We start from the raw sequence: 144,179 nt of genomic DNA on the forward strand, positions 1-144,179 counted from the left end.
TAAACTTTTATTGCTTAACATACATACATACATACATATATATACATACATATATATATGGCCAAAATCATCGATAGACACTCAAACTTGTTGTCAAAATTCACTTAGATACCTAAACTAAGGCATGTTCCTATCAAGCCCCTAAACCCCTTACATTTTGTTTCAATTGAGCCTTTTTTTGTCTATAATCCAAAATCTGAAGTGTGTGCAACACACACGCAATGACGTGGAAAAAATGACGAATTAAAAGGTATCACGTGGCATTAAATCCAAAAATAATTTAATTTTTTTATAACTAATTAAATTATAATTTAAAAAGAATTATAGTATTTTTTTTATATAAAAAAAAAAACCACCCCCATGCCCTTCATCTTTTTCCTTATACTTTAGAGAATACACAGATTTTCACACACACAGTAGGGGAGCTTCTTCACGATTCTATACGCACACACACTGGGAGATCTCATGATACACACACTACTGATTCAAACCAGAAAAATCACACACACGCACACAGTAAAAAATAAGATCGAGAGTGAGATATCGGGAGAGGGAGAGCAGATCAGAGAAGGCCAAAAATAGAGAGAAGAAGATAAAAAATGGATTGAAAAATGAGAAGTGGATGATCGAAATAGTGAATTGGTGAGAGATTTGGTCCTTTTTCGAGCTTTTTTCGGTGAAATTTTCACTGGAATTGATTTTTGGTTCGTCGTTTGATCGACCCAATCCCAGAAATTTTGAAATTTCTTCGTTCCCCTTTGATTTCTTTGTTTCCCTTTGATTTCGAAATTTGACAATTTTTGCAAAATAAAATTGCAGCCACCATTAATATCATGAGCATTTTCATGATTTCATTTTTGCAGTAATATAATGGTTCGCGTTTTATTGTGGTTATGTTATATTTGACGCGGGGAGGGTTGAAGACGACAACTAGGTTGGGGATGGAGAAGATGACGCGGAGTGGGGTAGGGGTGTTGTGAAAAAGATGACATAGGGGGTGGGGTGGGTGGGGTTGAAGACGCAGGGGGTGGGGTGGGGTGTTGTGAAGAAGATGACATGGGGGGTGGGGTGCTTTTTTTAAAAAAGAATTAAGAAATTATAATAATTAAAAGTTATATTAATAAATAATTTAAATATAAATTTTCTAATTAATATTTTTTAGGCCCCTAGTGCCACTTGGCACATTTTAATTCGTAATTTAGTAAAAAAAAAATTCCTCACGCGCCTACAACAAGTGCATTGCACGCGCAGTGCCATGTAGGCAAAAAATGTCCAATTGAAACAAAATGTGGGGGGTTTAGGGACCTGATAGGAACAAGCCTTAGTTTAGGTGTCTAAGTGAATTTTGGCAACAAGTTTGAGTGCCTATCGATGACTTTGGCCTATATATATGTATGTATGTATGTGTGTATGTATATGTTATAATAGAGAAGCTTTCGACGTGCCCCAGCATGCTTCACCTGCTTTAACTGTATTTTTTACTATATCACCCCTAATTAATTATTATAATATTTACTTATTTAAAAATATAACATTTGATAGAAAAAGTAAAATAGACATTTATGACATGTCTACTTCAACTGCTTCAACCGTTATTTTATTAAACATCAACCCTAATTAATTATCGTAAGTCATCTAAGTATTTAAAACTTAATAATATTTAATAAAAAAGGTAATACAGATATAAAATAATAAATTAAATCTTGGTGTTTTAAATTAATTTGATGTCTTATATAAGACCCACTTAAATTTTTTTCACAAATATTTTTTATAGTAATTTGGCTATATCACTTCTAGTTAGTTGTAGTGCGGCATTTAAGACATGTCTGTTTTGCTACTTCAATCGTGATTTTATTAGATCACCCCTAATTAATTTGACCTTCTAAGTATTGTGTCACTTAATTGGAATAGAAAAAAAAGTATTATAAATCACAATAATTTAAAACTTAAATTATTTAAAAAAATATAACTGACTACAATGCCACAAAAGTTTGGACAAGAGAGTAACATATGTTATTTGAAAGTTACATACAAAAATATTATAAATAACAATAGTTTACAGCTTACAATATCTTTTTAAAAAATAATTTTTATATATTTCAAAAAAAAGTACGTAAAAAATACTATAAATCACAATCTTAAATATTTAAAAAAAAATTAAAAGGTATAAAATATTTGACTGAGTCTCAAAATTATATTGATGCCATTTAAATAGAAAAAGATGAAAAGTATCTTAAATTACAATAATTAAAAACTTAAATTATTTTAAATATAATTGACTATCAATGCCATAAAAGTTTGGACCAGGAAAGGAGCGTATATTATTTAAAAATTACATACAAAAATATTATAAATTATAATAGTTAACAACTTAAAATATCTAAAAACATATTAAAAGTATGGTTGATTATCTAAAGTTTATTTGTATCACATAAATTGACACCAAGAAATAAAATATATTGGATTCATGCTAACACATATTCAATAAAAAAATGAAATAGACATTTATGACATGTCTACTTCATCTGCTTTAACCGTGACTTTACTAAATATCACCGCTAATTAATTATTATAAGTCATTTATGTATTTAAAAATTATAATATTTAATCAAAAATAGACATTTATGACATGTCTACTTAATTGCTTCAACAATAATTTTACTAAATATCTCCCTAATTAATTATTCTAAGTCATCTAAGTAGTAAAAATTAATAATATTTAATAAAAAGGTAAAATAGACATAAAATGATAAATTAACTCTTGATGTTTTAACTTAACTTGACGTCTTATATGAGACTCACTTAAATTTTTTTCACATATATTTTTTATAGTAATTTTGCTATATTACTTCTAATTAGTTGTTGTAAGTCATTTAAGACATTTCTGTTTTGCTGCTTTAATCGTGATTTTACTATATCACCCTAATTAATTATTAGTTTCATCTAACCATTGTGCAACGTAAATTGACATTTGTGATTTATTACCTCACTTATAAATGATGATAAGCAGACAGAAAATCGACAAGTTTGTTTGTGTTACCTACTTAGATATTTTCTTTTATATTTATTTATTTTACTTTTCTTTTTAATTTGTTATATATTTGAGAATTTCATAAAAGTATTATATATCATAATAATTAACAACTTAAAATAATTAAAAGGCCAAACCCATCGATAGCTCCTGAAACTTGTCCCTAAAATTCACTTAGGCCCCTAAACTAAGGTTTGTACCTATTAAACCCCTAAACCCCCTCAATTTGGTTTCAATTGGAGATTTTTTGCCCAATCAGCTAAAAACTCAAAGTGTGTGTTGCACACACGCGCTGATATGGCAAAAGGGGCTAATTGGAAGTTGCCACGTGGCATTGTGGGTCCGATAATTATGAAAAATTAATTATATAATTATTTAAAAAATAAAAATAAAAAACTGATTATTAAAAATAAATTAAAAAACAAATTATTAAAAAATAATTATAAAAAAATTTAAAAATATAAAAATAAAAAAAAACTGAATGTTAAAAAAAATTATTGAAGAATCAAATTATTAAAGAATAATTATAAAATTATTTTAAAAATAAAAATAAAAAAATAATTATTAAAAAAATTATAAAATTTAAAAAAAAAATAAAAACAATAGCATTGAGGATCCAAATTATTCAAAAATTATTTTTAAAAAAATAAAAAATTTCATTGAGGATTCCAATTATTAAAAGATAATTATAAAATTATTTTAAAAAATAAAAATAAAAAAACGATTAATAAAAAAAATTGATTATTTAAAAGAAATCATAAAATTTTAAAAAAATGCATTGAGGATTGCAATTATTAAAAAATAATTATAAAATTATTTAAAAAATAAAAATAAAAAACTGATTATTAAAAATAGATTATGAAATTATTTAAAAATAAAAATAAAAAACTGATTATTAAAAATATATTATAATTTTTTTAAAAAAATAAAAATAAAAAATGGCATTGAGGATCCAAATTATTAATTAAAATTATTTATAAAATAAAAATTAAAAATTAATTATTAAAAAGAAATTATAAAATCTTTTAGAAACCCCCACCTTCCCCAGCCCAGCCCCACTCTCCAGCCCCCACGTTCCCCAGCGTTAATCATCCCCCTCCCCCTCTTCCTCTTCTTCTCCATTATAGCGAATCTTGCTTCTCCATGATCCTAAAAAATACACACAAAATTTTTGTTTAAATCTACTTCAAGAATTCAAAAAGGGTCTATAAAAAAGTCATTTTTATTGAAAATTTTTCATAAAATGGTGATATTAATGAAAAAAAAGTGATCTTTCTTGTGAAGGAAATCAAAATGGTGATAAAAGTGATCTTTTTTGGAGAAAAAAATGATCTTTATTGAAATTTGTTGTAATTTTTCAAGAAATGGTGATACTAATGGAGGATAAAAAGTGACTCTTGTTGAAATTTTTCAAGAAATGAAAATAATTATGGTGGATTAAAAAGAATTTGTTCATGTGAAGATGTGGAGTGGGGGGGGGGGGGGGGGGAGTGGCTAAGACGCGGGGTGGGGTGAGGTTGAAACGATGAAGATGTGGGGTGGGGTAGAGACGCAGGGGGTGGGGGTGGGGGTGGGGTGCTGTGAAGAAGATGACATAGAGGGGGTGGGGTGCTTTTTATAAAAAAAGAATTAAGAAATTATAATAATTAAAAATTTTATTAATAAAATAATTTAAATATAAATTTTTTAATTAATATTTTTGGGGCCCTCAGTGCCACTTGGCACATTTTTATTCGTAATTTAATTAAAAAAAAGCACCTCACGTACTTCCCGAAGTGCACTGCACGCGCAGTGCCATGTGGGCAAAAAATGCTCAATTGGAACCAAATTGGGGGGTTTAGGGGTTTAATAGGTACAAGCCTTAGTTTAGGGGCCTAAGTGAATTTTAGGGACAAGTTTGAGGGGCTATCGATGGGTTTGGCCTAATTAAAAAGACGTAAAAAAAATTAGTTGACCCTCTATATTTTATTACTGCCACATAAATTGGGACAGAAGAAAAAGATATTATAAATCACAATAATTAATCATTTAAAATATTTTTAAAAATATAAAAAAATTTAATAAACTCTCAAAATTTTATCAATACCATGTATTTTTATTTAATTTTGAAAGACTGACAAATTAATTTAATTTGTCTGTCTTAGTCCATCTCAAAAAGATAAGAGAAAATACATCAAATCACTTCTGAACTTGCGGCCAAAACTTACTTTAGACCCTAAGCTAATCGGACAATTATATACCTTCTTAATAACATTAAAGTGAATTTTTTACCCCCTAAAAAAATTATACCATTCTCACTGCGAAGAGTGAAGTACACACGACCCAATTTGAGCCACGTCAGTGCCATGTCATTGCCACGTAAGAAATTATAATTTAAAAAGAACAAAAAAAGCAATCCCACACATACACTATTTTTATATACATATACTATTTTTATATATTTATTTAAAAAGTAAAAAATATATATGTATTATATATATATATATATATATAAAATATATATTGAATAAAATTCCCTCCTCCCTCCCCCCGATTTTCCTCCTCCTTCGACCCTTCCCCCTCTTCTAGCCCCCTCCCCCCAAACCATTTTCCTTCTTCTTCGAACCCCTTACCCCCACCCAACCATTTTCCTTTTTCTTCGAACCCCCACCCCACCCCCACTTCCCCGCACCCATTTTTCTTCTCCTCGGACCATTTCCTCCCTCACCTTCCCCCCCTCTCTTTCTCTCCTTCCAACCCCAATGCCTACTCCTTCAATTTTTTTATTTTTTTCATTAATACCATTAGATAACAACTCCGAACACATCAATTTAAAGTTTTTCCTCTATTAAAACATTATTTCAACCTTCAATTCTACATGATGAATAAAGCGAACCAATTTCATTCAAGTATGGGAATTCAAACAAATTCATTTAAAACAATAAAGTTGTCAACTTTAACGCAATTTTGACATAAATTGTCTATCAAGTATCATAAATTTCATAAATTTTTAACTCAAAAACATAAAAGCTCCAATTCACAATCTTCTCAAAGCATTTAATTTCACCTTTTACGAAATATTTCATAGTTTTGCCTCAATGAAGAAATGGGGTGGGTGAGGGGTTATCAAAAAGATAAAGAAATAATATGTTGGAGGGTGAGGGTGTGGTGAGGGGAATAGGAAAAAAGGGGGGGTGGGGCAACGAAGAAGATGACGAAAATGGTTCTCTTTCTTATTTTTACACACACACACACACACACACACACACACACACATATATATAAAGAGAATTTATAAAATGTAGAAGGTGGACCCCATTTTTTTTTTTCATTTTTTAGGTCATTTACGCGCAAAATTTTAAAGAATTTGCCACGTCAGCAATTCAAAGGTAAAAAATTCACTTTAAAGTTAATGAAGAAGATGACGAAAATGGTTCTCTTTCTTCTTCTTACATATATATTTTTTATTATATATATATAAAGAGAATTTATAAAATGTAGAAGGTGGACCCCACTTTTTTTTTCTTCATTTTTTAGGTCATTTACGCGCAAAATTTTAAAGAATTTGCCACGTCAGCAATTCGAAGGTAAAAAATTCACTTTAAAGTTATTAAGGGATATATAATTATCCGATTTGTTTAGGGCCTAAAGTAAATTTTGGCCATAAATTAAGGGTGATTTGATGTATTTTCTCAAAAGATAATATCGCTTTTCTCCTTTTATAATTGTTTAATCATTTCATCGTTACACATGACACATTAATTAAAGATCATAAATTAAAAAATATTTAGTACTATATTCTTATTGAGGCAACTTGCTTGTCAAATTTTTCACTAGCCATATTTCCTCTTTTGCAGGTAGTCAAAGATTAACATATACAAGAAGTCAAGAATTACCAAGAGAAGCTAAATCTATTTTAGAGTTGGACAAAGCACAAGCGCACAATATCAAAATCAGAAAATATCCAAATAATGAGTTCAATATTATAACAGGATCATAAAATCAAGAAACAACTGACGCACACAACACAGGTAGTTCAGCAAAGCAAAAATTTCACAAAAAAATTATTGGATAGTCGATATACCTTGTTCTTTGATCTTTACGCTGTGGTATCAGCCTTGACTCAATTTGCGAAATATTTAGAAATATGGCCATTTGACTATTAATATTTCCACTAAATTTATGTCATTGCCAGAGTACGACCTCCAACCAAAAATTTAAAACTCGATACAAGGCCAAAAGGGCAGATTTATGCAATTTTTGGTGTAATCTAAGTATAGGGGAGATAAAATAACTAGTTGTATTTACAGATATCAAATCTGCGGCTGATGAATAGAAGAAATCTCCGATGAATTTGAATTGACCTGGCATTTATGAGAATTTTGGATGTCTACTAAGCAATCTTTCCAAGCTCACTAACTAAGATCTGATTAAAGTATGAGGAGTGAATAGTCGAAGTTATCTCTCATTGTCGTCGGCTTCTTCAAGTGCTAATCGATCTCTTGATAGAGCTGATGGCAGAGAAGATGAAAAAGTCTTTCCTTTTCATTTCTAGATCTTTCTTTTTTCATAGATTTTTTTATTTTGATTTTTTTAGATTTTTATGCCTTTTTTGGTCAGACGTGATATGGAGCCCGTTTGGATAGGTTGAAAAAAAAAATGACTATAAAAATTTTTTTAAAAGTGCTGAACTTATTTTAAAAATAAACAGTTATGTGTCTGGATAAAAGTGTTGAAACTGAAAAAAAGTTATTGATGTGTTTGATAAATAATGCTTTTAAGCACTATTTTTTAGTCAAAATGTCTTAAATACCCTTATAGCTGTTAATAATATATAGGGTTGTTTATTATTAATTTTTATTGTTAAAATGATTCAAATTAAAATTAATATATATTTTAATATATATATATATATATATATATATATATATATAATATTTTCATGAATGACTATTAATTTGTGCGCTAAAAAACTATTTTTTTAAGAGTTTAAGTGTTGAATGTTTGTGTTTGAAAAAAGATAGTTATATATTAAAAAATTATTTATTTCTTCATGATTATGTTAAGATTTTGTATCATTAAGGTGCAATTTGTGACGACACTTCATTTTCTTATTAAACTGGACTTGTTGCTTTTAGCCTTCGAGAATAGTATAAATATATATGCCGAGCTTATCATTAAGCAAAATATATATTTTTAAAATTTGTTAACCAAACACAAACAACTTCTCATCGACAAAAATACTTTTTTTAAAAAACATTTTGAAGAAAAACACTTCTTAAAATAAGCTAATTTTAGAATGTTGACCAAACAGGCTATTAGTTGGCTGGATTTTATTATATTTTCTAAATATTTTTTATTATTAAATGACTTAATAAAATAAATTTATATTTTTAAAATATAATTAGTAAAATAATTGTTTAGTAAATATTTTTAAGAAAGTTGTCAAGTCAGATTATCAGTTATTTTAAAAAGAGAAGGAGTATGTTAAATCTCTACCAACTAAATCATTTTTTCTCCTCTCAAGTTTTCCTTTTGATTGGTCAGACTTTCATAAAAAGTGATATTAGGAGAGAGAATTTTACCATTGATAAATGGAAGCTTAAAACGCAAACTGAACTTTTGAATTTTGACAGATTTTTATTTAATGTGGTACAAAATATTTTTATAATTATTGTTATAGTAGGTAAAATTTAATTATTTTAATGTAATAAGAAAATAATTGTTTGATTTTACTATTATAATGTGTAAATTTAATAATTATACGTGAAATTAACTCTAATTATATGTAAAATTAACTCGATAATTTTGAGGTCGTTATATGTATTCTCTTCGTTTCTTTTAAATATAATTCTTTATTTAATTTAATAAATTAAAAGAAATTTATTGTTATATGATTATTAAATAATTATATAAAATAATTTGATAAAATAAGCGCCTATTAAAATATGCTATCAAATCAACAAGGGTAAAAATGGAATAGGTAATAATTATTAGGGACACAAATGTAATTTCATTGGTCAAACTTTAATAGATTATAAGTTGCAAAAAAAATTTGGGATTTTCAGCTTTAAAAAAAGTCAAAAATAACTTTTTGTAAGCAATTATAAAAATTGTCAAACACCTTTTTAAGCAATAAAAATAACTTATAATCTAGTTTAATCTCTTCCAAACACCGATATGATGGGTTTTCACTTGTTCGGCCTTGCCACTTATGTACATATCTCTCTTCTTTTTGTAATAAATGAGTCACTAACTCGATCTTTATATATAAAAAGAAGAATCGCATATGTATGCAGAAAGATATGAAATAATACCCTTTAAAATTCACAATCAGTATTCAAAATGCAAAGTAAGAATAAAAAGAACACAGAAAAGCGAAACCATTTCTTATTAATGCCTACCTAATAGTAAAATTGTATCTAAGTTGTTTTTCCTCTATTTAATAGAGATATATGTGCCCGTTTGATCATGGGAATTTTTTTCTTTTTTCAAATTATTTTCTTATTTTATTTTAAATATAACTCCAAATTTGTGTTTGACTATGAGAATTTCAAATATAATTTGGAGTTATATTTTTAAAAAGTGAAAAATAAATAAAATGTGTTTTCACTTTTTTTCACTCAACTTCTTACAAAAAACATATCTACAACTTTAACTTTAACTCCAACACCTACTTTTAAAAAAACTTAATTTTCATGATTAAACGCATACTTAATTTTACATTCTTCACAAGTTTGGCCTCCTTGACAAATTTACTTTGCAGTACATAGAAAAGCTACTAGTACAACTTGAAGATCATGAGATTTTATTTTTAGCTTGAGACAATAGACAGAATAATTAACTGTTCAACGATAAGAGTCAAAAATATTGTGAGCTGCTTTTGCTTAAAGGTGAAGAGTCATATTATAAAGTAGAGGATGAAGCACCACAATTAGCCAAGTGGTAAGTTATTGTTAAGCCACGTGGCAATTTTTAGGAAAAAGTTAAATTATTGTAATAAAAATTTTGAATTGAAAGATTAAGTATTTGAATTTTAAATGCATTTGTTATGATATATATATCAATTATAGTGAATGTCTATCAAGATCTATTTGATGTCTATCAGGATTTGATGTATTTGTCTTTTAGTGTGAAACTAAGGGCAAATTCTCCCTATAAATAGAAGGGTTTCCTTCATTGTATATTATCCCTCAAGAGAAGAAATAACAATTATTCTCTCTATTCTCTCTACTCTTCTACTTGTTCTTTCTTGTTTTTATAACACGTTATCAGCACGACCAGTAAGATTGGGACTGCAATCTTTAGAATAAAATAAACTCATGTATCTTATCCCATTTCGATGTCTCCTAGTAGGAGTAGAAATATATCTTGCTAACAAATTGAGCGAAAGGCTATATTGGTTCTTGTAGTTTTTTACAAGATACATGAGTGCACCAATTGTAGTAAGATATGATACTTCATAACCAATCCAAATTGGTATATTTCTCATTTCAACAAATAATCTTATTGCTTTTGAAAACTCTCCAAGAGTTTCAATAATTTTCAAGCTATAAGCTTATACAATATAAGGAGTATCAACAAGTTTCCCAGAAACTTTTGTATTTTGAATCCTTAAAGAAATTTTCATACAAATTTTGTCAAAGTGACAATATCAAACATTTTATTTGTGACATCTTCAAGTGTCTGGACTACAAATCAAATAAATTTTCACTTACCAAGATGCATCCTTTCATGTCACTTGATAAATGTTTCTACGTCAGCATGCTTAAATTAACATAGAATTCAGATTCTCGTAATCTTTCACAATATTACATCAATATTGTGTCAAAGAAATTGATGATATATTATTTTGTATCGGTTCACAATGCGACATAACATTTGAGATCTCATCACTTCATTATTTTCAGGTACATGAACCCCTCATAAGGTTTTATGATGTGGTATGTCATAGGCTCTTCAAGAGCTTATTGCCTTCTTATTATGATTATTTGCTCCTTATTTTTCAAGGACTATTTTATTTGGAATCGATCAGTCTACCACGCTTCACGCATGCATAGACTTTGTCCTTTAGGAACACAAAATAAGAGCACTTGCACTTAATATGAGATGCTTTCGGCATATGAAATGTTGAATTATCTTTTGGATGAGGATATAGTAATAATTCCTAACATATTTCATAGCACTTATAATCTCCCCCTTATGTTAGAAAAACTAACATACATCCTCTACTTCTTTGAGGAATCCATCGTTGTGAATTATGGGATATTCATTAATCATATACCGCACATCAAAGTTATTAGATGGAATAATTGGTTCCTGACCTTGAACCAATTGAGAGGGAAGAAATAATCATAATTTATTGGTCTAATGCATACAAATGCTATTGCAATATATCATATTTCAGACCAATACATTAAGTTTTGTTCTCATTAACAATGGTTCAAATATTTATCAAAGACATTCAATGCTAAACCATCATCATCAAGATGAATTATCTTGATTACACAATCTGAAAATTATGCTCAATTTATATTTAACAAGTAACTTTATGAATGTCAAACGTAAGTTGACCATGAATGTACATGTGATCATCTTATTGATGCATCTTTTCAACATATCACATGACATGTGAACGGGTCCTTATTCACATTTTATAATTTTGAGATTTGAAGGGATCCAATCCCAATATTAGTTGGTCCAACCAACTTTTCATGAGAACAAACGACATAAACAATTCTTGAAGAATCTTCTAGTTCTTCAATACATGCACATCTTCGAGATGTCACAATCGTTCATATCAATTTATGAACTTTTATTCTAGTAAACTCCAAGTTTACCATGACATGTACTTTTTCTTTAGTAAATTTCAAATTTACTATTACATGAATAAATTTCAAATTTACTACTTTAGAAGTAAATTTCAAAATTACTCAACCTCTTTTGGAGTTGAGTTGTGATACAATCACAATCAAGTGCACGTTTGCATTAATAAGTTTCTCATTCCCCAGGAATGGAATATAATCGTGCCTTAAGCTTATCAAATTATGATAACTTATAACCTCTTTCAAGATTTTGCTACTTCAGAAGCAAATTGAGGCATACATATAATGTAGAGAATTTTTCTCTAGCATATCTTATAATCATATAAACGTGTGAAAATATCATCACTTTTGATGATCATTATCATATTATCCATCCACGCGTATAGTCGTGCATTCAATCACTTGCCTTCTTTCAAACATATTATGCATTGCTACCACATAGTGCATCTAATCAAAATCGTGCTAAGACTATGATTTTCTTGTGTCATCATCTTTACGAAGTACTAAAAATTGAATACCTTACTACTAAGGATCCCCTCGTATTGTGAAATAGCCTAAAAGAAAGGTTTGACCACTTGAAGATGGTCATCCTCCCAAAAGCACGATATGAATGGATGCATCTAAGGTTTCAAGACTATAAGTCTGTTCATGAGTACAATAATACCATGTTCAGAATTTGTTCTCAATTGAAACTATGTGGAGAGACGGTCAATGATAATGATATGATGGAAAAGACGCTCTCCACTTTTCATGCCTCGAATATGCTATTACAGCAACAATATCTAGAAAAAGGTTTCAAGAAATATACTGAACTGAGTTCTCATCTTCTCGTGGCTGAACAAAATAATGATTTGTTGATGAAAAATCACGAGAACGAACCAATTGGATCTGCACCATTTCCCGAAGTGAATGATGTGCATGCTCACTACGCTAGGCGTGGAAAAGGTCGCGGCCTTGGTCGTGGACGAGGTCGTGGTCGTGGTCGTGGTCGTGATGACCAAGAAAGAAACCCTGTTCCAGGTGTTAATCATTCATCTAACAAAAAGAGAAATATGAGAAATGTGAAACAATTAATTATTTCCAATGTGGTGGAAAAGGACACTATTTACGTAACTGTCGTGCTCTCACACACTTAGTGGACCTTTATCACGCATCCCTAAAGAAGAAAGAGAGAAATCCTGAGGTTAACTTTCTCTCTGAAAATAATGTTGACATCACATGCTTGGATGTAGCAGACTTTTACGAGCACCCTGAAGGAAAGATTGATCACTTGATTGGTGATGGTTTCGTAAACATGGAAGAATGAATGATTTTTTTTTTATTTTTTTTGGTTGTTAGTGAATAAAGATCATATAAAAATTGTTGTTTTCATGAGTATTAGTTTTTATATAGTATTGATTAGTATTGAAGGAAAGATTGATCACTTGATTGGTGATGGTTCCGTAAACATGGAAGAATGAATGATTTTTTTTTTATTTTTTTTGGTTGTTAGTGAATAAAGATCATATAAAAATTGTTGTTTTCATGAGTATTAGTTTTTAATTAGTATTGATTAAGTTCAATTAAATTATTGTAGTTCATTATTGAATTAAATATTTTTTATTGCAAAGAAAAAAAAAAGTGTGAAAAAAAAAAAGAACATCATAAAAGGTAGGCGGGTACGTGGGGATGTATTATAGTGCTTTTTGGTTATTAAAACAAACATACATGTTGCTGTGATAATGGAAAATGAAAGTTTGTTAAAACAAAAAATAAAATAAATAATAATCACTGGCAGTAATCACCTTTAAGATTTTGTCCTTAGCTGATTGACAAATTTTGAACAAAGTACTGCAATCAGTTTTTTCTTTTGCAACTATGCATATGCTATTTGTTGCTGAATAATAATAATATACTCTTTTGCATGTTCGACCAACGCATGTTCTTTTTTTTTTTTTTTTTTTTTTTTTTTATTATATGTTTCAATTATTTTACATGTCACCGAAAGAAGACATATTATAAATACACGTATTTTTTATTTTATTTATTTATTTAAAAATAAAATGATAAGCTAAGCTAATCACGTACTAATTGGATATTTTTTTCTTAGTAAAGTATGATTAACAATTTTTTATGGTATAACCTTTCAATTTGTATAAAAATTTAATATATATCTTATTTGGTGTATGCCATTTTATTTGAAGATATGGATAATTTTCAAAGTAAGTTGTCAAATTGTGAAGGTGTATGTTTGATTGATTCTGGCACTACACATACGATATTCAAAGACGAGAAATATTTCTCTCATCTAAACATGAGTAAGATTAATGTTACTACAATTTCTGGTAGTGCTAATTTGATTGAAGGCTTTGGAAAAGCCATTATAATCTTGCCCAAGGGAACTAAACTCATCATAAATAATGTCATGTTTTCTCTTAAGTCTCGGAGAAACTTGATGAGTTTTAAAGATATCCGTGAAAATGGTTATCATATAAAGACATTTGATGAGATGAATCTTGAATATCTTGGTATCACCAAAAATGTCTCTGGGCAGACATGTGTTATAAAAAAGTTTCCTGCTTCATCTTCTGTCCTGTATTGGACAAAGATTTGTGCAATTGAGACACATTCCATAGTAAATAAAAAGTTTACTGATTCCAATACTTTCGTACTTAGGCATGATCGTCTGGGACATCCAGGATCAATAATGATGAGACGAATAATAGAAAATTCAAATGGGCATCCATTAAAGAACTTGAAGGTTCTTTCGAATGGTGAATTTTCATGTTATGCTTGTTATCAAGGCAAGTTGATTGTGAGACCATCGTCAACAAACGTTGGGATTGAGTCCCCCGCGTTCTTGGAACGCATACATGGGGACATTTATGGACCAATTCACCCACCAAGTGGGTCGTTTAGATACTTCATGGTCCTAATAGATGCTTCTTCTAGATGGTCTCAAGTGTATCTTTTGTCATCTCGCAACTTGGCATTTGCAAAATTATTGGCACAAATAATACGATTACGGGCACAATTTCCTAATAATCAAATCAAATCTATTCGCCTTGATAATGCTGCAGAATTTTTATCCTAAGCATTTAATGACTATTGCTTATCGATCGGGATAAGAGTGGAACATCCTGTACCCCATGTTCAACTCAAAATGGCCTTTCTGAGTCATTAATTAAACGTCTGCAGTTGATAGCAAGACCATTACTAATGAAAACTAAGTTGTCCACTTCTGTTTGGGGTCATGCAATTTTGCATGCTGAAACTCTTATTCGTCTTAGACCGATAAATTATCATAAATTTTCTCCATTGTAATTGGTTCTGGGTCAAGAGCATAATATATCTCATCTGAGAATTTTTGGGTGCGGTGTTTATGTGCCGATAGCACCACCAAACCGTACCAAGATGGGCCCCCAAAGAAGGTTAGAAATTTATGTTAGGTTTGAAGCACCCTTCATTATTCTCTATCTTGAACCATTAACAGGAGATATGTTCACTACTCGATTTGCATACTGTCGATTTGATGAGATACGTTTTTCAAAATTAGGGGAAGAAGATAGAGACATCAAAAGAGAAATTTTGTGGAAAAATTTATCACTATCTCGTCTTGATCCACGTGCTTCTATTTGTGAGCAAGAAGTACAAAGATTATTCATCTGCAGAAAATTACAAATCAAATGTCGGACACATTTACAGATTTGAAAAGAATCACTAAATCACATATTCCTGCAGAGAATGTCCCAATTTGAATTGATGTCCCTAAAGGACCATCCATTAGTGTCATAGCTAATGAATCTAAAGCACGCTTGGAGCGTGGCAGACCATTAGGTTCTAAGGATCGAAATCCTAAAAAAAGAAAAATAAATGGTCAAGATGACACTACAAAAGATCCACATACGGAAGTTCAAGATTTGAGCAATGTTGATATCCCTGAAGGAATCAATGAGCCTGAGACTCAAGAAAATGAGGAACTATCCATAAATTCAAGAAATGTTAAAACTAATTTGAATCGATCTGAAATAATAGTGGATCATGTCTTTGCATATAATGTTGCAACAAAAATCATGCAAGATAGCGAGGATCTTGAACCTCGATCTATCACAGAATGTCGACAAAGAAATGACTGGCTAAAATGGCAAGAAACAATTCAATCTGAATTGAATTCGCTCGCCAAACGTGAAGTTTTTGGACCCATAGCTCAAACACCGAATGGTGTTAAGACTGTTGGCTATAAATGGGTCTTTGTACGAAAAAGAAATGAGAAACATGAAATATAAAGGTATAAGGCACACCTTGTTGCATAAGGATTTTCACAAAGGCCTGGTGTCAATTATGACGAGACATATTCACCAGTTATGGACGTAATAACATTGCGTTATCTTATTAGTTTCACTGTCAATGAGAGACTTGAAATGCATTTGATGGATGTGGTAACAGCCTATCTATATGGATCACTTGATAATGAGATATACATGAAAATTTTTTAAGAATTCAAAATATCGAAAACATATAGTTCAAAGCCTCGGAAAATGTATTCCATTAGATTGCAAAGATCATTGTATGGTTTGAAGAAATCTGGACGCATGTGGCATAACCGTCTTAGTGAATATTTATCTAAAGATGGTTATACGAATGATGAAATTTGCTCATGTGTTTTCATAAAGAAAACAACGTCGGAGTTTATTATACTTACTGTCTATATCGATGACATAAACCTTATTGGAACGTCAATAGAGCTTCAAAAGGCAATTGATTACCTAAAGAAAGAATTTTAGATAAAAGATTTCGGAAAGACAAAGTTATGCCTTGGTTTACAAATAGAGCATTTGACAAACGGTATCTTTGTCCATCAATCTGCCTACACAAAAAAGGTTTTGAAACGATTCTATATGGATGGAGCACATCCATTCAGTACTCCGATGATTGCTCAATCACTTGATGTGAATAAGGATCCATTCCGACCTCAAGAAAAGAATGAGGAACTCCTTGGTCCCGAAATACCATATCTTAGTGCAATTGGTGCACTAATGTATCTTGCAAATACCACAAGGCCTGATATTGCCTTTTCAGTTAATTTGCTAGTAAGTTATAGTTTTTCTCCTACTAGAAGACATTGTAATGGGATCAAACACATATTTTGATATCTAAAAGAGACTACCGATATGAGCTTATTTTATTCTAAAGATTGCAGTTCCGATCTTGTTGGTTATGCTGATGCTGGGTACTTATTTGACCCGCATAAAGCTCGGTCTCAAACAAGCTATGTGTTCATATGTGGGGGGTACTATCATATCTTGGAGATCAACAAAGCAGTCTATTGTAGCCACTTCATCGAATCACGCTGAGATTATAGCTATTCATGAAACAAGTCGAGAGTGTGTGTGGTTGAGGTCCATAATACATCTCATTCGAGAAAAATATGGTTTGAAATGTGACAAAGTACCCCACAACTTTATATGAAGATAATGCAGCATGCATAACACAATTGAAAGGTGGATTCATAAAAGGAGATAGAACGAAGCACATTTCATCAAAGCTCTTCTATACACATGAGCTCCAAAAGAATGGTGATGTTGACGTACAACAGATTCGTTCAAGTGACAATGTGGCTGATTTATTCACCAAGTCTCTTCCAACTGCAACTTTCAAGAAGATGGTGCACAAGATCGGAATGCAAAGGTCGAAGGATGTTCTTATTAGAGGGAGTTAATACGCGTTGTACTCTTTTTTCCTTACGAGGTTTTGTCCCACTGAGTTTTCCTTGTAAGGTTTTTAATGAGGCAGCTTATATGCGTATTGTTAGACATTCAAGGGGGAGTGTTATGATATATATCAATTATAGTGAATGCCTATCAAGATCTATTTGATGTCTATCAGGATTTGATATAATACAAATTCTCCCTATAAATAGAAGGGCTTCCTTCATTGTATATTATCCCTTAAGAAAAGAAATAACAATTACTCTCTCTATTCTCTCCTCTTCTTCTTGTTCTTTCTTGTTTTTACAACAACATTATCCTTTTTCTTAAAATAGAAATCATTATCTTAAAAATAGAAACTAAGAGTTCTAATAGATGTTTACTATTTCAAATTTATTTTTTAAAAAATTTAAATGTTATAAAATATATTTTAATATAATTATAATAATAATAATAATAATGCTTAGTTGCTCCAATATTTACCAATTTAAATTTAAAATAAATATCCTTTCGAATTAAGAGTGATTGAGTTAAAATTATTCATCAGAATTTATTAATAAATTTTTCAAACACTACTCCGTGTGCAATTAGCACTTGAGTTATTTCTCTCTCTCACTCTCTTTCTCTCTCTCTCTCCTATGAACTTTTTCTTCTCCCTTTCTTTTTATTTTGCTGTCCAATTATTTGACTTCTTTAATATATGTGGTTTTATTTTTATTTATTTTCATGATTTAAATATACCTTATCGACCGAATTAAATTTGTCTTTTGGACTGACATATTTTTTATTAATTTACTTGCAGATGATGTAGGTGGCTTGATATGAAATATTGCAAAAACAGTATTAATATGCGGTGGCAACAGATAAATAACTTTTCTTATTCCCTTCAATTTATTGTTTTCAGTGACATTAATTTTGTTAACTATAACTAATTATCATATTTTTCTTCTTTATGTGTAGATTTTAAGAGAAATGAAGATATGCATTTCCATCAAAATCACAAAAGAGCGTATAAGGATTATTTGAATTTTCTCTATAGTCTATTTATATCTATTTATATTAATTATTTAATTTGTTGATTTTTTTTAAAATTTTTGAACTTATCAATTAACAAAAAATTAATTGAGTTAAAAAAAGAAAATTATAATTAAAATTATGAATCTAAAATTTAAATTCAAATTCCTTTTTTTTTAGAGATAAGGTGGTTAAATTATTCTTATAAACTCCTATAAACATTTTACAAAACAAAAATTAGGTACTATATTATCTATTTATATTAATTATTTAATTTGTTGATTTTTTTAACTTTTTGAACTTATCAATTAACAAAAAATTAATTGAGTTAACAAAAGAAAATTATAATTAAAGTTTGAATATGAAATTTGAATTCAAATTCCTCTTTTTTCAGATAAGGTGGTTAAAATATTCTTATAAACTCCTATAAACATGTTACAAAAAAAAAGTTAGCTACTACTATATAAATTCTAGGGAATATATGATTTTTATGCAGAAATTTTGCTTTAAATTCTTATTTAATTTTTAATACTTTTTGGGGTGCTTTTCAGGTTTTAGAAGATTTTTTTTTTTTTTCTAATCTTTGATTTTTTTGTAAGACTATGAAATAATGATAAAGAAAATGAACGGAGAGAATCAGAAAGTTCTTATAGGATATTGACGGTTAATTATCATAATTCTTAATACATTATCATTAGTGTCAAGCTTGAATTTTTTTGTTCTCCTCTACGATATCATTACCATAAAAATGAGGTTATTTCTATTCATTATATGATAGGAGATTTTGCAAACAGAGATTCATAGTTTTTTTTCTTTGCACTGGCTACATTGTCGTATCAAAATTTTCTACGCATCTACATTGTCATATCAAGATGACTTCATTTTAATATCATGGCTTCATCATATTAATATCAAAGGTAGTGCTTTAATAGTGTAAAACAAGATAGTTAAAATAGAATTTCATTTTAAAAACTAGAACTACATAAAATATGACAATCTTAAATTTATTCCTTGACCCACCATTTCATAAGCTTAAAATGTTAAAAAAAATCTCATAGTTAGTCAGACAAAATCAACTTCAACTATTGTAGTTATTCAGGTGTCTTTATTAATTCATTTGTTTGATGAATTTATGAATAGAAAAAGTAAAAAACATTACACTATATCAAGTATGTTTAATTTTATTATATTTTCACTTTAAATTTAAAATTTTGTTGAAGTTTGTTCTCCTAATTAGAGGGTACGATATTTTAAATATGAAATTTAGATTAATTTAATCTCATCTATACGTTGCTAATCTAATCTATGTACGATAGTCGTCCTTTTCATGTTTCGCTAATTTTCTTCTCATTTCTTCCATATCGGAATTTGGCATTATTGTGTAAATAATGTTAAAGGGGACAAGGTTACAATTTAATTGAGTGAACAACTAGAAAGTTTTGGCCCTTAAAGTGTCTCAATATTTATTAGATAAGCATTGTATTATTATCAACTTATTTGCTTAGTTTGAAAATTTAAGGCATTAATATTTTAATTTGAAACATTGTGGTCTTTATTATAGTATTTAATAAATCGTCAATGTTTAAGTTCTTTATATCCGGATTATGATTTAATTTTAATTTAGTATAATTGTATTTTTAAAAATTATTTTTTTGAGTTGTGGTTGATATTTTTGGTTCTATTGATTCTTATCTTTATTTGTTAATTAATATGATTATTGCATTGTTCGTGTTCTTTATGTTTTAGAAATTTTTTTATTTAATATTTTTATTTTTATATACAGATGATGATCATCTAATAGATTATCTTTTCATACTATATCCAAACCTGAATTCAAGTAAAAAATATTTTTTATTCTGATTTTGATTTTTGATTTTGCTAAAGTAAATATACTCGATTATGTAAATCAAAACTTTCTACTAAAAATTATAGTTAGACTGATGTTTTTAAATGCTAAATTTTGTCAATATAATATTTCATTAAAATCATTTAATTTGTAAAAGAAATAATAAAGAAAATATGAAACATAATTTTTTTTTTGGTAATTACATAATTATTTTTAAGATAGATTTTGTTAGAGATGGGAAGCATGGAGGGAGGGGAGTGGGGAAGTCTAATATATTTAAATTGTGAACACTATAATAAGAAAAAAATATGAAACATAAATTTTTCTTACAATTACATAATTATTTTTTCTTATAGATTTGGTTAGAGGTGGAGGATTGAAGGGGGGAAGAGGTGGTGGGGGTGGGATTAAATATTGATGCAGTGGGTGGAGGAGGAGGGGTATATTAACAATCTAATATATTTATATTGTGAACAGTATAATAAAAACATATGAAACATAAATTTTTATTATAATTACATAATTTTTCCATATAGATTTGATTAGAGGTGGAGGATTGCTTAGAGATGGAGGTGTAGCGTTGGGGGTGTATGTGGAGATGGAGGTGGGCGGGGTAGGGGTGGGAGGTGGAAGAAGGGAGATATTAACAATAATTTTTTTAAAAATTATGAATAATATAATAAAAAATACGAAACATAAATTTATTTTTATAATTACATAATATGTTTTTTAATAGATTTGGTTAGAGGTATGGAATTGGGTAGGGAGGGGTGGGTGGGGTTGGATGGGGGTAAGGGGTGGGTTATTTTTATTTTTTTAAAATTGAGGGAGGAGGGGGAGGGGGGGGGGGGCATGGAGATTGAGGCAGCGTAGGGGTAATTTTTTTAAAATAATTTACTGAGAAATAATATGATAGTTAATTTTTTTTTTAAAAAAATATAATTTAATATACTCAAACAAGACATTCCAATATAAAACGATTAGAACTAATTTTAATATTATTCGTATATCGCACAAATATGTATACTAATTATATATGAACTATGCCTAAAGATATGAAATAATACTCTTTAAAATTCACAATAAGATATGAAATAATACTCTTTAAAATTCACAGTCTATATTCACAATGCAAGGTAAGAATAAAAAAGAACACAACAAAGCCAAACTGTTTCTTATTAATGCTCACCTAATAGTAAAAAGTGTATATAAGTTGTTTTCCTCTATTTAATAGAGGGATATGTACCATTTGATCATGATAATTTTTTTATTTTTTAAAAGAGAAAATACATAAAGACCCTCCTGATCTTATCTGAATTTTTCAAAAAGACACTTAAACTTTACTTTCGACCTATTACCCCACGATTCTTCTTTAATCCATTGTAACTATACTATTTTGACCATATTCTTCAGCAACCCTTAGGCACGTGGTTGACACTCTCTTTTCTTCTTCTTCCCCAATTCTTCAATAACATCCATTAAAGCTTGGAATTTTTTTTTTAAATCCTGCTCAACAAATCAGACTAGCGGGATAAAAAATTCATGTATTAACTTTAACTTCTTCTTAATTTGTTTAAAGTTGTGAAATCAAGTTATCTTTTGTGATTAGATTTTGAAAATAATTATGTTAAACTTTGAACTTACTAATCGATTCACCTTCTGAGGTCTATCTAATCCTCTGTCCAATCAATGACTTAACGATGAAAAAATAAAGAAAAAATGAAGAATATGCTTGAGAGGATCACCCAAAGAGAAGTCAAACTCTTATCTTCATTCTCAGAAAAAACTAAAGAAAAAACTAAGAAAATCCATATCAACATATCATTAAAAAGAGAAGCAAACATCACAATCCTCCCAGCTTCGATTTTGATAAGTTTGAGCTCCACAGAGATTTAATCAAGAACAAATAATTGGCAGAGCAGGTTTGGGTTTTAAAGTGGAGAAGAAGAAGGGAATTTAATTTTTTTTTTTGACAATTAATTAACACTTGGCAGATTTTAATTGGTGAACTAAATCACATTTTAATCGTTCACGCGTCTGGCATGCGTGACTACACGCGGAGCCAAAATTTAAGTTAAAATAGTGTATTTACAATGGATTAAAGAAGAATCGTGAGGTAATAAGTCAAAACTAAAGTTTAAGTGTTTTTTTGAAAAACTCGGACAAGATTGGGGGGGGGGGTCTTTATGTATTTTCTCTTTTTAAAATTATTTTTTATTTTATTTTAAATATAACTCCAAATTTGTGTTTGATCATGAGAATTTCAAATATAATTTGAAGTTATATTTGAAAAAGTGAAAATAAGTAAAACGTGTTTTCACCATTTTCACTCAACTTCTTACAAAATATTAAAAACAACTCCAATTTAAAAATTTAAGTCCAACTTCAATTTTAAATTTTTTAAATTTTCATGATCAAACACATATTTAATTTTACATCCTTCACAAGTTTGGATTCCTTGACAAATTTACTTTGCAGTACATAGCAAAGCTACTAGTATAACTTGAAGATCATGAGATTTTATTTTCAGCTTGATACAATGTAATGACCCAAAAAAATTGATGAAATATGTGAAATTTATGATTTTATATGATTTGACTGTTTTATCCCTTTCCGTAGTTGCATTATAGTATTTTTAGGGTGTGGGAGTGATTGACATGATTTTCGATGCATTTTGGTATCATTTATGCAATATTGTGGTTTTTGATGGCTTCGAGAGCCTTATTTTGAACTTATGTGGATATATTTTGATCCGTACTATGGATGGCCGAACGGACAGCGCCAACATCTCCGGAATATCAATTTTAGCCTAGGTAGACCTTTGGTTTGGGTCCCGATGAACCCGAACTCATTTTGACCTATTAATCGAAAAGTTGGAAAATTGAAAATATGGGTGCAGGACCCACATTTGATCGAAACGACCTGGGATAGAAAATTTGAATTCGCTAGCAGATTCAAAGTATCGATTTTAGGGTGTTATCATGTTTGGTATGACTTTACGGCTTTTAAATCTCATTTCGACTCTCGGTTTGAAAAATTGTGATTTCGAATTTTGGGAGTCAACTTTGTGAAAATGATGTTTCTTTTTAAAATATAATATATCCATCATGTCCAAAACGTCGAATTTAGTATGATTGCATAGTTCGTTTGCATGTATCGGACTCCTAATGAACCTCGGACACCCCGTCGAAGTCCGATTGACCAAACAAAATTGTTAGCAGATTTTTCACCTTTTTTGACCCATTTTGCTCATTTTCATCTTGACTTTTGGAAGTTAAATCCTAAAATAGTGCGGGACCTTGAAATTAAAGTTTGTGAGAGCTTGAAAAGCTAGATTAACACCCTTTTCTTGATTTTATTATGGATTAAAGGTAAGAATTCATCATTTTCTTAGTAATTTCTCAAAATCCCAAAAATCTTAGGACTTGATTTTAAACTCCAATTTCACTTCTTTTCACTTGAATAATATTTTTATCTTATAATTACTAGTTTTTCATCAATTTAACCCTTAAAACAACCCCAATCTTGATTTTAACCTGGAATTTCAAGATTTTACCCGGTAAAGCTTTAAAATAGTTTTTCTTCAATTTGAACCTTATTTTTTACTCGATTTGACTTAGTTTTTTAGCTGTAGATTTATAAATATATGGGGAACGTGTTTTTGAAGTAAAGTTTTGATTTTACCCTTCTTTTTTTAAAACCCATTCTGAGGGTCCGTTTTGATCCCGAACCAAAGGTAGTCAATATGGGGGTCGTTGGTTTTGTTTTGATGCTTAGATTCTATATTTTATGTTTTAGTGGAGTTCAATATTATTCGTGAAAAGTAAGGTCATGGGTTCGAAGTGTAGCGGATCGGTTTCAACTTTTGAGATAGGTTATGGCTTAACTCTTTCAGACTGGGTTAGGTAGTAAATGATGATACAAAATGCATGTTAAGGGTGAAAACTAATCATGAAAAATATATATTTATGTATTGTGCCCGTGTGGGGGCCTACATGCGATGTAATTATCAAAATTAAGTTATTATGTGATATGTGTGACCGTGTGAGGTCCTATGTGATATTGATAGCCTTGAATACATGTGCATAATTGTATTGTATTGTTAAAATATTTAATGTGGTACCATTGGAGTATTGTGGTTGTATTCTTACTTTATTGGCATATGAGACATGTGAAAATTTATGGATAAACACAAAAATAAAGAGTGGATATTGACTCATGTGGTTTTAAAAATATATCATTGTGGTTGATTGTGGAAATATATCATGTGGTTGGTTGTGGAAATACTCATTGTGATTGGTTGTGAGCATTAAATCTTCAAATCATGCTCATTCATGAAACATTGGTACCACCGTGACAACATCTGAGAAACACTAGCAACACTTGATAATACCTTTTTGAGGGATGTGCCAAAAAGAAGATATGATATATGTGGATTGTATACAGGTTGAAAAACCCCTCATGGGTCCTACGTCGAGAAGCTTTAGCTTTGTAGGTGTATACGAGAATTGTGCGACGATCTCAGAGGTTGTGCGACGATCTCGTGCATCATTATCATCATCATCATCATATAAATTACACTTACTTTATTGTGTTATGTTGTGTTGTATTGGCATATTGACTTATCATTTATATATTTTTCGTATCTTGTTTTACTTGTATTTGATGATCTTGTATATGCATGTTTCCCCTTGTTCTTTTTACATGTGATGTACTACGTACTTTTATTCTATCTTGGTGTGATATTGCAATATATGTGAGATATATTAGAACTATTAGTGCAAGCGGTGTGGGCTACCGTTGTGGGATATTTTTTTATTGCAGGTGGCGTGCACTTAGTGTATATTTTGTATGCTTTATTTACTACTTTGCTTGGTTGGCCTATGATACTTACTGAGTACAAGTGAACTGTACTCATGCCTAATGTGCCCTTTTGGTGCAGGTCTTAACTCGAGTGCGCCTCAGCTTGATTGATTCGGGCGATTGTTGGACCTTACAAGGTTGCGGTTGGACATTCATGCGTTCGAAGTTCAACTCTATGTTTCTATAGTAGTTATGTCTTTATTAGTATTCAGAGATAGTTATAATTTCTTTGTGGTTATTTTTCCTATGTATTTGACTCTTGGATTGTATTAGTAGTTCTTACACTATTGACACCTGATTTTGGGCATGATTGATATTTTGGATAAGTTCTTTTCGCATTGTTATAATTACTTATATGGTTCGACTTCATTCTAGAATCCTTATCTTGGGATATTTTTTTTCTTTTTCTCTTATTGTATCAGTTTGGGTGATAGGCTTACTTATCAAGGTACATTGTGACAAGTGCCATTATGACCCTCATTTTTGGGTCGTGAAAAATTAGTATCAGAGCAGCCAGGTTTCATTGGTCTCAACGGTGTAAGAACGATATGTCTAATAGAGTCTCGTGGATATCTATCTTCAAGAGGTTATTGGATATCTTTAGGAAACCTCCCTTATTTTATTTCTTATCGTGCAAATTCTTTTATATCTTGTGTTCTGAGTTGTGTTTCACTCTTTATGTACAGATGGTATGGATTATACTACATATCAGTTGAGGGATGATGTGAGAAATTAGTGGATATCATTTATCTATTGTAGGCTTATTGATGCTCCTAAGTTGTCATGGGATCAGTTTGTTGATACCTTTCTCGAGAGATTTGTGCATTTCAGTTTGAGAGATCGTATGTGGGATGAGTTTGATTATTTAGAGCAGGGCTTCATGACAGTTGCTGAGTATGAGGCACGCTTCCATACCCTGGCCAGATATTTCTAAGATTTCATTTCCACCGAGTTTGAGAAGGTTTAAAAGTTTGTCAAGAGTTTGGTTGGCTCCCTTCAGTTGGCTACGTTTCAGATGTTGTGATTAGAGCTCTTTTTTAGAGTATTGTGGATCACGCTAATATGATCGAGGGTATTATTAGTGAATCTCAGGGAGTCACCAAGAGGGTGTGCCATTTTGTAAGTTCAGGAGTCAGATCTCTCGAGGCAGAGATTTTAGAGGTTTTCATAGATACCATGGTAGGCCAATGTAGGTGACTTTATAGAGTTCAGGTCATGGATCTTCTAGTTCAGCAGTTCAGGGTGGCCGTTCGAGCTTAGTTGTACTTTCTCTTGTTGAGACTGTTCGTAGAGGTTGCTATGTGTGTGATGAGTTTGGCCATCTGGCCTAAAACTGTCCCCACCGTGTATTTAGAGCTACTCCTATTTCAGTCATGAAAGGTAGAGGTTTCACCAGAGGTGGGAGAGGTAGAGGTAGTGAAGGCCGTAATGATGGCCGTGGGGCTATTCAGCCGGTTGGTGGTTATGGGAAATACTTTCCCATACCAGCCAGACCAGAGATAGAGGCTTCTGATGCTATGATCACAGGTATCGTCCCCGTTTATTTTAGACATTCATATGTATTATTTAATCCTGGATCATCTTTCTCCTATGTGCCTGTGTATTTTTCCTTGGGTTTTGACTCTATTAGTGAGCCTTTTGCCATGTCTATTCATGTATCTGCCCCGGTAGGTGATTCTTTAATGGTGGATCGGGCATACCGATCTTGTGTTGTGACTTTTATCGAGCGTGAGATTTTGTTAGATTTTTTTGTATTAGATATGATAGATTTTGATGTTATTTTGGGGGTGAATTAGTTGGCTCCTTATCATGCTGTCTTAGATTGTTTTATCAAGACTATGACTTTAGCTTCGTCGGGTGTGCTAAGATAGTTTGGAAGGGTGCACTTCATTCTGGTCCTAAGAGGATTATATCTTATATCCATGCTCATAAATTGGTTGAGAGGGGATATTTATCTTACTTGGCCCATATTCATGACACCAGTGTTATTTTGCCTCCTTCCTTAGATTCTTTCCGTGTTGCCTGTGAGTATATGGATGTATTCTCTACAGACTTGCCTGGTGTACCTCTAGATCGAGATATTGATTTCAGTATTAATGTTGACTCGGGCACCAATCCCATTTCCATTCCTCCTTATAGGATGGCCCCAGTAGAGTTGAAGAAACTAAAGGATCTGTTGTAGGAGTTGTTGGATAAAGGATTTATCCGAACTAGTATTTCACCTTAGGGTACGTCTGTCTTGTTTGTGAAGAAAAATGATGGGTCTATGCGGATGTGTATTGATTATCGACAGTTAAATAAGGTGATGGTTAAGAATAAGTATCCTCTTTCTCATATCAATAATTTATTTGATCAATTTCAGGGTGCTGAGGTATTTTCAAAGATTGATTTGAGGTTCGGTTATCACCAGTAGAGGATTAAAGCTTCGAATATTTTAAAAATAGCTTTTCAAACTTGATATGGTCATTATGAGTTCTTAGTCATGTCCTTTGGGTTGAACAATGCCCCTTTCGCGGTCATGGAGTTGATGAACCAGGTGTTTCGATCGTATCTCGACTTCTTTGTTATCATATTTATAGATGATATTTTGGTGAATTCTAATATTGAGGTTGAGCATGATAAGCATTTGTGGATTGTGCTTCAGAGATTAAGGGATGAGAAGTTGTATGCTAAGTTCTCTAAGTACGAGTTTTGGTTGGAGTCTGTTTCTTTCTTGGGTCATCTAGTGACTAAAAAAGGTATTATGGTTAATACAGCCAAGGTTGCAACGGTTAGTGATTGGGATAGATCTACTTCGCCCACTTAGATTCAGAGTTTTGCTGGCTGAGCAAGTTATTATCGGTGTTTTGTCGAGGGTTTTTCTTCCATTATAGCTCTGTTGACCAAGTTGACTCAAAAGAAGATTTCTTTTCAGTGGTCTGATGCTTGTGGGACGAGCTTTCAAAAGCTCAAGAATTTATTAACGTCAGCTCCTATCTTAACTTTGCCCAAGGACAACATGGGTTTTACCATCTTTTGTGATGCTTCAGGTGTTAGGTTAGTTGTTGTGTTGATGTGGAAGGGTAAGGTAATGGCTTATGCATCTTGTCAGTTGAAGCCTCATGAGAGGAATTATCCTACCCATGATTTACAGTTATGCGAAGTTGTGTTTGCTTTAAAGTTGTGTAGGCATTACTTGTATGGAGTCCGTTGTGAGATCTTCTTAGATCATTGTAGCCTTTAGTACTTCTTTACCCAGCGAGATCTTAATATGAGGCAACACCGTTGGCTTGAGTTGCTTAAGGATTATGACTTGACTATTCTCTATCATTCGGGCAAGCCTAATATGGTTGTGGATGCCTTAAGCCAGAAGTCGACTAGCATGGATAGCTTGGCACATCTTTTGACCCAGGAGAGGCCTTTGGACTTAGAGGTTTGGTCTTTGGCTAACCAGATGGTTAGGTTTGATATTTCAACACCGGGGCATGATTTGACATTTGTGGATGCTAGATCTTCTTTGATAAAAGAGATTCGAGCTCATCAGTTTGATGATGTTGAATTGAGGTCGATTCGAGATAAGGTATTAAATGGGGAGGATAAGGAAGCCTTACTTGATTAAGATGGAGTTTTACAGGTTGGAGGCCAAGTTTGTGTACCGAGCATGGGTGACTGGATTAGATTGATCTTGGAGGAGGCCTATTATTCCAGATATTCTATCCATCCAGGTATGACTAAGATGTATCGTGATTTGAGGCAGCATTACTAGTGGGATGGTATGAGGCGAGATGTAGCGGATTTTGTGGCTCGTTGCCTATGTTGTCAGCAGGTGAAGGCGAGCATATGAGGCTTGTGTTTGCTTCTGAGGTTACCTATTCCCGAGTGAAAGTTGGAACGGATCACCATAGACTTTGTGATGGGTTTGTCTCGTATATCTCATGGTTCTAGCAGTGTTTGGATCATCGTGGATCGATTGACCAAGTTAGTTTATTTTATTTCGATTCAGGTCTCATTCAGTGCTGAGAGGTTGGCTTGTATCTACATTCGTGAGATTGTACGTCTGCATGGTTTGCCGATGTCCATTATTTCTGATCGAGGTTCTATATTCACATCTAACTTTTGAAAGACTTTTTAGAATGAGTTGGGTACTTGGGTTAATATTAGAGCAACATTTTACCCTAGATTAATGTCCAGTCAGAGCGGACTATTCAGGTTTTAAAGGATATGATCCGCGCGTGTGTGTAGTGGATTTTGGTGACCAGTTGGAGCAACTTTTGGCTTTAGCAGAGTTTGCATATATAATAACTACCATTCCAGTATTGATATGACTCCTTTTGAGGCATTGTATGGTATGCATTGTCGCTTCCCAATAGGTTGGTTTAGTATTTCAGAGGTGATACTTCGAGGTACGGACTTTCTTCGTGAGTCGTTGGATAGAGTTCGGGTCATTCAAGATAGACTTAGATCGGTTCAGAGTAGGCAGAAGTGTTATTCTGATCATAGACTTCGTAGCTTGAGATTTGGTGTTGGTGATCCTATTTTTCTTTGATTTTCACCTATGAAGGGTGTAATGAGGTTTGGGAAGAGGGGCAAGCTTAGCCCCAGGTATATTGGTCCATTTGAGATTCTTCGTACTGTTGATGATGTGGCTTATGAGTTGGCTTTGTCCCTTGATTTATCAGCTGTTCATTCAGTTTTTCACGTTTTTATGCTTCGTCGTTATATTCCAGATGAGTCTCATGTCATTCATTGGGATTCAGTTCAGTTAGATGAGCGGTTGTCTTTTGTTGAGGAGACAGTCTTCATTTTTTTTTTTGGCTAAAGATATTAGGCGGTTACACTCTAGAGTTATCCTTGTGGTTAAGGTCAGTGGCGACATCGACTTGTAGATGAAGCCACTTGGGAGGTCGAGTCTGATATGCATAGTTTTTATCCCCGGCTCTTTGTCGATTCAAGTATTTCTTTTGCCTTAGTTCGAGCATGAACTAGAATTTTAGTGGTGGATGATGTAACGACCCCAAAAAATTGATGAAATATGTGAAATTTGTGATTTTATATAATTTAACTGTTTTACCTCTCTCTATAGTTGCATTATGGTATTTTTGGGGTATGGGAGTGATTGGCGAGATTTTCGATGAATTTTGGTATCATTTATGCAATATTGTGTTTTTAATGACTTCGAGAGCCTTATTTTGGACTTATGTAGATATCTTTTGTTTCATTCGATGGATGGCTGAATGAATTATGCTAATAGCTCTGGAATATCGATTTTAGGCTAGGTAGACCTTCGGTTTGGGTCCTGATGCACCCGAGCTCATTTCAACCTATTGATCGAAAAGTTGAAAAATTAAAAATATGGGTGTAGGACCCACATTTGATCAAAACGACCTCGATGAAAAATCTAATTTTGCCAGTACATCCAAAATGTTGATTTTTATGGTGTTACCATGTTTGGTATGATTTTACGATTTTTAAATCTCATTTCGATCCTCGATTTAGAAAATTGTGATTTCGGGTTTTGGGGGTCAACTTTGTGAAAACAATATTATTTTGAAAATATGATATCGCTATTGCATCCAAAACATCGAATTTAGTATGGTTGCAAAGTTTGTTTGAATGTATCGGACTCCGAACGAATCCCTAACACCCTGCCAAAATTTGATTGACCAAAAAAATATTGTTATTGCAGAAAAATCTGCAATTTATAGCAGATTTTTCGCCCTTTTTGGCCTATTTTACTCATTTTCATCTTGACTCTTGGGAGTTAAACCCTAAAATAGTGTAGGAGTTTAAAAGTAGAGTTTGTGAAAGCTTGAAAAGCCAAATTAACACCTTTTTCTTGGTTTTATTGCTGATTAAATGTAAGAATTCACCATTTTTTTTTAGTAATTTCTTGATTAACTTCTCAAAATCTCAAAAATCTTAGGACTTGATTTTAAACCCCAATATCACTTCTTTTCACTTGAATGATATTTTTATCTTATAATTACTAGTCTTTCATCAATTTAACCCTTAAAACTACTCTGATTCTTGATTTTAACCCGGATTTTCAGGATTTTACCTGGTAAAGCATAAAAATGTTTTTTCTTCAATTTGAACCTCGTTTTTGACTCGATTTGACTTCAGTTTTCATCTATAGATTTAAAAAAATATGGAGAACATGCTTTTGAATTAAAGTTTTGATTTTGCCCTTTTTTTTGAAAACCCGTTTCGGGGGTTCGTTTTGACCCCAAATCAAAAGTAGTCAATATTGGCTTCGTTGGTTTTATTTTGACGCGTAGATTCCATCTTTTATGTTTTTAGTGAAGTTCGAGATTGTTCGTGAAAAGTAAGGTCGTGGGTTTGAAGTGTAGCTGACCAGTTTTGGCTTTTGAGATAGGTTATGACTTAACTCTTTCAAACTGGGTTGAGTAGTAAATGATGATACAAAATACATGTTAAGGGTGAGAACCAATCATGAAAAATGGTTATTTATGTGTTGTGCCTATGTGGGGGCCTATATGTGATGTAATTATCGAAATTGAGTTATTATGTGATATGTGTGACCATGTGGGGTGATATGTGTGACCGTGTGGGGTCCTATGTGATATTGATAACCTTGAATACATGTGAATAATTGTATTGTGTTGTTAAAATACTTAATGTGGCACCATTGATGTATTATGATTATATTCATACTTTATTGGCATATGAGACATGTGGAAATTCATGGATGAAACGAACATAATAAGTCGATATTGGCTCATGTTGTTGTGAAAATGTATCATTGTGGTTGGTTGTGGAAATATATCATGGGATTGATTGTGAAAATAATAATTGTGATTGGTTGTGAGCATTAAATCTTCATATCATACTCATTCATGAAACATTGGTACCACCGTGGCAACATCTTAGAAACACTGGCAACACCTGATAACATCTTTACGAGGGATGTATCGAAAAGAAGATATGATATATGTGGATTGTATACGGATTGACGAATCTCCTATGGGTCCTACGCCGGAAAACTTTAGCTCCGTAGATGTATTCGGGGATTGTGCGATGATCTCGGAGGTTGTGCGACGATATCATACATCAACATCATCATCATCATTGCACTTACTTTATTGTGTTATGATGTGTTGTATTGGCATATTGACTTGTCATCTATGTATTTGTCATATCTTTTTTTACTTGTATTTAATGATTTTGTATATGCATGTTCCCCCTTGTTCTTCTTAGATGTGATATAATACGTACTTTTGTTCTATCTTGGTATGATGTTATAATATATGTGAGATATATTAGAACTGTTAGTGCAAGTGGTGTGGGCTATCGTTGTGAGACATTTTCTGATTGCAGGTGACGTGCCCTTAGTATATATTTTGTATGCTTTATTTACTACTTTGCTTGGTTGGCCTATGATACCTACTGAGTACAAGCGGATCGTACTCATGCGTACCGCGCCCTTTCGGTGCAGGTCTTAACTCGAGTGCGCCTCAACTTGATTGACTTGGGCGATTGTTGGAGCTTCTAAGGTAGCGGTTGGACATTCATGCGTCCGAAGTTTATCTTTATCTTTCTATAGTAGTTAATTCTTTATTAGTATTCGGAGACAGTTATTATTCCTTTGTGGTTATTTTTTTGATGTATTTGATTCTTGAATTGTATTAGTAGTTCTTACAGTATTGACACCTGGTTTTGGGCATGATTGGTATTTTGGATAAGTTCTTTCCGCATTGTTATGATTACTTATAGGGTTCGGCTTCGTTCTAGAAGCCTTATCATGGGATATTTTTTTTTCTTTTTCTCTTGTTGTATCAGTTTGAGTAATAGACTTACTAGTCAAGGTACACCGCGATAAGTGCCATCATGAACCTCATTTTTAGGTCGTGACAGACAATAGGCAGAATAATTAACCATTCAATGATGAGATTCAAAAATATTGTGAGTTTTTGCTTAACAGTGAACAGTCATATTAGTCTTAAGTCATTAATAAATTCTTAAATTTGTTTTGAGATTTTACTTGAACCCCTCAACTTAGCCATGTACCTATTAGACACTCAAATATTAACAAATAAATACCTATTAAGCATTTGTCTCACAATCAATCAAAAACTCAAGCGTGTGAGATGCAAACGCGAATAACGTGAAAAAGTTATAAATTAAATAACGACATGTGACATTTAGGTCCAAAATAATTATAAAAAATATTTTTGAGTAAAAAAAAGAAAAATACTATTAAATCCTTTTAATAATTCCCAAAAAATTATTTCTGAAATTAACATGCCCCTTCTTCTTCTTCCCCAACACGATTTCTCCTCCTCCAGAACCAACGGCAGTCGCCAATAAACATTACTCGAGTTGGCGCTGAGCGACGGTCGCCAATTTCTAATTGCCAATAATCATTACCTTCTCTCACACTGATTCCTCACTTTCTCATTTTGATAGCATCAAAAACTTTCATCATCGTATTCACCTTCTTCCATACTATTAATCATTTATCAAAGTATAAAAATAAATTTTCGTCGGAAGAAAGAGTAATTTGTTTCACTTTTATCGAAATTAATGAAATTTCACCCTTTTTTTTCAACAAAAACTAATGAAGTTTTATCATTTTTTTAAATACACTTTTGCTGAAGAACAAATATAAAAACTTAATCACAAAAAAACAAAGAACAAAAGAAGGGGGATGGGGATAGATATAAGGGGAATGAGGATGGGAAATTAGTAGTTGCGGGAACAAGGAGGAAGACGATCTTTTTCCTTTTTTTTTTTAATTTAATTTTTTTTCTTTTAAAATTAATTTAGGTATATAAATAACAAAAAGAAAAGTAAAAATATTGTTTACATTATTATACAAGCTTTAAGAGAGTGCAATACACGAAATTTGTCATGTCAATATTTTGTATCTAATAGGAACAATATCGAACAACTAAGTGCCTAATAAGTACAAGTCTGAGTTGAGGGGTCTAAGTGAAATTTCAAAACAAATTTAAGGGTTTATCGGTGATTTAAGCCTATTATATTACACCTTCCGTTTTAAAAAGAATGATAAACTTTCCTTTTTAGTTCGTTTAAAAAAATGATCTCTTTTCTTTTTTGACAATACTTTAATTTCAACTTTTCACATGACATGTTTAGGACCGCAAGATTAAAGGACGTTTTGGTACATTTGATACAACTTTAATTCAAGTCAAAAAGATTTTAAAGTCTTCTTTGTTTTCTTAATCTTTGTGCCAAGTCAAAGTAGGTCATTTTTTTTAAAACAGAGAGAGTACTAGATATCAAGGGGCCTATGCTAGTACAGGTTCAATATATGTTATTTCGTAATCTCAATTTATGTGACACAAATAGAATTTAGTTAATCAATCATATTTTTAATATGTTTTTAGACATTTTAAACTGTTAATAATTGTAATTTATAATACTTTTATGTAATTTGTAAATAATATATGTTACTTTTTTTCTTCAAATTTTTGTGTCATTGATAGTCAATTATACTTCTAAAATAGTTTAAATTTTTAATTATTGTGATTTATAATTTTCTTTCTTCTATTCTACTAATTAGAAGTGACATAATAAAATTATTGTAAAAATACTTGTGAAAAAAATTTAAGTAAAACCATATAAGACGCCAAATTAATTTAAAATATTAAGAGCTAATTTATTTTTTATATCTATTTTATTTATTTTTATTAAATATTATTAGTTTTTTAATATTTTCATGACTTATAATAATTAATTATGAGCATTGTAGTAAAATGAAGTAGTTGAAGCAGATATGTCATAAATTTTTATTTTATTTTTAATTAAATATTATTAATTTTTTAATAATTAAATAACTTATAATAATTAATTAGAAGTGATATAGTAAAATGACGATTAAAGTAGTTAAAACAGGCATGTCCATCATGAATAACCTCCTTCAACTGCTTCATTGTCACTTACTCCCTCCGTTTAAAATAGAATGATCTACTTTTCTTTAGTCCGTTTTAAAAGGAATGACCCTTTTCTTTTTTTAGCAATACTTTAATTTCATGATTCCATATGATTTATTTAAAACTAAAAGATTAAAGGACATTTTGATATATTTGACATAATTTTAATTTAAGATCATAAAATTTAAAAAATATTTATTATTTTTTAAATTTTGTGTTAAGTCAAAGAAGGTTATTTTTTTTTTTTTTTTTAAGCGAAAGGAGCATTACATAGAAGAAAAAGAATATAATCTAATGGCCACTTTATACATTGTCATATGTATTTACTTAATTACCACCACATACAAGAATCAGCCACCTGTCCACTAGCTTTTTTCCTTTAATTTTATTCTAAAAAGCCACGTATAATGAAGTTCCCAATCCAATATATATCATAAAGGAATCACACTACAAGTTGCGGAGAAAGGGGCCTATAGCGTGCTTGGTATCAAAAAGTACTTTTTAAAAATATATTTTTCCATTTAATTTAGGCATAACATTATGAATTGGGAATTTGGCAGTGGGGGGAACCGCGAGAGGGTGGGGGTAGTGTTATATGGGAAGGAGGTACTTTTTTTTTTTTTGGTAACCGGGAAGGAGATCCTAATCACCGGAGAATATCGCTTGTGAAAATTAAAACTTATTTTTTTTATTTTTGTCAGAAAATCATTTTTAATTTTTTTTTAAAATTGCTTATTTTTCTAAGAAAATATATCGAAACTTTGGGTGTGTTTGGTAGGAAGAAAAATATTTTTCAGAAAATATTTATCAATTTTCTCATGTTTGGTTGGCTTAAAGGTTTTGAAAAATATTTTTAAATCAATTTATTTTCCTCAATTCTAAAGAAAATGACTTTCATTCAAAAAGTAAGGAAAATATTTTTCAAAATTCTCTTTCAATCCCATTCTTAAATTTAAATATTCATACAACTCTCAAAATCACTCATTCCTACTCTGACCTTCAATCCCACTCCCACCTTGCCCCCTACTACCTTATTAAAAAAAAAATATTTAAAATTTTTTTCTTTTCTCATTCCCCCACCCCAAACCCATACTTCCTTCAAAAAAATAAATAAATAATTTTTTTTTAAAAAAAATTCAAATTTTTTTCTTATCCCCCACCAACTTTCCCCCGCAAAATAAATTAATTTTTTAAAATTAGTTTTTTAAATTTTTTCCTTACCCAGTCCTCACTCCCCTATCCCAGCCCCCACCCCCTAATACTCCCCATTCAAAAAAAATATTTTAAATTTCTTTCTTACCCCACTCTTTCTCCCTTACCCCCACCCCCTACTAGCTCCTCAATCCCCCAAAAAATTAATTTATTTTTTAAAAAATCAAAATTATTTTCTTACCCATCCTTATTATCTATTTTGACAACTCCAACCCTCACCTACGAACCCCTTCTCCAAAAAGAATTAATGTTTTTAATTTTTTTTTTTTTAAATATTCAAATTTTTTTTCTTATCCCACTCCTTTTATTCTATTCATTTTTATTATTTTTGTTAAATATATACAAATAATTTTAAAAAATATATACTTATCCAATTTGCATAATAAACACTCTTTCTAAAATGTATTTTTATGCTTTAGCTAAACACTAGTATGTATTTTTTGAAAAATATTTTTTTGTTCACAAACCAAATACTATAAAATATTTTTTGAAAAATATTTATCATCGTTAATCAAACATAGGAAAACAAATAAGAAATCAACTTGTTTTTCATGGAAAACACATTTTCGTTCACACCAAACACACCCTTTGATAAACCATACTGAAAATTGAGATACCAAACACACGCTTAGACACTACTTTTTCTGCCACCTTTTCCTCCTTATCATGATTGTGGAACTAGTGCCTATATAAAGGGGGGTTAGCTATTTATTATCCTTGTGAAACTCAAACCTACTTCTCTCTCTCTTTACTAAGCTAGCTATTACCACCACCTTCTACACTTGCACAACAAAAACAAAAAATGGCACATAAGAAAGACCAGCTAGCCAAGATAGGGCAAGAAGGCTTTGATCTTATTGATGAATTCTGGGGCAATAGAAAGGAAAGGCCTTCAACTCCACAAAGGCCTTATTATGCCTCAGAATTAAGGCCAAATCCACCTCCTTCTCTTTACAGATACCATCCCCAAATACCTCATGTTGTTCAGTTGCAACCAGCTGAAGAAAGAGTTTGTAATATTAACAGTTATGATGCTTTCCAGATGTATCAAGGGGAGCAATATTTCTCATCCAAGAGAAAATCACCATCAACTGCTGCTGTGGCTTTTTAATTACCCACTAGCTTGCTTGCTTGCTTTTATCTTGCAGTTAACTAGTGTGTACATATATATATAACTTAGCATGTTTGGTATGTGCTAATATTGTACGATATAATAGACGTACTAAGTGATCTTGTACATGTACTATATGAATAGCCTCCCAGATGGTTGGAGCTGAGCATGTAAGTGATGATGTTTATATCACCTTCGCTTTTAGTAAAAAATGCTATGCCATGCTCTCTTTTGGATTTAGTTGTCAAAGTTATTTTCTTATTTTCCCTCTCTTTATCTTATTCTTTCCACTGCTTGGATTGTTATCCTTTGAAAAGAACATTATCGACCCAATAAATGAAACATGTACTACTTGTTGTTTTCGGGTACACAAAATCTGTATTTCGGCACAATAACTTCTACACAAGTTCAAGTATAAAACAAGAATACTTATAAAGTTATGTAACACACTCAACACAAGATCAAAAAGACCTTTCAAAGAAGTGGGTTTTTTCAGAAAATTAGATGAAACAGAAAAAGGCCAAACCCTCCGAATTCACGAAGTGTCCTTCAGGAAATAATTCTCCTCAAGTACCCTAGGTTATGGAATTTTCCTCCCAAGATAAAATGGCCCAACAATCCGACTGTAGTGGTACCTCAAACGTTCGGATTCTCTTCGAACTCACTCAACGATTAGATGATCACACGGAGTATTTTAAAGACAAGAAGTGTTTGTAAATGCAGATAGTTTCGTGTCTAAATCTGTTAAAAAATGCAAGTATATATAGCCATTAGGGGTCTCTTCCGAAAGGAGGCAATGGTTCATTCGGAAAGATGTATCCTTTGGAACAGTCATGTCTGTTCATCGAATCATTGTGTGTTTTCCTGGGCAGTCACAACCATCCGAATAGACATCTCTTTTCTCGAATCAGTGTGTCATTTCGTCGAAGGGTTGCATCCATTTCGAAGTAGCATTTCGCATTTTGCAGTAGTTTCTGCACTGCATGCATGGACGTTAATGGAGGAACAATTTACTATGCATTTTTCGTCATTGGATTTTTGGACTGTTTCAAATAAATTTTATCTAAAAAGATAGATCACATCGATCGATCATTTGCCAAATCCAAATTCAAATCCAAAGCTGAGCCGAGCAAGCGACGATGATGACGGCACGAGACACCTTGTGGTTCTTGCCTTACTTACCATGTGAAGTAAGTGTTTCTTAATATAAACACTTGAAAGTTTCATTCTCGCACCAATGTGGGAGAATTAGTAAACTTTCCACTTTTGAGTACACTTTCCATTTTGAGTATTATCTCAATTCTTTCCCTCCACTTGGTTCCCTCTATTTTTCATTCACACTTTAATCTTGAACCCAAAAATCCCCCACATGGATGGGGAATGGCTATTTTTTTGTAAAACTTCATGGACAAGTATGTGATCATCAAGCAAAGACTGATTGCATCTAGATAAGTGGGTTTTCCTTTGAACTTTTCATAGTGAACATATATCGGATGCCCTCGGTCAGTCGGTAGATTTGATATCTTTGAACCGTTGAGCTTTAATGTACACCTAGACAACATATGTCACACAATCAGCCTTTCACCATTTATGGTTCTCATAGTTTTATTCGTTTCAGCCTTGAACACGTCCCGGTCTCATGAGAGCTTAGAGAATAGGCCTTTACTAACATTCTCCTTTAAGCGGCTTCCACTTCGCCCCCACATAGGTGATTTCTAAACGTTTAATCCTATAGATCAAACTATTTGGTCAAATCTTCCAAATTTAGATAATCGTTTAAAAACTTCAAACCATAAGTCTTATCTTTATTTGCTAAACATTGTCTACATCATGAGAATGGGTTGGGTATATTGACAATGTTGAACCTGTCAGACACAACTTTGTTTAATCTCCTTGAACCTAGCTCTTGAGATATCCATTCTGCTAGGTAGAGTTACCACCATGCTGACTTGTCCTAGGCCGTAAACCTATTCCCTTAGATGTCCTCTCAACTTCTTCACTAGACAGGCCTTTTGTAAGTGGATCCGACACATTATCCTTTGACTTTACATAGTCAAAAGTGATAATTCCACTAGAGAGAAGTTCTCTAACGGTATTATATCTCCATTTTATGTGACAAGATTTATCGTTGTACATCATGCTTCCTGCCCTACCTATTGCAGCTTGACTATCACAGTGTATACATACTGGTGCCAATGGTTTGGCCCAATAAGAAATATCTTCCAAGAAATTTTAGAGCCATTCTACTTCTTCACTAGCTTTATCAAATGCGATAAATCTGATTCTATTGTAGAGCGAGCAGTACATGTCTATTTGGACAATTTCCAAGAGACTGCTCCTCCACCTATAGTAAATACATATCCACTTGTGGATTTTACTTCATTCGATTTGGTGATCCAATTTGCATTACTATATCCTTCAAGTACCGCGGTATATTTATTATAATGTAAAGCATATTCTTGAATGTATTTAAGATATCCAAAAACTCTTTTAATTGCCGTCCAATGAGTTTTATTAGGATTACTCGTGTACTGACTCAACATATTAATAGCACATGCTATGTCTGGTCATGTTAAATTAATTATATACATTAAACATCCCAACACACTTTCGTATTCCAACTGTGAGTCACTTTCACCCTCATTCTTTTGAAGTGCGAAGCTTACGTCCAATGGAGTCTAGGCAATACCAAATTCTAAATACTTGAATTTGTCAAGTACCTTTTTGATGTAATGAAATTGTGATAATGCCAACCTTTGTGGAGTTCTATGAATTCTTTTTCCTAATATTACATCCACAACTCAAAGGTCTTTTATATCAAACTTGCTCTCGAGCATTCATTTGGTAGCATTTATGATAGAAATGTCTCTACTGATAATCAACATATCATCCACATACAAACAAACAATGACTTGGTGATTTGAAGTGTCTTTAATGTAAACACATTTATCACATTCATTTATCTTGAACCCATTTGCCAACATGGATTGGTCAAACTTCACATGCCACTGTTTAGGTGATTGTTTTAGTTCATAAAGTGACTTAACCGGTTTACACACCTTATTTTCTTTTCTTGGAACTAGAAAACCCTTAGGCTATTCTATGTAAATTTCTTCCTCCAATTCTCCATTTAGGAATGCTGTTTTCACATCCATTTGATGGATTTTAAGACCATATACCGCCGCTAAGGCAATTAATATCCGAATTGACGTTATCCACGTTACATGAGAGTATGTATCAAAGTAATCAAGGTCTTCTTTCTGTTTGAAACCTTTTATTACAAGTCTTGCCTTGTATTTGTCAATAGTACCATCTGCTTTCATTTACCTTTTGAAGATCTATTTAGAACCTAAAGGTTTATTTTCTGGACGAAGATCAACCAATTCGCACGTATGGTTGCTTAAGATTGAATCAATCTCACTATTGACTTTCTTTTTTCAAAATGATGAATCTGAAGACGCCATCGCTTCTTTAAATATTTGAGGCTCATTTTCTAAGAGAAATGTTACAAAATTCAATCCAAATAAAGTTGACATTCTTTGACGTGTACCACATCTTGGATTCACATCATTATGTACATCCTCACTTGGTTCAACTCGAGGTTGTTTAGACCCCCCACTGGACTGTTCATGTCTAGTTTTATAAGAATAAATGTGTTCAAAGAATTCAACAATATCTGATTCAACTATCGTATTTTCATTAATATCTGGATATTCAAATTTATGAATCAAAAATTGACATTCTTTACTACTTTTAGCATATCCTATGAATACGAAGTCCACCATCTTAGGTCCTATCTTCACCCTTTTAGGCATAGAACTTGGACCTTCGCTAGACACCCCCACACTTTGAAATATTTCAAGTTGGGTTTCCTTTCTTTCTATTTTTCATATGAAATTAATTGTGTCTTATTATGGAGCACTCTATCGAGTATTCGGTTAGCTGTAAGGATAGCTTCCCCTCACAAGTTTTGTGGTAAAGCTGAACTTATAAATAAGACATTCATTATTTCCTTTAAGGTTTGGTTTTTTCTTTCTGCAATTCTATTAAATTGAAATAAATACAGAGCCGTAGTTTGATGGATAATTCCATTCTCTACACATATTTTCGCAAAAGAAGATTCATATTCTCCGCCTCTATCACTTCTTATAGCTTTTTTCTCTAACTGATTTTCAACTTCTGTTTTATATTGCCTAAACTCATCTATTTCTTTATCCTTACCGTTTAGGAAATAGACATAATAATATCTAGTGCAATCGTAAAAAAAGTTATAAAATATTTTTTTCCACTATGAGACAGTGTTGACTTCATATCACAAATGTCTATGTGGATTAAGTCTAAGGGATTGGAATTCCTTTCAACGTGCTTATACAGATGCTTAGCATACTTTGATTTCACACACGTTTGAAATTTTGATTTATTGTACTCAAAGTTTTGCAAAACTTCTAAGTTAATTAGTTTTCGCAATGTTTTGTAATTGACATATCCTAATCGTTCATGCCACAAATTATTAGACTCAAGTAAGTAAGAAGAAACTAAACTTCTATTGATTTCAACATTCATTACATTCATTTTGAATAGGCCCTCAGTGAGGTAGCCTTTTACTGCGTACACTTATAGTTTATTAAGTACAATTTTTTCGGAAATAAATACACATTTGAATTCATTTTGTCAAGAAGTGATACAAAAATCAAGTTCTTCCATAACTCCAGTACATACAAGACATTGTTCAAAGTCAATACTTTGCAGGATGTCATTTTCAGCCAGACTTTTCCTGTCCTTTCAACCTTTACAGTTGCAGAGTTTTCCATATATATCTTCTCTTCACCTTGTGCTGGATCAAAAGCAAAAAACAACTCCTTATTTTAAAAAATATGGTGGGTGGCACCGAAATCCATCCACCATTCTCGAGGATTTCCCACCAAGTTGCCTTCAGAAAACATGGCACACAAATCATCCATTTCTTTCTTGGATTCAACCATTTTGCTTGGTCCTTCTTTTTGCCCTTTTTTGGGGCACAACAATCTATTGAAGTCATCTCTTTTTGCTTATGTTTCAAGTAATTCTTGAAGTTGTTCCACATAGGTGATAACTTCTCTATTATTGCCACGACTTGAAAAGCCTCGTTTATGACCAAACCTACAATAAAGTTTATGTGAACATTAAGAACATTTTTAATTTATTCAACTAAGGTATTCATCAAACTAATACCATCCACGAGGAGATTGTGGATGATTACTTGCAGTTCCTGGACTTGAGATACAACAAACTTGCTGCCAATTATTTTAAACTCAAGGAATCTTGCAACGAAGACCTTTTTGGTTCCAATATCCTCAGTCTTGTATTTTCTTTCTAGAGCAACCCACAACTCTTTTGCCGTATTCATTCCACTTACACGTTGTATGGTTCATCTTGGAGGCCATTTAGAATGTAATTCCTGCATAGGAAATCAGAGTATTTCCACGCCTCCATAACGACAAATTTCTCCTAGTTCGAAGTTCCTTCGAGCACCTCTGAAGCTTCTTCAAATGTAAATCATTGAACATATAAGGTTGTAAGGTAGAAGAACATCTTCTGTTGCCATCTTTTCAAATAAATACATGTCATTTTTTTGGGTTTCTCTGCTGGTGCCATTGCCTGCAGAGCACCCGTACGACTCATTGAGGCAACACTAGTTGGTGTCACAGTCGTTGCAGTATCATTCACTTGAGTGTCAGTAATAATTTTCTGGTCACAACAAGACAATAAATTTAGTATATCAAAATACTACTTATAAAGTTATAGCAACTTTAAACACACGTTGTTTCTAGTTTAATGATGATGTTTTTATGACTTCCAATAGTCAATCGAGTGATCTTTAACTTGTGATGAAGATTTTATTTCTTCAAATATTTAGTTAAGTTCAAATGGAGTAGAAATCTTAAAGCTTTAATCTCCAGAAAACAAGCAATACAGATTTTAAAAATTGCTTATTTCCTTAAGATTGTTGTTTTGGGGCACACAAAATCTGTATTTTGGCACAACAACTTCAACACAAGGTCAAGTATAAAACAAGAACACTTATGAAGTTATGTAACAACCTCAACACAAGATCAAAAATATCTTTGAAAGAAGTGTTTTTTTCAAAAAATTAGATGAAACATAAAAAGGACAAGCTCTCCAAATTCGCGGAGCGTCCTTAATAAAATAATTCCCCTCAGATACCCCAGGTTATAGAATTTTCCTCCCAGGATAAAATGGCCTAACAATCCGACTGTAGTGGTACCTTAAATGATCAAATTCTCTTCGAACTCACTCAACGATTAGATAATCACACGGAGTATTTTAAAGACAAGAAGTGTTTGTAAATGCAGATAATTTCATTTCTAAACCTATGGAAAAATACAGGTTTATATAGCCAATAGGTGCCTCTTTCGAAAGGAGGCAATGGTTCATTAATAAAGATGTATCCTTTTGAACAGTCATGTCTGTTCATCAAATCATTGTGTCTTTTTTGGGATAGTCAAAACTATCGGAACAGATATCTCTTTTCCCGAATTAGTGTGTCATTTCATAGAAGGGTTGTATTTATTTTGAAGCAGCATTTCGCATTCTGCAGTTAATTCTGTACTGCATCATGCACGTTAATGGAGGAACAATTTACTGTGTATTTTTTTCTTTGGATTTTTAGACTATTTCAAATAAATTTTGTCCTAAAAGATAGATCTCATCGACAGATCATTTGCCAAATCCTAATCCAAATTTGAAGCTGAGCCGAGCGAGCGACGACGATGTAAGACAACTTGTGGTTCTTTCATCACTTACCATGTGGAGTAAGTTATAACGCCCCGAGATATTATCCTGAGACGTCACATGTTGCTTATGACCCCGAAGGACCATAAGCTAACTCTTTACTGATATCTGTACCTGTACACTGCATAATATCTGAAATAAACGTGAAAACTAGCCATAAGGTTCAACACATCTATGAATACTCATAATACAGAAAAATTGAATACTAATATATCCATCTGAAGAGCTTCTAAACTACCTGAACTGTGGAGTTGATGGGACAGGTCCCCAACTAACTTCATCAACTGAAAATAAACAAAGACTGAAGCAATAATAGTAAACTGAAATTCATCCTCGAAAGAAGAGGACACTGCTACTGCTGCTGATAGGACTGAACTGCTGAGGATACAATGGATTGTGCCTCTGAACTTATGGTGTCAAATAAAACACCATAATGCAAATGCATCAGTACAAGAATGTACCGAGTATGTAGATGAGGTAGGCTAATGCAAGGGCTCATGCATGCACAATATCTAAACTGACTAATCATGAAGATGCCACATGAGAACACATATGTGAATGCACAGAACATGAACACAATCATCGCAAATCTAGATACTAAAACTCGGATACCACCATACTGCAGACTGAACTCACTACTAAAACTGAGATACGGAATCACTGATTCATCTGATACTGATAACTGAGGATCTGGATGTACTTACATCAAGGACTGAACTCTGAGCTTACTATTTTTGATTGACAGAATTAGAGATCAACTTTTCTAACAGATTATTCTGGAGCGATTCACAGTGATAAGAAGTATGATCATGTCTGAATCTGACAACGTGAATACTTAATAGAATCTTAGATGGAGAACAAGCCTATCTGATGGGAGATCTCTAGATATGATAATAAGAATACTCAACATGGTCTGAGACTGAGATCAAATTTTCTAATATATTACTTTGGAAACTTTATCAATGATAAGAAATATGATTACATCTGAATCTGACGATAAGAATATTCAATAGAAATCTGATACTGTGATCAAGCTTGTCTGGCGGTATATCTCTGAATATGATATTAACAACTGTATATAAGACCAAGCCTATCTGATGGGATGGTCTATAAATCAATGGAACTATCTAAGTTCCTTTCTGAGATAAACGACAGTATCACATAGTCCTAATTTCTGAAGATTGATTCTGAAACTGAGAATGAATCTAAAACTAAAACTGTGGGAAGTAGTCATCTAACTGACATGCCCCAACCTACCATAGGTGGGGTCCAACCTCTACCTCCAGTCAGGAGGGTGCCAATACCATGCCACAGGTAAAGATATTATCTTTTCTCTAAGGTCTGGCTCTCTAGCGGTGACCCTCAATAGGACGTCAAGCTTGCTTAATGGGTAACTCCTTTTTCTGTGCTGGCTACACAGTTCTGGAATGCAAGGATTGCTTCTAAGAATCGAACCCTCTAATAGAAGGTGAGTTCCCATCTTTGGGTTCGCTTGGTGCTGAATCCTACTCCCAACTGAAAGACTCTGGGTTGATTCTTAGACTGTACTAGACAAAGCTGAATCTAATACTAATCATATTTCTCAAAAGATCTGACTGAGTTACGCTGAGATTACTTAGTTCGGTATCTGATGGAAAAGATATCGAATCATGGTATCTGACAGACAATACAGACCTTGAATAGATTACTCAAATCGCTTCTGAGATTAGAACTGAATCACTTGAATACTATTAGAACTGAGCTTATTACAGGACTGAGGCTAGATTACTAGTAATACAGAGATTAAAGAGATAACTAAGATTACTAAGATTTCTTAAGTTTTGCACTTGTCTGAGGATACAAATTTCTATAATTCACTAAGTTCTGAGAATCATGGCTCGACTGGAATTAACGAAAAACTGACACGAGCTCTAGATAACAGCTCTCTTATCGGGTATAAATACCCTCAGGACTCGATGACGTAAAAGTAAAGCATAATCATTCATTCATCATCACGTTCATTCATATATCATCACAATCGTTCATGCATCATCATAATAATTAAAGCATCTCATATTCATTAAAGCATCTTCACAATCGCCGAGGGGTCACTTTAGGCATCTCAAAATCATAATCATATAATAACGTAGGAAAAATATGCTACTAAATCATACTCCATTCAACAAGGTTTTACCTCAGCTATTTCATACCTATATCAATCTTGACACGTGTTTGGATATCATATAGCTTGGGGAAACTTCATACTATCGCGTCATAACCTACTTGCTAACCACTTGGCATGTATTACAAGATTAGCATATATCAGGAACACATAATTGGGGAAATTACTACTATCACCTCTCCACTTGTTTACTAAGGTCCTTCAATAAAATACTAAACATGCATGGGTTCACACTTATTTGGGAATTTCCTACTACCATGGAATAATTTATTCACTTGGGCATTTTATCAAAACACTAAGCACAAACTTACTCACAATTTGGGGTTTCCTATTCAACATACTATAATGGCCCTTATGATTCACCTATGCTCTTTATCAAACCTATGGGGGACATGCTTTACTTATTCAACCATTTCTACACCCAAAAGTTATGAACATATCATGTAGAAAACAAGTTCAAGAAGGTCTATCACAAACATCACATGAATTACACATACTAGGGTCAAAGCTCATAAATTTTGTAGGAAAACATAAATCAAAACTCAACAACACATTAAACATCAATTTAAACTCATACAAATCATTAACAACTCATAAACATAAAAATCTTTTAGTTTTAAAAAGGGTTCTTGAGCTTCTTGGATGAAAGGGACCCAAGAATCAACATCTACATACCTTAATCTTTGAAATTGGATTAATTCTAATGCTTGAAACTCTATCCGCACTCGTAATAAATGATTCTCAAAGCCCACTCTATGAGGAACTTGATTCTTGAAGAAATCTTGCAGAATTTATGGATGATTTTTGAAAGATTAGGGTTCTTGAATGAAACCCTAGATATTCTCTCTTTAGAGAATCGCAAGAGAAAATGAAGAAAATTAGGGTTTTGAATGAGGTTTCCCATATTTATAGTCTTCCAAAAGGTGAAAAATGACTAAAATACCCTTGTAAAAATATTCTAAAATTGCTGAAAAAATATTCTTGACGACATCCGTGACAAGCCGTTAGGCCCGTGATAGGCCGTCACGAATTGTCAACACCAAAAGGGGTCGAATTCTTGATTTTCTGCCCAGGGCTGACGACATTTGGTGATAGTCCATCACGGGCGTGACGGCTTGTCACAATTGTCATCACCAATTTCTCAGTCAGACATGATGGAGTAAAATGGGCATAACTCTTTGGTCCGATATAGGTTTTTGACAAAATTGGTATCGTTGGAAAGATAATTCAAAGAGCTTTAATTTGATTTATAGTAGGTCCTCTAATTAGATATATAGAAGGAGTTATGGTCGATTGAAATTGACCCAAATTTTGACGGTCACTAAAACTTGAACGATAGGAAAGTTTTCAACTCGTCCATGAGTTAGGGGACCTCTATGATCTCAATTAATGCTCAAATAAATTCCCACACGATTCAAAGTATTTTATACTTGGGAGGATATTTTGAAACATTTTGACTCGGATTTTTGCTTTACCAAAATACACTCTAAGGCTCGAACTGGAAGAGGATTTTGCGAGGCATTACATTATCTCCCCCTTGAGTACATTCGTCCTCGAATGTCGCTTGATAGACTGAGAATATGGATCAACAGAACTTACTTAAGAAATGGAAATATCTCAGATCAGGACTACGCAACTGGAATGACTGACATATAGAGTTCTCATACTGGGCATGCATATTAGATGTATGGACTCATAATTGGGAAGATCTCATGAATACACGACTGAACATACGCTGACAAGCTGAACTCTTTCTACTGAATGTGCATATCTAATGCATGAATGTTTGGCTAAGCTGACTTTTGAAAGCACGACTTGACAATGCAATGACAACTACTGCTAACTCCATAAAGAAAATATGAACATGCATCGGGATGAATCTAATGGAATAAAACATTATAATAATATGGGGTATATCCCCCTTGGGACTCTATGTCCCTTTAAACATACTTCATTGAAATACCGGAGCAGTGCGTGGGGCACCTACAAACTGGGTCATAATTGATCGATCAAGATCTGAAACTCATGCATGACTTATGCTAACATATAAGCTCAAAATGGGAGCAAAGGATCTAATAATGCATATCACAAATATGAAGGGCTCATAACATACCCGAGTCTATTTTAGGGAATCCTTCCCAATCAAGAAGAGCCTGAAACGTATGAAGTCTACCCCTTTGAGTTAGCACTTTACATTCTCGCATTCTATCGCCTGGATCACCACACCCAAAGCATAAATCACAATCGGCTCTACACATACCTTATTGGCGGCTGCCACACTCTCTACAAATCAAATGGGTACGAACACCACTAGCACTACTCTGGGCTTTGGAGCATGGCACTCTCTCCAATCTGCCATCTTCAAACACAGGTGTGGGTACACTAGATAAAGATGGAGCTGGGACTAAAAATCTCTTACCATACTGAGAACTACTACTACCATGAGACCCTGACTGCAAAAAACCACGACTACCTGTCTTGGCTCTCTTACTCATACTCTCTCTCTCCTTTATCTTATCTGCCTCAATCTGTTGTACATGCATCATCATTCTAACAAGGTCCAAATCTCTATGAAGTATAGCAGTCCTACACTCTTTCAACACTAACCCGGATACACCAGTCACACTTTCTCATACTCGCCCTAGGGTCAGCTATCAAGTCAGGAGCATACTTAGCTAATTGGTTAAACTTAAGACAATACTCTTTCACGGTCATGGAACCTTGCCTTAGGTTCATGAACTCTTATACCTTAGCCTCTCTCATCTCTAGCGGGAAAAACCTATCTAAAAAGAAACTCTAAAACTCTAGCCAAGTCATACGAGCTGCATTCTCCCCTCTAATTTTCTCCCACATCACTACCCAATCATTAGTAACATCTCTCAACATATAAGATGCTAACTAAACACTCTCCTTCTTAGGATCTACTGGTTGTGGAGGTTTATCATCAACACCACGGATAAAACCACTGCGAGGAGACATACTCTATAATTGGAAGAAACAAGTGGATTAGACTGATAACCAACTTGAGCTCATGCTCACTCGCATGAAATGATCACTGAAAGAAGGGAAACTTCTCCTAAGAACATCTTGAAGCCTCTTGTACAAAAATGTGGTGTACTACACACCCATGCACAAGACTCTACTAGATGCGGCTTTTCAGACTCCCTAGGACACTCTTGAACCTTAGGCTCTGATACCAAGTTTGTAATGCCCTAAGATCCTATCCCGAGATATCAGACGGTGCTTATGACCCCAAAGGACCACAAGCTAACCCTTTACTAATATCTGTACTTGTACTCTGCATAATATCTGAAATAAATATAGAAACTAGTCATAAGGTTCAACACATCTATGAATACTCATAATACAGAAAAATTGAATACTAATACATCCGTCTAAAAAGCCTTTAAACTACTTAAACTGCGGAGTTGATGGGACAGGTCCCCAACTAACTCCATCAACTAAAAATAAACAAAGAATGAAGCAATAATAGTAAATTGAAATTCATTCTTGAAAGAAGAGGATTCACTGCTACTGCTGCTGACTAGGACTGAACTGCTGAGGATACTTTGGATCCTGTGTCTCTGAACCTATGGTGTCAAATAAAATGCCATAGCGCAAATGCGTCAGTACAGGAATGTACCGAGTATGTAGACGAGGTAGGTTAATGGAAGGGCTCATGCATGCATAATATCTAACTGACTAATCATGAAGATGCCGCAAGAGAACAGATACATGAATGCACAGAATATGAACACAATCATCATAACTCTAGATACTGAAACTCGGATACCACCTTACTGCAGACTAAACTCATTACTAAAACTGAGATACGGAATCATTGACTCATCTGATACTGGTAACTGAGGATCTGGATGTACTTATATCAAGGACTGAACTCTAAGCTTACTATTTTCGACTAAGAAAATTAGAGATCAACTTTTCTGATAGATTATTTCGGAGCGATTCTCAATGATAAGAAGTATGATCATGTCCGAATCTAACAATATGAATACTTAATAGAATCAAAGATGGAGATCAAGCCTATTTGATGGGAGATCTCTAGATATGATAATGAGAATACTCAACATGGTCTGAGACTGAGATCAACTTTTCTAACAGATTACTTAGGAAGCTTTATCAATGATAAGAAATATGATTATATCTGAATCTGATGACAAGAATATTTAATAGAAATCTGATACTGTGATTAAGCCTGTCTGGCGGTATATCTTTGAATATGATATCAAAAAATTGTATATAAGACCAACCCTATCTGATAGGATGGTCCATAAATCAATGGAACTATCTAAGTTCTTCTCTGAGATAAATGACTGTACCACACAGTCTTGATTTCTGAAGATTAATTCTGAAACTGAGACTGAATCTAAAATTGAAACTGTGGGAAGTAGTCAACTAACTGACATGCCCCAACCTACCATAGGTGGGGTCCAACCTCTACTCCCATTTGGAAGGGTGCCAATACCGTGCCATAGGTAAAGACATTATCTTTTCTCTAAGGTCAGGCTCTCTGGCAGTGAACCTCAATAGGATGTCAAGCTTGCTTAACGGGTGACTTCTTTTCCTGTGTTGGAAACACAGTTATGAAATGCAAGGATTCCTTCTAAGAATCACATCCTCTACTAGCAGGTGAGTTCCCATCCTTGGGTTCACTCGGTGCTGAATCCTACTCCCAACTAAAATACTCTGGGTTGGTTCTTAGATTGTACTAGACAAAGCTAAATCTGATACTGATCATATTTCTCAAAAGATCTGAATGAGTTATGCTGGGATTACTTAGTTCCATATCTGATGGAAATGATATCAATTCATGGTATCTGACTGACAATACAAAGCTTGAATAGATTACTCGAATCGCTTCTGAGATTAGAATTAAATCACTTGAATACTATTAGAACTGAGCTGATTATAGGACTGAGGCTAGATTACTAGTGATACAGAGATTACAGAGATAACTGAGATTACTGAGCTTTCTTATGTTCTGCACTTGTCTGAGGATACAAAGTTCTATAATTCACTAAGTTCTAAAAATCATGGCTCGACTGGAATTATTGAGAAACTGACATGGGCTCTAGACAATAGCTCTATTGTCAGGTATAAATACCCCCAGTACTCGATGACATAAAATTAAAGCATAATTATTAATTCATCATCACATTCGTTTATATATCATCATAATCTTTTAGCATCATCACAATCATCAAAGCATCTCATAATCATTAAAGCATCTTCACAGTCACCGAGGGGTCACTTTAGGTATCTCAGAATCATAATCATATAATAGTGTAGGGGAAATGTGCTACTAAATCGTACTCTATTCAACAAGGTTTTCCCTCAGCTATTTCGTACCTATATCGATCTTGACACGTGTTTGGATATCACATAGCTTGGGGAAACTTCATACTATCGCATCATAACCTACTTGCTAACCACTTGGCATGTATTAAAAGCTTAGCATATATCAGGAGCACATAATTGGGGAAATTTCTAATATCACCTCTCTACTTGTTTACTAAGATCCTTCAACAAAACACTAGACATGCACGGGTTCACACTTATTTGGAAATTTCCTACTACCATGGAATAATTCATTCACTTGGGCATTTTATCAAAACACTAAGCACAAACTAACTCACAATTTGGGGTTCTTATTCAACATACTATAATGACCCTTATGCTTCACCTATGCTCTTTATCAAACCTATGGAGGAGATGCTTCACTTATTCAACCATTTCTACACCCAAAAGTCATAAACACATCACATAGAAAATAACTTTAAGAAGGTCTATCACAAACATCACATGAATTCCACATACTAGGGTCAAAGCTCATAAATTTTGTAGGCAAACATAAATCAAAACTCAACAACATATTAAACATCAATTTAAACTCGGACACATCATTAACAACTCATAAACATAAAAATCTTTTAGTTTTAAAAAGGGTTCTTGAGCTTCTTGGATGAAAGGGACCCAAGAATCAACATCTACATACCTTAATCTTTGAAATTGGATAAATTCTAATGCTTGAAACTCTATCCTCAATCGTAATAAATGATTCTCGAAGCCCACACTATAAGGAACATGATTCTTGAAGAAATCTTGAAGAATTTATGGATGATTTTTGATAGATTAGGGTTCTTGAATGAAACCCTAGATATTCTTTCTTTAGAGAATCGCAAGAGAAAATGAAGGAAATTAGAGTTTTGGATGAGGTTTTCCATATTTATTGAGGCTTCCAAAAGGTGGGAAATAACCAAAATACCCTTGTAAAAATATTCTAAGATTGCTGAAAAAATATTCTTGACGACATCCGTGACAAGCCGTCAGGCCCGTGATAGGCTGTCTCGAATTATCGTCACAAAAAGGGGTCGAATTCTTGATTTTCTGCCTAGGTCTGACGTCATTTGGTGATAGGCCATCACGGGAGTGACGGCTTGTCACAAGTGTTGTCACCAGTTTCCCGGCTAGACATGCTGGAGTAAAATAGGCATAACTCTTTGGTTCGATATAGGTTTTGGAAAAAATTGGTATCGTTGGAAAGATAATTTAAAGAGATTTCATTTGATATATAGTAGGTACTCTAATTAGATATATACACGGAGTTATGGTCAACTGAAGTTGGCCCAAATTTTGACGGTCACTAAAACTTGAATGATAGGAAAGCTTTCAACTCGTCCATGAGTTAGGGGACCTCTATGATCTCAATTCATGCTCAAATAGATTCACACACAATTCAAATATTTCATACTTGGGAGGATATTTCTGAAATATTTTGACTCGGATTTTTGCTTTACCAAAATACTCTCTAAGGCTCGGACTGGAAGAGGATTTTGCAGGGCATTACATATGTGCTTATTAATATAAACACTTGAAAGGTTCATTCTCCCACCAATGTAGGAGAATTAGTAAGCTTTCCACTTTTAAGTACACTTTCCATTTTTGAGTGTTTTCTTAATTCTTTTCCTCTACTTGGTTCTCTCCATTTTTCATTCACACTTTAATCTTGAACCCAATAATCTCCCATATGAATGAGGAAAGACTACTTTTTTGTAAAACTTTATGGACAAGTGATAACACTCAAATTACACTCTTGAATGGGTGTAAACGATCGCTGTCTATATAATAACCCAACTTAGGTCGGGGTCGAATCCATAAGGGGTGAAAGTATGGAACTCAAAACTCAAGAGTATTGATAGTATACTAAAAGATGACCCATAGTGTGAATAAAACAAACATAAATTTAAAATGGGGGATTTAGTTTTAACGTATTTATAAATGACAACTACTTCAATTTTAGTGCACTATCTTGACGTTGAAAAATGCTAAGAGTGAATCCAATTGAGAATAAGCCTTGGGGTTATTCAATTCCTGGTGTGGGTTCATGCATGGGTACTTGGCCATTTATCCAACTTTTAGTTAAAAGTCATGGGTAGTATAAATGACAATGTATTACTATCAATCTTTTAATTGCAACACTATATTTCACAAATGGGTTCTTTCGAACACCTCAAAGTGTGATAATTTTCCACATCTATTGCCTCAATTGACATCCTTATGTATAAGAGATATTATTAAATAAAATGAATCAAGTTATTGGTATTTATTCCTCACCCATGTCCTCTCTTTCAAGAATGACATGGGTTCTAGGGTGGTTGGAGTTTCAACCCCCAACTCTTAGTTAATTCATGAAATAAATGCAACACCCATCACAACTAACTAATTATAAAAATAATTAGCTAAAACCCATGCACTACCACAACCTAAGCAAGCATAACCCTAAGATTAAGAATTAGCTAAAACCCATGCACTACCACAACCTAAGCAAGCATAACCCTAAGATTAAGAATTAGCTACTCATTGATAAAAGGGATAAGAATATACCAAAGTTATCATTGACTTCATCCATGAGAAATAGAGGCAATGTAGTTCCACACTTGGGGTTTCAATAATTCTTTAATGGAAAATCACTAACATATATTTTTCACTCAAGCTTAGTACAAAATTCTTCTAAGATTAAAAGATAGATTCTAAGTTGACAAGAGAGAAGCTAAAAAGCTAAGAGAGATGCTATGTCCAAAAGATGGAGGCTAGGTCTTGAAAAATAAGCTGAAATCCTCCTTTTAAACTCCCACTTTACATTTGATGAAAATTACAAAACTGCCACCTTGCTCTTGATCTGCTTGAGCGGATCCAAATCGGATCGAGAGTAGATGGATAGCAGCTCCAAAGTAGATGCGAAGCAGATGCAAAACGGATGACTCTTTTCCTTCACATTTGGCCTCTTGATGACTTGAATGACTTTCCCATCTTACCTTTTTACTTTTACCTACATAAATGAGCATGAAGTAAGAGAGTACCATCAAATGAATGGGAAAGCATGATAATTTAGGCTTAAAAGGTGTTAGTAAGTCGTCAAATTGACGACTTATCATCCCCCTAAACTTAAACTATTGCTTGTTCTCAAGCAACCAAGAATAATTCAATGAGATAGGGTATTTAACTCAAATTCACCTAGAAGAAAGCTATACTAAAGGAATAAACTAACAAAGCTCTACTAACACTTTCCACACATGTCATGGAAACAAGTAAACCAAAATTTTTCAATAAGCACATATTTATGAAGCAAGGATGTAAGTTTGTATTAAATGAACTTTCCAAATCATAAAACATCTTAAGATAAGACACCAAATCATCAATATTTGTCTCAATCTTCACAATGCAACTTACTTTACTCATTTACCCAAATTGATAGTAAAACATCACCCTCTACCTAAAAATACCGATGCCGCTCACATGCATGAGTTAGCTCCACACACCAAAGATATTTTAATTCTTAACGAGCTCAAATAAAGAAAGAATTCTCACTCACTCTCACAAAGAAATTCAAGTACATCAAATAGAACCATAGGCTTGCCCTTTGTGTTTTTCACAACTAATGTAGACTTACTTAGTTTGGAATCACCAAGGTCTTGCAGGTCAAGATGAAGATTTAAGGTGTGGGAAAGAATATATAGGGATCAAGTGACTAAAGGACCTCCTTTAATGCAATCGCTCAATCCTTTCTACCCCTAAATTTTTCACACTACCCACCTTATTCTTTTTCTAATCATTTCCTTTATTTTCCTAACTTTTTGTTTAACATTTACCAAACCATTCAAAGCCACCATTTTGTTTCTTTCACTTCTTTGACTTTTTCAAGAGATTTTCTACTTATAAGCCTTTCTTAATCCCTCACTCATTTAATTTTTTTTTTAAAGTTCTATGGGATAGGCTATTCAACTTTCTTATCAAGTACATCTCTTATCTTTTAAATACATGTGTTGACAATCTTACATACACTTTTCTTATCTTTTCTTTGATCATCTTCTCCTAAATACTCAATCCCCCAAACTTAGGCTTTTACCTATAATCCATTATTTAGAATCATGCAATGCATCAAAGGAGGTTAAGTACCAAAGGAGAGATTTTCAAAAGGATTTAGGTGTTTTAGCAAGGTTATCGTTACAATAAGAAAGAAGAAAGGGAAAAAAGGTTCAAATGGGTTAACTAGGGAACAATATTAAGGTGGGAATTTTAAGGTGGGAATTTGGCTATGTGAGCTCAGGTCATCCTCCAAACCAATCTTTCCTAGAATTTTGCTTTGAATACACTCGGGGAAATTTTGAGACTACACGAATGCACAAGAATTATTCAAAAATCGCACAACTCATGGCATCGTACTCAAAGACCAAAAAGTTAGTCTCCCAACCAATTTGAGCTTCATAAGTTACTCTGAGTCAATAACTCATCCTTGTAAAGTGAGAGCCAAAAATTGAGTTTAATGGTCTCACTCAAAAGAAAACTCAAGACATCCTTGATCTTACAACTATATTTTTGGTTTTTCTCAAAAACTTTCATTCCTTGCCAATGACATTTTGGAAGTATTTTTGAATTTTTGCTTCTTCCTAGTTAACCAAAATGACTAGATACTTCACCTAAGTATCTCGTCTTGTCATCCCTCATAGGTGAATTACCACTCGGTTTGACAAAGAAACTAAACTAAAGTAAAAATAAAAGATCGAAAGAAAGAGAAAATAAAAATTTGCTCCTTAGAAAAGAACCAAGTTTCGAAGAAAACCCTTGGAGTTTATTAGACACGTATATATAAAATACGACAAGATTAGTGCACATAATCGGATACCAAATTTAAATTAAGCGCATGACACAAATTAAACAACAAAACAACAATATTTGACATCATTATCAAAATGCCTGATAAGGGCTCAATCCAAGGCAATGTTAATAATAATAATAAAAAAAATAGAAAACATGAAAAAATAGAGTGTGTACACACAAACATCAAAGTAATAATAGAGTATGTCCATACAGTCTTTCCAACCAAATGCCATAAAGGAAAACAGTGGGTACCGATCATCAAAACAATCATAAAACTTTCCCACCCCCGCTAAAGATATTACATTGTCCCCAATGTGAAAGTAAAAAAAAGTAGAGGAGGGTAGTGACTCCTTATGATGCACTAGGCGCTCGGATCCCTGTCGGTGAATGATCTCACTGTCTCAATAGGAGCCTCGTTAGACTGAACTCCTCCCATCGAGTTTTCTATGAAGGGTGACTCATCATCATGTAGAGTGATAGAACTAGCCCCAACCATCCGTGTATGCTCCTTATCCTTGGATAATTGCAAAGCAAACTCAACTTGTCGAGCCTCAGGTAGCCCCTCTATAAGATCAATCTCGGCCTCATCATCAATGTCCTCATGACCCTCTCTAAAAAAATCATCAAATAGAAGCACTGGGCCTAAAGTATCCAGCGGAAAGCAATCTCTGCCTCATCAAGACCGAAGGAGGGTTGTCTAGAGTGAATCTCTGCCCATAAACTATCAAGGTCTGCCCTTACAGATGCCACCCCCTCACAATCCCTCCTTGCCTCAAGTGTGACCACTCTCTGCTCAAACTTTGCTATGCGAGCATAAAAAAGTGATATAGCTGGTTGAATAAACTGGGGAATGTCGCCACCAATCGGGTAAGAGTAGCATTGTTTGCCAAAGTCATAAAAGTAACCTTGGCAAACGTCACCGTAGAGGACCTTGCCGATTGTATGGACCGAGGTGGTAGTATATTTCTTGATGATAGAGGAGTATCGGTGGAGTTATAATGAGTCTCAGCATCAAGTGTAGAATCCGAAGGGATCTCTATTCCCTCAAAGCTCAACAAACCTTCTGCACCCGAGTCTACCAAAACCAAAGCTTTCCTTTTTATGCTCGTAAGGTTATCCTCATCAATGAAATGTGTGATGTCAATGAATCCGATGCATATAACCCATATATCAATCTTAGAGAATAGCGGAACTATAAACTTAAGGTAAAGCATAGATATGAGTGCCAAAAAGGGCAATAAAGTGCCCGGTTGCTTTGCTCTGACCTTCATCGTCTCTGCTATCAACTCTTCTGGATTGATCGCAATTTTATCCATGATGCATCCAAAAATGATAGCCCTATAAACCCTGACGTCTTAGTTATTTATTGAGGGGAGTAGATAATTACCCACAAATCTAAGCCAATATTTGGCTTAAATTGAAAGATCTTTCCTCTTGATTTGACCTTCACCATTAGCCCATGGAGGAAGGCCCTTAGCAATCACCTTAGAAATCCACGCATCCACCAAATATCATCTTCTTGCACTTCACCGCAAAATCTAAGTCACAAGCATAATAGAGCACATTGATCTATGAAGCCGTGCAAGGAATTCCACCTCTCGAACTAAAACACTCTTGAGACACGATTGTTTGGAAATTGGCATTTTATATTTTAGTTCATTATTACTAACAATGTAGGAAGCATATAACTTACGAATAATATTCGTGAAATAGCATAGTGGGTGAGTGGAAGGCGTTATATCCGTGAAAAGTTCCCATACCCGTTCTTTAACCTCAACGATGATTCGGGGAAATAGGTGTCAACTTCCTTCATGCTAAAGACCTTCTCTAGATGTAAGCCCCGAGTAGTTACCCACTCATCATATAACTCCTTCACATTATCCATACTAAACCGGATTTGATCCGCCTCCTTTCCAACCTTTCGTGTATAATCAATGGTAGCTTAGATATCTAGGACTTTCAAACTTTTTTTGGAGACCTGTTCTTTTTCCTTTGTAGAAGTAGCCTTTGCTTTGCCTTTATCTGGGGCATTACCCTTTCTAGCTTCTCATGGAAAGTTCTTCCTTAGAGACATACCTATGAGAAAAAAACAAAACAAAACCAAAACAAAATAGAAAAGGTAAAACATGTTTTTGGAATTTTGTATGTTAAGAAAGAAAATTAAAAATAAGAAAAGAAAATATTTGTTTGATAGATTCAAGGCAATTCCATCATCAGAGACCATGGGATGCATTTATTACATCACTTAATCATTTGGGCTCTAAATTATCTTCACATTCTTCATATTTCACAAAACTAGTTCATAGGACATCCAAAACCTCCAACGGAAACAAGAATGACCAATACCCTTAAGAATGATGTCATCCAATCTATCATTGGGTAAGGCAAGCATTCACGTCTCCAGGTTAGGCATAGTGACCAACAAGAACCTTGGATGCCATATTTCTCAACAAACTCCTTCAACCAATGACTGTCGATTATTTTATTTTTAGGATTAACTGGACTCATAATGATGCATGAAAAATGACCACATTATGACCTAAGGAGAATCACATTGACCATTACAAGCATACACGACATTTCTCTCTTATTGTCATATCAACAAACACATGGTGGGCATGATTAGCTAAGAACTTGGAGAAAGAGAATAGAATCTCAAGAGAATAAGCTCATCTCACCAAATCATCTCCAAACACATTCAATATGCTCATATCATCATACTTGAGCCACCCACCACACAAAATAAGCAAGAAAGGTTTAATGAACATTTTGTCAAACACATGGTGCAGTAGCTTCATTTAAGAGAGTATCATGAATCAAACTAGTGAAATAAGGCACCAATGACAACATAATATTCCAATAAGTAAAAATCATCCCAACAAACTCACACAAACTTAATTCAAGTGAGAAATCATCATGAGTTATGAAGCACTATGTCTATTTTTAAGAGAATTTAAAAGTGAAACTACGAAGGAGCATACCTTTCTTGATTTAAGAGAGAGAAAAAGTGAAGCACAAGTACAAAAGAATTATCTCAATTTTTGTTAAATAAAGGGAGAATGTTAAGTTTGAGAGAAAGGAACGTTGAAAAAGAGTTGTAATGAGAAAAGTTGAAGTGTTCACTAATTTTGGCTTTTGTTTACGCGTTTAAAGAGATTTTGGGCTGACCGGGTCGGGTCAGCCCAACAAAATCTAACCCGTTTTGAAAAATTATGGATTTTAGACTTAACCTACATGCCAAGGGCTTTGCAGCTGTGGCTGGCCTGCTCAAGAAGGTCCAGTGTAGCTTGCAGCAGTTTATAGCACCTGAAGTGCGTCAAAAGTGTGTTGGTCCTGCACCTGGACTGCTTGAGCAGTTCCAAGAAGGTCGAGGCAGTGAGGCACAATTTCTTGCCATCAATTTTGGGCTACCTGTATCCAAGATGAGCCTGGTCTGTGACTGGAATGCTGCAGCAACTCCAACGCAGGTTTAGGCAGTAAACAACTTTGAATATGCCTATCATTTTCTTCTCACCTGCGGCTGACCTACTCAAGCAGGTGCAGCGTAGGTTGTTCTAGCTTGGTACACAATTTTGTTTCACAAAGTACTTGGTTCGGAGCTTAGTTTAGAGCTTCCGATTCAATCTTCTCGCACCCCAATTTTTCTTTATTACCTGCATCAATCAAAACTAAGCTAAAATTAATATAAAAACATTAAAAACATTAAAAAAAAATCTTGGGTTGCCTCCCAAGAAGCACCTTAGTTAAAGTCGCGGCACAACATCATTTACTCATCATTTTGAATCTTTAAAGCAAAATGACTCAACCTTAGTCGCTCTGGGTCCACCCATATGCTAGTGATTCAATCATTGCCCATTCACAATAAATTTCTTCTTCTCGTGATCTTCCAACTCAATAGCCTCACTAGGATAAACATTTGGGATCACGAACGGTCCCGACCACTTCAATATAACCTTCCCCACGAAGAGTTTTAATCTTGAATTGAAGAAAAGTACATCATCACCCATATGAAACTCTCGCTTTAAGATTTTGGCATCATGCCACTCTTCATCTTCTCTTTGTACAACACGGAACTTTCATATGCCTTGAGCCGAAACTCTTCTAACTCATGAAGTTGATTCACCCTCAAGTTTGAAGTATCCTCCCAATCCATATTCATCTTCTTAAAAGCCTATAAGGACTTATGTTCTAACTCAACGGGTAAGTGACACACCTTCCCAAACAACAATTGGTAGGAGGACATACCAATAGGAGTTTTATAGGTCATTCTATATGCCCAAAGAGAATCATCTAGCTATCTCCCCCAATTCATACGACCAATATTCACGATTTTCTCAAGGATGGACTTGATTTCACGATTCGAAACTTCAACTTGGACACTAGTTTGGGGATGATAAGGAGTAACAACCTTATGCTTCACCCCATACTTATCAAGTAAAGCACTGAAAACCCTATTACAAAAATGAGATCCGCCATCACTAATAATTTCCCTTGGAGTCCCAAACCTTGTAAAGATGTACTTCTTCAAGAAAAAAGTGACACTCTTGCCTTCGTTGTTCGGTAAAGTAATGGATTCCACCTACTTTGAGACATAATCAACGGGTACCAAGATATATTTATTACCATATGAGCTAACAAAGGGACCCATGAAGTCGATCCCCCACACATCAAATAGTTCAACCTCGAGATTGGGTTTAAGAGTCATCTTATGCTTCCTTGAAACCCACCTTGCATTTGACATTGAGAACATATTTTGACCAACTCATAAGCATCTCTATGAAGGGTAGGCCAATAGTATCTACTTTAAGAGCCTTACCGACCATCCAGACCCCACCATGATAACCACCGAACGGAGAAGAGTGATATGCCTCAAGAATATCTCTCATTTCCGCCTCCATGACACACCAACAAATCATACCATCCGCGTACTCCCTAGACAAGAATGGTTCACCCCAAAAATAATTTTTCACATCAAATAGAAACCTCTTCTTTTGATAATGATTTGGCTCATCAGAAAGCACACCACTCACAATATAGTTAGCGTAATCTACATACCAAAGTATAATGCTTCCTGAAATTGACATGACTAGCTCATCGAGGAAGGTGTCATCAATATCAATCTCACTCAACTTCTCATGATTGGATTTAAGGCGGGAAAGGTGGTTGGCTACTTAATTCTTACACCCCTTTCAATCTTTTACTTCAAAATTGAACTCTTGTAAGTGAAATATCCACCAAATCAATCGAGGTTTTACCTCTTTCTTTGCCATGAGATATCTAAGAGTGACATGGTCTATGTGCACAACCACTTTTGTTCCCAACAAATAGGCCCAAAATATTTTGAAAGTATATACCACCGCTAACAACTCTTATTTCATAACCGTATAATTACGTTGAGCATCATTCAACGTCTTGCTCGCATAGTAAATTGGGTGGAACAACTTCTCTTTTCTTTGGCCCAAAACTGCACTTAGAGCAATACCACTTGCATCACACATTAATTCCAAGGGCAATGACCAATCTGGAGCTACTATGATAGGAGCCGACACAAGGAGTTCCTTGAGACTATTGAAAGCCTTTACACAATCACCATCAAATTTAAATTTTGCCTCCTTTTCAAGGAGCTTGCACGAAGGATGAGCAATCTTTGAAAAATCCTTAATAAAATGCTAATAGAACCCGGTATGACCAAGAAAACTTCAAATGCCCTTCACAGAAATCGGTAGGGGTAACTTAGCAATTACCTCAACTTTCTCTTGATCCACTTGGATGCTCTTTCCCAAAATTTTATGGCCTATAACAATTCCTTCCTTGACCATGAAGTGACATTTTTCCTAATTTAAAACAAGATTATTCTCCACACATCATTCAAGAACTTTGCTTAAGTGAGTGAGGCAAGAATCAAATGAATCCCCAACCATAGAGAAGTCATCCATAAAAACCTCCATTGTATCCTCTACCATATCGGCAAAAATGGATAACATGCATCATTGGAACATGGTCGGCACGTTGCATAACCCAAAGGGCATGCACTTGAAAGCAAATGTGCCATAAGGAAAAGTGAAAGTGGTTTTTTCTCAGTCTTCTGGGGCAATGGAAATTTGATTGTACCTCGAGTAACCATCAAGGAATAAATAACAACCTCAACCGGCTATTCTATCCAATATTTGATCCATAAACGGTATGGGAAAGTGGTATTTCTCGATCCACGAGTTTAATTTGTAATAATCCATGCACACTCTCCAACCCGTGACCGGGCGCGTAGGTACAAGATCATTATTCTCATTTGGGACCACCGTTATGTCGCCCTTCTTAGGAACACATTAGACCGGAATCACCCACATGTTATTTGAAATAGGGTAGACAACTCCCGTATCAAGCCATTTATTCTTGACCACCTCTTGCATCGGTTGATTTAGTTTCATTTAGTGTTCCACACTAGGAACATGATCAATGTTTAACTTGATTTTATGAGAATAAATTCTGGGAGAAATGCTTATAATATTCGCGATAGTCCATCCAATAGCACGAATAAAGTTTTTAACAATTGATTTCAAGGAATCCACTTGACAAGGTTCAAGATCAGCCACTACAGTGATTGAAAATGTATTATCCTTACTTAAGAAAACATATTGAAGATAGGATGGTAATGGCTTAAGTTCGAGTTGTGGTGGTTCAATAATAGACAGCTTGGCGGGTGGACTCTCATGATTTTTCAAATCAAGATCCAATTTGACTGGGTTCTTGTGTAAGATCCAAGACCCATCAATGAAGCTACCACCTCATCATATTCTTCAACTAGCTCACTCCCAAAGTTTCACAATACACCCACCAAGGGGTCATTCATAAGATCCATTTCAATGGTGTTAGCTACCTCATCATCAACCACATCAATCACTGAAATAACTTGCAAGTCCATAGGTTGCTTCATGGACTTACACACATTTAAGGATACTTCTTCATTGTTCACCCAAAATTTCATCTCCCCACATTCCACATCCACTAAGGCCCTTCCGGTAGCTAAGAATGATTAGGACCTCATGATCAATCTCACAATCAAGAATAACAAAGTTGGCCAAAAAGATAAATCAGTCAACTTTTACCAAAATATCATACAACATATCCACGGGCTTTTTAATTGAACGATTGGCCATTAAAACCCTCATAGTGGTAGGCTTAGGAGCACCCAAGCCTAAATTCTGAAATACGATAAATGATATTAAATTAATACTTGCCCAAGATCACATAACGGTTTTTCAAATTTGTAGACCCCAATAGTGCAAGGGATAGTAAATGCACCTGGGTCTTCTTTCTTCTCTACCATTGTGCTAGACATTGTAGCACTACAATTATGGGGTACCTCAATTATTTCAAAATTCATGATTCACTTCTTTGTAACCAAGTCCTTCATAAATTTAGCATACCCAGGCATTTCTTGAAAGGCTTCTAGCAAAGGAATATTCATCGATAAATTGCTAAACCTTGCAAGAAACTTCTTGAACTTCGTATCATCATCCTTCTTCTCAAGCCTTTGTAGGAATGAGGGAGGAATTTTGATTTGTGGCAATGGAAAAATTGGAGTTTTATCCACATTTGGAATATCAAGCTCCTTCAAATTTTTCTCACTTTCAATATTTTCTTCAACTACCGTTGGCCGTTCAATAGTTGTCTCATTAGGTTTTGGATCATTATCAATTGGCTCTTCTAGCCACTTTTTGTTTGCATTAGATTGTTATTTATTTGATGTTTCATTGGTTTATTCACCAAGATCAACAACATCTTTACCAAGATCCCAACCACTCCTAGTGACGATAGCCATTATGTGAGCATTATTTTTAGGATTGACAACCGTGTCACTAGGTAATCCACCCTTTGGTCTTGCATTAAGTTGTGCCAATATTTGGACCCATTAAGTTTCAAGTTACTTGATATAGGCCGAGTGAGATGTCACTATTTGATTTAGTTATGAGAAGTCACCTTTTACCTCTCACACCATCTTATTGGTCCACTCAACACCTCTTAAAATCCAAGCAAGGACATCTTAATTTTTGAGCTTAACCCAGAAAATGAAACTTGACTCTTTACCCTTTAATCAATCATATAAAGGTACGTACTGATCATAATCTCTCTACTTATCTCTTCAATCTCGATCTCTATCACAATGTCTATCACGCCAATCTCTATCATGATTTCTTTTCTTCCAACCTTGATTCCCACCTTGCCTTTGATAGGTAGGGCGGGAACCCCCCCGATTGGTTCAGGAAGAACTAAATTTCTTATTCAAGGGACTCTATTTCGTCATCTTCATAAGCTTTAGAACTCTTAGAATCAACAACATTAACCGTATTAGGAGGAGCTCCCATTACATGCTTGATGAGAAGATCAAGTTACGTCATCACTTTATCATATTTGTATCTTTTTCTTCATTTTTTCTTTTACTCTTGGATAACAAAAGATGTGGAGGGAGCCACCACGACTACCTCGGTATCTCTTGTGTTCCATCCTCTACTTTACTTGTCCACTTGATCTAATAAAGTTGACGCAATACCATACAATAGTCTAAAAAGAGAACCCCTGACCGCATTATCGGCTACCATCTTGTTCAACTGATCCAATGCCCTATAGAAAATTTGAAGGAGTATTTTATTCGAAACCTCATAATTTGGACATTGCATTAACTTGTTGTGGAATCATTGCCAAGCCTCATATAATAGTTCACTATTAAGTTGGCAAAAATTGATAATTTCATCCCTTAGTTGCAATATCCGAGAAGGAGGAAATTATCTTTCCAAGAATGACTCCATGATCCCGACCCATAAAGTGATAGACCCCATGGGCAAAGACTGAAACCATAAGACTGCTTCTCCCGTTAAAGAGAATGGAAAAAGACGCAATTGGATTGACTCTTGAGATATGTAGGGCATATTAAATGGATTACATACCTTAATAAAATTTGTCAAGTGTAGATTAGCATCCTCATATGGTTGGACTCCAAATAAACCTTTCATTTAAATCAAGTGAATCATCACGCTAGTTACATGAAATATTCCATTTCCTTCCATCAGTGGAATATGAATAACACTAGCTCGGCCTGCATCACTGAGGTGATCCTCATCCTTATGATACCCATCAGTCATTCTGGTATGACTACTGTGTTGACTTATATATTGTGTATACTATTATTCATACTTGAGAAAGAACAAAAACACCAAAAAATGTAAAATAAAATACTACAGCAACCTAAAGTAACTAAAAATACTATAAGATTGAAAACTATGCTTCATTCCCCGACAACGGAGCCATTTTTGATAACGCTCAAATTACACTCTTGAATGGGTGTAAGCGATCATTGTCAATGTAATAACCCAACTTAGGTTGGGATCGAATCCACAAGGAGTGAAAGCATGAAATTCAAAACTCAAGTGTATTAATAGTCTACTAAAGGATGACCCGTAGTGTGAATAAAACAAACATAATTGTAAAATGGGGGATTTAGTTTTAACATGTTTATAAATGACAACTACTTCAATTTTAGGTCACTATATTGATGTTGAAAAATGCTAAGAGTGAATTCAATTGATAATAAACCTTGGGGTTATTCAATTCTAGGTGTGGGTTCATGCATGGGTACTTGCCTCTCATAGAATTTGCCTACAACAATAGTTATTACTCTAGCATTGGTATGGCTCCATTTTAGGCTTTGTATGGTAGGAGGTGTAGGTCTCCTATTGGGTGGTTTGAGGTTGGTGAAAATAGGTTATTTGGACCTGATTTGGTTCACCAAACCATGGAAAAGGTTAGGGTGATTCGAGATAGTCTTAAGACCACTCAAAGTTGCCAAAAATCCTATATGGATGTAAGGAAAAATGAGTTAAAGTATAATGTTGGTGACTAAGTAATCTTAAAGTTGTTTTCCATGAAGGGCGTGAAGCTTTTTGGGAAGAAGAAAAGCTCAGCCCTCGATATGTTAGTCCGTATTTGGTTTTGAAGAGGGTTGATAACATTTTATACGAATTAAGGTTGCCTTCTTGCAGGAGCTCCATTCACCCAATCTTCCATATCTTGATGTTGAGGAAGTGAGTGGGTGATCCTTTATTGGTTGTGCCTTTAGAAGTTATGGGCATTTTGAATTCCTTGTCTTATGAGGAAGTTTTGATGGAGATCTTGGATTGGCAAGTCCATCAGTTTTGGATAAAGGACGTGGCTTCGGTAAAAGTTCTTTGGAGAAACCAAAAGCATGAGAAAGCTTTTTGGCAAGCTGAGGAGGACATGAAGTCCAAATATTCATTCCTATTCCCTATTTAAAAAAATCGTGATTATGGTATGTGTGATCTTAATATCTTTATTTTCTGTCTTTCTTAAAGTTATGTGTGGTTGCGTTTCTATGTTAAATCGTGCTAAGGGATTCCTTGACCTATTATTTGAGGATGAATGATACTAAGGGGGAGAATGAAACACCCAGGTAGAATTTTTAAAATTTTATCCTCACTCTCCTGTCTACGACTTATCCCATGAATTGTAGTGAGTCTTCATGAGTCATTAGACTTATATCGTAGCCAAATAGTGTGTGCGTGGCTAAGTTCTGTCCTGAGTATGAGTTTTTCTCTATGAGTCATAAGGACTCTTTACTAGTTGTTTTGTGCAAATTGTAGGATGTCCAGTGTTTACCCTAAATGGTTTATGTGTTTACTACGATTGGACCCTTTGAGTTGTAGGGTCCGTAACGAGTCATATTAGTGGAGTCGTAGGGTCAACAATGTGTTTGTGCCCTTGAAACTGTCTTGGTTATGACTCATGGTGACGAGTTGCAATGAAACCTTACGAGTTGTATAGTGACCCATAGATACTGACGACTAAATTTCAACTTTTAATTTAAGGACACTTTGGACAAATCCCTTCTTACCTAATTAAAACCCTACATTCATAAAGCACTTAAGGGGGTTATTTCTTATTCATAATATAATTAAATACTCTCAAAACTCTCTAAAATCCTCTCAAGAAAGATACTTAGGGTTTTCAAGAAATAGGTTATCCAAGGGCTCAAGGTCAAATTCTTTTCGTGAAACATGGTATTTCAGGCATGTTACTCTTCCCTATTTGGTATTTGCTTAAAAACATGTATTTTAAAGTATTATTCATATAGTTTTGGTATTGGTTTTGAAACATGGGTTGAGGGTTTAGAATTTTGGTTGGTGAACAATGTTTCCTATGGTTACCTATGACTATTCATGTTTTGATTATGGTTTTGAACTGGTGGGGTTCATGGGTATGGTGAATAAACAAGGGGATTGTGATTTTTTCCCAACTTGTGACTTTTGAAGTGGTAATAATCCAAACCCCATATTGTGAAATTGATTTTGAATAAGAACTGTATGCATATTGAACTACTCTTGAACTATTGCATAATGTGAAAAGTCAATAAAGCATAATGATGTTGAATTGAACCTTATGGGGTTATGTAATTCCCCAAGTTAATGCATAATTGAACCAAGGGGGATATGAATTTCCCCAAATAATGAAATTATTCTGGTATGTTAATGTTACCTTGCTAGTATAGTTGGTGCGTGATGCACCGTGGAAACATGGCACATTCGATGCCTAAAAACAAGAAATTTATGCTTTCACTTAGGTTATTTTGGTGGATATGAGGTATTTGTTACTTTATTGCAGGGAAAATAGGTTTGAAGCACATTGGAATGAAAATTGGAAGAAAAAACTCTAAAAAAGATGAAGTCTTCTCTTCCTATGATTCAGCTTACAAGTCATCAACACATCCTATGACTTGTAGTCTTACTCATGAACAAAGCAGTAACAAAAAAAAGCTGAAGGAACTAAGTGAAAGAAGTTTATGACTCATAAGGAGTCACAACGAGTCGTGATGAGCAATCATAAAGAGAAAAGAAACTCAATTGTTATTCATAGGTAAAGTCTGAGAAAGAGATGAGTCGTAAAGTTTGAAGATGACTCGTAGTGACTATTCCTAAGCTGATCTATGTACAATTGCATAAAAAATAAGGCCCAGGTGGTGACGAGTAAAGACCATGTGTCGTAAGATTTGGTTACGACTCATTGGGATGAGTCGTAAGGATAACAGAAGCCTGAATCTCTAAAAGATCAGTTACTGGAGTACTTACGACTAGCAATGTATGACTCATAAGAACACCTTATGAGTGGACTATGCGAGTCGTACCTTGTGCTGACATATTTTTTCTATTCCTTTTTTATTAGGAATTCTAGATTATATTGAGAAACTATAAATACCTTAGGGTTATTTCTTTATTAGTGTTATTTACTACTAAACATTTTTACATTATTCTACATACTTTGATTGATTATTGAGATTTTGGTTTTTGATTCAATTAAAAACTTTGTATTTTTTCCTCTTATTTTTGTGTAATTAATTACATGTGTTCATTATTGATTATCATGGATTGTTTCATGAACATGAGAGGCTGATTTCCCTAACTAGGGTTGTGGGAACCCTGGAGGATTAACTATATAGAGAAAGTGAGAGATTAATCTATTTTATTGTGGTTGTATGCATCTTAATCTTCTTCAAATTAATTGATTTTAGAGCTACTGCGGAAGCTTAAGGATTACCTGTATTCGAGAACGTCCTCAGAAGGGAGGTTAAAATTAGGAAAAGGGGCTTAAGACATTAGTTTGAGATTCATGTCCATCTTATAATCCTACCATCTTATTTAATCAAATTTAGACGTAAAAGGCAAAAGTTTAAATGAGATTAAAGGCAAAGAGCAATAAGGCAACACCCTGAGACTCACTAGGTAAAGCTTGAGATTTATCAACACGTTCACATGATGGTTGATTATACATAGCTTGTCGACTGTACATGCAAAGAAATAGGACAAGTGATTTGAACATGAGAAGTTTACGGAGTTGAGAAGCTAGGGGGCACATAGTCCTAGTGTTCGTCTTCTACTATTTACAAACCCACACATTCAAGTTCTCTTACTATTCACTGTTGACTACAAAATTTCCCCTATTTACTTTTCTATAGTAGTCATGAATTTATTCAAGTTTAATAAACTGTTGAATATCTTCTTGTGGGTTCAAGCCAACCTAGTTTGGGTTACTATATTTGGCATCCACCGCAATATACTTCTTTGGAGGTTAGTTTTGGGCGACATCAAATTTTGGCTTAGTTGTCGGGGAAGACGGTGAATTGTTAATTGAAGTTGGTGAAGTTAGTGGGCTTTATTTTTTATGTTTGATTTGGTATATGCTGGTGTATGCCAAACACTAGGAGTAAAGGCAATCTTTTACTCCTATTGGATCCAAAACCTGAAATAATTCTTCAAACACTTAGAAGGATGTCAAAACAAGTTTATGATAATGTTCCTGATGGGGTTCGATACCCTCATATTGTAACTCCTCCCCACCTAATGATCCATAGAATTTTGCTGAAAGACGGTGAGCATTTATTAGCAACAGTAGTTGAAAAAGATAAAGTAGCTAAGGAAGCTCGATTAGCTGAAAAGGATAGGCTAGCTCAACAAGTAGCATTAGCCAGGCCAAGACAAGTGGCCGATCATCGAGATAGAGTTCAAAGAGCCAAAGCTCTGATGATTCCTGCATATTTGCATCTTCATCCATATGATGAAGACGAGGACATGGGACATATTGAACTTACTGTGGCAGGAGCCATCATTCCTCCTACTCTACCCCTCAATGTTAAATTTAACATTACTAGTGTAATGATCCAATTTCTAAACTTGAAGGGTGTATTTGTGGGATTTGCAACAGATGATGCGAACATACATCTTGCTAATTTTATTGGGATTTGTATGTCATACACTATTCTAGGGGTGGACCAAAAAGCATTGAGGTTAAGGTTGCTCTCGTTTTCTCTAACTGGAGAAGCATCACTATGGTTAGGGAAACTTTTGAAAGGTTCAATCACTACTTGGAATGAGTTGCGTAGACAATTTTTCAATAGATTCTTCCCTCCTACAAGAATGCTACAGTTAAAGAATGAAATTTATAATTTTAGATAGATGCCTTCAGAATCTATATTTGAGGCCTGGTTTAGGTTAAAAAAAAGTTGAGCATGGTAACTAATCATAGAATTACTGGGTCCAATTTGTTTGAAATCTTCTATAGATCCTGAATGTCAATTCTAGAGCAATAGAAGATACGATTTTGGGAGTAGAATTTATGTATCTTCAATGGGATATGCGCAAGAGATGCTAGATGACATGTCTTTGACTAATCGAAGTTGGCACACTAGATATGCTAAATGAGGTACAGTTACTTATGCTGTTGGAGCAACTAATGATTATTGAGTTGGTCATGATTTGATAGCACAAGAGGTTTCCCAGCTTTAAACAGATAATGGCTTCTTACAAAATAATTTGCGACCATGAATATTGAGAATGTGAATGTAGTAGGGGCATAGAGTTCTATTTATAGAACTTATGAGACTGAATATAAAGAGGAAGCAAAGTATTTTAATCGTTAGTTGGTAGATTTTTGAGCCCAAGGGAAAGGGAATCAAGGTTGAAACTATTACAATGATAGATATCGAGACAGGAGCAGAGTCCGAGATGGTGATTGGAGACATAAATATGACTACAAAGAGAAGAGTGATAGATATATACCATCAGGTGGCCAGGATACTGAGTTTAGAATAGAGGAAATATTGTTGAAAATAGTTAAAGGCAAAGAAAGTCAAGAGAGCTATCTTAAGGAGATTAAGGTGGACCTGTAAGGGTTGAATCAGAAAGTTGAGTCACATTCTACTATAATCAAGCAACTGGAGCAACAATATGGCCAGATGCCGTCCATATTAAATCAAAGGTAACCTGGCGCTCTTCCTTGTAATATGATGCTGAACCCAAAGAATGATAGTCATTGTGATGCTATTACCACTCGAAGTGGTAAAACCACTATGGATCTGCATGCACTTACCTTGATCGATCTAACAAAAGAAGATGATCATGTTGACATTGATAATTATAGCGAGTAAAAAAAAGGAAATGGCAAGGTTGAGGAGCCAATTTTGAAGACTATCCCAAGACCTCATCTTTTTTTTTTCCTCAAAGATTGAAAAATAAGCAAGAAGAGGGTAAATGTCAAAAGTTTCTATCTATGTTAAAGGAGTTGTCTGTTAACATTCCACTTGTAGAGTCACTGGAACAAATGCTTAGCTATGCAAAGTTCATGAAGGATTTAGTCAACAAGAAGCAGACAATCAGTTATGAGTTAACCGACAATGTTCATCACTACAGTGCTAATGCTACTAAATCATTGGTAAAGAAGATGGATGATCTGGGTGCGTTCACCATTCCTTTCACCATTAGATCTTCTAACTTTACTCGGGCACTTTTGATCTAGTATCTTGCATCAATATTATACCATTAGTGGTTTTTAAGTAGTTGGGGTTGGGGGTACCCAAACCCACATCTATAAGACTAGTGATGGTAGACCAGATAGTGAAAAAGCCAGTTGGTGTTGTATCTGATATATTGGGGAAGGTGGCTTCTTTCATCTTTTCTACTAATTTAGTGATATTGGATTGTGAAGCGGACTTTAAAGTTCCAATTATCTTAGCAATACCATTCCTAGATATTGGAAGAACTTTGATTGATATGGAGTAAGGATATCTAATGTTCAGACTTAACGATGAGAAAGTGATATTCAATGTATGCCAGTCCATGCGATAGCTGAATGAGTTAAAGATTGTATCTGTAATCAATGTTTCTGATGAGGAGATGGTCTTATATCATGATCTTAATGCGATAACTAATTGGAATGATACTTCTATGGCTATTTCTATTGAAGAAAGGTTTGGTGCTGATGCCTTAGCAACAGTGATTATGAACTTTGAAAGCGATAGAATTAAAGACTATGATGAGATGGTCTGTGCACTTTATGGGAGCAGTTTTTATAATTTTGCAACAAATAAACTTGATTTGGATCTAAACGTAGAACCACTCCACCTGCTTGCCCGTCTATTGAGGAGCCGCCCATCTTAGAGTTGAAGGCCCTTCCTTCTTATTTATGCTATACATTTTTGGGGGCTAAAAACACTCTATCGATAATCATTATAACTGAATTGATATAGACAAAAGTAGAAGCTTTATTATTAATGCTATAGAGATTCAAGAGGGCCACAGTTGGTCCATTAAAGATACTTTGGGTATTCCTCTCGGTCTTTGTACTCATAACATCTAACTTGAATTGGATTGTATTCCAAGTATAGAACATTAGGATTGGCTTAATTATCCTAAATGGGAGGTGGTAAAGAAAGAGATAATAAAGTGGTTAGATACTGTTGTAGTGTATCTTATTGCCAATAACAAGTTGGTCAGTTCGGTAAAATGTGTTCCAAAGAATGATGGTATTACTATTGTGCCTAATGAGAAGAATAAGCTAGTGCTAATGAGGCTAGTCACAGGATGCAAAATGTGTATGGGTTATAGGAAACTTAATGCATGGACCTAGGAAGATCACTTTCCCATGCCCTTTATGGACTAGATGCTTGACAAAATTGCAAGCAAAGGGTGGTATTATTTTATGGATGGGTATTTAGGCTACAACCAAATCACTATTACACCCGAAGACCAAGAGAAGACAACCTTCACTTTTCCTTATGTCACTTTTCCATTCAAACATATCCCATTCGGGTTATGTAATGCGCCAGCCACATTTCAGAGATGTATGATGTCAATCTTCTCTGACATGGTATGAGACACCATTAAAGTATTTATGGATGATTTTCAATAGTTTGTGATTCTTTTGAAGACTGCTTGGTTCACTTAACAAACTCTCTTCATGGGTGTGAGTAATGGAACTTGGTACTAAATTGGGAAAAATGCCATTTCATGGTTAAATAAGGTATTGTGCTTGGGCACAAGATTTCAATAAGAGGTATAAAGGTAGATAGAGCTATGATTGTAGTGATCAAGAAATTATCTCCACCAATTTCTATGAGGGTTATTTAGAGCTTTTTAGGATATGCAGGTTTCTACAGGTGATTCATTAAAGATTTCTTAAAGATATCCAATCCTATCTATAGGATTTTTGAGAAAGAGGTGAAGTTTGATTTCGATGAAGCATGTTTGATGGCCTTTAAATGTCTAAAAGAGAAGTTGATGACAGCTCCTATCATCGTGTCCCCTAATTGGTCCTTGCCATTTGAGATCATGTATAATGCAAGTCGAGTGACCTTAGTTTCTATTCTTGGCCAATAAAAAGAAAAGATCCTTCATCCTATCTACTATGTCAGCAAGGCACTAAAACCTGCTCAAAAGAACTACACAATTACCGAACAAGATTTGTTAGCAGTGGTTTTTACCTTTGAGAAATTTCAATCTTATTTGAGTAGGACAAAGGTAGTTCTACACACTGATTATACAACATTGAGGTACTTAATGGTGATAAAAGATGCAAATCCTAGACTGATTAGGTGAGTTCTATTGTTGTAAGAGTTTGATTTTGAGATCAAGGACAGAAAAGACACTAAGAGTCAAGTTGCAGATCATTTGTCTAGACTTGAGGAAGAAGCTATGCAGAAAGTTGAAGATGGACTCAAAATAGATAATAGTTTCCCAGACGAGTAGATATTAGCCGCTTCTCAAGATCTAATTACATGGTTTGCTCACTATGCAAATTATCTAGCAAGTGATCTAGTCCCAGAAGATCTTTCCTTCTAGTAGAGAAATAAATTTATGGATGAGGTACGGAAATTTTTCTGGGATAAACCTTATTTATTTCGAATCCGTGTAGATGGGGTTATTCATAGATATATCTTTAAAGTGGTGATGATAAGCATCCTTGAGGTTTGTCATGCTTCACCAGTTGGAGGTCACCATGGAGGAACCCGCATAACCCATAATATCTTGCAATGTGGGTACTACTGGCCTACAATTTACAAGGAGACTCATGATTTTTCTTCAGATTTTAACTATTTTCAATGCCAAGGTAACATATCTAGATGCCATAAATTTCCTATGATTCCTATTTTATTATTGGAATTGTTTGATGTATGGGTGTGGATTTCATGGGACCTTTTGTGAGCTTATTTGGTATGAACTATATTCTTGTGGCGGTGGATTCTGTCTCTAAATGGGTGGAAGTGGTTGCGCTCCCCAAAAATGAAGGAAAAAGGGTTACCGCCTTCTTAAAAATATATCTTTTCTCTATTTGGCATGCCACGTGCAATCATTAGTGACAGTGGGTCACATTCTTCTAATAGTCTATTCAAGAGTTTTCTTGAGAAGTATGGAGTGAAGCACAAGGCGAAAACACCTTATTATCCACAGACTAGAGAACAGGTTGGAGTGTCCAACAGAGAAATCAAGTCAAGTTTGGCAAAGGCAGTTAATGCCAATAAGACTGATTGGTTAAGAAAGCTAGAGATGTATTATGGGTTTACCACATAACTTTTAAGACTCCCATAAGGTATTCTCCTTATTAGTTAGTGTATGCAAAAGTATGTCATTTGCCTGTTTATCTTGAGCACAAAGAACTATTGGCATTGAAGAAGCTGAATTTTGAGTGGAAGGATGTAACAAAGTCAAGGATTAATAAGATGAATAAGTTGGATGAATTTTGACTCTGAGCTTCTGAAATTTCTGCACTTTACAAAGAGAAGATAAAGCTGCATCATGATCGCAAAATTACGAAAAGGATATTTGAGACAGGTGAACAAGTATTGCTCCATAACTCAAGACTTTGCTTGTTTCCAGTTAAGTTTAAGTCTTGGTGGTATGGTCCATTTACTATTCTAAGAGTGTGTCCATATGGTGCATTGGAATTGAAGTGGGATGGTAAATCCTAGTTTAAGGTAAATGGGAAAAGAGTAAAGCATTATATGGGTAACACTAAAAAAATTAGTATAATTTTTGAGATGGATCTTGGTGAAGTCTGAGTAACCAAGGCAATTGCGTTGTGCCGTGATGTTAAATCAAGTACTTCATGGGAGGTATCCCATGAGGCTAGTTCGTGAAATATAGTATCTAAATTAGTCACATTGTGCCACGAAATTAAATCAAGCACTGCGTGGGAGGCAACCCATGTTTTGTACTTAATAATTGTAGGGTAATGTGTGTGTTTAGTGTGTAGGATTAAAGATTGTAGAAAAGAGCAAAAAATTCTAGAATTCAGGCCATACAGATTCTTCATGAGTCGTACCTTAACATGACGACTCGTGAGAATGAGTCGTAAGGACTTGGGACTCGAAACATATCCAGGTAATAAGTTTTTGGAGTCCTTACAACTCTAAGAATGAGTTCTAACCTCTATTTACATTCATCACCTTGATTCATATCGACTTCAGAACCAGGTAGGATTCCAGTCTTCTTGGAGGGGTAAGAGACCCATAAGCATTGGTTATGAGTCATTGGCATGAATTGTAAGCAGACTTACTAGGTAAATGGTCGTGGGTGACCCTGACCTCGAATTACTTTTTAAAAAAAATGGGGCACCCAAATCGGGTACCTGGCATTCCAATCGATGAACCCCCTCCATTATTGTCGATTTTTGAGCTCTAAGAACTTAAAAGAACTCTAAAATATACTCCGATCAGTTGGTTCTTCCCAAACCACAAGAATTTCTCAAGCTTTTGGGTAGAAAAGTGTTGAAATAAAAAACCTAAATTCTCAACAACCCAAGTAAGTTTTTGAACATAAAAACTTCATATTTCAAGTTGAATCCAAATATGGTTTGAGATTTTAGGATTCCTTAAAGTTAAATATAAGTGTGTATAAGAATTGAACCCTATTACTTATAAGTTGACTTTGGAATATAATTTAGGAGTGAATTTGAATGTTGTACCATAAATGTGAGTTTGAAAAAAATAAAAGGGTGGTATTAAAGTAGGTTAAAGATGTAAATTGTAGGGCTGGATGATCGAACCAACTCAAAGATAAACCTTTATGTTGCAGTTGATACGGGGCTCTTGAGACTCGTACCTACAAGTAACGAGTCATTACGAGACTCGTAAACATTGACAACATAAGGGATTATAAGGGTATAGGTTCTGGTATGGTTATGACTTGACTATGTGAGTCGTAACCAACCCTTACGACTTGTGACCAAAAGTTATAAAGACTGTGGAGACATGATTAGAACAAAATGTTCTTGGTTATCTTATTAGCATTGGTAATGACTCATAACCTTATAACTCACTAGGAGGACTCATAACCTAACCAAAAAATATTGATCTACCTTCTGTCTATCTTACGACTCTATCATATGAGTCATAACAAGTGTATATGACTCATATCCCCTACTGTCACATGAAAAGAACATGCACACTAACACTAGATTGCTTTGTTTTTCTTTTCTTTCCTTAGTAATCACTAATAAGTATATGCACACAAGTGCTATGGCTCCAAAAGGTGAACACTAAGAAAAAGCCAGCTCCCAAGTCAAATTACCATCTGATAAATGAGGAAACAAGTGATTCGAGTGGTGAACTCATGGAATAACCAATGAAAAAGAAAACTCAGCCTAGAGGGACACTATCTAGGGGAAATTAAACACCTACAAAGGTGGTCACACCTCCTAAAAAGACAATCAGAATGAAGCAGCCAAGTATTTCCCTATTGTACTCTGCATCATCTTTTGAGGATGACTAGGATGATGAAAATGTACAATCTGAGGATAATGTAGGGACATAAGAGTCGAACTCATATAAAGTAGACTCAGAGAATAAAAGTTAGGAGGATGAGGATGTTGCTCCAATTGATGTTCAGTAACCACTACCACCACCCTAAATTTAGTTAGCCATTATCGTTGAACGGTGGGGGTACCCCAAAATATAGGAAACATACAGGAAACTCGTGAAGAGAGATATACCTGGAACCAAGACTGATTACTATAGGCATGCCTGCAATGCCTAGATTTGAGGCCATATTTCAATAGTCCAGGTTCTAGTGGATGACTACAACACCAGGAAGGTTTAGTCCTACACTAGTGCGAGAATTTCATGCTACATATAATGGTGAGTTAAAGAGACAATACCTTCAGGGAAACATGTAGAGGGGTGATGATCCAATTATAAGTCTGACTATCCATGGAGTTTGGGTAAACATATCTTCAAGAATGATCTCCAGATTTTTGTAAGGTCCTGAATTCTAGCCTCCAATAAACTCAGGAGAAATTGATTACTGCATGGATGAAATGCGAAAGGTTACAAATAAGTAGATGGGATCGGCTGACAAAATAATTTATTTAGATGGATAGCAATCATGATCGCTATACTTGGGGAAGAAACAAGTTGGGTGATAGGTGCCACAGGAGTGGCCTAGAAGAAAATTAAGAAGCTGAGCCTGAATTTTAAAGCCAAGGCTTGGTGGATATTGTCTTGACATAGATTGTGTCTCACTACTAGGGACAATGTACTCAGTCTAGTTCGTACAACATTGGTAGCAGGACTTATGGTCGAATACGAGTTCAACATCGCATAATTTATTGTGAAGGAGTTACATGATAGAGCTGTGGGCAAAGAGAAGGTAACTTTAGCATTTCCTTATTTATTAATGCAGATTTATTTTATAGCAGGAGTGCCAGAAATACCTGACATTGAGAAATTCATTAATCCAAAGAATACTTTGAATTTGGGGTTGATTAGAGATATAGCGAACCCCGTGTCCAGGCAAGTGAAGTAAGGAGTTGCAGTGTTAGCAATAATATTCAAAAGCCTAGGTTTAAATTTTGAGGCTACAGGGCTAAATAAGACAGGTGATCCCATAGTTAAAGGTGTGTAAATTAAGCCATAACTGTCTAATATAGTTGGTACATCCAGTTCCCCTTCTCTTACACAGTCTACACCACCTCACCCAACTTTCTCTAGATCAATACAGGCTGGATCGATAGTTATCTCAAAGTCCATATGGGATGGTGTGATTAAGAGATTAGTTACGCTATAGATGGAATTTTAGTATATAGAGGAGGGTGAGTAACCCTAAGTTAAAGAAAAATTGGAAGAGTAGAATAGGAGAGTCCAGATAAGATTGGACGGCTTTTAAAAGAGACTTACACAGCATCTTATAGGTGGAAAGACCCCCAGTATTATAGAAATGAAAGGTGAAGTGGCTGAGCTAAGAAAGATGATAGAGGAAATATATGACAGGCTGTTCATCCCAGTACCTATTATAATGGAGGTCGAGCCTAAGGTTGAAGTTAAAAACATTTGAAAAGTCCCCGTGATAGAATAAGGTAGGGAGATAAAGAAGAAAAAAAGCTGAAGTATTGAAAAAAATCTAAAAAAGGTAAAAAGAGATAGCGTGCAGAGTAAAAAATACAAATAGGTAAGGATCCGACAGAGCATAGCTTGTATTGGTAGTTCAAAAATGACAGGTAAAGATGCTAGAGGGGCAATGATAGAGACCCAACAACCAACGTACTACTGAGAGCACCGGCCACAACCGGTGCCACTACGGTGGAGATAGTCCCAGCAATTCATGGGACTACTATTAAGAATGGTGGGACCCGATCTGAGGGTCCCCATGATGATATAGCTTGAGCTGTCACCTTGAGAACCCATGTATATCCTTGATCCCTGTATTACATTATTAGATGCACTGGGGCCATAGCATAGGTTTTAGTTGGGGGTAGCGGTGTACCAAGGTTGCCATGGGTTACACTTGCTTTATTTCAAAACCTGTAGGCCATAATTTGAAAAGCTTATGAATCAACATATTTTTTTGTTGTTTACGTTAGTTTATGTGTGGTATGGTGCTAAAAATAAGAAGGAAATTTATACTTGCAGCAGTAGAAAAAGGTGTTTTTATGCTGAACTGGTTTTGATTTTGAATAACTGTGTTGAAAAATAGATACCTCTCCTAAAAATTTTATTGATTGTGTGATGTGTGTATGTGTGAGGGATGATTGTAAATCTGATAATGGCATTATAATTAGGGATATAACAACTATGGCAAACAATTGCATAACTGGAAAAGTAGTAACTAGTAGTATAACCCTGTACGAGGTGTGTGTGAGACGTTACCTAGTTCTCGGTGTGTCAGAATTTAGAACTTGCCCGGTTGCTCTTACATAGGATTTAGGATAGTTGATTAGGAGATGATCATAGGCCATTTTTGTTTTGAGTTAACTCGAGCCTAAATTTTCCTACCAAATGATATATGAATCCCTTGATCCAAAAAATTAAGCCTAATTGACCCATTTTTATTGTTTACATCAATTTCACCATCCTATTTTAACTATAATGAACCTACTTTGGCCCTAGTCCTCCTTAGACACTGTGCATCTCAATTTACAAGTCGTTAATACATCATACGACTTGTAGGCTTACTGATGAACAAATCAATAATAGAAGACAAGTGTAGAATCTATGGATAAAATAAATACGATAAGAAGTAGAAGCCTGAAGCCATGAAAGATTAGTTACTAGAGTACTCATGACTAGAATTGTATGACTTGTAAGAATACCTTACAAGTGGACTACGCGAGTCGTACCTTGTGCCAAAATACTTTTCCTATTCCATTTTAATTAGAATTTCTTGATTATTGATATTTTGGATTTAGATTCAATTTAAGACTTTGGATTTTCTTCCTCTTATTCTTGTATAATTAATTACATGTATTCATTATTGATTATCATGGATTATTTTGCTAATTTCCCTGACTAGGGTTGTGGGAACCCTGGCGGATTAACTACATAGAGGAAGTGGGAGATTCATATATTCTATTGTAGTTGCTTGTATCTTAATCTTGTTCATATTAATTGACTTCAGAGGTATTGCATAAGCTTGAGGATTGCCCATATTTGTGAACGTCCTCATAAGGGAGTTTGAGATTAGAAAAAGAACTGAAGTCAATAATTTTAGATTCATGTCTATCTTATAATTACTCTACCTCATCTAATCAACTTGAGACCAAAAAGATGAAATTTGAACTAATGCTATCGTCAAGGAGCAATAAGGCGATGCCTTGAGACTTACAAGGTAAAAGTTGAGATTTATCAACACGTTCACAAGACGATTGATAATACATAACTTGTCGACTTTATATGTAGATTAGTAGGATAGGTGATTTGAACACGAAAAGTTGATCGATTTGAGAAGCTAGGGGGAACACAGTTCTAGTGTTCATCTTCTACCATTTACATACCCTAGCATTCAAGTTTTATTACAACTCACTGTTGACTGCAAATTTTCCCCATTTTACTTTTTTGCAATGCTTGTAAATTTTGTCAAGTTTAAGAGACTGTTCAACATTTTCCTTGTGGGTTTGACCCTATCCTTGTTTGTGTTACTATATTTGACATTGATCGTAACATACTTCTTTGGAGTTCTAAGTGACATCAATGTGACGATACCAATAATGTATGCCCAAATATGTGTCATAGTTCAGTGATTGGGAATTTGTGATAAATTATTTAATTGGGATTTAATGAGGGTTGTGCAGCTGAGTCATGAAAGTGGAGGTCTTGATGGACCAATATTGGAAATCATAGTTGCCGACTCGGAGTCTACATGACCGGCTGGTTGGAGTCCCCCTTATTATTATCATATAATTTAGAGGTTTAAGTCCCTAACATTATATTACATAATGGGTGCTTATGTCACCTTGGTATACCGGGAGGTTTGAGTCCCCCATGGTGCTTATCCACATCCTACGATTCGTGTTGCCATATACACTAGGGCCCTTCCAATTGGGGGAGATCTGGGACTATATAGCTCGTGGGTGCCTTCTTATGTTATAACAGTTGAGCTACACAATCCAGGCTAAAGTTTTAAAGTGTGTGTTAAGTATTGTTCCCTATCTCGACATATTATTTATATATATATGTACGATGATGTGATTCATATGATATTTGAATTGATTGGACTTGAAATTATTTTGTCCCCTATCCGTGAGTTTCATGCTAGTGTTTACCCCACTAACTATCTTCAAATGCTGCATCGCCACGTAATGTAGGCACTAGAGATACCTCTACTTTTTCTATTCAAAGTTAGATGGGTCGACTTGGTTAGTTAGTTATGGTAAAGTGGTGAGCTTTCATTCTTCGGATGACTTAGACATTTCATCAGTTCTTATCATAGATTAGAGTTGAGATTTTTAATTATCATCAACATTATCATTGTCACTGTCATTTTCATAGTCGGGGACATGCCCCAAACAAGACTTGTTTTTGGTTTTTTTTGCATAGAGATTTTATTGGATTACTGAGGAATTAGGTGATGTTGGTTGGATTTGTTTGGTCGGTTGCCGATTATCGATTATAGATATCTTTTATTCTTTGAACTTATTTTATGCTATCTTGTTATATGTTTTGAATTTTGCCATTGTTGGGCGGTGTGTGGTATTTGGTTAGGTTCAGGGGTGGTCTTCGATCCATGATAGATTGGAGATGCCTATCACGGCCAGGACCTGATTTGGGTCATGACAGTTGGACCTGCTCAAGCAGGTCAAAACAACCCCTCTAGAATTTGACATACGTTGGGGTGTGAAAAAGCTATTTTGGTGGATCCAAAAAACATTTCAAAACTTCTTAACTCCAATTTGGTTGGGTTTGATTCATTTATTTTCATTTCTTCATTCTTGAATTCCTTGTTTGATTCTTAAACTACTCAAAAACTAGTAATTTATCAACTAAGTTGATTGATTAGTTCTTGAGTCTGAATTCTTTCATCATCCTATTTTTTTGAGCTTTTTGAGTTTTTAATCTTCGTATATTTTTTATTCAAGTCCGTACATATTTTCATTGAGTCATTTCAAATAAAAATCCATTCCAACCACATGTAGTAATTGACACCTTATGAACTATCGAAGTATAACCAATTTTCAACATTAGCCTATCTAATTATGAGGCAATCAAAGGTGTGTAAACATGAGTGATTGTGAGATTTTGTTTTTCTATCACTATTATTGTTGTTGTTGTTATTATTTAGTGTTTAATTGCTAAGTATAATGGCTATGGAACAAGGTACTCAAAATCCCATGGAAATAAACATAATGAAAGCTATACGGGAAAGGATTGAAAACTTTCACAAAACATTGGGAAGTGTAGAAGGTCATATAATTTCCATAGAAGGTCATGTAATTTCTATGAAAGGTAGTATATCAAACATGGAAGGTAAAATGAAAAGCATTGAGAAGTCCCTCGACTATATTGAGTAAAGTCTAAATATCCTAACCTATAAGCCAAACTTGGTGATCATAGAAAGGGATGATGAGCAAGTGAGTAGGGATTATGAGATCATGAGAGGATTCCAGGAAGTAATGAAGAATGAGGAGGTTGAGAATATGGAAAAGGAACTATCCCTTGAACAAGAAAAGAAAGACATGGGTCAAAGACAAAAGTTGACTAAGAATGATGAGCCAAATAGTTACTTGAAAGGTGTGGACAAGGAATACTTAAATATGGGACTTGTCAACACAAATCCTCTGTTACCCACTAAATATAATACTACCATTTTATCAAGTATCAACCCTTCTTTTGTGTAGTTTTATGAATGTATACTTCTAAAGGAGGATTGAAGAAGAGTTTCTTATAAACATATGCTTGATTATCTAACAGAGTTCTTGGCTAAGTATTCCAACTTTGGGAAGGTTGATGAAGAGATGACTCAAGGGAGTAGTCTTGACAAAGTCCCTTATGATGAGAGATTCCCAAAGGAGCAAATAATCTCCCATGTTGAACACCTAGGTGAAAACCCTACTTCATGTGAGCTACAAAGTAACAATGCTATCTCTTACACTCCTCTAAACAAAAATATCATGATGTGGTTAGTAGCCAAGTGATTATAGTTGGTGGTTTTCCTAAAGAGGATTTGCATAAGTCTTCCCTTTATGATACTCTTGATATTGCAAAGTTGCATAATGGTTAAGTTCTTGTTATAAGTACAAAAGCACTTGTTGATCCTATACATGATCGAATTGATTCTCCTAGTGAGACCGATTTATATCCACCTAGTGCTAGCACTTGTGACTTAAATCATGTTATATTTCCAAGTAATGAGATTAGTCACACACTATTTGACTCCTGTGAAAACCAAGGTGAGTCTATGGTGTCATGTGAGTTGCCACCAACTAGTGAAGGTGTGAGAAATGATCAACTTTCTAGTGAATGTTGTCCACTACTTGAGCAAGTGTGTGGTATCCTTGATGAGTCTCAAGTTAGTGATGGTGTTGATAGAGTTGATCTTATGAATGAAAATTTTGATAAATTAAATAAGAGGGATCCTTTGAGCATACCCCTTGCTAAACATCCTATTGTTTGCCTTGCTTATAGAAATGACTATCTGTTTGAAACTTCTTTGAAACTTGATAGTTGCTCTTTTGAGAGTGAACTTACATCTTCCAATTCTTCTTTATGGATTGACATTTGTTTTTTTAAGTATAATATATTGTTTAAAGATGATGAAATTACTCCTAGTAAATTACCAAATAGTGTAGATTATATTGATGATGTAGCTCATCTTGAGGGATATATTATATATAACAACCCATTATGGCATGATAAAATTCCTTCCAAATATAGAAATATTTTCTCGAAAGATGAGAGTACTTTTAAGGGAAAAAAATATGAAGGTTTCAAAGGTGATGTTTTTGCACCAATTGCCGTTAGTTTTTGTTCACCAATTGCCTATTCTTCTTTGAGTATTCTAATTCTTGAGCATACCCTTGATAATACTCTTGGGTATTAAATTGAACATGTCCGATAGGACACCTTTGATGAAATCAATTTGCGTGACACCGCTCTTTACTCTTTATTTTCTTTTGATGATGCTTATGCTAGTGTGGAGAGTGTATCCTTTTGTTTTGATGATCTATTTGGGGAAAGGGTAGTTGTCTAGATCGTTGTCTATGGCCACTCTATCCATATGACCCTGGTGGCCTATTAGATGGTGGTGATGTTTATACACGTAACTTGGGGCTTGGTCAAGGCAACAAGAAAAATTCAATTGAGGATATTGGTATCCTTTCCTATAATGTTAAGTCTTTCTTGGGGATTTACGATTCACTTGATAGACCTAACTTGTGTATGAGAGGAATTTCGAACAAAGATGAATGTTCTTTAAAGAAGAGGAGTAAAGAAAAGATTCAAGAGAGTTCAACATTGTGAATTTCCATTCTTAACCAAGGTTTCACTATTTGTAGGTCAAGAAGAAGGTTTCCTCTTGACAATACTTTGCAATAATTCCATTTATGTGATACCATTCTTTGTGACGTGTTTGTATTTGGAGATCCTTTTCTCAAAAGAAGTTGTTGAAAGGGAAAAATTCTTTATGCTTAAATATTTTGATTCCATCCTTGTGTGCATTATGTGCTAAATCTTTTAATCTAAATGGCCTTAATATAGATAGCAGTACCTTGGATGATTTTATGCTTGATTCATTTCTATACTACCTTTTTGCATATGATTATGTCCATGCTAGTCTTGGAATTACTTTATTGGAGGTAGGAATCAAATTTGTTGGTCCATTTGATTAAGTAATAATTCTATGATGGCCATTCATATTCTTAACATGAGAAAATCTTTGTGGATCTTTGAACCATCGGTGGTACCACTTTTGGTATGGCCTCTTAAAAAGATGATGGAACAATTGTGTCTTGTGGTTCTTAAAATAAAAATTGTCTTACCTATAGGATTTGTTGATGCCATTATGACCTTTGTGAATTCTTTTTCTCTTATTGATTGCCAAAGCCAATTCCTTTGTGCACTTTTCAATAAGTTTTTCATGTTTAAAAGAAAGGATCCTTTGTTATATCTTAAGTGTGTGCAAACGTGGCATGATGCTATGATTGATTGTGCTAACCCTAACCCTCATGCCATGAGAATATTGTGTTTGTTTGTCCTTTCTTTGGTTTTACAAGGTTTGAATTCGAGGTTGAATCCTTTTTAAGAAGTGGAGGATGATATAATTCAAATTGGCATTAATACTTTTGAACTTATAATTAAATACCAGCACATGGAGGTCCAAGCCATGATCAACTTAAGGGCACAAGAACATGCTTCAAGGATTCTTTTTGAGCATACGCTAAAGCAATTTCAAGTATGGTTGATAGTATGGAGCTTGGATATAAACTTGGTGGATTGTCACCCAAAATAGTCCACTAAATATGGCTATTTTCACCCAAAATAGTCCACAAAATATAGCTATTTGTGTCATTTGGTTCATGGGCCACTTTTGGGCCCATCGTAATAAGTTAAACCTAGACTATAAATAGATTAGCATAAGTCTTATTTCACTAGTTAGTTTGTTTGTTTTTGATAATGAAGAGATGAAAACTCTTGAGAGAGTAAGTGAAATCTTTGAAGATCACTTTTTGAATCTTTTTAGGGGTTTTAGAGTTCAATATACTCTTTAGTTCTTAATTCTATTACATTCTTTGTGTCTATCTATCTATATCTATCCTTTATCCCTTTACTTTTTGTATTTCAATTTCATCATTTCCTTAGTGTTTGTGGTTACTTTCATCTTGGTAGCTTACTCTTGTATCATAAGTACGTGATAGAGATATTAAGGGGTGGATAGATTGATGGATATAGAGAAATGCCAAGATACATTCATATGCTAAATACTGTGCATCCCAAGTCATTCATAAGTATACACAAGTCTCTAAAATAAATTCATGTATTTTTTTATAGCTTTATATCCAATGATGTGAGGTTTGGAGTTTTACAGACCTATAGTTGTTGTGGAGGCTGCTCATTTGAGTGGAGTATACAAAGGAATGTTTCTTTCAAGTAACACCCTCGATGGTGCAGGTATCCTACTGAACTTATGTTAGAATGTAGTGTATATGAACATCATTGATAAACTAACCTATATTGGTTTGATAATTTAATGTATCATATCTTGTAAGTTTCTTAGGTTGCATTTTGCCAATATCGTATGGTGTTGTAGATACTTAGAATAATTGCTAATGAGCATGATTTATTGAGTAGTTTAAAAGTGCTTTTGGATAACATGAGACTATACCTGGTGTATCTGATCGGAATGAAAACATTATAAAAAGTGTTAGCATTGTTTATTCGAATATTCCTCATTTTGATTGTATTTGGCATCTTTGAAAGAATGTCTGCAATAACTTTAAGTGAAGCAAAAATAAACTTTGAGACTTATACTATTCAAAGGACAAGGCATATAGGAAATATCATTTTGAGTATATTATGGCTAAAGTAAGGAAGATTGGTCACAAGATTAAGGAGTATTTGTATAATGTCGGATATAATAAGTGGTTAAGATGTCATGCTCCAACAAACAGAGGGAGGATGGTGACATTGAATATTATTGAGCCTATCAATGGTTGTCTAGTAGATGCACGTGAACTGTCTATCTTGAGAATTTTGAAAGAAGCAAGAATACTTTTTAGAGCATGAAGTTGCAAGAGTAGAGAAATAACATCATATACAAAGACTACATGGGGCAGAAGTTTTGAAGAAATTTTAGTTCTAAACGTTGAAAAATCTGCTATATTAGAAATATGTTTTTAGTAGTACATCTCCTATATATTGCAAGCACATACACACCCTTAAAAATAGTGTATCTGAATTGATGAAAAAAACTTTAAATACGAATATCTGCTATTTTTTATTTATGTCGATGAAATTTGTGGACTAATTTATTAGAGATACTTTTGGTCCAATTCCTAATACGTCAATTTTGTTTATGTTGTTATGTTTTAGATTTTTTATGTTTATACATTTTTAACTAATAATAGTTTGACTGGTGATTGAATAGAAAGGTTAAGGCTTTGTCATAATATGTATACTCTGTATATGAAGATGGTAAAATATACATCATTGATCTTGAGAGTAAAATATGCAATCGTGGTAGGTTAAAACTTGACTAGGTACCATGTCGATATGTGATTGTAGTTTTGAATATCAAACACGTAATAGATATAGGACCCTACTATTCTAATTATTACAAGAAAACAACAATCATGAAGACATATGAAGTACCAATAAATTCAGTGTCAGGTATGAATGATTGTAATGTGTCTAAAGAAGTTAAAGAGGAGGTGGTCTTATCGCCGAAGTAAAATAGACCACCAGAGTGGCCAAAGAAGGTGAGGCATAAGAAATCTAATGAAAAAAATTCTTCAAGCACAAATTATTGTGTTAGATATGGTCATCAAGGTCACAATAGAAGGACAAATAATTTCTTTCCAAAAAAAATGTGATGTAGTTGTTTTCTATTTATTAGAAATACATTTGAAACTTTTTTTTTGAATAACGTAGTGTTATTGAACAATGTTACAAATAATTTCATTGAATCTTCTTATAAAATTGTTATTTTAATTATTTATTTCACGACCCGAACCAGGGTCTGACCGTGACAGGTATCTCAAGTCCACTGAGGATTGGAGACACCACCTTAGCCTATTCCAAGATAACTAATATATATATATATATATATATATATATATATATATATATATCACAAGAGATGATAGGTGAATCCAAAAGTCTAAATGACATTAATATCTAGAACCAGTATCAAATGACAACTATAATGCCTAAGTACACAGTAGTCCAACAATCTTCTAACAAATTTGAGTACCAATAAATGCTCGGGACATTGTAATACACCAAATTTTCATGTTCTAAAACTCCCAAGAAAATACCGTGAGGTTATCTTTCTAATATATCAAGCCTCGTCTCAGTCCGAAGCTATGGCAAGAAGCAGTGGAAATTCTTACTTGAGAGCCTGGAAAGACTGCCATGGTTATGACTCAGGGTAACTAATCGTTACCACTTGTGATGAGTAATCAAGAGTAAGTCATAACCACTCTAGTGAATCCCTACACCTTGAGACTAGTGACTACGATACCTCAACATGACTCATAATCAATGACTACGAGTTATATTAAGGGACTCCCAGTCATATCAGTGTGTGTGACCCAAGGCCTCAACTTCTAACTATGAATCCATCCTATGAATCATAACCAATCATTATGAGTCATTAGGTGAAAAGTCATAGTCAAACTAAATTATACCCATAATCCCAGAATCCCAGGCTATGACTCAGACCATGAGTCATAGCCAGTCATTACGAGTCACAAGATGAGTCATAAAGAGTGGGGTATATTTTCTTACACATTTTTTCAAGGGCCTTTATGTGTTTTCTCACTCTCTTAAAAGCCAAACCCATGTCGTTTTGGATTTATAAGGGGCGGTATAAAAGATCCCAAAGCCCAAAATCATGACATAATCCTTAATTTCACGAAAGAGAGTCAAGGGGGATAATTTTTTCATCTTTATCAAGCAATTAGGGTTTCTCAAGAACAAGATCAATTACAAAGATTTCCCCAAAGCTTCTTCTTCAGGTATGTGGGGTATTCATCAATGGGTTCCTTCCACCCATTGAGCCCCAAAACCCTTTTTTGGTTTAAGTATGAGTTATACTCCAATTTGTGATTAAGTTCAATGTAAACCAGGAAATTTTTCCAAGTTCATAGATTTATAGCCGAGCCTTGCTAATAGTTTTATCCCATGTGAACAATGCTCCTATTTGCTTGCAATTCCAAAATCCCATGTCTTGTATGGTTAATATTATGTCAAATTCTTAAATTCAGACTTTAAACTGCATAAACATGATATCTTCCTAAGGTTGACTCATCTCGTGTACAAATTTACGTAATTTAATAGGTTATTAAAATTTCTCATGTTTTAGGGTCTTTGAATTATAACTTATGTCACTGTTTCAAGTGTTATAGTACTCTATAATTATTTAGTGTTGGTGAGTTATGAACACCCGATACCTACATGTTTTCTTTCATTTAAGACCTTTCAAGTAATGAGTCAGTCAACTCATGATTTTATTTTCATACCTAGTATTACTTCATGTTAAATTATTAGTTTTACATGTTCATTATTTCTTAAGATTAGGCATGCACTATCAGTTTTAACATACCTTATGTGAGCAAATCAGTTGTCAGTGCATGCATCGGTTAGTATTTTATTGTATTTCAGTTGGGAGTAGGATTTAGAGCTAAGAGGGAATTGTGGGTTCAACACATTCTACTTCCCAGAAACTATGTGCTACCATAGGTTTAGAGGCCTCACCAGAGAGAGTTTCCCTTTGCCCAATATGGGCTCAGTGTAGTGATCACTCTAGTTTAGGTTCTACTCTGAGGGCAAGGATAGAACATCCCTCCTTAAAGTGGGTCAAATTTTTGACTTCATGATATCTCACATGGTTTATATTATTTACATGATAGCTCCCATAGTCTCAGTCTGTACTTAGTCTATCTTAGTTCAGGTTTTCTTGACCAAGTATTCAGATTTTTGTATTCATTCAGTTAGTTTTGTAGATTTTTTAGTTATTCAGATATCAATTATGTAGTTATTCAGATCATGTTAGTACATACTATACTTGGTCTTGCTTTCTCAGTTTTTACATGTTCATGCATTTACATTTAGATTTATTATGTATTTTAGCAGTCTTTACCTAACGTACTAGTACTTATAAAGTATTGATCACATACTTTTCTATTGTGCTATATTATATTATAACATAGATTTGCATGCATAGTTCCCTGAGCTTTCTTAGATAGATCAGCATCTTCCTAACAATAGTAGTGGTGAGTCCTCATCCACCAGGGAGGATATGATTTCTTTTATTTACAATATTTACTTTCATGTCAGTTAGTTTGAGTTAGTTGGAGGATTTTCCCAACAACTCCTCATGTTAGAGTCTTTCAGACATTCAGATTAGATGTTCAGATAGTCAGTTTATCTTTCAAATGTTATCAGTTGTTCTCAAAATTATCAGTTATATTCAGTTCAGTATTTCATTTTTGATCGTATTTCATCAGCTTTATCTTCTGCACATGTTATTTTAGTATTACTTATTCTGTGCTTTACCAATTTATGGGTTATTTGGGGGTCGCGTGTGGCCTTAAGCATCGTGTCGCATCTAAGGGGTATGCTTAGGTCGTGACAATGCTTGGTATTAGAGCCTAAGGTTTTAGAGTGTCCTAGGGGCCTGAAATCTATATTGATCGAGTCTTTTTCATGAGTGTGAAATGCTCCAGACTTATAGGGTAGAGACTATAAGGCATTCTTAGGAATATTTCCCTTCCCTTCTTTCAATATTTATATCATGTGAAAGAGCATGAGCTCTATTGAATTCCTTCTTTTCTAACTTGTCCTTCATTTTGTTCATAGACAATGTCTCCTAGAAGAAACAACGGTAGGAAAATGGGGATTAGCTCGTACCATTACCTGTTTAAGAAGATCCCTTGAATGTCTATGTCACTTACGCAAAGTTCATGTCTATTTTCACATTCTTAGCCCATTATGTAGATAGATAGAACAATCAGAAGGTTGTTACCCCATCCAATCCAGTGTTGAGTACAACTGCAACTAGGATTCAAGATTTCACTTGAATAAATCCCCCTTCGTATTTTGGGTCCAAGTCTGAGGAGGATTCATAAGAGTTTTTGGATGCTGTGTAGAAAGTGATAGATATCATGGGTGTCACTTCTAGTGAGAGTGAAAAATTAGTCATGGGTGTCACTTCTAGTGAGAGTACATACTTAGTTGCATATCAATTACAGGGGGTAGTTCACAACTGGGTCAAACAATGTAAGGAGGACAGTGGTGTTGATACATGGTCTATTGAGTAAGAGGAGTTTTCCATGACTTTCTTGGACCCATTCTTCCCACTAGAGTTAATAAAATCTAAGGTTTAGGAGTTTATAAACTTGAAGCAGGGTAGCATGAGTATCAGGGAGTACTCACTTAAGTTCACTTAGTTGGCGAGGTATGCTCCAACTATGCTGCCCGAATCTAGGTCCAGGATGGGTAAGTTTGTATCGGATGTATCTGATAGTTTGGTCAAGAGTGTAGGACCTTCATGTTTATCAAGAAGATGGAACTTTCTATACTTATGGATCATGCTCAGCATATTGAGTAGGAGAAGCTTAAGGAGAAAGAAAAAGTAAATAAGAAGGGAAGGACAGGTTGCTTTAACTTCTCATAGCCGAAGTCAGAAGGCGGTAACCGTTCTCATTTTAGACAAAAATTCTCAGCTCTAGCCTGAACTTCAGCTAGTTTACTGGTTCCTAAGTTTAGGTAGGGCAGTAGGGATAGAGCGCCAGACTCTAAGACCTAGGGTAGTGTAAACAGTGATCGTACCAATCCTCTCTTTAGAAAGTATGGTAGGAATCATTAGGGTGAATGTACACAGGAAGTGATATATGCTTTGGGTATGGCAATCCAGGTACAGGGTCAAGGAATGTCCAATGGTTGCTCAGAAGGGAAAGGATTTGCACCAACAGGGCCAGTCCAATTGTTCATTAGCTCTAGTAGTTCTCCCTACTTAGCAGGGTGCCACCTCTGATGCCACCAATGGGCAATGCAAAAATAAATTGTATGCTCTCTAGACTCGACACGATCAAGAAAGTTCTACTAATGTGGTTACGGGTATGTTTCAAGTTTTCTATCTTCATGGATATACATTGCTCGACCCCGGAGTTTCACTTTTTTTTGTGACTCTTTATATAACTGTAGACTTTGATGTCAGTTTCAAAATATTAGTAAAGCCTTTCTCAGTACCTAATAGGTAAGACTATTATATCCAGATGGGTATACAAAAATTTCTCAGTCATAGTGTCACAAAAAGTTACTTTATTTAACCTTGTAGAGCTAGAGATGACTAATTTTGATGTCATTCTTAGCATGAATTGGCTCCACTCGTGCTATGCCTAGGTTGAATACAGAAATAGAATTGTTCAGTTCTAGTTTCCTAATAAAACAGTTATCAAATTGAGGGGTAGTACTTCAGTTCTTAAGGGTCATTTTCTTTCCTATCTCAAGGCAACTAAAATGATATCCAAGGGGTTTGTTTACCATATCGTCTGATTCAAGGACTCAAATTTTGAAACTCTAAGTCTTGAGTCAGTTCTAGTAATAAAAGAATTTCTAGATGTATTTGAAATTCAAGAGGGGTTGAATTGAAAATTTCTATGATTCGACTATTGAGCCTTCACAATCGACTTGCCTGCAAATTATTACACTTCATAAAATAGATTAGATTTAAATAATAGACAAATAATTAATCAACTTTAAAGTAAAGACACGAAGATTTATCCTGGTTCAGAACATCAATGTGGTTCCTACTTCCAGTCCCCTTGAGTATTAATGTTTCCTCAGATCCTTAAAAGTTGGTCTCGAGTAAATTGATGAGAAAAAAGTTCCTAAGACTTATTTTGTTCTTCAAATCTTGTGACACAACTTCAGTTTGTATTATAATGTTGACTAGATCCTATTCTTTATATAACTATTGTAAACTAAGAAGTATAGAGCTTTGTGAGAGTAAGATTGAGACACTTCGAGGTTCTTTCTTGAAGTTATGTGAGTTATTCAATCTCCAGTCCTCTCTTTCATTCTTCAACTGCTTCTATTCATAAGTAAACCCAAGATATTTCATCCTAATCAAGGATTTAAATTGATTCCTTGATTGAGGAATATTACCATATAGTATGTCCATATTAGATATGTCCATACATGGTACTTATACACGTCCATATCAGATACGTCCATGATTTTCTTCCTTTTGATCCTATGGTGATTGATTCTCTTTCCAAAGTTTTTCTGTGGCCAGGTTGTAGTTGGATGCTTTCATTCCTTAGTGATCTTGAATTGATTCTGTATGATTGATATTATTTCAAGTTTTACGCCGGCCAAGATGCTTGCTTACTTTTGCAAGATATTCTTTGATATGTTTGAATTAATTCCATAGAGATTCTTCATCTTTGGTGTATCTTCCATAACCTCTTCTTCCATCATTTGAGATCTTCAATATCCTACAAATATTTACTCATTAGTGTATAATTATTAAAACATAGAATGTGAATATAGGAGGCTAATAATCTCCCCCCTTTTGATAATGATAAACAAGCATTAAACATCAGTTCACTTCCCTGTCAGTAGTAGGCTTGCTCCCCTAACTTATAGGCACTTTTGATGTTCTTTCTTTCCTTGAGTATCAGTCGACTCTTTCCTATTGATAGTTGACTTGCTCACCCTGATTTGTAGGTTCCTGTCTTTATCCCCATTTTGGCATAATCGAAAAGTACAACATAACAACAAGAATAATATACACATATAGCAGAGAGATAATCTAATTAACTACTAAGGTCTAGATAAAAAAAAGGCAAGTTGGCAGATAGTTTGTTAAAAGTATCATCTTACAACCCATTAAAAATAAGGTTTAGGACCTCCTTTTGAATTAAAAAAAAGTCATTATTCACAGGTTATCTAGAAAGTATGTTAGGGTATTATCCATGTTATGACAAAATTTATCATAGGATTTCACAATATTTTATAAAAATGAGTTAGGATTTCTTAGTAGAAATAACAAGATCATTATTGGAGGAGTTGACTTGGGACTTGAGAGAGTCCAGGTGGGTGAACACTTGATTAAAAAACTTGATGCACTCCTATTTAAACCCATCAAGAGCCGCCCATACCATGCCTATATTAGTGCTGGTACTCTTCCCAAGGTCCCAAACTTTGGAAGTTGTATCCTAAAGTAGCTGGATACCTTTCTCAACAGCGTTGAAGCGATATTTGATTTCCTCCAGTTCTTTTAACACAGTAATCATGGGGTTAGAAATAGACTTGCTTACCTTAGGGAGTTCAAATTTTTCTCGGGCAGAATCCTTCTTGCACCATCATTATCAACCAAAACATAGCCCATACTGGAAAAAATTTTGGAGTCATAAGTAGCAACGACTTCCACCAGGGGGTAAGTAGAGAGATCAATAGAGTAGTACACAAGAATCCAAGAAATTAACAGGCCATATGTTAAACTGGCGGAGGAATGAACATTCGCTTTACTTTCAATTATATGCTTATGAATTCAGGTTGCCCAATTGACTTTATGTTTTTTAACCAGATAGTATAGGACAAATACATCATGACAAGTGATGTTGCTGAGAGATCCCTTCCTTGGAATCAGTGTGGTAGAAATTATCTGGGCCATATGAAATACTTGAAACACAAGGACAAAGGATCAAAACTGGGTGATGTTATGTCTGGGTCAGTCAAAATCCTTTTTGCTTCGTTAAAACTCACCTTAAAATCTTTGAGCCAGATAACATTCATGAAATAAATCACACTAGAGAACTTTGTGTCAAATACCTTCTCAAATAGAAAATCATTTTGGATGATTCTTGTTCCAAGAACAAGAGTCTCAAGTTCACCACTGTCAGCAGAGAGACACAGATTTTCATAAAATATACGGCCTGGATCCTCAGAAACCTCAAGTCCACAGAGACAAAAAAATTAGGGACAAATCTTGAAACTTAAGAAGTGACTAACATTACAGAAGGCATATTTTAATTGACAGAGATTGATTATGCAATCGCGTACAATGGAGCAGTTTTTAAAGGCAGAAATTTTTTCCTTTTGAGAGCATGTTCAAAACTTGTGTATGTCCTCGTGAGGGAAGAAAGTGAGGGAGTTTATTCAAGGTTTCTTGATAAAGAGGCATAGGATGTAAGTGGTATGATGCCTTTTGATGAGTATACTATTGAGAATCTAATGAGGATTTATCAGAGGACTTAGAGAGTAGAATAGGGCTATCAAAAAGAGATTGAGCAAGGAATTTGGAGACACTATCCATGGAATATGTTTTGGTTATGGGATAAGGGTGGAGATGAATTTTAAAGGAATAGAGATGAGAAGAAAGGACAATTAAGTAAAAAAAGGGAGAGAGGGGAGATGATATAGGCGACTATTAGAAAAGTAAATTGAGGGGAAGATAAAGAAGTATGAAGTGAAAAAGTGATTGATAGAAGTAAAAGGACGACAAAAAATGGTATGTTGGTTTTGTAAAGAGGGGCAGAAGCAGCAGGGGTGGCATGAAAACTAGAAGAAATAATGACGACTCTTTTTTTTTAAAAACCAATTTTTGGTTAAAAGATTTCAAAAGAAAATCAGAACAAGTAAAAAGATTATATGTCAAAAATAAAACTCATAAGTTATTGATATTGAGAATACCAAGTCTTTTTGTAAGGTAACAAAATCTTTCTTCTTACAAGGGTTTTGTAAAAATATCCACCAAGTGATTTTCTGAGTCAACAAATGTTAAGGAAATGTCTCCATTTTCTACACGATTTTGAAAAAATGATGCTTAATATTAATATGTTTAGACCTAGAATGATGAACAATATATTTAGACAAACTGATAGCACTTATGTTATTACACATATAGGAACAAAGTCAAAAGACAAAATAAAATCAAGCAGTTGATGCATAATCCATGCAATTTGAGTACTATAACTTCCAACAACTATGTATTCAACTTCTATTATTGAAAGAGAAACTGAGGTTTGATTCTTGATATGCCATGAAATTAGGGCATCACCAAGAATTTGACATGTTCCACTAGTGATTTTTATATCACTTTTATCCCCTGCAAAGTCAACGCCTGAATATCTAATTAAATTAAAATGAGAGAAGAAAGGGTACTAGAGTCCAATGTATTGAGTTCCTTTAAGATATCAAATGATTTTTTGATGGAAGTTAGATGATGCTCTTATATAGTAGGGTGGAACCTGGCACACTTATATACGCTGAACATAATGTCTGGTCGACTGGTGATCAAATAAAGTAGTAAAACAATCATTTCCCTGTCATCTTTTCATCAACATCTTTTTTAGATGAGTCTGAATCAAGTCTCGTGGATGGGATCATTAAAGTTCTACAAGCCTTGCCTTTTTCCATGTCAAAATTTTTCATAAGTTCCTTTGTGTACTTATCTTGATTGATGAAAGTACCTTTGAGAGTTTTCTTGATTTGTAGGCCCAAGAAATATTTGAGCTCTCCCATGAGACTCATTTCAAATTCTCCTTTCATCTGGTTTGCAAAGTTCTCACATAGAGAGATGTTAGGACTATTAAAAATAATATCATCAGCGTAAATTTGAACAGCAAGAAGGTTTGAGTCAAGCTTTTATATGAACAGAGTTGTATCAATTTTGACTCTTTGAAAATTGTTATTTAGTAATAAGGTACTCAATCTCTCATACCAAGATAACATTTATAAGCAACAAAAGCTAATAAAATATGAATTGATTCTAACCTTGCTGCAGGAGCAAAGGTTTTATCAAGATCAATACCTTCTTGTTGAGAGTATCCTTATGCTATAAGTTTGGCCTTATTTCTAATGACCATACCTTTATTATTTAATTTATTTCTATAGACCTATCTAGTTCTAATTACTGAGCAGTTCTTGGGTCTATCGACTAGAGTTCAAACTTGATTTTATTTGAATTGGTCAAACTCTTCCTTCATGGACTAGACCTAAGATTCATCTCTGAGTGCCTCATCGGTCTTCTTTGGTTCGATTTGAGATACATGAGCAACAAAAACTTATTTTCTTAATGATGCTCTTGTCTGTACCCTATCATCTGGATTTCTGATGATGAGTTTTTTTGTATAACTAGCATTGTGTTTCCATTCTCTTGGAATACTCAGTTTGACTGTTTCCATTGTAAGAGTTTACTCTGGAGGGGATATAGTCGACTTGTCTTGCATTGGCTTGGGAATTGTGCTATCATTGGCTCCAGATTGTAAATCACTATCCTATTTTTCATCAATACTTAATCTTATAAGAGGGTGATTAGTTTCATCAAACACAATATTCTTAGATTCTTCAACATATAATTTTCTTTAGTTGTAAGACCTATAAGCACGGCTAGTGAAAGAGTATACAAGAAAAATACCTTTGTCACTTCATGGATCAAATTTTTCTAAGTTATTATTATTATTATTATGGATGAAGAATTTGCACCCAAAAGGATGAAAGTAGCTGATATTTGGTTTCTTTCCTTTCCACAGCTCATAAAGCGTCTTCTTTACAATAGGTCTAACGAGGCATCTGTTTATGATGTGACATTTTGTGCTTACTGCCTCTGCGTAAAAGTGACCTGGGAGATTATGTTATAACAACATAGTCCTAGCAATTTCCTGGAGAGATTGATTCTTTTACTCTACCACATCATTTTTTTAAGGAGACCGAGGTGATAAAAAGTTCTTAGAGTATCCATTCTGGGAACATTACTCCTCAAAAGCCTTATTTTTAAATTCTCCTCCATGGTCACTATGGACATAGGTGATAAGGTGTCCAACTTCTCTCTGTACTTTCCTACAAAAGATCCCAAAGTTTATTAAAGCATCATGTTTATGAGCAAGAAATATTGCCTAAGTAAAACAAGAATAGTCATCAACAATAACAAAAACATATATTTTATCACTAATAGTCGTGGTCTTGGTGGGCCAAACAGATCCATGTGGATTGTTTGAAGTGGTTTGGTAGTAGAGATAATGTCCTTGACTTTGAATGATGATCAGGTCTATTTACCTTATGGTAGGCATCATAGATGTGATTCTTTTCAAACTTGAGTCTTGGCAGACCTTTCACAAGTTCTAGTGTAGATAGTTTCTCAATGAAAAATATACTAGCATGCTCAAGATTTTTATGCCACAACCAAGTGTCATTGGTTTTCACTGTAAGACAGGTTAAAGTAGCAAAATCAAGAATATTTAAGACATAAATATTATCAACACATTCACTAATGAGAGAGATATCTATCATGTTTATTGGAACAACTTTGAGCTTTAATGGAGACTCTAAATCCAGTGTCACATAGCTGATTGATGCTGAGCATATTATGTTTGAGGCTATCTATGAGGTATACTTCAATAAGTTTACAGGAGAAGTTGAGCTTTGCTAAGCCGACTCCTATGATGTTGCCTCTAGCATTATCACCGAATCTGACTGATCCTACTTCTATTTTCTTTAGCGAATAAAAGTTTTCTTTCTTTCTGGTCATATGACTGGAACATTTGCTATCAATGACCCACATTACCTTTTTATAGCTTTTGCAGGCATGTTCCTACAAAATAAGAAGATCAATTTCGTGTAGGTACCCAAGTGTTCTTGGGTCCTTGCGGGTTAGATGTTCTCCCTTTATGCCTTTAAACCCACACATTTTAAGACTTTTTCCTACATCAGTAAGATGTGTTCCCGTTTTATGCAAAAATATAATATATAGGTCCTCGTGAGGAGAAAGAAGTCTTGGTTGGTTTAAACAATTTTGATAAGGAACTTGAGTTATTTTTAAAAGAGTCTGATATCCTGATACTATGACTAGGTGATTTTTAATGCTCTTCAATTGCATTTTTACATCATCAATATCTTCTTGAATCAAGTCAATTTCCATTTAACATGCTTAGATTTCAATTTGTTAGTTTCTTCATTCCTCTTCGAGTTTTCATCTAAGTTGAGCTTCCAAACTTTTATTCTCTTAGGTGAGTTTATTATATTCATCTATAAATTTTTAAAGCTCATCAATTATCATATCTAAGTTAGATTTAAGAATATCACAATTATAATATGTGTGTGGCCTTACCTCGTTAAATTCACCTTTTGCCATGAAGCACATATTGGCTGCTTCTGTTTTTTCTTCACTATTCTCTTCATCACTCCAGACTCCAAAATTTTGATTCTTTCTAGAATATCTTCTTTTTAATTTTAGAAAATTTTGTTTAAAATGGCCAGGCCTTCCATAGTTATAACAACAATCATCGTTTCTAGCGGAATCATTATTTTTAGTTCCTTGCAATCTTTGTTGTATCTGTCTCATGATTTTCCTTAATCCTTGATTTATGAGATCCATTCCTTCTCTATTGTATTTTTCTAGAAAGTTCTCCTCTTCAGTTGGTGCAACATTGAAGGATACAAGTTTCTTCTTTTCTTATTTGTGGTACCTGTTGTTATAATTTAATTCATATACAATGATATTACCTCGTAGCTTGTCATATGTCATGTTATGAAGATCTCCATCTTTCAAAATGCGACCTTAGTTTCCTAAACTTTTAGGAGACTTCTGACCATCTTCTGGACTTACAGGCTATATGGATAGATCATTACCAATGATTTTAGCTCGTATATGATTTTTCTAAATCTGGAAAACATTATTTTAGCATTCTTATTTTCTTTCATCTTAAATAGCTCATATTTATTGACTAGGGAAACAGTTTTTGACTTCTTGACTTTGGTGGTTTCGTCATAGGTTACCTTCAATTTTTCCCACATTGCTTTTGTAGTATCGAAGGTTAATATCTTGTCATATTCTTCTCTGCTAGCTGCACAAAGAAGTAAGATTATAGCTCATGCATTAGTTTGGATTACCTCTTGTTTTTCTTTGGTGATCTCAAAGCTTTCAAGGTCTTCTATATCAGTATTGCTTGATTCTTTGTCTTTGTCTTTCTGCTTCTCCTTGAGTCTTGGAATTGGCTTTGGTCCCTTCTTAATAACAACCCATGCTTTGAAGTCATTTTATTGGACGAAGATTATAAATCTATTCTTCCAATATGAGTAATGTTATTCGTTAAAGTATGGAGGTCTTGTGAAGGAATAAGTATCTTGAAGAAGAGCACCAGGAATTTGATAGTTTGTTATTCGATCTTTGGTAACGTGTTGTTAAGCAACACAATTGGTGAGACCCGCTCTGATGCCAATTAAAATTCAAAGTGGGGGGTGAATTAAAAATTTTTGTGAGCTAACTATTAAGACTTCACAGTTGACTTGCCTACAAATCAGTACACTTTACAAAATAGATTAGATTTAAAGAAACAGACAAGTAAATAATCATCTTTAAAGTAAAGACACAAAGATTTATCCTAGTTTGGAACTCCATTGTGGTACCTACTTCCAGTTCCCTTGGTTTTAGTGTTTTCTAAGATCTTTCAAAGCTGGGCTCGAGTACAATGATGAGAAACAAGTTATGAAAACTTATTTTGTTCTTCAAATCTTATGACACAACTTCAGTTTGTATTACAAAGTTGACTCAATCTTATTCTTTATGTAACTATTGTAAACTAAGAAGTACAAATCTTTGTGAGACAAAGATTGAGATATGTTGAGATTCTTTCTTAAAGTTGCGTGAGTGCTTTGATCTTCAGTCCTCTCTTTTATATTCTTTAGCTGCTTTTCTTCGTTAGCAAATACAAGAGATTTCATCTCGATCAAGGATTTGAGTTGATTCCTTGATTGAGGAATGTTACCGTATAGTATGTCCATCTCAGATATGTCCATACATGGTACTTATACACGTCCGTATCAAATATGTCCAGGATTTTCTTTCTTTTTGCTTGTATGGTGATTGATGCTCTTTCCTAAGTTTTGCTCTGGTCAAGTTGCTGTTGGATCCTTTCTTTCCTTTGCGATCTAGACTTGATTCCATATGATTGATATTGTTCCAAGTTTAGCATTGTCCAAGATGCTTTCTTCTTTTTGCGAGATATTCTTGGCTATCTTTGAATTGATCCCTTAGAGATTCTGTATCTTTGGTTAATCTTCAAAATACTTTCCTTACATTAGGAGAGATCTTCAATATTTGTCATTATTAAAACATAGAACATGAATATATAAGGCTAAAAATATTCCCATAAGATTTTCCTAGAGTTTCGGTTTCTCTTGAAAGGGGAATAGACTTTGGAATATATCTCCTTCTAGATACACAACCTATCTGTTTTCCACCTTAAGGAATAGCTCCAACTGAGCTTAAGGAATTTAAAGAACAGTTGAAGGATCTCTTAGATAAGGCTTTCATCAGGCCTAGTGTTTCTCCATAGGGTGTTCCAATCCTCTTTGTGAGCAAAAAAGACGGTTCCCTCATAATGTGCATCAACTACCATCAGTTGAACAAAGTCACAATTAAGAATAAGTTTTCTCTCCCAAGTATTGATGAGATATTTGACTATGTTTAGGGTGCAAGCTATTTATATAAGATAAATCTCAGTTTTAGCTATCATCATCTTAGAGTCTGAGACTGTGACATTCCAAAGACAACTTTCACAACATGGTATCGTCATTTCAAGTTTCTAGTTATGTCTTTTGGGACTAACATATGCTCCTACAACTTTTATGGACTTGATGAATAGGGTTTTCAAATAGTACTTAGACATGTTCGTTACATTCCTCATTGATGACATCCTCATCTATTCTTATAGTAAAGATGACCATGTAGACCATTTGAGGTTTGTATTACAGACCCTTAAAGATCATCAGTTATTCATATCATTTGGAGTTTTTGATGATGGTGTTTGAGTTGATCCATCTAGTTAAGGACCATTTTGGTTGATATTAGTAGCTTTCCTTGGTCATATCATTTCTGGTGACGGTGTTAGAGTTGATCCACAAAAGATTGAAGAACTAAGAAACGGGCTTAGACCCTTCTCCCCATCATATATTAGAAGTTTCTTAGGTTTAACGGGTTATTATAGATGTGTTTTTGAAAGGTTTTATTATATTTCTTCTCATATATCTAGACTACCCTAAAAGAAAACCAAGTTTTAGTGGTCAGATTTCTTTTAGAAAAGTTTTCAGGAGTTGATGACTGGACTCACTTCCGCTTTAGTCTTGACTGGCACATATGGGTTCGTAGTGTATTATGATGCTTCTAGAGTTGGACTTAGTTGTATATTAATATAAAGAGGTAAAGTTATAGTCTATAGCTCTAGATAGCTTAAATCCCATGAAAAGAATTATCCAACCCATGATCTTGAGTTAGCAACTGTTGTTTTTGCCTTAAAGATTTGGAGGCATTACCTTTATGGAGTTCATGTTAATGTGTTCATAGATTACAAAAGTCTATAGTACGTGTTCACGTTGAAAGACCTGAGTCTTTATTAGAGAATATGGCTTGAATTATTGAAATACTATCATATGAGTATGTTGTATTGCCTGGGTAAGGACAATGTAGTGCTTGATCTAAGTAGATTATCTATGGAAAGTGTGGCGTATGTAGAGAGTGATAAGAAGGAGTTAGTCCATGAAGTTCATTATCTTTCTAGGTTAGGTGTTCGATTGGTTGAGTAGGACCAAGGTAGTATATGGTTTCAAAATAGTTTGGAATATTCCTTAGTGGCTGAATTGGAAGAAAAGAAAGATAAGGATCCTAGTTTGGTTAAGCTAAAAGAGGCAGTTAGAGATCAAAGGGTGGGGGTTTTCTCCCAAGGGGTAGATGGTGTGCTTCATTGTCAAGGCATACTATGTGTTACATATTTCGATAGTTTGAGACAACAAATATTAGATGAGGAACATGGTTTGTTATATTCTATTCACCCAGGAGCCACTAAGATATACCGTGATTTGTGGGAAATCTATTGGTGGAGTGGTATGAAAAAAGATATTACAGAATTTGTGGTTGAGTGTTTGAATTGTCAATAGGCTTAAGTATAGCACCGAAGGCCTAGTGGTATGCCTCAGGAGTTTAGCATCCCCACTTGGAGATGGGAGGTGGTGAACATGGATTTTATGATAGGGTTTCCTCGTACACGTCATCTGCATGATTCGATATGGGTTGTTATAGATAGAATGAACTGGTCAACTCATTTCTTGCAAGTTTATACTTCATTTTCAGCTGAGGATTATGCTAGACTCTATCTCAGGGAGTTGTTGAAGTTGCATAGGGTTCTATTCTCCATCATTTCATATAGAGGTACTTAGTTTACCTCTTACTTTTAGGAGCCTTTTCAGAAAGACCTTGGTACCCAAGTTCATCCCAGTATAGTTTTTCATCACCAAACAGATGGTAAGGTAGAGAGGACCATTCAGACTTTAGAGGAAATATTGAGGGCTTGTGTTATTGACTTTAAAGATAATTGGGACGACCACTTACCTTTAATTGGATTTGACTATAACAATAGCTATCACTCTAAGTAGGAGATGCAGGGCCTGTCTTAACCATATTCAGAGAGCTTCGTTTGAGGCTCTATATGTAAGGATATATAGATCTACTATTAGTTAGTTTTAAGTAGGAGAGGCTTCTTTGATAGGGCCATATTCAATTTATGAGGCGATCGAGAAAGTTCAATTAAAAGGCTTAAGATAGTCCGAAGTCATCAGAAATTGTATGCTGATGTGAGGAGAAGAGACCTTGAGTTCGAGGTAGTGACTTGGTTTATTTTTAAAAAATTCCTATAAAAGGAGTGAAGAGATTTGGAAAAAAGGTAAAACTCAGTCCTCGCTATGTTGACCTATATAGAATTTTGAGCCATTTTGGGAAGGTAGCTTATGATTTAGAGTTGCCTACAGATTTGGCATCAGCACATCTAGGGTTTCATGTCTCTTTGATAAAGAAATATTTTGGCAACCCAACTTCATTCGTGCCCTTAGAGAGCGTGGATGTGAAAGATAGTCTCTCTCATAAAGAAATTCCAATAGTGATCCTTGATCATTAGATTTGTAGGTTGAGTAATAAGGAAGTCCCCTTGGCTTAAGGTTGTATGGAAAAATCAGTCTATTGAGGGAGATACTTAGGAAACAAAAGCCGATATGCGAGCCAAGTATCCCAATTTTTCTCTATGAATTCAAGTCTAGCTTGATGTAATGGTTTCCATTAATTGTTTCTTCTATTTTCTATCTCAGATTCATAACCATCCTCATGTCATATAATACATTCATAAATTTAGTTCAGTCCACGCATCATGCCTTAGATTTAGTTATTTAAATAATAATTCAGCTATAAGTATTCAGTGTATGATCTCAGTTTTCCTAGTATCTTTGCTCAAATAGTTTTATTCGTGGATGTATGATCCCAAGGGGGAGATATTGTGATACCCTCAGTTTTCATGTTGTAAACCTCCTAAAAAATAACATATTAGGTTAGATTTCCATTGCATCAAGCCCCATCTCAGTCCGAGGCTATGTTAATAAGTTGTGGAAATTCTTACTTGAGAGCCTTGAAAGACTGCCATGGTTACGACTGAGGCTAACAAATCATTACTAGTTGTGAAGAGTCATCACGAGTGAGTTGTAACCACTATAGTGAATCCTTTTGCCTTGAGACAATGACTACGATCAATAGAACTCATAGTCAGTAAATACAAGTCGTATGAAGGGACTCATTGTCTCATTAGTGTGTGTGTGACCCACAACCTCAACTTCTAACTACAACTCCATCCTACAACTCATAACCAATAATGAAGAGGAGTTAGGTGGAAATTCGTAATCAAACCAGAATGTACCCAGAATCCCAAATCTTTGGTTATGACTCAGACCACGAGTCGTAACCAGTCATTAAAAGTCACAAGCCGATTCATAACGACTGAGGGTATATTTTCCTGCACGTTTTTCCAAAGGCCTCTATGCCTTTTCTGACTCCTTTAAAAGATAAACCGATGTCATTTTGTCTTCACTAGGGGCGGTATAAAAGATCCCAAAGCCCCAAATCACGACATAGTCCTCAATTTCACCAAAGAGAGTCAAAAGGGACAATTTTCTCTTCTTCCTCAAGTAATTAGGGTTTCTCAAGAACAAGATCAATTTCAAGGATTTCCCCAAATCTTCTACTTCAGGTATGTGGGGGTATTCATCAATGGTTCCTTCCACCCATTGAGCCCAAAAAACTCTTTTGGTTCCAGTATGAGTTATACTCCAATTTGTGATTAAGTTCAATGTTAATTAAGAAATTTATCCAAGTTCCCTCATTAGCTTTACACTCGAGCCATACAAATAGTTTTATCCCATGTGAACAATGCTCCTATATGCTTGCAGTTCCAAAGCCCTATGTCATATATGGTCAATATCAACTTAAATTCTTAAATTCATGCTTTAAAATGTATAAACATGAAATCTTCCCAAGATTGACTCATCTCATGTACGAATTCATGTAATTTATCAGGTTATTAAAATAACTCATGTTTTGGGGTCTTTAAATTATGACCTTATGTCATTGTTTTAAGTGTTGTTATCATATTCTATTTCTATTCAGTGTTGGTGGGTTATTAACACTCGATACCTACATATTTACTTGAGTTTCAGACTTTTCATGTAATGAGTTAGTGAACTCATGATTTTATTTTCATACCCAATATTACTTCATGTTAAATTTTCAGTTTTACATATTCATGATTTCTTCATATTAGGCATACAATATCAGTTTCAACATTCCTTATGTCAGCATATCAGTTATCAGTGCATGGATCAATTAGTGTTTCTGTGTCTTTCAGTTAGGAGTAGGATTTAGCACCGAAAGGGAAGTGTGGATTCAGCTCATCCTACATCCCAAAAACTACGTACCACCTTAGGTTTATGGGCTTCGCAAGGATCAGTTTATGGGATCAGTTTAGTGATAACTCCAGTTTAGGTTCTACTTCGATGGAAAGGATAGAACAACCCTCCTCAATGTGGGTCACATGTTGGACTCTATGATAGCTCATATGGTTTATGTCGGTTTCATGATAGCTCCCACAGTCTCACTTAGTACCAAGTCTATCTCAGTTCAGGTTTGCTTGACTAAGTATTCAGATTTCAGTATTTGCTTAGTCGTTGTTTTAGATTATTTCAGTTATTCAGATATTAGTTATGCAGTTATTGAGATCATGTCAGTATATACTATACTTGGTCTTGCATTCTAAGTTCTTACATTTCATGCATTCACGTTTGGATTTCACATGTACTTCAGTAGTCCTTACCTCACGTACCAGTACATTCAAAGTACTGATTGCATACTTTTCTCTTGTGCTATGTTGTCTTCTAACATAGGTTTGGACACACAATTCCCTAAGCAACCTTAGACAGATCAACATCTTCCTAGCAGCAGTAGTGGTGAGTCCTCATCCTTCGGGGATGATATGATTTTAGTCATTTACAATATTTACTTTCATAGTTGGGGACTTATCCCATCAACTTCTCATGTTAGAGGCTTTCAGACATAAAGATTAGATGTTTAGACAGTTAGTTTATCTTTCAGATGTTATCAGTTGTTCTTAGATATGTCAATTATATTCAGTTCAATATTTCATTTTGGACCATTTCATTATCTTTATCTTTCGCACATGCTATTTCAGTATTACTTTATTCTGTGCTCTCAACAGGTACCAGTTTATGGGTTAACTTTGGGTCACTTGTGGCCTTAAGGACCATATTGCAACTAGGGGGTAGCCTTGGGTCATGACTAACATGCCCCCGACCATAGCTAAAATGAAACTGAGATAAAGTCTAAGACAAGAGAAAACAAACATGAAATGAAGACTTTTGAAGGATGGAAGCTCACCACTTCAAGTCAACGCCCGAACAATCCACGAACACCTGATCACTATACAGGAAAGGTAGACTTGTCTTCGAACCCTGCATCACCTGGGAATACAATGTCTGAAGACAGTTAGTCGTTGGATCTATAGCATGCAACTCAAGGATAAGAGAGCAAAGCAATGCCAACATCCATCATATGAAAATCAGTAAAACAAACGCACAATATCATATGCACAACATAATAATAAATTATATGATGGGAAAAAGGGAACAAGGATTAGCATGAATTTTTACAACATTAACCTGGACTATGTATCTTGAGTGTCCTAAAACTACCCACGGGCTATATGAGTTCAGCTCCCCCTGCTGAAAGGGCCCAGTGCGTGTTAGCTGCACGACTGAAGAAAAAGAAACCGAAATGACTAGTACATCCCTAAAATATAAAGTGTGACATCATGCTCATGGTCACCAAGACCACCCTCACATCGGCAAACATGAGTTTCCAATGTCTGTCCCCCGGGACCTCTACCTTCCATGACTTTGCTACACAAACCCCTTTAATACCATATTAAAATTATTTACATATTACTGACCATTTACCAAAGAGTCTTGTAATTAGGCTTTAACCGTTGGTATCATCATACAGAAATTAGAGCCTTCAAGTCAATTACTTTAAGCCATATAAACCATTAAACCAAATTAGAATCCACCGTTTCCAATTAAACCAAAACCATTTATAATCAAACCATGGCCACCAAGGCCTTTCCCAAAACCATATGAAACCAACCATAACCAATTCATGTACCTTTAACCATTTATGCAATGCAAAGATTCGAAGAATAGTCCAACTATGTGATAAGATCATATCCAATGGCAATTTCACAAACAGTTTGAGGTCATACAATTTCTAAGACCAAAATCAAGTGATTGGGGAACCCATGGTACCCAGAATTCAATTTGCCGTTCCCATGCACCCCACTTATTCATAAACATTAATAAGGCATGTTTGTTTCATAATAAACCATGGAAAGTCAAGTTAAAGAACAATCATGTTTGATGCCCTCAACTAAACCAAAACACACATCAAAACCCTGAATTTCATATCAATTTATGACACTAATGAAAGTATAAATTCAAGGGAATGAGGTAACGCCTAAACACAAGAGAATTGGAATAAGATTTGATATTTGGAACCCAAAAGTTGAAATAGCGGAATCCTTGTCCTTATACGGGTTTTTAAGTTGAGAATGAATTTGGGGATATATATTTCCTCTTAAAACTGAAGTAAAGGGGTTTTATAATGCTTAATGGTCATGCTTAAATTAAAAGAACCTTTAGACCCTCATCTCTTCTAATAACCAACAAAACAACCACTGAGAATCAAGGGTCTGTGGCATGGATCTTATCGCAGAGGCCCAACCTCCGTGTTGCGGACCCTATCACGGAGCACAGCCTCCATTTTTGTAGTAGCTAGGCTTTCTGATAGACTCCGTGAAATGCCTATATCACGAAGTCTTGCTGCCTTCGAGGTTCGAAATCACCCCAAACCCCAGCTAAAAATTCTGAAGCTTACCGGGCTACCCATTTAACATCCTCGATTATAATTTGGGTCAAAAATAGATATTTCAAGCACGAGAAGGCCAAAAATAAATTTCCTGAAATTTGAGGGTGTTACATTATCACCCCATAGGATCATTCATCCCCGAATGATGAGCTAGAACATGTTTCGTATGAGAATAACCATAATATACCAAAATCACATGATAGACCCGATAATAAGAAAAAATAATGGAATTCATACCTCAAGGTTATCCTCTTCCATTTCCCAAGTGGCTTCTTCTACATTATGATTTCTCCAAAAGACCTTTACCAATGGTACATTTTTAGTCCGCAACCTACAAAATTGTCTATCCAATATCTCTACCTGGACCTCTTTGTAAGATAGGGTATCCGAGATAGCAACATCCTCAATAGGAATCACCAAGGAATGATTACCTACATATTTCCTTAACATGGACACATGAAACACAAGGTAAATGGAACCCAAACTTGAAGGCAATTCTAACTCAAAAGCAACATTTCCCACTCTTTTTAAAATCAAATATTGTCCAATGTACTGAGGATTAAGTTTCCCTTTCTTCCCTAAACACACCACTCCCTTTAAAAGAGATACCTTAAAGAACACCCAATCAACTACATCAATCTCCAACTCTCTTCTCCTTACACCCACATAGGATTTTTGGCGACTTTGGGCTGTCTTAAGCCTATCCCGTATTACCTTTACCTTTTCCATAGCTTAGTGAACTATGTTAGGACCCAAAAACCTCTCTTCACCAACTTTGAACCATCCGAAAGGAGACCTACACCTACTACCATACAATACCTCAAATGAGGCCATACCAATGTTAGAATGATAAATATTATTTTATGCAAATTCTACAAGAGGAAAGTGGTCAACCTAACTACCACCAAAATCAGTCACACACGCCCGAAACATATCCTCTAAAGTCTGGATTGTCTTTTACACGTGTCCATCCATCTGCGGGTGTAAAATGGTACTAAGCATTACCTTAGTCCCTAAACTTGAAACAATCTCCAAAAATGAGATGAGAACTGAGCACCACGATCTATGAAAATAGAAATCGGAGAACCATGCAGATTTACAATCTCCTGAATGAACAATCTTGCATAATCCTCAATAGAATAATTAGTCCTCATTGGCAAGAAGTGAGCAAACTTAATCATCCTATACATGATGACCAAAATGGAATCAAACTTGTCTAAGATTGTGGAAGACTGGTAACAAAATGCATATTTATCACTTCCCATTTCCATACAGGCAACTTAATCTCTTGGGACAACCACCAGGCCCCAAGTTTTCCACTTTCACTTGCTGACATACCATGTACTTAGCCTCAAAATTAGCTACATCCTACTTCATTTAATTCCACCAATAAATCTCCTTAAGATTATGATACATCTTTGTCAAACCAACGTAAACAAAATAATGCGAATCATGGGCTTCAACGAAGATTCTACCTTACAGGCCATCCACATTAGTAACACATAACCTCCTTTGGTACCACAAGACACCATCACCACCAATCTAAAACATCATCGCTTTCTTCTTACCCACATCATCCTTGATTTGCATCAAGATTAGATCTAACACCTGTTTCTCCTTTACCTCAGTACCAAGAGACGACTTCGCCACCTATTGCATGAGCATACCACCATCCTCAGAATCAAGGAGATAAACTCCAAGATTAGCCAATCAGTGAATATCCTTCACCAAGTCCCTCTTTTCCTCATCCACATGAGATAAGCTCCCTATAGATATCCTTCTAAGAGTATCAACAACCACGTTATCTTTACCTGGGTGATGGTGAAGACTCATGTCATAGTCTTTGAGCAACTCAAGCAATCTCTTTTGCCTAAGATTCGACTCTTTCTAGGTGAACATGTACTGCAGGCTCTTATGATCTAAAAAAGTGTCAACCTGGACCCCGTACAGATAATGCTGCCAAAACTTAAATACAAACGCCACAACCAACAACTCCAAATAATGAGTTGGATAGTTCCTTGCATGAACTTTCAACAATCTAGAAGCATACACTACCACCTTACCATGTTGTATCAAAATAAAACTAAGTCGGACATGGGAGACATCATAGTAAACCACAAAGCCATTACTACCCTCTAGCAGGGTCAAGATCAAAGCTGAAGTCAACTTATTTTTCAACTTTTTAAAACTCCCCTTACAAGCATCAAACCACAAAAACTTTACCTTTATTTGAATAAACCTTGTCAAAGGCAAAATAATAGATGAAAAGATCTTCATAAACCTCCTATAGTATCCCACTAAACCAAAATAAATCCAAATATCGGTCAGAGTCATGGGTCTAGGCCACATCTTGACCACCAAACTTTCTGAGAATCCACCATGATCTTTCAATAGAAACAAGATGACCTAGGAAAGTAACACTATTCAACCAAAAATCAAACTTAAAAAAGTTAGCATTTAATTGCTGATCCTTTAGTGTCTACGGTACAACATGGAGGTAATTGGCATGATTTACCTCACTCTTTGAATACACCAAGATATCATTAATAATACAATCATGAACAAGTCTAAAAACTATCGAAATACTTGGTTCATGAGATCCATAAATGCCACCGAGGTGCTGGTCAAACGAAAAAACATAACCAATAACTCAAAATTCCCATACCGAGTACAAAAGACAATCTTAGGGATATCCTCTTCCCTAATATTTAGCTGATGATAGCCCGAACAAAGATCAATCTTAGAGAAATGATTATCCCCTTGAACCTGGTCAAAAAAATCATCAACCCTAGGAAGAGGGTACTTATTATTCACTGTCACCTTATTCAAATGACGGTAATTATTACATATCCAAAGAGAGCCATCTTTCTTATGCACAAAAAACATAGGAGCACCCCATAGAGGCACACTAGGGAAAATAAAACTCTTGTCAAGAAGATCCTTCAACTGATCCTTGAGTTCTTACAACTCATCCGAAGCCATTCTATAAGGAGGGATAGAGAAAGGATGAGTTTCTAGAATAAGATCAATCCCAAAATCAATTTCCCTATTGGGAGGTATACCGGGAAGATTATCAGGGAAACATTGGGAAATTCACTAACTCAGGGAACATATTGTAAGGAAGGACCTTCCTAATTAGAATCTTTAACCCTGACCAAATGATAGAGACACCTATTAGAAATCAATTTTTGGGCTCTAAGATATGATTGAACCTCCCCTTAGGCACTAGGGAACTCCCTTCTCACTCAATATCCGACTCATTAGGAAATTAAAGAATGACATTATAGGTCAGACAATCTAAGGAGGGATAGCACGATTGGGACCAATCCATCCTCAAAATAACATCAAAATATATCATGTCTAATTTAAAAAGATCCACCAAAGTTTCCCTACCACTAATAAATACCACATAACCCCTATAGTCTGACCTTGTAACCACAGAGTCATCCATAAAGATAAAAATAGAAAAAGGGTTAGAAATACACTTGAGACCAAAACCACAATGAATGGCCACAAATGGGGTAACATAATAAAGAGTAGACCCCAAATCAAGAAAATAATACAAATCCTGACAGAATATTTTCAATATACCAGTGACGACATTAGGTGATACCTCAGACTCTTAACGGGTAGTAAGAGCATACAGATAATTCTGGCCAGTGCCGCTACTAGAAGTGGAACTCCTAGGTGCAGATATTGATGATGTGGAAACCTCAATCTTATTAGCCCCAAAGCAACTTTTCCCCAATGTAATATTTCAATATATGTGCTAGCTGACCACAACTGACACATTAATTATTTCCTTCCTGACATAAACCATGATGTAACCTATCATAAAATATGCAAGAGGGATATGATAGAGCTGATTGGGCCCTATTAGCCTAAGATTGGGCCCCTTGTTCCCTATAACCATCACCACTCTAAAAATGATGATCTTTGGTTGGCTTTTGATAAGGAGCACCAACCATCAAATAGGAACCATAGTCACCCCACTTCTTTGTAGACCACTTTCTTCCATCCCTACAACCCTACTGCTGACCTCTACCCTGATCTAAATACTTAAAAATTCTTACTCTGCCTGTATATTTTTCTCCTCCTTAACCTGCTGCATATATAGCATAAGTCTAGAGATGTCTATGTCCTTCTTTAACAAGGCAGCCTTACTCTCCAAAATCAATTCACAAGACAAAACAAAAGCAAGGTTTTTCATTCTAGACCTCATCCTAGGCATTACATCATGAGCATATCATGACAACTAATGGAATTTCAAAACATACTCCTTTACTGTCATTCTCCCTTACTTCAAATTTACAAATTCCTCTGCTTTCGCCTCCCTTAACTCCTGGGGAAAAAAGTGGTCAAGAAAAGTACTAGAGAAATCATTCCATAAGGCAAACTCAATAATATCATACGTAAGCTGTTTCCACTCTTTATACCATCGGTACACAACATCCTTTAACTGATAAGTAGTAAAGTCCACACCATCTATATTAGTAGCATGCATAACTCGAAAGATCTCTATCTCATCACTAAAACTCTGAGAATTCTCCTCAATTGTAGTACCAGTGAAAGTAGACGGGCCCAACCTTATAAATTGGCCAACTTTAGTGGACTCGGAAGAACTCATAATAATACCAGCAGAACTTATTTGACTTGATTATAATATCACCAACTGGGTCAACAGATGAATAGACTGGAGAAACTTGGCATTATTAATATTTCCTTGAGGTGGCTGAGTTTAAGTACCACCACCTGGAGTGGGATCAGCAGGATAGATGGAATTCCACAAGAATAGTCAGAAACTGTGACCCTAAACTGGGTCTGTACCCCAGGGGTAGGATGAGCTCCATCAACATGGTCCCTAGACGGGATAAAAGAGTCCTCATGAACATTATCATCTAGGAGGCATGATCTGAAAGGTGAACAAATGAGAATTAGATAGATTTATGACCTAGACTCTATAGCCCAAAAATATACAACAAGAAAAGGAAATATTCCTAAATGCCTCATAGACTCTCCTTTATGTGTGGTGTCCTATACACCCATAAAAGAGACTCTACTTGAGACAAATTGTGGACACCATATGATACCAAAACCTAGGCTTTGATACCAACTTTGTCATGGCTAGTACCAGGACCTGTCCATGATGGGTATCTCAAGTCCACTGAGGACCAGTAACCACCCCTTTAGCCTTTTCTAATCTAACATATATATATATATATATAATACGAAATGATAGGTGAATCCAAAAGTCTAATATTGATATACAAAACCAGTATCCAGTAACAACTATAATACCCAAGTCCACAATAGTCCAACAAACCTCTAAAAAAACCAAAAACTAATAAAGGGTCTAGATATACCCCCGACCATAGCCAAAACAAAACTAAGATAAAGTCTAAGACAAGAGAAACCAAAAATGAAATGAAGACTTCTAAAGGATGGAAGCTCACCGCTTTAAGTCAATGCCTAAACAATCCATGACTACCTGATCACTATGTAGGAAAGATAATCTTGCCTTCATACCCTATATCATATGGGGATACAACGTCTGAAGATGTTTAGTGGTTGGAGAACTAATATGTAACTTAAAGATAAGGGATAATGTAATACTAAAATCCATCATATGAAAACCAGTAAAACCAATGCGCAATATCATATGCATTACATAATCATATATCATATATCGGGAAAAGGGAACAATTCTTAACATGAATTTTTAAAACATTAACTTGGACTGTGTAGCTTGATCATCCTAAAACCACCCATGGGCTATATGGGTTCAACTTCCCCTACTGAAAGGGCCCTAGTGCGTGGTAGTCACATGACTAGATAAAAAGAACCTGAGATGAATAGTACATCCCTAAAATATAAATTATGACATCATGCACACGGTCACTATGACCACCCTCACATCAACAAAAATGAGTTTCCAATGTCGCCCCCCCTGGACCTCTACCTTCCACGACTTTGTTACAAAACCCTCTTTAAGCCCATACTAAAATCATTCAAATATTTCCAACAATTTACCAAAGAGTCTTTTAATTAGGAATTAACCATTGGTACGTCATACAAAAATTAGAGTTTGCAAGTCTATTACCTTACGTCATATAAACCATTAAACCAAATTAGACTCCACCATTTCTAATTAAAACTAAACCATTTATAATCAATCCACGGACACCAAGGTTTTACCTAAAACCATATGAAATCAACCAAAATTAATTCATGTTTCTTTAACCATTTATACAATGCAAGGATTCCAAGAATAGTCTAACTATATGACAAAATCATATTCAATGGCAATTTCTCAAACAGTTTGAGGGAATATTATTTCCAAGACCAAAATCAAGTAATTAGGGAACCCATGGTATCTTGGAATTCAATTTACATTCCCATGCACCCCACCATATTCACAAACAAAAATAAAGTATGAATGTTTCATAATAAATCATGGAAAGTTAAGTTAAAGACCAATAATGTTTGATGCCCTCACCTAAACCAAAATCCACATCAAAACCATGAATTTAATATCAATTTATTCCATTAATGAAATTATAAATTAAAGGGAAATAGGTAGATGCCTTAAATACAAGAGAATTGATAAGAGAGTCGAAGCTTGGAACCCAAAATTTGAATGTATGGTGGAATCCTTGGCCTTCTAGGTTTTAATAATGAATTTGGGGATATATATTTCCTCTTAAAACTGAATTAAAGGGGTTTTATAATGCTTAAGGATCGTGCTTAAGTTAAAAGATCCTTTTTCCTTTCATCCTCTTTAATAACCAACAAAACAGTCGCTAAGAATCAAGGGTCCGTGGCATGGACCTCATCGCGGAGGCCTAACCTCCGTGTTGCAAACCTTATCATGGAGAACAACTTCTATGTCCTATATATAACATCCCACAAATGACACAAAACAGTCACAAAACATCATAAAAATAGTCCACAAGAACAAGACACAAAAACAGCTACAAGAGGCAAACAAACTAAGAGATAGATAGCTATGTATCTTGACATAGAGTATACAAAAAATATAGGAACTAAGGAGTGTTTCAAACTCACAAACCCCTAAATATCATTTAAATTAACACTAAGTTCTTACTTTAACCCAAGAGGTACTTGGTTCACCTCAAGAACTCAAGTTTTTAGCCAAATGAACAACACAACTGAAACCTTTACTCGTGGAACCCTAGTTTTGATGTCTACTCTCCAAGAGAGAGGAATGTTGTTCAAAATATTATAATAACAATAATAAGATATGGAAATAATACTAAGGAAATACTATTTATAGTCTATAACAAAAGAGATGGGAAATGACCCTTCTACCTTTAATGAAGGGGCGGGTTTGGAGTACAAATAGGGTTGCCTTAGAGTGTTTTAAAAGACTTAAGGTATTTATTCATAATTAAATAAATACACTCCCTTTTATGGACTTAAGAGATGCTCAAACACATCTATCTTCATGAATGTGCCTTGAAAGATTTGTAGTTCCCGAGCTTGGCTCCCAGTGATGGTCTTGGTCCTTTGATTCCCGTATAATCCTCTCCATCTTGAAAGGAGTTTGACCTCAAACTCATGGCTTCATTATCTTCAATTGTATAAATATGTAAAAGGTCACACACATTTAACATGTTATGTACTTGTTATTCTGGAGGGAGGTCTATATTGTATGCGTTGTCATTAATCCTTTTCAGCACTTGGAAAGGGCCATCACCTCTCGGCATCAACTTGGACTTCCTTTGGGTTGGAAATTTATCTTTCTTAAGGTTCGCCCATACCCAATCTCCTGGTTCCAACACAAGTCTTCTTCTCTCTTTATTGGTCATTTTAGCAAATTTTTGGTTCTTTTTCTCAAGCCGTAGCTGCACCCTTTCTTGTTACTTCTTCATGGAGTAAGCCCTTTTGCTTCCATATAAGATCAACACAAGATCACTAGACAAAGGGGTTAAATCCAAAGGGGTAGGGGTTTTAGGTTGTATACATATTCAAAGAGAGTCATACCTGTACTTGAATAGATAACACGATTGTAAGCAAATTCAACTAAGGGTAGGTGATCCTCCTAAGAATTAATTTTACCTTTAACCATGGATAGTAGCATAGAACCGAAGGTTCTATTTACTACTTCTATTTGGCCATTGGTTTAGGGGTGGAAATAGGTGGAGAACAACAACTTTGTACCAAGACTACCCCACATCGACTTCCAAAAGTGACTAAGGAAATTTTAGTCCCTATCAATAACTAGCAATGGTCCTCGGAATACGAAGTAGCTTAACAACATGTTCAACAAACAACGAAGCTACACTAGAAGTATCCTTAATTTTAGAGCATGGAATGAAATGTGCCATTTTGGATAATCAGTCAACCACTAAAAATATACTATCCCTACCTTTTTTTGTCCTTGGAAGCCCCAAAATAAAGTCCATAGATATGTCAAGCCAAGGAAGAAACGGGGTAGCAAGCGGGGTATACAATCCTTGAGGGAGGAGGTAGGGTTTGGCACTCTTACAATCCATACATTGGAGGCAAACCTTAGCAATATCTTTGAGCATCTTTGGCCAATAGAATTGTTCCTCCAAATTTTGAGGGTCTTCTCAACTCTAATGTTACCCATCAAACCACCATTATGTGACTCTCTTACAAACAATTCTCTCTCTGAACTAGAGGGTATACATAACCGTCTTTCCTTAAACAAGTAGCCATCAAACTTGGAATAGAAGGGGAAATTCCTATCCATGAGCCACCTTTCCCTACCTAAATCTTTACATTCCCTAAATATAGGACCAAAGTGAGGGTCCTCGAGATATAATGACTTGAGGCTTTCAAATCCCATCAACTTGGAAGACAAGGTAACAACAAGTATATTTTTCTAGACAATACAACAACAACTACATTCTCCCTACCCTTTTTATATTGAATGACATAAGGGAAGGTTTCTAGGAATTCAATCCACTTAGCAGGCCATTTTTTCAACTTGTCTTGGGTCCAAAGATGTTTTAAAGATTCATGGTCCATTCGGATCACAAAATCTTTGGGCTACAAGTAGCGTTGCCAATTACCCCAAGGTGTACAACTCTAGATCATAAGTGGCATAATTTAGAGTCGCACCCTTGAGCTTTTTACTAAAGTAGGCAATGGGTTTAAAGTCTTACATCAAAACAACCCCTATACGTACTTTACTAGCGTCACATTCAACTTTAAATATTTTATCAAAGTTGAGTAATTGTAACAAAGGGGCGAAGATGAGCATAACTTTCAAGGTCTCAAAAGCCATAGATTGTTCATCACCTTGCTTAAATGGTTGGTCTTTTCGAATGACTTTGGTCAAGGGGGAAGTAATGGTGCTAAAAACTTTGACAAACTGCCTATAAAAACTAGTTAATATGTGGAAACTTTGGACTTCTCTAATTGATTGCAGAGTTGGCCAATTTTTAATAGAGTTTATCTTGGATTCATCTACCGCGAACCCTCTTGAATAAACAACAAATACCAAGAAAACAACTTCATCAACACCAAAATAACTCTTCTCAAGATTAGCATACAATTGCTCCTTTTTAAGGACATCAAAGACACTTTACAAATGTAACACATGTTCTTTGATAAACTTACTATAGACCAAAACATCATCAAAATACACAACAACAAATTTTCTAATGAATGGTTTCATCATATTATTCATTAACCGCATGAAAGTGCTAGAAGCATTAGTTAGGCCGAATGGCATGACCATCCATTCATAAATTCCAAATTTAGTCTTGAAGGCGGTCTTCCATTTATCACCAGGTTTCATTCTAATTCGGTGAGAGCCACTCCTAAGTTCAATCTTGGAAAACACACAAAAACCATTCAACTCATCAAGCATGTCATCTAATCTAGAAATGGGATGGTGATACTTCTTCGTGATTTTGTTGATGGCTCGATGGTCCAAAAACATGCGCCATGTTCCATTTTTATTTGGTGCTAATAACATTCAAACCACACATGGACTCTTGCTCTCTTTAATTATACTTTGTTGAGAATTTCCTCAACTTGCCGTTGTAGCTTTTTGGTATCAGTAGGATTGCTTTTATATGCCAGTTTTTTTTGGCAATTGTTATCTCGACACGAATTCAATTTGATGCTCAATGACTCGAAGTGGGGGTAACCCTTGCAAAAACTCACTAGGAAACATATCCTCAAATTCCTGCAAAACATTAAAAATAGAAGGAAGTATGGAGGAAGTAGCAAGGTTAGTATCAAAAACATGTACTAAGAGAAGCATAGGTATGGTGTCATCATACTCCATGAAGAGATCCTTGTTCCTATCCAACATTACCATAGCTTTGTTACCCTTCAAAGTTGGAAATTCCTTGGCTCTCTCACCCTTACCACTCCCGGCCTCAATCACCCCACCCTTGGTTTTCTTTTTTCTTTCTTTTTCTTTCAATTCTTTCATTTATTGATGAGCCTCACACACTTGTGGTGGTTAAAGTAGATGGAGGGTGAACTTCAGGTCCTTGAACTCCAATGAATAATAGTTGGTTCAGCCATCATGCTTGGTAGACCTATCATCTTTCCATGGTCTACCCAATAACAAGTGACAATCCTGCATGGGAATAATACCACAAAGTACTTTATCTTCAAGTTTTCCACCTTAAAGAGAATCACTATTTGTCGGGTTAACTTCAATTATCCACATTCATTCAACCATTGAAGCTTATATAGACTTTCATGTGGAGTAGTAGGCAACTTCAAGTAGTCCACTATCGCGGCACTATCAATATTGGCACAAATTCTACCAGCAACAATCAAGGAACACACATTCCTCTTAATAAGGCACTTGGTATGAAAAAGGTTCTTTTTGACTTGGATTATCCAATGCCTTACTAATCATAACTCTCCCTACCATAAAATTAGGTATTTCAAATTCACCATTTTGAGGCCAAGTATCTTCCTCATCAGAATTATTAGGCCTTTCGGCCTCTCCTCCCTCTCCATCTTGAGAGCTTTCATTATTCTCAACTTTAATTCCTACTTCTTCCTATAAGAGACACAATTTTCCCTCTCTTAGGATTACATTCATTTAGTTTGGACACTCACTAGCCTTGTTTCCCCACCCTTGGCATTTGAAGCATTGAAACCCCCTGGAAGTGGAAGTAGTATTTGGTTTACCTTCATACCTTGGAGGTTGATGTTTAGTAGCCTTGGTCATGGGTTGAGGAGCATTTTATAGAGGATTTTTGATCTTGTTAAACCTTGAAGAAGATTGATACACCTCCTTACCTTTGTTCCAACTCGAGGACCCTAGATAATTCTTAGTTTTATATGCCGAGCTCTTTTTATTCTCTCTTTCAATCTTTATACCAGCTTGAAAGATCCCTCTAATAGTTTCAATTTTATGAAGAGTCATGTGAGTGGAGATTTCTTTGTTTAGGAAAACCTTAAAACATATGATGTCATGGCTCACTTGCTCCCCTCGATGATCAAGTTTCAAAATAAGTTGTTGAAACTAATCATAGTAAGCCACTACGCTTTTTTTACCTTGCTTCAAGTTATACAACTTGTCAAGGAGCTTATGTTGGTAGCTTTCGGGTAAATACCTTTGCCTCATAATGTATCTTAGCCGAAACCAAGTAGGGGGTTGACCCTCAATCAAGACATTGCTAAAATATTTAACATACTCCCACCATGTAGTAGCATAACCTTTAAAGTGAGAAATTGCATAACAACTCTTTTTCTTCTTGGTAAGATCATTTAATTGGAAGACTCTCTCGTATGCGGATTCCCATGCAAGAAACTCTTTGGTATCACTCTCACCCTTGAAGATTAGAAGGTCCACCTTGATGGTAATTAAGCCTACATCATAATTTTGGTTCCCATGTTGGTTCCATTGACCAACTCTCTCTTCACGAACTTGAACTTCCCTTGGATCACCATGTCTCCCTTTTATCTCTTACCCCATCTTGTATGCATCATCATACGACCCATATCCCTTATATTTATCTCCTCTACCATACCCCTCTACATGGACTGGTCTATTTAGGTTAAGTGGAGCTTGTAGAGGTGGAAGTAGATTTGGTGGTAAGTGATGTCTTTGGGTATGTGGTGTTTTGATTGGAGGGCTTGGGTTTTGGGGTGGTATTTGGGTTCAAAGTCCTTCTTGTTGGACTTAGTGAAGTGGGGGGTGGTTTGGTCTTTCATGATCTCGACTTTAGGAATAGAGGTTGGTTTGATTGGTGGTGGTTATCTTGGGGGATTGACATTTGGTGCAAAGTGTCAGGATTAATGGTTGGTGAAGTATTTTCAGGGGTAGGTCAGGAATTACTTTGGATCTCCACTCATTCTAACCTCCCATCCTTTGATTCCACATCCGAATCTAACTTTTTAAGACCCGCACTCATCCTAGCAATCTCTGGGAAAATACTATCAAGGCGTGCTAAAATGACATTTGTGACATTGTTGTCCAAGGCTTGAGAGGTTGAATCCTTGATCTCCATCACAATGGTATGTAAAATAAACAAACCTACAAAACAAAACACAAGTTTGTTCAAAGGAACCTCACCTCACTCTCATACTTGACTACCTCACACTTGATTTCTCCAGTAATGTAAACCGAATAGCAACCCATGAGAGCTTAAGGGTGAGTCTACTTTTTGTTCGAAATGGATTTTTGGTTTGAAGACTCAAAATAGCATTGTACGTACTTGAATCAATAATGGCTATGATTTTTAAATGAGAAAAGCACAAAAACAAAGCTAACATGAAGAACGTATTTAAAGAATAGTTTACAACTTAGTAGGTATTTACTAGTTGCCAATTAGTATAAGAATCAACAATGTTGAAACCAATGGAGACAAGGAAGGGAAACTAGGAATACCAATGTTTTGAGCCTTTTCGTGATGTGGCAGCTAACTATTGGTCATTGCAATGTTGTCGAAGTTGGAGAAAATTTGTTCCAAAAATTTAGTTGTTCAATTTTACCATTGGAAGAAGAAGTTTTGGCTATGTGTGTAGGCAAACAAGGTCTTAGACTCCCTTTTCAAGATTCAAAAAGTCTTCACCTACTTGCACTCTTTTGGTAAGACAAGCTTTTTGGAATTCTTGTCCCCTTTCCCCTTTTTGGACAATTTTGAAACTTGACCTAACTCCTTTGGGGTAGTAAGGCTTTTTGGGATTTTTTTGTTCTTTACCTTTTTGGTGATGTCTTGGAAAGGTTTCCAATACAAACAAGAATGCACACTTCTCTCCTTTGAATTTTTGGATCATACAAATCTTTCTTTGAAGCTTCCTCTTCACCACAACACAAGAACACAAGAACAATAACGACAAGCCATCCACTAGTACCACAACACAACTTGAATTTTTAGCTCAAGATCTTCGATCTAGACACTATAAGTGTCAGGGAGAAAGAATCTAACACAGTAAACACCAAAAACATAAAAAATACACCTAGATCTAAGTCTAAATCTCGGCCAATACTCAAGAACTACTACTACTCTTTTTTTTTATTTTCAAGTGAACTAGCCCAAGATTGGTTCCATAGAAGTGAAACCAACCACAATCTTTGATACCAAAATGATATAATAATGACCTAAATAGATGAAGACTAAGAGAAACAAGATAAAAAACAAATGCACTAAAGTAAGATAGATAGATTGACATACGAGATTATAAGAAATAGGAACAAAATCTGTATCAAATAAATAAGATCCCTAAGCCCTACAATAACAACACCAAACTCTTTCGGTGACCGCTAAGGGAATCAACTCCGCCTTACAGTCACTGTTTCAAAGCAAAGATCAATAATGGCTTTTCCAAGCCCTATACTACTTGGATTTTCCAAGCTTTACACTACACTCATGATATAGAACAGCACACAAATGACTCAAAATAGACACAAAACATTACAAAAGTTGTCCACAAGAATAAGACACAAAAACTGCTACAAGAGGCAAACAAACTAAGAGATAGATAGACATGTAACTTGACATAGAGTATACATAAAATATAGGAACTAAGGAGTGTTTCACACTCAAGAAATCCTAAATATCATTTAACTGACACCAAGTTCTTACTTGAACCCAAGAGGGACTCGTTTCACCTCAAGAACTCAAGTTTCTAGCCAAATGAATGGCACAAGTGAAGCCTTCACTTGTGGAGCACTAGTTTTGGTGGTCTATTCTCCAAGAGAGAGGAATGTTGTTCAAAATATTACAATTACAATAATAATATAACTAAGGACATCCTATTTATAGTCTATAACAAAAAAGATGGGAAATGACCCTTCTACCTTTAATAAAGTGGTGGGTTCGGAGTGCAAATGGGGTTGACTTGGAGTGTTTTAAAACACTTAAGGAATTTCTTCATACTTAACTACATACACTTTCTTGGACGGACTTAAGGCATGCTCAAACACATCCATCTTCATGAATGTTTCTCAAAGGCTTTGTAGTTCCCGAGCTTGGCTCCTAGTGAATGGTCTTGAGCCCTTGATTACTGTATCAATGTCGCAGAGGCTAGTCTCCGTAATTGCCTCTATGGGATGAAGCTATCGTGGAGGCTTGCTATCTCTAGGGTCCGAAATCACCTCGAACCCCCTCTGAAAATTCTCAAACTCATCCATGCTACCCATTTAACATCCCCGAATATTATTTGGATAAAAAATCATTGTTTCAAGCATGGGAAGGCCAAAAATGAATTGCTAGAAATTTGAGGGTGTTACATTTACATATGTAGAAGGTACATTTAATATGATTTGAAAAATTACTGATTTATTAGTATTTGATATTTTACTAATTTGTTACACAAATATAAAAATCTATGAATATACATACACTGATAATTCTTGATATATTATTAACTTACAATTTTGATCAAAGTATTATCACAACCTGAGTCGGGGTCTTGGACGTAAAGGACACCCTAAGCCAACGAAGGCATGGGATGACCCTTTATCCTTACATCACAGGCATAGTAAATAAAGGAATTGTGGAAACTAACCCATAAAATGAAAGAAATTTCTAAATCATTAGATGAAGTTTGAATATCAAATCTAAATCCAAAATAATAACCTAATACTATATGGAAGCCTCTATCCAAAAAGCATCTATGAAGTTGGGAAATGATCCAGCTATGCCAAAGAAAATCTAAGAGAGTTATGATAAAGTGAATGAAAGTAACAAGGACTTCTGGGTGATAGAGGGATTACCTCTTCTCACCAGCCATCCGGATATGGTAAAGAACAACCTATCTCTACTCAGGGTCACAAGAAAGGCCTCCGAACCTACATCATTAAATAATGTAGCATTCATGGACGGTCAGTACGACAAGTACTAGCATACAACCCAAGGAAAGGGATAAAATAGGCATGTGTCAAAAGTAGTCATAAAAATACATGATCATACTCCATAATAATCATAGTATCATAAGGTTAAGGGAACAAGAAATGTAAAGATATAAGAATTTGGAAGTTAGTCCTGAACTATGTAGATTTTTTACTATCATCAGTAGCCCACGTGCTATATAGATCTGGTACTCCTCAACCGGCGAGGCCTCAATTTATGTCGATTGCACGTTACAAGGTTAAGCAAAAATCACTAATAGACTAGAGTCATCATATTATCCTCATGTTAAAGACACCATTTCTTCATCCAATCAAGGTACTCCATTGCTATGCTGACAAACGTAGGTTTTGGGAGTTAGTCTCAATGGATATATGCCTTCCCAGTGAAGATACAAAATTCCCTTTAATATCCAATTAAAATGTTTTCATAAACATTAATCCATAGAGCCTCTCATTAAGGTATTCTCATATTGGTATTGTCATACCAAGGCTTGCAAACAATTCATATTATGAAATCCCATTCTAAAAAGACATTTTGACTCTAAATTCCATCTTAAAGATCCATAACTATAAGACCCAAGGGATTTCACGAGTTATAAACATATCCCCAAGGGATTTGAAAGAGTCATTTAAACCTTTCACCATTTTTACTACATATTATTCAAAAGACAAAGTAAAATTCATAATTCCCATTAAACATCAAGTGTTTAATGGTATTGAGGGCAATATTTTCATTATACAAAATCCATAAAAAGTTATGAATGCATAGTAACAATTCCATCATTTTTGTGTTGAACATTTAAGTTTCAAGACCCATTATTCATACATAGAAAACCATTAAATCAAGAGAAAACCCAATATAACCCTTTCACAACAAAACCTCTCAACCCTAGTTTCAAACAACCATTAAAGAAAATATATTTACAAAGTAAGTTGACAAAATATAGTAATACTTAAAGTAAGGAGTTTTCAACATAACTTTATGATGGAGGAATTTCAAGAAGAACTTGAATTTTATAGCTCTGAAGGTTGAATCCTTAGGAAGGACCTTAATAGCTTTCTTTTGGAAATTGAGAGGAGGAGGTTCGGTGTTAATCCTTTATGACTAATGGGAAATACGGGTTAAATAATGTTTAATGTATTTTAAAAGGGTAAAGGACCAAAAATACCTCATCTCAAAAAAATAATAATAAGGATCCACATTTTGGATCCTTGGTATGACACGCTCTTATCGCAGAGAGACAAGAGCATGAGATGTTCTTATTAGGACCTTTACTAGTTTTCGCATAAGAGTGTGCTTCCCCTCTATGGCACGCCCTTATCATGGACCCCTACTATTTAGGGGTCCTGAGAAGTCCCTAAACCTAATTGAAAAATTCCAAAATGCTTTATAGTGGTCCCATTACCATCCTTACAAATATTCCACTAAAAATTCATTATAAAACACTGAGGATGTACTAAATTACATTCCTTGAAAAATCAATGGGTTAACACACTTAGGCTAAATTTTAATGTGTTTTAGACCTTGTAACACCCAGGGTATTACATTATTCGCCCCTTAGGATCATTCGTCCTCGAATGAGAGTTTATGACACCCTTAGCATGATATAAGGAGGAATATAGAGGAACCCAAGAATAAACTCAAAATGCACTAAGACAATAAATAAGATTCATACATCGAGAAATCTCGCCAAATATTGGAAAAAAGAATGGATATTTATCTTTCATGTCCTCCTCCGATTCCCACATGGCCTTTTCTACCCTTTTGTTTCTCCAAAGAACCTTCATCGATGTTATCTCCTTAGTTCTCAATTTCTGGACTTGCCTATCTAAGATTTCAATTAGGACCTCCTCATAAGATAATGAATCCTTAACACTAATATGCTCAACGGGAACCACCAAGGAAGTGTAACCCATAAAATTCTCGAGCATAGACACATGAAAGATAGGATGGGCCGATTCCAAACTCGCTGATAAGTCAAATTCAAATGCAACCTTCCCAATTCTTTTTATAATTAGGTATAGGCATATGTAACAGGGACTAAACTTCCCCTTTTTCCCAAATCTCATGACTTCTTTCATAGGAGAAACCTTTAGGAACAGTAAATCATTAATCTCAAACTTCATCTTTCTTGGCCTCACATCTGCATATTACTTTTGGCAACACTGAGTAGTCTTAAGCCTTTATTCGATAATCATTACTTGCTCTATCACTTGGTTTATCAGATTAGATCTTAAAAATCTTATCTCACCTACCTCATACCATCCAATTAGTGATCTATAACTTCAACTATAAAGGTCCTTAAAGGGAGCCATTTGGATGCTGAAATGATAACTATTTTCATATATGAACTCAATAAGCTACAAATGATCAACCCAACTTTCGTTAAAGTTATTTATGTAAGCCCTTAACATATTATCTAAATTCTTAATAGTATGCTCTGCGTGCCCATCTGTCTGAGGGTGGAAAGTAGTACTAAGCTTCACCTAGGTACCTAAACCTTTCTGAAAAGATTGCAAAAAAAGGAGAGGAAAACTACGTACCTTGATTGAAAAGAATGGATATCGAAAAGATTACAATTAATTAGTTGTCACAAAAAAAAGTGAGTGAAATTATTCATCCTGTGAACAATGACCTAAATGGAATCATATTAATTTAAGATCACGAAAGGCTTATAATGAAATTGATATTGATAATTACTATTTCCAAATGGGTATAGCTATCTCTTGTGAGGTGTCACTTGGACTTAAATGCTCAACCTTGAATTGTTGATAAACTATACTCTTGGCAACATATATCTCTCCATACTATTCTACCAGTATATTTTCTTCAAGTCATGATACCTCTTTGTCAAACCCGAATGAATTGCATATCTTGAACTATGGGCTTTGGTTAAAATCCTTTCCCACAACCCCATCCATATTAGGAACACATAATCTCCCTTAATACCTCAGAATTCCATCTCCCCTAATTTAGAAAGCCAGAACTTTCTGGTGGCCAACGTCATCCTTGATTTACATGAGTGTGGGCTCCAGAACCTTCTTTTCCTTAACTTCGGCCCCAAGGTATGACTTAGCCACTCCTAGACAATTACTCACCCATCTTTGGAGTCAAAAAGATGTACTCCCAAGTTGGTCGGCCGGTGAATATACTTCACCAATCCTCTCTCCTCCTCCTCAACGTGAGACAAACTCTCTATGGACAACCTGCTAAGAGAATCAACAACAACATTAGCTTTGCCTGAGTAGTAGTGTAGACTCGTGTTGTAATCGTTATGCAATTCAAGACACCTCCTCTGCCTGAGGTTTAATGCTTTTTGAGTGAAGACATACTGGAAACTCTTATGATCAGAGTAAGTATCCACATTCATCCCATACAAATAATGGCACCAAATCTTAAATGCAAATATAACAACCACCAACTCTAAATCATGAGTTTGGTAATTTCTTTTGTGCACCTTAAGTTGTCTAGAATCATAAGCCACAACCTTACTATGCTTCATCAACATACATCCAAGTCTTGCAGGAGATGCATCATAATACACCACAAACCCCTTGGTACTGCTAGGTAGGGTGGAAATAGGGGTAGACATCAATCAATTCTTTAATTTCACAAAACTATCCTCACAAGCATCAGACCATAGGAACTTTACCTCTTTCTGAGTCAAAATCATGAGTGGAGTAGCAATAGATGAGAAACTCTCCACGAACCTCCTATAATAACCTGCTAGGCCTAAGAAGCTCCTAATATCGGTAGAAGAATGGGTCTAGGCCATTTCTTTATCACTTCAATCTTCTAAGAGTCCACCTTAATCCATTCACCAGGGTAACATGCTCAGTAAAAGTCATAAAACTTAGATGAAATTTGTATTTAAATTTTTTTACATATAATTCCTAATCCTTAAGAGCCCACAACACAATTTCGAGATAATTTGCATGCTCCTCCTCACATTTAGAGTACACTACATTAGTAAAAACTATACAAATAAATCTAGAAGCTATGTAAACACCCTGTTCATAAGGTCCATGAAATTAGCCGAGGCATTAGTCAACCCAAACAATATAACCAAGAACTCATAATGGCCATAACGGGTTTGAAAAATAGTATGGGGAATATCTGCCTCTCTAATATTTAACTGGTGGTGGCCCAAACAGAGGTATATCTTAGAGAAGTACCGAGCTCTCTAAAGCTAGGAAGTAGCCCAAATGGAGGTATATCAAAAAGATCATTAATCATAGAAAGGGGATACTTATTTTTCACGGTGACCTTATTCAGATGATGGTAGTGTATACACATCTAGAGAGACCTATCTTTATTTTGAACGAAAAGTATAGGATCACCCTAAAGAGAGATACAGGGACAAATAAAACCCTTATCAAGAATATTTTTTAATTTCTCCTTTAGTTCTTTCAACTCTATCGGAGCCATCCTATAAGGAGGAATATAAATAAGACAGGTATTCGGTAGAAGGTCAATCCCAAAGTATATTTTCCTATTTAGAAAGATCCCAGGAAGATCATCGAAAAAACATCAGAAAGCTTATTAACTACGAAATCAGTCGACAAGAAAGGACTTTCATAGTTAGAATCCTTAACCCAAACTAGATGATACAAATAGTCTTTGGATATTAATGTTTGAACTATAATATAAAAAAAATCCCTTTTGGTACTAAGGAACTCCTCTACCGTTCTATTATTGATTGATTAGAAAAATGAAAAGTGACCTTATGGGGACTACAATCCAAAGAATCATAGAATGAGTGAAGCCAATATATCCCTAAGATTACAACAAAGTCCACCATACAAAGCTCTATTAAATCTACCAATGTCTATTTATGAAAGATTGATACAACACAACTCCTATAGACTTTTCTAGCAATAATAGACTTACCCACTGGGGTAGAACTAAAAAGGGGTTGGAAAATACTTTTGGTACCAAAACCAAAGTGTACAGACATATATGAAGTTACATAAGATAGGGTGGAAACAGGATCAAGAAACACATAAACATCACAAGAGAAACGCTATAACATACCAGTGACAACATCGAGGGATGCCTCGATTCCTGACTAGAGGCGATTTTGACTATTTCTTGTCCCTGAGGTAGCACTCTTGGATGCAAGAGCTGGTGAAATGGAAATTGGGACCTTATTAACCCTAATTACAACCCTAGCTGAGGGGAAATCTCACTGCATATTGCCTAGCTAACCACATTTTAAGAACAATTTACTCTCAAAAAGACAGAGTCCACGAAGAAGCTTCCCACGAGTGCGGTAAGGTGGGTAAGGCGGTACCGATTGAGCTACACTAGCCTAAGACTGGACACCCTGCACCTTGGGGACATTAATAGGCTGGAAGCACTAATCACTTGAAGGTTTGGAAAAGGAGTACTAGCTGATGGATGAGAATTACCTAATTATTTCTTATTGAACCACTTTCTACCCCCTTTATACTATGCTTTTGGCCTGTATTCTGATCTGTATACTTAGTATTCTTGCTCTTCTTTCCCTCTACCTTTTCCTTCTTCTTTTTCTCATCCTCTATTTACTACATGTAAACCACCAATCGAGATATATCCATGTCACTGTTTAGAATAACAGCCTTGCACTTTAATACCAATTCATTGGAGAGACCTAAAGTAAACTTCCTTATCCTGGATCTCATATTAGCCACAAGTTCAGGAGCATAATAGGACAGTGACAGTTGGTTGAACTTCACAGCATACTCTTTAACACTTATCTTACCCTGCTTTAGATTTATAAACATCTCAACCTTAGCCTCTTTCAACTCTAGAGGAAGAAAATGATAAAGAAAAGTGGTTGAGAACTCTTCCTATATTGCTAGTTCAACATCTTTAACTTTTAAATCTTCCCACTCCTCATACCACTGATAATCCATCTCTTTCAATTTATAGGCTGCAAACTCTATCCCTTAAGCATCAGTAGCATGTATACATTTGAAAATCCTTTCCATCTCATCTACAAACCCTTAAGGGTCCTCTCCAGCCTCAGAATCCATAAAAGTTGGTATATTCAACCTCAAAATTAATCAACTCGCATGATCTCAGATGATCTATTGATTGTACCAACATACTTAGACCGATAAAACTGTGATTCCATAATCTGAGCAAGCATGTGAATGGACTAATGGAACTCTACATTAGAGACATCCCTCTATAGGTATTTGGTGAGGTCAACACTAGCCCAAGGATCTCGAGGAGGGATATTAGGGTGTTTTTGAACCCCAAGAGGATTAACAAAGTCAAGAGTACAAGCACTATATCAAGTCTACATTCTGTGTGTAGGCAAACCTCCTCAATATTTGCCCTAATTGGGACTAAGGTTTCTTTTTGAATTCTTACGACCATTAGCTTTTCGTGGCATGATTTGAAATGCGAGTAAGCCAAAAGTTTGAAGTATTAATAATGACTAGATTCTTAAGAACAAAACAAAACACAAAGAAGGGGAATGTTCCTAAATGCCTTATAGCCTTCCCTTTTAAGTGTGGCGCACTACACACCCATAATGAGAATCTACTCGACATGTCTTATAGATACCTTGGTCCCTGAACTATGCTCAGATACCAAGATTGTCATAACATAAATTAGGGCCTTGGCCATGACAGACACCCAAGCCAACCAAGGCAGGAAATGACCCTTAGCCTTACATCATAAGTATAGTAATTAAAGAAATTATAGAAACCAACACATAAAATGAAAGAGTTTTCCAAATAGTAAGATAAATTTAGAACATCAAATCTAAATCCAAAATAATAACCCAATATTGTCTACAAGGCTCTATCCTTAAAACATCCATGAAGTCGAGACATGACCTCGACTATGCCAATGAAAACCAAATAGAGTATATGATAAAGTGAATTAAAGTAACAAAGCCTTTCAAGCGATGAAGCACTCACCATTCCTTACCTGTTGCTCGAGTAGGATAACAAACCACATATCACTGTAGAGGGTCATAAGAAAATCCTCCAAACCAACATCATGAAAAGATGTAGCATCCATGAATGGTCAGTATAGCAAGTACTGGCATGTAATCCAAAGAAAGGGATAGAATAGGCATGTACGAAAAATAGTCATAAAAGCACATGATCATACTCCCTAATAATCATAGTAGAATAAGGGCCAGGGAATAAGGAGCATAATGATATAAATATTTAAAACTTAGTATGAACTGTATAGATTTTTCATCATCATCAGTAACCCATGGGCTATATGGTTCTGGTACTGCCCAACCGATAGGGCCTCAGTCTATGTTGTCCGCACGTTCTAACGTTAGACAAAAATCACCAGTAGACTAAAGCCACTATATTATCCTTATTTTAAGGACACCATTTCTTCATCCAATTAAGGTACATGACTTTTACGTCCAAACATAGGTTTCGAGCATTTGTCTCAATGGGCATACGCCTTCACGGTAAAGCTACACAATTTTCTTTAATTCCTAATAAAAATGTTTTCATAACCATTAATATATGGAGTCTCTTATTAAGGCATTTCCATATTGGTATCGTCTTATGAAGACTTGCAAGTCATTTATATTATGTCATATCATTCTCATAAGACATTTTCAACTCCAAATTCCATCTTAAAAATCCATAACCATAGCCCCAAGGGCTTTCAAGAGTCATAAACATAGAGCCCAAGGGCTTTGCAAGAGTTGTTTAAACCTTTTACCAGTTTTACTATGTATTAATCAAAAGACAAAGTAAAATTCATATTTTCATGAAACATCAAGTTTTGAAAGGGGTTGAGGGACATATTTTCATCATACAAAATTCATCAATAGTTGTGAATCCATATTAACAATTTCACAATTTTCTTGTAACACATTTAAGTTTCAAGACCCACTATTCATACATAAAAAATAATTAAATCAAGAGAAAATCCAATATAACACTTTCACAACAAAACCTCTCAACCCTAGTTTCAAAAAACTATTAAAGAATACATATTTACCAAGTAAGTTGACAAAATATAGTAATACTTAATGAAAAGAGTGTTTGAAATGGCTTTATGAATTGAAGAATTTTGAGTAGAACTTGAATTTTAGAGCCTTGAAGGTTGAATTCTTGGGAAGGACCTTAATAGCTTTCTCTTGGGAGTTGAGAGGAGGAAGTATGGTGTTAATCCTTGATGATTGATGAGAAATAAGGTTTAAAGAATGTTTAAAGTCATTTAAAAAGGTAAAGAAACAAAGAGCACTCGTCCCTAACTAAAAATAAGAAGGATCCAAGTTTTGGACCCTTAGGCGTGGCGTGCCCTTATCGTGGAGCGACAAAAGAGTGGCACACTCTTATCATGGAACTTTACTGGTTTCCTCTACAAGGGTGTGCCTCCCCTTCGTTGCACACCTTGTTATGGACCCTTACTATATGGGGTCCCAAAAAATCCCCAAACACGATTGAAAAATATCAAAATGCACTCTAATGGTCCAATTGCCATCCCTTACCAATATTCACTCAAAAATCATTGTAAAACACTAAGGAGGTACCAAATTAATTTTTTGAATATCTATGGATTAACATACTTAGTCATATTTTTAACGCGTTTTAGACCCCATAACACCTGGGTGTTACAAGTATTAATTTTTCTAAGATACATAATATAGTTTTAAAAGGATACATAACCTAAAATTATGTAGAAATGCTTTTCAGTTAATGCTGCAGATACTTTGTTAAAATGTATAAAGACATAATTGATTCAAAAAAATTATAAAGATACATTTTGGTTAGTCTTTTTTATTTAACTGAAAAAACTGATAAAAATACATAATTTAATTTTTGGAGAAATAAAGAAATTATAAAGATACATTTTGACAAAGATTTACAAAGACACATAATCTGTTTGTGGGAAAATACTTTCTAAGAATACATTTGTATGTAAAAAATTTGCTTTACTTTAAACTATATGAAGGTACATAGATTGAATATTTTTTTTGAAATAAACCAACTATAAAGATACATTTCTAACAAGAGAAATATAATTATTAATTTCAAAAGATACATTTCAAACAAAACACATTACTAAAGATACATTGTCGAGCATAAGAAGTGCTGAAAAATCTATGCCATTAAATTGATAAGCAATATATAACCCGGTCAATATATAAACATAATCATTATTTTACGCATGATAAATATCATGTCCGCAAAAATGTTATATAAAACATAAAAAATCAAGACATGCCTTGATCATTAGCTACGAACATCATATTCAAAAATATTATTCACAAAAATTAAATTCCTAATTAATTAGACATACCCAACATATATAGATCTGCTCAATTTGATCATTCATTATGTGGTATTAATTAGACTTAAATCATGATGGATCTTCATTGTCTCTTACTTCACAATTTCATAGTTTTATAAAAATATCGTGTATCTGGTACATAGTAATTCAGCATCAAGTCAATATTTGGTACTTGTAGTCCATCGCTCAAATACTCAGCGTAAGAGACAGATAAAATACTGAAATTTCTGTATATGTAAAAATCAGATAATATTGATATACATATATAAGTAATGTAAATATTATGAATTTTTTAAAAATAAATCATGATCCTTACAGGATATCACTTGATTACTAAGCAATGCCTTCCATATATTAAACATCAAATGGATGACCCTGTAAAAAATAACTATCACCTATTTTATCCTGATATGCTTCAATCGTCGACCTGGTGGTATAAGTGTTTTGATCCAAAAAATCACTGATATAAAGTTAAGTAGGCAATATTATGGCCAACTTTTGTATCTCAGATGTCTCTTTGTCAACATCGAGTCATAAATGCGGATGCGTCTCTCTTTTAAAATAACAACAACCATTACCTAGAGAAATTCACCATCTTAGTTTACTGGGATGTACACTTCATCGATCAAATGGAAAGGTAAGCCAGTTAAAATGCTAAAATATTTGATGATACTTCTTAAATATTTCTTGAATTGAGAAGCTTGAAGATGTTGTTGATAATCCTCTTACGATGAAGAACTTCTATTTGTGTTGTGGATAATACCTTCCATAGATCTTTTCTATGTATACTTTGAACAAATAGTTAATTGTCGTGTATTTGTATTATTATTTTCCTTATAGCTTGGCCTTCTTTTGGAGGTAGTAAAAAATAATATCGATGTGTTATACATATTATCAACCGTTATATTTAAGTTATAAAAAATAATTATCAGATACAATTACACAAACATATGTCAGTCAGAATTATAGTGCTGATAATGCATTTAGAACATGGTATTTATGCGTTATCATTCCAGTAAGTTTTGCATTATGAAATTAATTAGAATTAAGTCTTCATTTTGAGATGTGCAATAATAAAGTCGATCATATCAAATTCAAAATTTGATAATTTAAATTTTCAGTGGTTATTCTGTTGTTTCTACATGATTGATATATGTTAAGATCATGTTTGTAGAAGAAGTTTATTAAATAATTTTTTTAAAAATAATTTACGTTACTTATTGGAGTGGTAATTTAACAATCCATCTGCAATCTATTCTAAATAAATATTATTCAAATGTATTGGAGCCTTGACTGAATTGCTGAAACCTTCAAACAGATAATTCTGACAAACAACCAAAGTTACATGCTTATTGTCTTTGGAAAATGAAACAAACATCATAATGTATGGTGATCTGAAAATTGTTGAAGGTTGCCTAATCCTTACAACAGGGTCTTTGTGTTATCTTTATCAACTATTTTAGTGATTGAAAATTTTGTTGCCACTATCTATCAGGAAGGTAAAATTGACTATTGATTATTTGGCGTAAACTAACAAAATTCACTTTTCTATCATTTTGAAATTTGTTGGTGCAATATCAACATTGATAATATCCTGTTCAGCGATAGCAGGTACAGTGACATCCTCCTGAAAATATAAATCATTCACAAAGTTTATCATAAATATATATAGTAAATTTGAAATATACATAAATTCTTTAAAATATGCATAATTAATGTACTAATATGCATAAGATACATATTAAACTAAACTGAGAAAAAAACTTATTGATGTATAAGTTGTATTCAAACTTATAGCTGATAAATATGAGTACACATGAAAGATCAGTTCTTTAACTAGCATTTATCTTCTAATCATTAATAGCATCAACTACCTCTGTCAATGCACGTCTAAGGTTCGCATCATCCTGATCATCAACTTTTTTTATCAAATTTTTTGAAACATTAGGTTTTTGAGATCAATCAAAGACTCTTTTTTCATCCATATGCTCATCTCTATTTGGGTTATCGATTTTAATGGCAACATGTTAAATCAAAAATTTCATGTCCATCAAATTATAACTAATTCAACAATATTAAATTTGAAAAATAGTTACCTTCTCATTAACATGTTCCTTATGCTTCAAAGCTTTCATGATGTCCGTGTATTATTTAGTGACTAAAATCTCAAGATGGATAAAATTTTGGTCAATCTTATAACATAAAAAAATTAAGGACTAAGTATGAATCTTACTTAATTGATTTTACATAATAAAATAAAATGGACAATAACATAGGAATTCAATGTATCTACAACTGATATTATCAAATATTTTCCACGATTGTTGGGAGTAGTTTGCTGTGACTTTTCTGTCACACATGACCGTGAACCGCCTCCTAATGATTGTTAATGGATGCTTGGCGAATCATGGTATATAACTTCACTAACAAAGGCCACCTCGATTATGTGTCAACATCAGATTCAACAATGTGGAAATGAGGACCTTTTGCAGTACCTAAGATTTTTTCGTTCTTTGATAGAAATTGTTGTTGTCTTACTTGTTAGTCATTCAACAAGTTTTTTCTTTAGTAGTGGATCAGTCTTCTTTCTCTTTGATGGCGGGGTTAAATTTGTACTAAAAATTATCCTTTTCAGCAAATTAGTAGGTGATTTTGTACTATATTCATCAAAATCATCATCATCCGACACAAAAATATGACCCTTATCTTCATCAATCAGTTTTTTGTATGTAACAATAGATAATGTAGGTATAATCTATGTCACCTGATCAAAAAACAAAATATCAATGGGTGTTGGCAAGTCAATTCTGTCAATTTCCTCTTCTGTGAAAATTATGTTAGTGCACACACACACTAAAAAGCATAAAAATGTAGAGTAAAAATGTATCTTGAAATTTTATATAATGTACTAAACGTGACATAAAATTCACTTTAAATAAAAAAATAATTGAATACGATATATATCTTTCTAAATATTGCTACCATAAAATATTCATAATGTGACCGAGCTTTAATAATTTTCCAATTAAGTATTTTTGGGATAATGTTATCCTGATGAACAAACCTTTTTCTTAACTACGGAACAAATTTTGTGCATTCATACATTTAGTGCATGGACATGCCTCCTAATTGATACAACTTGTTTATAACATTCACGTTTTTTCTAAGTGCATGAAATAATTTATCGAAAGTTATCTTTTCTCATGGAAAATTTCTATATCTCCCATCCTTGACAATCTTAAAATATGCAATGCTCACATGTGAATCATTCATTTGATAGAGAATAAAGGTATAAATGAAGTACAAGATAATTATCTGGGCCGTATCTTGATCATTATCCGCATTACAAAATTTAAAACGTTCAACCAAATCTAGCCTACTCACAACAATTATTTTTAGGAAAATACTTTCCCCTCAATACACTTGTCGCTGAATTTGGGTACTGAAAATTCATTGTATTACAGATGCATTCAAATCGATAATAATAGCAAATTCAAATATAAAAAATTTGAGAATATTGTCATTGACCAATACATGAACTTCATTAGGGTTATCTTGTTCTAACTCGAGCACCAAAATGTATTTGATTATCCTATCGGTGAACTTATAATTTGGTATATTCAGAGAAACACCAAAATATATTTCTCAGAATAACTCAATGACCTTCTTGATAAGATCTGTAAAAAATCAGTTACAACATGCTGGTTGCATAATCTGCCGAACCTCAAAGAATGAGGTATAATATGTTTGACAACATTATTCATGCCTTGCAAAACAAACAAAATCATAACATTATTAACAAAAATATATGTGTAATTATTGACTAGATCTTCATAATTAAAAATTATAACACACCTCTTACAACACAATATAATTTATTTATTTGAATGGAAACTATGAGATTTAAAACATAAATAAAATGTATCTTTGCCTCATACAAATCAATCTAATGTTATGATGTGATTGTTAGGGTTTTTCCCTTATTTTCTTACAAAATTTATATTTTATATTTTTTGGAAGAAAAATAAAAGTAATACCATAATTACTTTTATTTTTCCTAAAAGAAAAACATAAAATATTTGAATATTTGGCAAAACTCTTTTTGGAGGAAAGATTTTGGACATCTATAAATAGAAGACCCCCTTTCTCATACAAAGATAAAAATATCCATAATGTAGTCCTTAAAGAGTCTTGTTTAGGGGGAGACTTATCCCACAGATTAGCTTTTATGTTTTTTAATAATATTGTTTGTAATCTATGGGCCAATTGGACAAATCATATTCAATAATATATTTTAAATTTAGTTTTGTGTCATCTGAATTATCTTCTCTATGTTTTACAAATTTTAAGCTTCCACATGATGCCCTCTCGATTTCGAACCCAACAGATGGTATCAAAGCCTACACTTTAAAGGTTCAATGATTTGGTTAAACGAGATTAAAGATAGGTTCAAAGTGGTTTCAAATCAAGCTGCAACCATTTTGGCAATAATGACGATTTTGTCTTGCTACATGTGGAGAAGAAGTTTTAAGCATAATTCAACAATCTTGTTGTTGCATCTTTAAAAGTAAAAATAAAATATTAATTTTTAACCCACTTTTAATTATAATATTTTAAATCTTATTTTTAATCATTGAAAGCAGCAGTGATGAAAATTCTGTGAAGAACGAAGTTCATGCATTTAAAAAGGCGGATTAGTCAAGAAAATCAAGCCAAAACTGGGAGATTTGTTATGTTTTGCGCTGATTTTCATACTAAATTTTAAGTTTTACTTTTTTCTGAAGGAAAATAAAAGTAATATCATTATTACTTTTATTTTTTCTAAAATAAAAATATAAAACTTTTTCATATTTGGCAAACCTCTTTTTTTGAGGAAAAGTTTTGGACATATACAAATAGAAGACCCCCTTCTTATACAAAAACCACAGCAGCCACAATGTAGTCTTTAAACAGTCTTGTTTAGGGGGAGACTTATCCCATAGGTTAGGTTTTATGTTCTTGAATAATATTAGTTTTTAATCTATAGGTCAATTGGCCAAATCATATCTAATAATATATTTTTATTTTAGTTTTGTGTCATCTAAATTATCGTCTCTATGGTCTGCAAATTTTATGCTTCCGCATGATGCCTTCTCGATTTTTAACCCAATAGTGATTTGATACATAAATTTTATGTATCGAAATGTATTAATCGGCCGTTGATACATAATAGATTAAGAGATTTATAATATGATCTGTCAATCCAAAGTATCAGAAGTAAAACAGAACTGAAGATACTTTTTGGCATACCTTTGGTAGAGGCAATCGTGATGTATCCTCTTTTGCTTTTGCTTTTGAAGATGATGCTACTGATTTTTTTTGATTTTTTATTCAATTTCTCCCTAACTTCTTCATCACCGCAGTTCGTTGCGATTCTTGTTATCTATTTTCATGAAAATGTATATGTTTTGAATTAAAATTATCTGAAACAAAATAAATTGGTGGATAATTATCATCTAAAGTAGAAATTACACTTTTTACATCTAATTCCTTCATTGAAATTTGCTTATTTAATTGGGTTATACCAAGACTAATATATGGTGCTGATTCCATTAAATAACTAAAATATATTTACGAATATTAAATTTAAGATGTACGGAACTTGAAAAAATTTGAAAACAAACTAACCTCTTTAAAAAAAGAGTAGAAGCTTTTAAATTGAAGATAAAGTGAAGATGAAGATGACTTCAACTAAAAAATCTTCTAAAATTGGAAAAATTGTTGTTGCATGGCACTATTTCAGTCGTTTTTTTTAATCTCACAAACACTTTGTATCAGATTTGGTGGGTTGTGCCCTTTTTTTAGACAATAAAGGTGGATTTGTGTTATGTATCAAATTTGTAGATAGACAAAATGCTTTAAGAAATTCTTATAATTATTTTATATGAGTAGGAATTTATGTATATAGGGTAAGGTAAGTTAAGTTGTATGCTTATGTTATTTTTTCTTTTTAAAATGGGGCATTTAATACCGATTTGGACTTTTTTGTTAAAGAAAGAGCTCAGGTAAAAAGTTTTTAACAACAACGATAAATTTGACACCAAAGTATGATAATGAGGATGAATTTGACCTCAATGTATGATGAAGAGTATATTTAACCAATTTTTTAATGTATAGGAATAAGTTTGATCCTTTTCTCTTTATTATACTAACTTTATATTATATTTTTTTACTGAAAATTTGGATTTCTTATGTTATTACTTATAGGCTATAAATATGACTATCTTTCCTTGAAAAGGAATTAGAAAAAGAAAACCCATATGCCATTGTTTCTATTCTCACTCTCATTCCAACTAATAAATGCAGATGAAATAGAATCACTTTCTTTTACTAAAATATTTTAAAACAAAAGATATAGAATATTTAGAATATCTTAAAAATAATATAGAAGACTCGATTATAAAACAATAGCTAATGGCTTCACATCTATTTTTTTAATTTATATAAAAGACATCAAATAAAAACAAGACAAATTTTATAGGAAAAATTATGCAAAATGTACAAGTTAGATTTTTACGCAAAAATACTTACATTTTGTTTTTTTTCAAAAGAAGCCTTTCAGCCACTATTTCTTATCAAAATTAGCCATTTGACCAAATATTTTACATAAAAAATGGTTGTCCTCATTTGTAAAGTAGACACTTCTACTTATCTTTTTGTCATTTAAACTCTTACATCTATCAAAACATAATATTTTAAACCCTTCGCCCATTAAAACATAATATTATAAACTCTTTTTTTGTAATACACTCGTTTACACGTGACATACCACGTCATTTTTAAATGACACATAGGAAATAAAATATTCAGAATATATTTAAAATATAAATATTATATTTTTTTAAAAAGAAACTCCCCCACCCCACCCCACTCACCCCCACCCTAACCCCACTCATTCTTGTCTTCTTCATACTAGCCTCAATCCAACAACACCCATTCAATCATCTGAAAATTCACATTCAATCAACTGAAAAATTGAGAAAAAATGTATGTAAAGTTTCAGTATATTGACACCAGTAATTGTTTCCACATACTAAACTCAACTAAACCCATTACTCCTGAAATACCTTGGATTTTGACCCTTAGACAGTTTCTTGATTTTGAGCTCACTGGACATCATACGACTTGTGGGCACTAGTCGTATGATGAGGTATAGTTTAGGGTCACCATATCATATGTTCGTCATTGTAGTTTGATTAATTTCTGTCCATGGTATGAAAGGATCATATAAGTCGTATGTTATGGTACTAGAAGTACGATGCAAATCGTATGATTCTCTATGTCTAGTCTAAAGGATTCTATTCTGCCTAAGGTACAATTTTAGGATACTTCTCATATGATAGAGTACGATTTAGCCTTGGTGGTCGTATGTTGGCTAGTATGGAGGTCCAAGGTGATGTCTAGGGTACGAGTTAAGGGTATGACTCGTACTCTAGGGTATATTTAGGGGGTATGGTCGTACCCTTCTGAGACTATGTTTTTATATTTTAAGCTGAGGTTATTCCAGACATTTCCCATCCCTAAACCCTTAAGTCCCTACATCTTAAAACATGTTTTATCCTCTCATAACCCATTATCAAAAGATCAAACACATCAAAATTCTCTCTAACTCACTCTTGAAGAATGGGGCTAGGTTTCTTTAAAGGTGTTCATTTAGAGGCTCAAGAATCAAGTTTCTTTAGTGAATCTTCTTAAATAAGGCATATGACTCTTACCTCAGTGTTAGTTCATAAATATCATGTGTTTTACAATGTGATAATGATTCTTAAATAGTGGTTTTGAAAATCAAAATTGAGGGTTTTGTTGCATATGATTGAGTATTGTTTACTCTTGGTTTAACTTATGCTTATACATGTTTGGTGATGATTTACACATGTGGGTGCTTGATAATTGTGGTTTAACAAATGGGTCATGGGTAACCCTAAACTTGATGGTTTATACCTTGATTTTGGTCTTGATAATAGCATGCCCTCAAAGTGTTTGTGAAAATATCTGAAAGAATAAAATAGTCACATGACAATGGTGTTTTGAACTAAGGCTTGGCCTAATGAATATGAATCGTTGGTAAATGGTTTTTTGAAGGCCTCATTGGCCATGTAATGGTTTAAATGGTAACCTTGGTGGTTTAACTAGTTAAATGGGTTTGAGACCGTAAACACTAACTTGTTTTATGTCTTTGTAAGACAAAGGGTTTGAGTCCCTAAACTCTAAATTGAACTAGTTTCTTTGTTAGACATTAGGTTTGAGTCCCAAAGTCAAATGAATGGATGGTTGATTGATAATGACAATGGCATGTGGTATACTTGTAAGTATTATTGGTATGACGATACCAACAAAAGTGCCTTTGGTTATATAATTGGGTCAATGGTTGTGTATGAGAAATGATGGTTTTAAATTAGGCTTAATAGTGGGATGTGTGCCGGACCGTAAAAGTGGAGTCCGAAGGACTAACATAAGAAACTGCTTTAGTCGGTGTGGGTGTCTTATGACCAGGTGGTTCGAGTCCCCCGAATGAACATATGAAAGGGAGGTTTGAGTCCCTCTTACTATATGTATTAGTACTTAAGTCACCTTGATTATGCCGGGAGATTTGAGTCTCCCATAAAGGCATATACAAGTATGGATATTCTCTGGTTCGTGCAGCTACACGCACTGGGTCCAGGAGAGAGTTGGACCCATATAGCCCATGGGTACCTTTTTCTATGATGGTCATGCTACACAGCCCATGTTAATGATTTCTAAAGTTCATTCTAATCTTGTTCCCCGTCCCGACATGGTGTATATATATATATGTATATGTATGTAGTGCATTGGTATATCATTGATTGATTGATCTTAAACTGTTGGTACTATTTTATCTTTATCATTGAGTTACATGCTAGTGCTCTAATCACTAAACGTCTTCAATACAACATCCCCACGCGATGTAGATATTGGTCATACTACACCTCCTATGCAGTGATTAGACTCGGGAAAAGCTCGTGCTGACTTGAAGTGGTGAGCTTCCATACTTCGTAAGGCTTCATTTCTTGCTTGAGTTTTCTTATGTCTTTATTTATTTAGACTTGGATATTGATTTTGGCTATGTTCGAGGGCATGTACCGATCGGGTATTCTTGGTTTATTCTTAAAGTAATTGTACGGACAAAACTATGGACTTGGGTACGTTATGGTGTGGATATGGACTTGGTTATTATTTTGGTTTTGGTTATGGTTGTTGGTTCGACATTAGATGGTTAGAATTGATTGGGTTGGTCGTGGTTTTGGACTTATCCTAAAGTCTTTGTTTTATTAATCACCCTATCTTGTTATATGTTCGAAATTTATCTGACTCAGGTTATATATTGGTCGGTTGGAGCGGGTAGCGGGGCGATGTCCAGTCATTGTTGGGCTTAACATACCCATTACGATAAGACCCTGATTTGGATTGTATCAACTTCCATCATTGAAATTTCAATTTCATCCACCAAGAAGTACAAAGACAATAATAAATTGCATGACTCAGATGGTAGAATAGAGAAAAGAAAGAATCTTGGGGTTGCACTTTAGCCTCATTTTGGTTATAATAAATGATGTGAAAGACAAGTGATTGTCAAATCCGAAAAAATTGCATACCCGTGTTTGAGAAAAATGATGTTTTGAAGATCCGAAACAAATTTTTGGGAATGTTTGTGAAATTAGAAAGATGAGGAACTTCATGGGAAATTGGGTGTGCACGCCAACTTCTCAGCCTCCAACCCTACTGTCCCCTCTTTCTTTGTTCGATTGTTATTAATGGAGAATTTAATTTCTCCATATTTCCTCGTAAAAAGAGCACACAATTCGTGCCAAATAAGTAGAATTTTTTAATCTAATTTGACTTAGAAATTCAATTATATGTTCAGAAATGCAAACTCCAATAAACTCCAATTACAATTTTGGATTGATTTCATAAATTCACAAGATCCATTTGCTATTCTTCAAGTTTTTTCAAGTTTATTATTGAAGATTTTTTAGTTATTAAATACCCACCATTATATCCATATCCATACATCCTCTTTGAATCCAACTAATGTAAATAATAATCTTAACTTTTCAGAATTTAAAAAATTAAATATTTAGAGAAGGAAGAGTGCATTTGGATTATTGATTACAAAATGATTTTGTAATATTTTTTTTGGTTTTCAGTCATCAATTGTAGAGAAAAGGAGAGAGAGTTGGGGTGGGTGGGGTGAAGAAGATAAAGTGGAGAAGAAAGGATGAAAATAGTGGATGGTAGGTGGGTTTTAGAGGGGGCAGGAGGGGGAGGGGCGGTGGTAGGGAGAAGTTATTTTATTCCTTTAATTTTTTTATAATTTTAATATTATTTTAATAAAAATAGGGTGTTTCACTTGATGAAAAATGTGTGTAAAACACGCGTTTTTCACTTCATCAATTTAATGTCATATATGTAAAAAGGGGTTTAAAATATTCTATTTTAATGGATTTAAGGGTCCAGATGACAAAAAGGTACGTATAAGTGTCCACATTACAAATCAGGTCAAGTACAAAGGTCCACTAGAACATTTCTCCTAAAACAAAAGAAGTCTAATAGTTCATTTCTCAAGTGTCGTTTTGTTTTAAATTTAAAAAAAGCTGTTTTTTGTCTTTTTTATTTCAAGATTAATTTTACTTTATGTCTTTATGCATTAACTAAAAATATAATATTGATATTTTAAAGTTAATTTATAATAATAAAGATTATAGGAATTTCGCGCGTCTATGGATGTCATATCGAAATCGAGGAAAATTGATATATACTGATACATTTATAAACTATTTATACAATACTGATACACACGTATACACTATTTATACAATATTGATCCTTTACATATCTTTATAAAATATCGATACATGCTTATTTATTATTTATACAATATTGATAAATGTTTATTCGCTATTTCTACAATGTCGATACACGTTGTTCACTATTTATACAATATGGATATATTACATATCACTATATAATTATTTATACAATATCGATACATTATGAATACACTATATCACTATTTGTGCATCATAAATATATGTTTATATATAATTTATACAATATTTGATACATGAAAAAAAAGTTGCATGGAAATTTTTTTATAAAAGAAAGCGATAAAGCTTTTTTTTTTTAACAAAAATATACAACAAAAGAACTACCAAAAAAGTTTGTTTATAAGATTAGCTCTTTATAAAAGGTTAGAAAATGGCCTAATAGTCATCTTAAGTAATAATGGTCATTTTAAGTAATAAACAAAATCTTGGTTATTTTGGTTGTAAACTATTTTTTTTTGTATATAAATGAGACTAAATAATAGTTTAGCATATGTAAACATCTTTTATTATATAATAGATAAAGTGATTCTTCATAATA

The sequence above is a fragment of the Capsicum annuum genome, chromosome 1 (assembly GCF_002878395.1).
Source record: "Capsicum annuum cultivar UCD-10X-F1 chromosome 1, UCD10Xv1.1, whole genome shotgun sequence".
Lineage (NCBI taxonomy): Eukaryota > Viridiplantae > Streptophyta > Magnoliopsida > Solanales > Solanaceae > Capsicum > Capsicum annuum.